Source organism: Schistocerca nitens, chromosome 9 (assembly GCF_023898315.1).
Source record: "Schistocerca nitens isolate TAMUIC-IGC-003100 chromosome 9, iqSchNite1.1, whole genome shotgun sequence".
Classification (NCBI taxonomy): Eukaryota; Metazoa; Arthropoda; class Insecta; order Orthoptera; family Acrididae; genus Schistocerca; species Schistocerca nitens.
Window position 1 is genome coordinate 124,331,241 of NC_064622.1, and position 144,179 is coordinate 124,475,419.

Consider the following 144,179-nt stretch of genomic DNA (forward strand, 5'->3'; position numbering starts at 1 on the left):
TAATTCGTGTCAGTGCTTCGCAATCACAACTTATTAAAATAAAAGTTCGGTGACATTCACTTGTGTCGGCACATACCTTCTTTGGAACTGGCATTTTTGGATTCTGAGGGTAGCTGATGGCGATTTTACTAAAGAGTTCCGAGCCCCTATGCAGACTTACCAGTGATCGTTCTCCCGCCTCACCACTGGCGACACAGGTACAAAAAGTTCCGTCTGTTACACAAAGTAAGTTAGCTGGTAGAGTGTGGCTGTAGAAGTAAAAGGTTTTGTGCTTTCCCTTAGAAAGCAGGAACATGTTCTTTAGACAAGGTATTCTTTGTTAGTTCGGGATACTTATGAAATACGATGAACAGCAGAAATAGAAAGGATCCAGAGGCATGTTTCATCAAGGGATCGTTTTGTAAATGCGAGAGCGTTACGAAGATGCCCAATAAACAACATTGGCAGTAGTTGCAAAACAGGCGTTTTGTATTACGGAAAAGGATACTATTGACGTTCCAAGAACCTATGTTTCAGGAATATATGCCTTCGTAGACGACTGATCAGAGCGGCTGACAGTCATGCGAAGGATCCGGATTCGATTCTTCGTACTGCCGGGGATTTTTCATTGGTGGGAGAAGTGCTACAGGGTGCACTCAGCCTCATGCAGGAGCTCAGGAGCAATTCGACCGACAAGTGGCGGTTTCAAGGTGAAGAAAGTCAACAATGAGCGGGGAAGCGGGATGCTGACAGAATGCCCCTCCATACCGCATCTAATGACGCCACTGGCCGAGGATGACTCAGCGGTCGGTCGGGTACGACTAGACCGTCTACGTCGTTAATGCAGAACTTTTCCTTTACCTACCACTATTTTCGAAAATGAGTTGGAATGTATTGCTTACCCTCATCCATTGAACGTAGTTCTAACCTCGCACCGTTCGCGATTGGCTCAGAGAAGGCGCAAAATTATAGTGGTACGACAGCTACCCTTCGCAGCAGACCGTAAGGCGACAAATGGTTCAAATGGCTCTGAGCACTATGGGACTTAACTTCTAAGGTCATCAGTCCCCTAGAACTTAGAACTACTTAAACCTAACTAACCTAAGGACATCAAACACATCCATGCCCGAGGCAGGATTCGAACCTGCGACCGTAGCGGTCGCGCGGTTCCAGACTGTAGCGCCTATAATCGCTCGGCCACCCAGGCCGGCCAGTAAGGTGACAAACGGAGTACTGAACAGAAATAAGAAAAACAAATTTATCGCACAGCTTGACTTTAATAATGGATCAGTTGACAGGACACATCTTGAAGCACTACGGTAATGCAGGGAAGTGACGTGGGGGAAGGAGGGTCAAGGCTTGACTACAGTCAAAAGTCACAGTAGTCCAACACTCAGGAAATGATGGTAGGAGAGCACGTGTAGGAATTTTTCACTGCCATTGTATACGGCATCCTAGTGGAGATGGTTTGCGATTGGCTTCCTCCAACCTAGCATGGTGTCGAGAGTGTATCTGTCTTAGGCATGATAATGGAGAGTGGTCGTACAGTGTGGTGCTGAGTTTGTGTTGTGTACTAAGGAAAAGGAGAGGGTGAAACCCAGTGCTGGCACTTAGCGTTCTCCTCTCGAACAGAAGGAAGGAGGCCGTGAGCTTAAGGTCCCTATTGAATGAACGGATCACCATCAACAGAGTGTCACATGCCTTCCCTTAATAAGACACTGTGGAAAGTTTTGGTATTTAATCCAGTACGTGGGTACAAAGACTGCTGATCAGAAACGTCACGGCATCACGTCTCCACCCCCGCCCCCTCCCCCTTACCGGTTACTACTAGCTTACCTCCGAGTCGAGAATTACCACAAATGCGAGTGTTAGCGACCTCAGTTACAGAGGCGGCTTCGCAACAGTAGAACTATCTTCAGGCGGGACAAGTTAGTTAACGTTAACGTGGCGCTGTACGAGTATTGTGACGTCACTTGCAGCTATTTCATGTTCAGGAACCATTTGACCATATGAAACCAAATACGTTCTGCTATATTTCAGCGAAGTTCAATGTAGAGTAGAATCAACAACAAGCAAGAACGACCTCTACGTCACAAGCAGAAGTTGCAAGACGCTATCTTGTATGTTTTGTGTTCAGTTGAAGGCCATATTTGTTGGGATTCATATTACAATTTACGCCCTATGAATATAAGCTCTTAATATAAGCTCTTTCTAAACACCAGTACAGTGAATATCTCGAAAACACATCGTTCTTGGTACAAAATGACGAAAATGTCATATTGGTGTTTAAAGAATTTTCATCGTTTTCGCGTTGTAACTCGCGTGTTATAAAAGTACACTGTTTAAAGGCAATGATATATTGAATTCCGTATTCATCAAAAACTCGTCCTTCTTGGCAATATTTGTTATAACTGAATGTCAGTAAATAACATGTCGGCTATTAAAGTGTTCAGAACAGTGGAACATGAAATAAAACGTCATTCATTGCAGAACTTCAGCGAAGCGTTGCTGGAAGAACAATTTGTAGCGAGTTCGCGTCCCACAGTAACCATTTTTTTTCCTTCACGTTTTCTAAATGATGATGTGACTTTCTTATTAAATTAATCGAAATAATTGCTGTAATATTCGATGTCTCTCAAGAGCGTGATTGCCGATTTCGTGAAATTTTAAAACCAGGTGTCCTTGGATGGACATGGATCTTTTCCTTTTTTCTTATGCAAAGTGCATCCAGAAAGTAAGTTCCGAACGTGTCCAGACATGGCATGATCAGTCGGAAAATTTTCGAAAATTTGTGGTACGGTTCTATGCGACAAAACTGCTGAGTTCATCGGTCCCTAGGCTCAATCACTAATTAATCTAACTATAACTAACTTACGCTAAGGACAACTCACACACCTATGCCCGAGGCAGGACTCGAACCTCCGATGGCGGGAGCCGCGCGAACCATGACAAGGTGACCAAGACGGCGCGGCTACCCCGCGCAGCAGTAGTCGGATAGGAATGCGCATGCGCAGATACAGAGAGGAGTTACGTGGCAAAAATGCAGTGCAGTTTCAGTCTTGTGACAGTAATGGTTACCACACATTGCTAGGATTAAATGGCTGCTCTGCTATTGTCTCCTCACCAACTGCTAAGTTTTTGCAGTCATCCGATTTTTGCACGATCAGAAGCAGTCTTCGGCAGAGACACTTCGCCATTTGTGCCATGTCTACGGGCACGACATTATGAGCGACACTACGGTCAGTCGATGTTGCAGGCAATTCACTGGGGGATGAACCAATACTCACGATGAGGAAAGTAGTGGCCGATCGTCTCTGGTGACAATCGAACTGAAGGAAAGTGTGCGGAAAGCAATTTTGTAAAATCGGCGCTTCATAATATCAGAAAACTCTCGTCATTACCTCCAGATGTCTCGCTGGTTGTTGCACGAAATTGTCTCCTAGTGGCTTGGTTTTCATAAAGAGTGTGCAAGATAGGTGCCTAGACAACTGGCAGATGAATACAAAACCAATAGTCCGGCCGCAGCATTGACATTCTACAGCACTACACAGAGAATGGTGACGAGTTTCTCGACCATGTACCCACTGGGGACGAAACACGAGTGTCACACGTCGCACCAAAAACAAAACTACAATCCATGCTTCGGTGGCCTAATGGTTCACATGTGAAGACCAAATTCAAGCGCACAGTCTCTGTCAAAAAAATCATGTGCACTATCTTATAGGACTGACGCATTGTCTTCCTATGAGAGTTTTTACAGAGACCATAAATGCTTATCAGTATTGTTAGACATTGAAAAATCAGAGAACAAGAGATTGTAAGGTGGCTATAATTTCGCACCTTACAAGCACTAATCCACATACTTTGCCGTGAACTAAAACCACAATTAGATATCATTGGATAGGTTGTACATCGTATATAGGAATATTTAAAGGAGACTGACATTGTCACGTACGCCTTGTAAATAATTGTTAATGCTTATTGTTGAAAGGTGACGGAGTGTCTGTATTATAAAAACGGCGTAATGAATGGTAGCCTATACTAGTAGAGGTTGGAACGCCAGTGGAGATGAAACGGCAGGCAACTCAAGCTCTGAGTGGAAGGCCCGCACAGGTGTTGGTCCTGCTTAAACACAGGAAATGGCTAGACAGACGTCGTGGCAATTGAGCTCTGGTGCACAATAGGGTGACGGGCGGCCGCTGTTGTAGTAGGGCCGGAAGGATAACCGGATAATACTTCCGAACTCTGCAAATCTTGGACGCAGGTGAGACGAACGAAGAAGCGGAACCTCGGAAACCACGCAGGCAGGGTTATTTCAAAGGAGTTTTACTCAGAAGCGTACCATTATCCGAGTATAGGTTTCTCCTCGCAAACTTTCCGCACTGGACGACAACAGACTAAAATATGGTTGGTCGGCGTTCGGAAGAATCTGTAGAGAGGGAGAATATTCCGTGGTTTCGGGAATATGATTCTTTTTCGGGATTACGATGGTGGGGAGCTGAGCCTTGCTGGGAAGCCAGCGGTGGAGAGACGAAGTCTTCCGTTGTGAGCGCCCGTGTGTGACGGTCGCTCGATATCAGCTTTGTTGGTGCAGACTGACTTGCTGCCTTTGCTCGCAGGAGAGTTTATAGCCAGAACAGTTAGGCACTGTACTGTTGCGAACCTATACGATTCTGGACTTCACCACCGTATTAGAAGTCGTTGTGGAGTACGAAACGTTCAGTAATTGACAGCACTTCCTCTGCCTATACTTACGTTGAGACGTTATCTGAACTCCGTCCATGTGGTTGGGAGTTCGTGTTTCTCGTCTGTAGAACACAGAGTGGAGAAGACAGTATTAGAGTACATTAGTCAGAGGACAGCCTTTTGCCGTCCTAGTGTCTGAAAGAGTTTATCTGTGGCTGGAGTTCTTCCATCGTCGCAGAAGAGTCGACAACCATCATTTCGACGCACCGCACGCAGTACATACCGTGATATTGCAAATTGCTCCGGCTTATTAGGGCTATAAAAGCTAAACAGCTGTGATCACGTTATTTATTTCCACTGAGGTTCCACTTCACCGTAGATCATCTTTGAAAGTAGTGTCTTCTAGTGTTTGGTACTTGGATGATGTCAGTCATTTCGCGTTATTGATATTAGATCGCGCAGTCATAACAAGGGGCAGAGTTGGGCAATTGATTAGTAATTTTAATTAGGAAATGTAAACTTTGTAATAGTGAGGTTTTTTTTTAATATACAATAAATATATAAGGCGATGTGGGAAGAAGACTGGTCCCAACATAAGGTCGCCAATTATCCCAGCCCCCACATTCCGGCTGCACCGACGTTGATGATTCGCTGTCACCATACAATGGGGATTCTGCATACTATCCCACAGATGACTGTTATAAACGTTTATTATTTAGCAGTATTAGTTGCCTTAATCATTCATTTATGTTTAGGTTGTAATTTATTTGTTAAAGCCCATTAAGAGGTCTAAGATCTGCTTCAGGGGGTAGTCAGACAGGGCCAAATCTTCATTTTAGCTTTTATTATTTTCCGTTGCGCACATTTATCTTTACACCCGCCTGGATTAGCATCTTGGAAGATGTGCGATGTTGACGAGCGGCATTACACTTGGAATGGCAATGCAAGATACAAGACACCCAATGTTACACAAAATGTGTTGCATAAGTTGGGATGAGGTCTTCGACCATACACCGTTTAGTCCAGTCCTCGACCCAAGTGACTTCCATCTCTTCCGTCTCATGAAGCGTTTTAAGGCAGAAAACCTTTTCCCAACGATGTGGAGGTGCAGATTGAAGTGAGTGCGTGGCTCCGGATGTTGGCGGCAAACTCTTATGACATGGCATGTAACTGGTGGTGCACCGTTACGACAAATGCCCCAACAAGGGTGTTGCCTAAGTTAAGAAGTATCCATGGAATCTATGTAAATATTCCAATACATATTTATTGCTTAGTGATGTATTTATTTTCTTTATCGATCATCGGATGTCACTTTCCGGATAAACCCGTTAACTTATTCATGGGTATTAAACTTTTTATGTATACCACAGGCAGAACAACATGCTTAGCAGATGGACACGGTAGGAAACTGCATTTTAACAGAGGTAACGCAGGAATTTTACGCGCCCCCGTTTTCGTAAACACAGTCGGTGGTTTGCGAACGAAATACACTCCTGGAAATTGAAATAAGAACACCGTGAATTCATTGTCCCAGGAAGGGGAAACTTTATTGACACATTCCTGGGGTCAGATACATCACATGATCACACTGACAGAACCACAGGCACATAGACACAGGCAACAGAGCATGCACAATGTCGGCACTAGTACAGTGTATATCCACCTTTCGCAGCAATGCAGGCTGCTATTCTCCCATGGAGACGATCGTAGAGATGCTGGATGTAGTCCTGTGGAACGGCTTGCCATGCCATTTCCACCTGGAACCTCAGTTGGACCAGCGTTCGTGCTGGACGTGCAGACCGCGTGAGACGACGCTTCATCCAGTCCCAAACATGCTCAATGGGGGACAGATCCGGAGATCTTGCTGGCCAGGGTAGTTGACTTACACCTTCTAGAGCACGTTGGGTGGCACGGGATACATGCGGACGTGCATTGTCCTGTTGGAACAGCAAGTTCCCTTGCCGGTCTAGGAATGGTAGAACGATGGGTTCGATGACGGTTTGGATGTACCGTGCACTATTCAGTGTCCCCTCGACGATCACCAGTGGTGTACGGCCAGTGTAGGAGATCGCTCCCCACACCATGATGCCGGGTGTTGGCCCTGTGTGCCTCGGTCGTATGCAGTCCTGATTGTGGCGCTCACCTGCACGGCGCCAAACACGCATACGACCATCATTGGCACCAAGGCAGAAGCGACTCTCATCGCTGAAGACGACACGTCTCCATTCGTCCCTCCATTCACGCCTGTCGCGACACCACTGGAGGCGGGCTGCACGATGTTGGGGCGTGAGCGGAAGACGGCCTAACGGTGTGCGGGACCGTAGCCCAGCTTCATGGAGACGGTTGCGAATGGTCCTCGCCGATACCCCAGGAGCAACAGTGTTCCTAATTTGCTGGGAAGTGGCGGTGCGGTCCCCTACGGCACTGCGTAGGATCCTACGGTCTTGGCGTGCATCCGTGCGTCGCTGCGGTCCGGTCCCAGGTCGACGGGCACGTGCACCTTCCGCCGACCACTGGCGACAACATCGATGTACTGTGGAGACCTCACGCCCCACGTGTTGAGCAATTCGGCGGTACGTCTACCCGGCCTCCCGCATGCCCACTATACGCCCTCGCTCAAAGTCCGTCAACTGCACATACGGTTCACGTCCACGCTGTCGCGGCATGCTACCAGTGTTAAAGACTGCGATGGAGCTCCGTATGCCACGGCAAACTGGCTGACACTGACGGCGGCGATGCACAAATGCTGCGCAGCTAGCGCCATTCGACGGCCAACACCGCGGTTCCTGGTGTGTCCGCTGTGCCATGCGTGTGATCATTGCTTGTACAGCCCTCTCGCAGTGTCCGGAGCAAGTATGGTGGGTCTGACACACCGGTGTCAATGTGTTCTTTTTTCCATTTCCAGGAGTGTATATACTACTACCGATGGAAAGCCCCGAGAGCGCAAATCACGTTGACCAATTTGTCTCACGTGCCAACGACACAGAGTGTTATGATGTTGTATTTCCCGTCCGTGTCCACGTTGGATGCCTCGTCCCCCGTGAGGACGGCTTAAGAGGGTTCAAATGGAGGTGTGTTGCATTAGTTGTAGAGAGTTAAGAGGTCTGCGCAGAGTGGAGAGCAGTATCGAACCAGTCCTTTGACTGAAGACCACAAGAATAACAGGAGGAACAGACAGCCGCCCAATAGGTTCTAAGTAGAGTTGCGCTCTATGAAAACAACAGTTCAGTAGTTTTAGTACGCTACTTAAATTGTATAGTAAACGGTAGGATTTCCTCTGATATTGGTAGCATTGTAGGGAAAGAAACATAAATGAATGTGTAAGAGATAAACTTCATTTTTTGTTTGTTTGGTTGTTTGTTTTGTACATACTTAGAAATGCACATCATTCAGTGTTAGTCGACTGTGTATTTTATAGCCTCATAGAATACAAATTACATTTTATAAATAATAAAAATTAGGTGATTGTGTAACTTCTGCGCTTTTTTGTAACCAAGACAATTACTTTTGATACAAGTAGAGTTTACAAGCTCAAACATAATATAAACGGGGTGATTTTTTTCCAACGTGTACAAACTCTAGGGACTGATCGATGAGAGGATACGGAACAAGAAAGACCTAATGAACTTATATCCAGAAATGCATGATTTCCGTGCTACGGACCGTTTATTCAATCATACATTATCACAGAGACTGCGGTCTAATACGCCCTGTACTGTACAGCCACAGTTACGGAATGTGCTGAACATGGTTTCCATGTGCCTCAACGCATGTTTTGTCTCATATGTTCACATCGGCCTGGATTCATTCGAACAGTGTCAAAGGGAGCACGAATACGCTACTCCAGTGTCTCCACATCTGGGATGGACTCTGCATACACGATACTTTTGAGATGGCACCACAGCCAGAAATCGCACGGGTTGAGATCTGGTGTACGCGCAGGCCTCGCAAGACTGGTCCCAACATAAGGTCGCCAATTATCCCAGCCCCCACATTCCGGCTGCACCGACGCTGATGATTCGCTGTCACCATACCATGGGGGTTCTGCATACTATCCCACAGATGACTGTTATAAATGTTGAAGATACCACTCTGCGGAAAGGTGGTCTCATCCGTGAATAGAATGGATGACACAAATCCCAGAATCGTGGTTGTCTGCTGAAGAAGCCCTTGAGGAAACTGCTCCCGATGTAGGAAGTCTGTCGCTAATAAGCCCTACACACGCCGTAAGTGATAAGCATAGTAACAATTGTCATGGGGAATGTTCCATACAGTCGTCTGGCTTACGCTGTAATAGTGGGTCAACTGCCTGGTACTGACACGGCAGTCGCCTTCTACAGTGTCAATAAATTTCCCTCCATTCTGTGTTTGTTGTCGACGGGGAAAGATCTCTTGATAAAACGTCGCTGCCCGCCGCCCTTTGCCGTTTGCCTTTCTGTAAGTAAACACCATTTCGGTAACCTCTCGATTCTAATACGGAATCATTGCGTATAACGCTGTATCACATCCACTACGCGGTGAGCCATCAAGAGAAGTGAATCGGACACAACATTACTAATTACTATGGCAGTAGAGGGCGCTAGGGCATGACGTATGATGAACAGTACCACCCTCTAGGAGGGAACCATGCATACTGTAACTTATGTTGCATGGTACAGCGCGTATTACACCGCAGCCTCTGTAACAAAGTATGGTTGAATAAATGGTCTCTAGCATGGAAACCATGCATTTACGGACATAAGTACATTAGATCTTTCTTGTTCTGTATCCTCCCAGCCGTCCGGTGTGGCCGTGCGGTTCTAGTCGCTTCAGTCTGGAACCGCGTGACCGCTACGGTCGCAGGTTCGAATCCTGCCTCGGGCATGGATGTGTGTGATGTCCTTAGGTTAGTTAGGTTTAAGTAGTTCTAAGTTCTAGGAGACTTATGACCTCAGCAGTTGAGTCCCATAGTGCTCAGAGCCATTTGAACCATTTTTTTGTATCCTCCCATCGATCAATCAAAAATGGTTCAATTGGCTCTGAGCACTATGGGACTTAACATCTGAGGTCATCAGTCCCTTAGAGCTTAGAACTACTTAAACCTAACTAACCTAAGGACATCACACACATCCATGCCCGAGGCAGGATTCGAACCTGCGACCGTAGCAGTCTAGCGGTCGCGGACTGAAGCGCCTAGAACCGCTGGGCCACAACGGTCGGCATCTATCAATCCTTAGAGTAGAGAAATGTTGTTAGTTTGTACTCAATAGTTCGTTGTTCATCAAGATCGAAAGCAAGAGTTTGCTATTATTGTCAATGAATGCTGAAATTACTTATGAACAACTGAAAAATGTTTTCTATAAATCTGCCGAAGTCCTGAAGGGATGTTTGATATATTTCTAGTTTGAGCTTTTCTTATTTTACCGTTTAGTTGATGAAATTGAATTTTCTAACGTTATGTGATAAATCTGTATAGTTTTCTTTACTTTTAGTACAACATACCTCTGTTTCACATTGCAAATAAACTATTTTCTAATAAAACCTGAATTAAACATCAACCATTTAAATTTTGTTAGACATACTGATTACTTTTAAGTAAGAGACAGAAGGATAACTACGTAGAACAAAAATGTTCCGTAAGCTGCCTATCCTTTATACACTGAATCGCCAAAGTAACTGGTATAGGCATGCGTATTCAAATACAGAGATATGTAAACATTTAGAATACCGCAGTGCCGTCGGCAACGCCTATATGAGACAACAAGTGTCTGGCGCAGTTATTAGATCCGTTATTGCTGCTAAAATTACCGGTTATCAAGATTTAAGTGAGTTTCAACGTGGTATTATAGTCGGCGCACAAGCGATGAAACACAGGTGTACAGTGTACAGTGTATATCACGAATCCGGTAAAACATCAAATCTCCGGCATCGCTGCGGCGGGAAAAAGATCCTGCAAGAACGGGACCAACGATGACTGAAGAGAATCGTTCAATGTCACAAAAGTGCAAGGCCTCCGCAAACTACTGCAGATTTCAATGCTGGGCTATCAACAAGTGTCAGCGTGTGAACCATTCAACGAAACATCATCGATATGGGGTTTTGTAGCCGAAGGCCCACTCGCATACCCTTGACGACTGCACGACACAAAGCTTTACGCCTCGCCTGGGCCTGTCAACAACGACATTGGACTGTTGATGACTGGAAACACGTTACCTGGTCGAACGAGTCTCGTTTCAAATTTTATGGGGTGGATGGGCGTGTACGGGTACAGAGACAACCTCCTGAATCCATGGACCCTGCATGTCAGCAGGGGAGTGTTCAGTCTGGTGGAGGCTCTGTAATGGTGTGGGGCATGTGCAGTTGGAGTAAAATGGGACCCCTAGGTACCTCTTGATACGACTCTGACGGGTGACACGTACGTAAGCATCCTGTCTGATTGCCTGATGCGGTGTATTTATTTTTTTTTAAATATATTTCTATTTTGATGAAATTATTATTCTCTTTTGAAGATTCAGAAATCTGTCGTGAGTTTTGCACCACCACTTGGCGGGAAGAGCAAAGAATTTTCAAAAAACTTAAGTACTGTATGTGCTAGTTTCCTGAAATCGCTTGCAGAAGGCGTAGCGTTCGCAAGATCAACAACAGACTTCGCATTTCCACTTAATTTATTTGTGTCGTGATCATGTTCGATCAACAACAGCAACTACGAACAGAGAAACCTAAGGGACCAGACATAGCTGGAAATTTTCTTCGCTATACTACACCACACATTAAAAGAAGTTGGATTTAAATCCCAAATAAAGTAAAATAGCAATGCGCCTTCTGCCGTAACTACGACGTTTGCCGACATGCAGTCGGTCCCTGGTAGTTGTATGAAAACTATAAAAACACCGTTATTTCTGTTGATATTAATAGGAGATGGTTAGCATAGAAATACTTTAAGTAATAAGCAGGCACTACAGCATTTGAGAGCACAAAAACCAATTTAATTTACCTTAGTCAGTATTTCTAACAATAGGCTCCGTAAATTTCAATTTTATATCTTTCTGGCTGTTTCTTTAAATGAAATCCTTTAACATTTTCGACATTTCATCTTAGCTGCACACATAAATTCTTACATAGCACTGCAGAATAGTAACATTTTATAATAATTAATTAGTGATTGCGGACCACGCCATATACGAGTCCGCCGTCTTTAAAAAATATCACGACTGTGGTAACAGAAGAGGATTGCAATTCTTCAGCTGTCAAAAAATAAGAAACACAAAATATCTCTACCGACACAATTTATGAACAATTCGTATTCTGCGCCGTGGCGCGTACGATATTCTTTGAAACATCAGGTGGTCTCTGCTCAGCGGAGATCTAAGAAATTTTTACACAAATTATATAGTTATTATGAGCCTGCATGGTTAGATTATCGAATGTAAGTTTACTTAAGCTATCGAAACAGATACTAATATTACACTGATCACCTGCATCCATTCGCGTCCATTGTGCCTCCGACGAACTTGGGCAATTCCGGCAGGACAATGCGATACCTGGCCAGCCGGTGTGACCGAGCGGTTTTAGGCGCTTCCGTCTGTTCCTGCGCGACCGCTACTGTCGCAGGTTCGAATCCTGCCCCGGGCATGGATGTGTGTGATGTCCTTAGGATAGTTAGGTTTAAGTAGTTCTACGTTCTAGGGGACTGATGACCTCAGATGTTAAGTCCCATAGTGCTCAGAGCCATTTGAACCATTTTTTTGAATGCGATACCCCACACGTCCAGAACTGCTACGGCGTGGCTCCAGGAACACTCTTCTGACAAGGGAACCTCTGCATCGCACCCCACTCAGGTTTTTGTTTTCATCGCACTCCCCTCAGACTTTGTTTTAAGTTGGCACAGTGGATAGGCCTTGAAATATTGAACACAGATCAATCGAGAAAACAGGAAGAAGTTGTGTGGAACTATGAAAAAAATAAGCAAAATATACAAACTGAGTAGTCCATGTGCAACATAGGCAATATTAAGGACACTCTGTGCTTAGGAGCACCGTGGTCCCGTGGTTAGCATGAGCAGCTGCGGAACGAGAGGTCCTTGGCCCAAGTCTTCCCTCAAGTGAAAAGTTTACTTTCTTTATTTTCGCTAAGTTATGATCTGTTCGTTCGTTCATTGACGTCTCTGTTCACTGTAATAAGTTTTGTGTGTGTGTTTTGAGACCGCACCGCAAAACCGTGCGATTGTTATTGAAGTCACGAGCTATATTTGCTGGATTCATATTGCCCACGGAATACATTTCACGTATTTAATGCACTCTCATCCAAAGTAGCGAACAGTCAACTGCCAGCCAGGGAGCCTCGTTAGAAGGAATACTCTCTCTTCCGTGCGCTGTAGTCGACTGACGTCGTGTGTTTTGATATTTGTTTAGGTGTAGCGTCCCCATACTACGGCGCAGTTACCTCGCATCGGACGGACGGACGGACAGATAATAATTGTCTGAAAATAAAAAATTAATTTTTTCACACCAGGGAAGCCTCGAACCCAGGACATCTAGTTCCGCAGCTGCTCATGCTAACCACAGGACCACGGCGCTCCTGAGCCCGCAATGTCCTTGATGTTGCCTATCTTGCGCATGGACTACTCAGTTTGTATATTTTGCTTATTTTTTTCATAGTTCCACACAATTTCTTCCTGTTTTCTCGATTGATCTGTGTTCAGTTTTTCAAGGCCTATCCACTGTGCCAACTTATAACTAAATCTGAGGGGGGTGCGATGGGGAGGTGAGTTTAAGCACTTCCGCTCCCCACTAATTTCCCTTGACATGAACACTATTGAGCGTATCTGGGATGCCTTGCAAAGTGCTGTTCAGAAGCTCTTCCGGTTTTTAGGAGACACTAGTAAGACACTAATCGCATACCCAAAGAAAGCATTGGTTATGAGGAACACTGGGTAGGTTTGCAACACACCTAACGTACTGGTAACGCCGGTACGACCGTAACTGACCAAATCTTCCTGGAAAGCTACCGTAGTCTACGCCCACTTACGACAGTACCGTAGTCTACGCTTACTTACGATAGTCTACGGTAGCTTACGTCTAGTTTTAAGATGCAAAGGCAACACTCCGCAGCAGACAGAGCGCAGGCCAAGTGAATTGTGTGTCGCGCAGCTGAGCCGGCGCGAGCGACCGTGAGAAAACAACGGTAGGCCGGCCGGCCGGGCGCGGTTGCCCAACCGCCGGTCTGCACCAAAAACGCCGGGCAGCCGCTGACCCGCCCCACGCCGAGACGCGGCCTTCACGGTTGACGGCGCCCCTCCTGCACCACAGCCGACTCACCCACTCGCCCAAGTGGCCCGTTCGCGGGGGCCATTATGTCAGGCCGCCTTTCGAGAGGCGATCCTCCGCGATAGCAGCCGAATTTATGCGCACCAATCGCAACTGACGGACATTTTCAAAGCGAATAAAGATGTAGTCTTGACTGAGGTCGCGTTAAAGGCGGTAAATGAACTACAGTGATCGGCACTAAAACTGGAAATATAGCGACCATTTCAGCCGGAGTCTTCAAATTTCCGCGAGTGAGAAGAGAGTGCGAAAACTTGTGGTGAAACAGGTCCCTGTTGCTTATAAAATCACGATAAACAATATAGTTTATGCTTTTACGACATTTTCCACTTAGTCTAATAACTGACACCCCTATGGAGAAGTCGGCCGGTGTGGCCGAGCGCTTCTAGGCGTTTCAGTCTGGAGCCGCGCGACCGCTAAGGTCGCAGTTCGAATCCTGCCTCGGGCTTGGATGTTTGTGATGTCCTTAGCTTATTTAGGCTTAAGTAGTTCTAAGTTCTAGGGGACTGAGGACCTCATATATTAAGTCTCATAGTGCTCAGTGCCATTTGAACCATTTTTGAACCCTATGGAGAAAATTACGAAACAATAAAGACAAAACGTTCTATATGTTATATTTGTGATAGTTTACCGTCACAATAAACATTTTTTGATAAAGAATACACTAAGTTATGTTCATATATTTTGTAGTGCTTCAATTTGTTATCTTAGGCATTTAAAAGTACAGATGTATTAAATTTTAGTTGTGAGTCATTGTATTTCATATATCTTTTTCTGACACATGAAAATAAATAAGAATATGAAGCTTTTAACCTTCATAGTTTTTGCTCTTTATGAAGGTCCAGAAAACAGTTCCTTTTCTTCTCGGTGCACGAATTAACATCACACGTGTGGCAGACAATTGTTGGACTTACTTTGACCTTTGGCAGATTGGATCTGTCCCCCTTCTCAGACTCAACTGGCCCATGTTCAACATTGACCTGATGGACAACCTTTTTGGTGAATTTACTTTGCTGCATGCCCTATTTTCTTCTTTTTTGCGTATTGAGTATCTACACTCGAAGAAAGTCTTCCCCTGTTTCTCCCACTACGCCCCTTCATTTTGCGCAGGGCATCAGCTGTTTCACCTTTGAACTGACAATGGGGCATTGCGTAATTTTTGGTCATACCAAGAGAGTCATAGTCCCTCCTGTGCAATAGCCAAGCCTATACTAGCGTCATAGTAAGCAACTGAAGAAATAGCCGATGGTATTACTTGTTTGATCTCATGTTGATTCTGTATTACACAATTAATGAATGTAAAAGATCCACTCCTCCCATGAACTCTTTGTTGAGAAGAATTATTGACGGAGAGTCCACTTGAAGCCTTTCTTCGACCTTCTTATCCAATTTGCCACCTTACACAGTAGTATTACTACAGGAAGCACTAATGAAAGTCATAACCAGTCTTCTTTTCATAATACACTGCAGATTTCTTTATCTAAAAAAAGAACAGTTTGCTTGCGAATGCTTAAGTTGAAAAATGTTTAATGTTCAATTAATAGGTTCACAAATTCTAGGAATAATGTCTATAACAATCATTTTTATGCAGATACATCTTAAAATTGCCTCAATCACGTAATACTTATTTTAAGTTGATAACTTACATTTTTCAAGATCAGTAATAATAAACATCAACAGCTGAAATACACGAGTCAACTCTATACAGAACTCGAAAAAGTCAACTATTCAAGTAGTTGAAGAAATTCTCACAATGAAATTTCCTGTCTTTTCGTCTGAAGCGTTACGAATCTGCTACTCACGACAACTGGAAGAAAATGCTTCTCGCTTTGCAGGTACATCAAAGTACTTTAAGAGTTACTAATTCGTCGAGCTCGTCCATAGTGTATTAAATTCGTGACAATCTGCAGGTTCGGATCATTTGAGGAAGATCATCGTAAGAAAGGAAAATTATCTTCTATAATCTTTCTAGAAACTGTGGTAAATTCTGACATTGATTTTCCCTGTCGTCCATACATGAGCGATGGTGTTTAACCAGGCATTCAACAAAACCAGTGTATCGTTAGTTTCTGTGCTACCAGTTACTCACTGTTTCATTAAAAGTAACCAAACACCTGTTAGTAGACATTCACCTTTATATGACTGCTTGAACTCTGCCAGAGACACTTTCAATAAGGAGTCTGAATATCTGAGGAGGAATGAAAGCCCCTTCTTCGTGAAGAACAGAAACCCGAGATGGTAATGATATTGAATTCTGGGGTCTGGAACAAAGTCGACTTACTAGCTCATGCCAAAGGTGTTCCATTGGATTCAGGTTGCGACACTGGGCAGGCTAGTCCATTTCAGAAATGTTCTTGTCAACAAACCATTGTCTCATAAATGCTGTATTGTCACTTAAATACATTCATCGACTGCGAACTGTTTCTTTTCTGAGCGCAGTGAAATATGTTCGTACCTTTCCGCATTTAGTGTTTCCTTAAGCGCAATAAGGAAACCACACCCTAACGCAGAAAAACACCCACTATCGTCGCACCACCTCCGTACTTCATTGTTGTCACTACACACGTTGGCTGGTAACGTTCTCCGGCCATTCGCCAACCCAAACCCTTCGATCGTATTACCACAGGGTACAGCGTGATTCATCACTCCAAATCACTCATTCCACTCATCCACTGCCCAGTGGCGTCGCTCTTGAGGCCACCTCTAGCATAACTTAGAATCAACTACAGAAATGTCTTATTTATGAGGAGTTGCCAGACCATTATACCACGTTCTTTTTAACTCCCTACGCACAGTCTGGTAGACTGTTGGTAGCTCTTTAGATACCACGAGTGATTCCTTCAACTGACATCATTTATAACCACCCTCCACAGTGACCTATGGTTCGCTTCTGTCAGTACATGAGGTCATCTAGGCTTTGATTTGCTTGTCCTTGATCCTTCATGTTCCCACTTCACAACCACGTCACCAGCACTCGACATGTACAGCTTTAGAAGGTTTGAAAAGTCCCTGTTGGATTTGTTGCTCAGCTGACATCTAGCGACTAGTCATGTTCGAAATCACTGATCTCTGTTGACCGACCCATTTTGTTGTTACAACTTCTCTACTTGCAACACAATACTCACTGTCTCCTTTTATGTTGGCAGAAACGTTTCTCGTGTCTCCTGTTCGTCAATTACGCACAACGTCACGGTGTTTCCCAACAGTAGCACACGTCAGGACTATTTCCCAGTTAATCGAATAGTATGTGTTCCACTGAAATACAATTAAAAGTGCCTTCCAGTCTTTCAATCACCATAATATACGTTGGTAAATATTCGTCGTCGATATATGATTTTTAGCACTCCACAAAACTTAAAGGCTTTTTTATATTCATCTAACCAGTTATTTTAAATTTCATAACAGGCACAACTGAAATAATCTACTTTTTGGATACGTTAAGTAGTATACAACTTAGCTCAGTCTCTAGAAAAGACATCACACCAAAGTTCAGTATATGTTCCACTGACGCCAATGAGATACAGGATTGGACAAAAATCTGGAAACGCCAAAAACACAACATATTGTCATGCCTAAATGCCAAAATGATGGTCAGGTTCTGCAGAAAGGGTCATCACTTGGAACTTAACTACTTTGGAACACAACCTACGACTAGCTTAGAGACAGAAGTGATGATACTTTCTGCAGTACCTGACCATCATTTGGCAGGACAATGCTCAAGCACGTACAGTGCAAGCTGTTACTGATTTGTTCGACTGATGGGGATGCTAAGTGCTATACCACCTACTGCACTCCTCTGACTTAAGCCCAGGTGAGTTCAACTCGATTTCTAAACTGAAGCCGGCCGGAGTGGCCGTGTGGTTCTAGGCGCTACAGTCTGGAACCGAACGACCGCTATGGCCGCAGGTTCGAATCCTCCCTCGGGCATGGACGTGTGTGATGTCTTTAGGTTAGTTACGTTTAATTAGTTCTAAGTACTAGGTGACTGATGACCTCAGAAGTTAAGTCGCATAGTGCTCAGAGCCATATACGCTGAAGGAAACTTCACGGCATTCGCTTCAGAGCTGCTACAAATTCGTCGGGCAATACTGTCTACACAAGTGGCACTGCTAAAAGTATCCCACGACTTCCACATCGCTGGCAAGTGGTTATAGATAATGCTGGTGACAACTTTGAAGGTCAGTAAAACTTCGAAACACGTATCTATTTTGTACTAGCTGTAAATAAATAGTTGTCACTATTAAAGTTCCAACCCTCGTATTATGAGGAAACAGAGACAGGAGTATCATCATGGGCTAATTATGGAGACTCAGAGGAAGAATACAGATAATTGGTGTAGATTAGTGAAAAGGTCTTGACGACACCGATACCATGCATAACGCACGTCAGGCGAACGGCAGTAAGGTAGCCCCGTGGTCGGATGAGCAAGCACCCTCTGGAGAAAGAAAAAAGCATTAAGAGCATACCAAAAGTTAGTATGGAACAGAAATTCATACAGCTTGAAGCGTGTCAGGCACTAATGTAAAGCGAACTTAAAACAAAAGATTCAAGCTGGCAGAATATTGTAACACGTTAAATTCTCAAAACCAAATAACTACAGTGTGAAAACAATTCGAAGATTCTATAATGCTATGCGTGCGCCGCTCTCTGCACTGACAAACTGCCTAGAGATGGAGGAAGTACTGGTCAGTCTAACTGCGCCAGCAGTAGAGGCCGCGAATCGAAACTGACCATTTAAAGAACTATGACTATCAACTTACGCAATCTTTCACTATAAATGGGCCAGAAATGTCATATAACCATCCGAAAGCACAGCCCCAGACACGAATACATCTGTTATCTCATGATCAAATTCTAGACGTCAGAGGCAAACAACTGATGGTAAACATTTTAAACAAAGTGAGGAACGCTAGCGTTAAAATACTAAATATACAAGCAATAAGCGTCGTTCCCATTTTCAAGAAAGGGAAGGGCGCAACACAGGCCGATTCATAGCCTACAGATTAATATCGTTGTTACCCTGTGTATATAAAATTTTAGAACGTTGTGACGGTTCACTTAAAGCGAGCGCCACGGCCTATTTTTAATGTCTGAATACGTGATCTACACTGACGTAACGTAAGTTGGGAGATACCTTTTAATATCGTCTTGAGCCTCCTTTTGCCCGGTGCAGTGCAGCAAGCATGCATGCACTCAACACCGCCGCTGGAAATCCCCTGCAGAAACATTGAGCAATGCCGCCTTTGTAGCCGTCGACAGTTGCGAAAGTGTTGCCGGTGCAAAATTTTGTGCACAAACTGACCTCTAGATTACGCCCCATAAATATCGTCGTGGTCAAATCATTAGCTAGAATTATCCAGAATGTTATTCAAAGTAATCGCATATAGTTGCGGCCCGGTTACGTGTTAGGGAACATGAAGTCAACGAATGGCTGAAAATGTACTAACTAGTCTATCATTACCGATAACCCAGTCCATTCCATGTAAACACATCCCACACCAGTATGGAGCTACCACCAGCTTCAAGAGTGCCTTGTTGACACCTTGGGTTCATAACTTCTTAGGGTCTGAGCCACACTCGGAACCTACCATCAGCTCATACGAACTGAAATCGGGACTCATCTCACTAGGTCACCGTTTTCCAGTCGTCTAGGTGCTAACCGATATAGTCACGAGTACAGGAGAGGCGTTGGAGGCGATACCGTGGATTGAGCAAAGGCACTCGCGGTCGGTCGCTGATGTCATAGCGCATTAACGTCAAATTTCGCTGCAGTGTCCTAATGAATGTGTTCTTCGTATGTCCCACATTGATGTCTGCGGTTATTTCACGCAGAGTTGCTTGTCTGTTAGCAATGACAACTCTATGCTTACGTCACTGCTCTTGATTGTTACGTGAAGGCTGTCGGCCACTGCGTTTTCTGTGGTGAGCGGTAATCCCTTTAATTCTGTATTCTCGGCACACTCTTGACACTGTGGATCACGGAATACTGAAATCCCTAACGATTTCCGGAATGGAATGTCCCATGTGCCTACCCCAGCTACCAATCCGCTTTCAAAGTTTGTTAATTTCCGTCGTGTGGCCATAATCATGTCGGGATCCTTTTCACATGAACAGGAGTACAAATGATAGCTCCGCCAAGAAACGGGTCACCCGACTAACATCGTGTAGGGCTCCCGAGAGCATGCACAAGTGACAGAACAAGACATAGCATGAACTCGACTGATGTCTGAAGTAGTGCTGGAGGTAACTGACACCATGAATCCTGCAGGGATGTCCATCAATAAGAGCACGAGGGGGTAGAGATCTCTTCCGAACACCACGTTACAAGGCATCCCAGATATACTCAGTAATGTCCATGTTTGGGGAGCGGAAGTGTTCAAACTCAGAGGAGTGTTCCTGGAGCCACTCTGTAGCAATTCTGGCCTCGTAGGGTGTCGCATTGTCCTGCTGCACTTGCCCAAATCCGTCGGAATGCACAATGGACACGAATGAATGCAGGTGATCAGAGAGGATACTTATGTACGTGTCACCTGTCAGAGTCGTATTTAGACGTATCAGGGGTTATATATCACTCCTACTGCACATTCCCCGCACTGTTTAGGAGCTTCCATCAGCTTGAACAATTCCCTGCTGACATGCAGGGTGCATGGATTCAGGAGGTTCTCTCCATAATCGTAAACGTCCATCCGCTCAATACAATTTGAATCAAGATTCGTCCGACCAGGCAAAATGTTTCGTCATCAACAGTCCAATGTTGGTGTTGACGGTCCCAGGCGAGGCGTAAAGCTTTCTGTCGTGCAGTTATTATGGGTAAACGAATGGGCCCTCCTCTCCGAAAGCCTATATCGATGATGTTTCGTTGAATGGTTCGCACGCTGACACTTGTTATTGACACTTAATTGAAATCTGCAGCAATTCGCGGAAAGGCTGCAGTTCTGTCATGTTGAAAGATTCCCTTCAGTCGTCGTTGGTCCTGTTCTTGCAGGATATTTCTCCGGTCACAGCAATGTTGGCGATTTGATGTTTCAGTGGTTTCCTCATATTCACTCATGAAATGGTCGTACTGGATAATCCCCACTTCGTCGCTGCCTCGGAGATCCTGTGTCCCATGGCTCGTGCGCCGACTATAACACCACCATCAAACTCGCTTAAATCTTGATAACCTGCCATTGTAGGAGCAGTAACCGCTCTAACAACTGCACCAGACACTTGTTGTCTCATATAGCCGTTGCCGACAACAGCGCCGTATTGTGCGTGTTATATACCTCTGTATCTGAATACGCTTTCCTATACCAGTTACTTCGACGCTTCAGTGTACATCTGGTGTATGCGGTACTACCGCCACTTGTATATGTGAATTCGCTATCCCATGACTTTTTACCTCAGTGTAGTTCCTAGACTTTTAATAACAAAACTGCTTCGTGGCCGACGAATTGCGAACGTGGGAGGTTTTTCTTTTGTTTCTTTATTTTTTAGTGAGTAGTCTTTCTCTAGAGTTTTTGCCCTCTACAGCTCCCTCTAGTACCATGGAAGTCATTCAGTGATGTCTTAACACATGTACTATCATATCGTCCCTTCTCCTTGTCAATGTTTTCCACATACAGGGTGTTTCAAAAATGACCGGTATATTTGAAACGGCAATAAAAACTAAACGAGCAGCGATAGAAATACACCGTTTGTTGCAATATGCTTGGGACAACAGTACATTTTCAGGCGGGCAAACTTTCGAAATTACAGTAGTTACAATTTTCAACAACAGATGGCGCTGCAAGTGATGTGAAAGATATAGAAGACAACGCAGTCTGTGGGTGCGCCATTCTGTACGTCGTCTTTCTGCTGTAAGCGTGTGCTGTTCACAACGTGCAAGTGTGCTGTAGACAACATGGTTTATTCCTTAGAACAGAGGATTTTTCTGGTGTTGGAATTCCACCGCCTAGAACACAGTGTTGTTGCAACAAGACGAAGTTTTCAACGGAGGTTTAATGTAACCAAAGGACCGAAAAGCGATACAATAAAGGATCTGTTTGAAAAATTTCTACGGACTGGGAACGTGACGGATGAACGTGCTGGAAAGGTAGGGCGACCGCGTACGGCAACCACAGAGGGCAACGCGCAGCTAGTGCAGCAGGTGATCCAACAGCGGCCTCGGGTTTCCGTTCGCCGTGTTGCAGCTGCGGTCCAAATGACGCCAACGTCCACGTATCGTCTCATGCGCCAGAGTTTACACCTCTATCCATACAAAATTCAAACGCGGCAACCCCTCAGCGCCGCTACCATTGCTGCACGAGAGACATTCGCTAACGATATAGTGCACAGGACTGATGACGGCGATATGCATGTGGGCAGCATTTGGTTTACTGACGAAGCTTATTTTTACCTGGACGGCTTCGTCAATAAACAGAACTGGCGCATATGGGGAACCGAAAAGCCCCATGTTGCAATCCCATCGTCCCTGCATCCTCAAAAAGTACTGGTCTGGGCCGCCATTTCTTCCAAAGGAATCATTGGTCCATTTTTCAGATCCGAAACGATTACTGCATCACGCTATCTGGACATTCTTCGTGAATTTGTGGCGGTACAAACTGCCTTAGACGACACTGCGAACACCTCGTGGTTTATGCAAGATGGTGCCCGGCCACATCGCACGGCCGACGTCTTTAATTTCCTGAATGAATATTTCGATGATCGTGTGATTGCTTTGGGCTATCCGAAACATACAGGAGGTGGCGTGGATTGGCCTCCCTATTCGCCAGACATGAACCCCTGTGACTTCTTTCTGTGGGGACACTTGAAAGACCAGGTGTACCGCCAGAATCCAGAAACAATTGAACAGCTGAAGCAGTACATCTCATCTGCATGTGAAGCCATTCCGCCAGACACGTTGTCAAAGGTTTCGGGTAATTTCATTCAGAGACTACGCCATATTATTGCTACGCATGGTGGATATGTGGAAAATATCGTACTATAGAGTTTCCCAGACCGCAGCGCCATCTGTTGTTGAAAATTGTAACTACTGTAATTTCGAAAGTATGTCTGCCTGAAAATGTACTGTTGTCCCAAGCATATTGCAACAAACGGTGTATTTCTATCGCTGCTCGTTTAGTTTTTATTGCCGTTTCAAATATACCGGTCATTTTTGAAACACCCTGTAGTTCAGATTTTTTTTTTCAATCGAAACTGGCTGAGAAAAAAATGTGTTGCTTTACTTATTGAACTCGTCTCGTACTTCAAGTGTCAATCGTGCACCATCTTGTACCTTGAGACGGAAGGACTTTTTTTGTAAATGAACTGAGTGTCTTTAACGTCTTAACAATTTCCCCGTCTCGAAAATAGAATTGGTGTTGGTTATCAAACACTTGTGTTTCAAAATATATTTAGATTGTAGGTAGTTCAAATTCAAATGGTTCAAATGGCTCTAAGCACTATGGGACTTAACATCTGAGGTCATCAGTCCCCTAGACTTGGAACTAATTAAACCTAACTAACCTAAGCACATCACACACATCCATGCCCGAGGCAGGATTCGAACCTGCGACCGCAGCAGCAGTGCGTTTCCAGACTGAAGCGCCTAGAACCGCTCGGCGACAAAGTCCGGCTTTGTAACTAGTTTTTGATAACAATTTTATTTCTCTTACTGATTGCAACACGTAGACTATTAAATATCGTATTGACCATTTTTTTTTCGATTGCAACAATTTTAAATCTGAATAGAATATTCCTACGTAAGCATGTTGCTCGTACGTTGGAACAGTTTCTCACATTTGGAAAAACCTTACTTTCCTGGAGTAATTTTCGTAATTTCAGAAAAGGACTACAGTACGCACCATGTGACTGCCATCATTTCAAAATGGAATAAGTAAATATATTAAACCTTTATTAAAGGACAGGCTAGAGGAAAAAGTCTGAAAAGTGTTACAAGGTACAACACTCTCCCATAAACATTTAAATGTTGCTGGTAAGTTTTTTACTAATTTTTAAATGAAGATATGTTTTAAATTTTCAGTTATTCCACATGAGGACAATTTCACTCAGTAGTTGTCGGAACATTAGTATATCTCTTCTTTTTTGAATCTGATTTCCGTGTGTTTGTTTGCATGACGCTGAAACAAATAACAAGTGAACTTCTCACATGTTTTTGCTTCTCTGACATATTCAACATTATCGCGGACCTCCTCACTGCGAGTCGATGGATCTACCGACACTGCACCTTACGCAGCCCACTGTCATGAAATCCAAACTACAGGGTGGGCCACAGATATGGAAACACCCTTCTAAAACTAAAGCAGGTGGGTAAACCTGAATTTAAAGTCCATTAGTAGTCGCTGTTTCTTCGCGTGGTTTCCTATCTGCTTCTTGTGGCACATGAGCCCCTTCCCATATTAAAATTAAAAGTTCCATCCAGTATGCCGGCATCCTAAATGGCTGCCATGTCAGTAATATGACCCACCACACATCACTTGACTTTAAATTTCTATGTACTAAGCTTTTTTTTATTTCAGAAGAGTCAAAAATTGAAAATTTGTGATAAGGTCTTGTGGGACCAAACTACTGAGGTCACTGGTCCCTAAGCCTAAACACTACTTAATCTAACTTAAACTAACTTACACTAAGGACAACACACACACCCATGCCCGAGGGAGGACTCGAACCACCGACGAGAGGAGCCGCACGGACTGTGACAAGGCGCCCTAGACCGCGCGGCTACACAGCGCGGCTTTTCGGAAGACTCATTCCGCATCTACGGACCACAGTGCAATCTAGAGAAAGTCGGCTGTTGCCCTCCCACGATCTGTTACGTAGCCTCAAGTGGTTGTCTTTATAATTTTCGTAACAGGAATGGAGGCTTGTGCTACTCGTGCAGCGTAAAGTGCAGTATGCTAGCTTTTGAGACAAGATGAACCAGATCTGGATCGAATCCGTGCTGCGGATTAGCGACGGCGTCTGAAGCGCCGGCTAGCGAGGCTGTGGTTTATGGGCAGTTTCCCCCGCTCGTTTGGGCAAATACTGGGTTTATCCCCTCTTTCAGCCTAAAATACGCGATACACAAACAGTTAAAGTACGATGACACAGAGAATAAATTTCCTGACAGGTAGCGTACATGACATCCCTCCCTTAGGTAAATGAAGACGACAGGCGACAGGGAAGGTCATACGGCCACAAAGTTTAATAAAAATACGTTTGTGAAAATCTGAGCACAGCGGAGCCGGTGCTATACGGGGATAGCGCTAACGACAAGAAAAATAAGAGATAACTACTTGTGTAGCCCAACCTCCTGTTTATTTTGTTATGAAAGGAGAAGAGATCGTCCCATAGCCTACTCCTCTGCAATCCTGCCGAGATTTACTTCCATATCCAATGGGTATTTTGCCATGTACAGTATGTAATGCTGTCTCTCCATGAGACGCGGTAAGTTTACTTGGAATTTAAGCCAACGGTGGTGCACAATCTGGTGTTGAGACTCAACTCCCCATTTCTCTTTTCGCTCTTAGTGATGTAGTGATGGTGATGGAACTTTATTAGACCGTAAAGATTAGATCCGTCTACCTCCGGGTCAACGCATTAGCCCGCGAAGGCGATCTGTCCTTTTTGGGTCATTATGAATACAAAACGACTGTTGAGGCATCACGCAAGTAGTGAGATCAATTAGCTATTAGGAAGCACTGTGGATTACTCATGTCAAAGGTCGCCTGTAAACGAAATTACACTCGGATTGTAGGAGCACTTTGTACGGCGACTCTCTCGTACACGATTAAGGCCACAGTTACGAAGTATACTATAAAATGCAATAAAGAAGCAGAGATGCTGATAATCCGGAAGCAGATAAAGTGACGTGACGATACCGTGGAATGAGAAACAAACATGTGAGAATAATGAACCGAACCTTGATAAATCATTTTTGCTGACCCTATCACAACGACACCTCCTTCGATTTTCACATTGTTTATCACCCATTCCTCTTTAGTTAAGCAATTCCCTGTGCCAAATAATACGTCGGCACTTATGGAGTTGTGAAGTGACTGGGAACTCAAAAAATGTAAAAAACCTAAGGGAGACACGAAAAAATAGATTCCATCTCATTATTTCGATAGGTGTTTGATCTAAAACTATCCTCCTCTAGCTATTTGGCGTTTTAATATTGAATGATTGTATGGAAAATGAGACGTACTGCCTGTAGCTGTTTCCCTATTAGCAGATCAAAATACTCTCACCTGCCAATCTTCTGTTCCCTGGACCGTGGAGACATCAGTCCTCTTCTCCTATGAGAGGTGTTTCTGTTGCCTCGATTTATTACTTATATAATGAAGGGAGCAGGGGGACACCTACAGACTAACAACAGATGCTCAATTCATTGGGTTCTTTATTTCAGTTGTATCCTTTTCTGCTCTTTTAATAAGTTTTGGTTGAAAAGAGAAAAAGTTTATTTGGTTAAATAAAACTAAAGCACCTGAGAATATAATAAATAATATATTGACCATAAAAACACGATAAACGCAAGGTGGTCTTGTCGCATAGATTGGCACTTAGTCAACACTCAATTCCGGGCTATTTAGTGAGCTGCATTATTGCTGTAGTACAAGAAAAATACGTGGGAAGATTTAGAGAAAAAAAGGAAAAACAGTGATTACTCGTCAAGTCTATTCATAGAGTGATAATCGGAGAAGTTAAGATAAAGTCTGGAAAATGAAGATACAGGGCAGCACGACAAAGTCTACCGTATAGGCATCGTTTGAAACCCCAACGCCGGTTGCTCTCGGCGCAAACAGAGTAATTACATAATAACTGCAACAACAGTTTCCATCTTAACTATGACTAGGTCTACACATGGCTGCTTCCAAAGTAATGGAAGCCAACATGTGTACAATAAAACGGTGGTAACTCCCGCAGTACTCCTGCTAACTAAATTAAGCCGACGAAGAACTGCAATGGATTGTCTCTGCGCGCTTTTGTTAACTCGGGTATACCACAGCGGTGTTCGTCCTCCGATATAAAAAGGTTTCTGCAGACAGCTTGACTGGGGGTGACAGAAGAAACGGTTCCTCCAGCTTTTGGTCGTTGAGGCAGCTCGTACTTACAGTATTTATGTTTAGTATTAGTGGCGCCAATTCTCCGATTGCGCGTAGAACTGGTCCCACTATGCCTCGGCGTCGCAGTGGCTTCACTTTGAAAATAACGGCCCCAAACTTCTACAGATTTTCGCCATCTTGTAAAGTTTCTGAATTAATTGATTAGTGAACATGAAAATTATTCCGCTCCAACATTCAATGTTCCTTCAGTGAGACGAGCCGTAGTTGGTTTAGTTAGCCAGGTAAAACTGCTTTTAATTTGTAAATTAAGTGATTAACTTAAACTCCTGATTACTTCTTAATTTATTTTGTAAGGGGGCGGGACAAGACTGGACAGCTGCTGAGGCTCCGCCACATGGTTTTTTTTCTGGAAAGTTTCTAGGAAAGGGATGGGGATGGACTGAGAGGGAAAAAGAGGTTAGAGCTATGACATTGAGTGGAATAAATGAGGAAAATGCTTTCGAAATGTGGTGCTACAGAAGAATGCTGAAGATTAGATGGGTAGATCACATAACTAATGAGGAGGTATTGAATAGAATTGGGGAGAAGAGGAGTTTGTGGCGTAACTTGACTAGGAAAAGGGATCGGTTGGTAGGACATGTCCTAAGGCATCAAGGGATCACCAATTTAGTATTGGAGGGCAGCGTGGAGAGTAAAAATCGTAGAGGGAGACCAAGAGATGAATACACTAAACAGATTCAGAAGGATGTAGGTTGTAGTAGGTACTGGGAGATGCAGAAGTTTGCACAGGATAGAGTAGCATGGAGAGCTGCATCAAACCATCTCAGGACTGAAGACCACAACAACAACAAGTGAGGAAGGGTTAAAGTTGTAGGAGGGATAAGTATCAGGGAGGATCTCATTGTCTGCGAGAGAGAATTGCTTGATGTTGCGTTGTGATAGTATATGGACTGTGTGTAGATGTAGGGACGGTGGGATGTGTTTGGGAAAGGCGCAGTAGCTTACCAGAGTTGGTGATCAGAGGGGAAACAATGGGGTTGTTAGAATCTAATTCTTAGATAGTACAGGAGATCCAGAGGTGTTCGATGTGGGTGAGGGGTGGCAGATATTTGGTGAGATGCTAGAGGATCCATGCAGCTGAAGGTAAACACATTCAGAAAGTGAGATGTAGTACATGGCGTTACAGGATTTCGAGGGACATATAGAACCTTGGTAGAGTGGAGATCAATGCAACATTTGCATACCAGAGGATGCATCAGTTCTAGGTTTTGTAGGTGTGGAGAATAATGGAAGGGTATAATCCCCAAGTTCGGCCTTTTGGTTGTTTTAGTCTATTGTGGGCTTTCTGTAGGATGGTTAAAACTGAGTGAGTTAGATTTGGAGTCATCGTTGTGATTTCTGGAGTATAGGGTAGAGGGAGAGGAAAGCAGTATCATCAGCAGGCTGAAGGAGGTGAACTGGCGGGGGTGGTTTGGGCATATCAACAGTGTAGAGGAGATGAAGGAGAGGAGTAAGGATGGAGACTTGGGGCACTCCTGCAGAGGAATGGAAGGTATGGGAATTGGTATTGTTAATAGTGACAAAGGATGGGCGATTAAATAGGAAGGATGCATAAGGTTGACATAGTTAATTTAAAGTGCATATGACTAGAGTTTGAAAAGGTCACCTGAATCCCATGCACAGTCATAGGGCTTTTCCTGGTCAAGGGAGACTAAAATCGTGGATTTCTGGGAGTTGAGTTGGTGGGATGGGAGATGAATGAAGCGCAGGAGATGGCCATCTGAGGAGAAATTGGGATGGGAGCCACACTGGTTGGTGGGAATAAGGTAGTGTTGGTTCAAGTGTAGATGGATGCATTGGGAAAGTAACCTGTGGATAAGACAGTGGTGTAGAGGTTTGCAAGGATGATGAGAAAGGAGAGAGGCCTTCTTTAAGGTGTCGATAAGTAACGCAGTCGTGACTGGTGGAAATGTTGAGTTTTTGTGGCGTACTTGTTTTACGTTGCATGCAGTAACTGATGTACACTCCTGGAAATTGAAATAAGAACACCGTGAATTCATTGTCCCAGGAAGGGGAAACTTTATTGACACATTCCTGGGGTCAGATACATCACATGATCACACTGACAGAACCACAGGCACATAGACACAGGCAACAGAGCATGCACAATGTCGGCACTAGTACAGTGTATATCCACCTTTCGCAGCAATGCAGGCTGCTATTCTTCCATGGAGACGATCGTAGAGATGCTGGATGTAGTCCTGTGGAACGGCTTGCCATGCCATTTCCACCTGGCGCCTCAGTTGGACCAGCGTTCGTGCTGGACGTGCAGACCGCGTGAGACGACGCTTCATCCAGTCCCAAACATGCTCAATGGGGGACAGATCCGGAGATCTTGCTGGCCAGGGTAGTTGACTTACACCTTCTAGAGCACGTTGGGTGGCACGGGATACATGCGGACGTGCATTGTCCTGTTGGAACAGCAAGTTCCCTTGCCGGTCTAGGAGTGGTAGAACGATGGGTTCGATGACGGTTTGGATGTACCGTGCACTATTCAGTGTCCCCTCGACGATCACCAGTGGTGTACGGCCAGTGTAGGAGATCGCTCCCCACACCATGATGCCGGGTGTTGGCCCTGTGTGCCTCGGTCGTATGCAGTCCTGATTGTGGCGCTCACCTGCACGGCGCCAAACACGCATACGACCATCATTGGCACCAAGGCAGAAGCGACTCTCATCGCTGAAGACGACACGTCTCCATTCGTCCCTCCATTCACGCCTGTCGCGACACCACTGGAGGCGGGCTGCACGATGTTGGGGCGTGAGCGGAAGACGGCCTAACGGTGTGCGGGACCGTAGCCCAGCTTCATGGAGACGGTTGCGAATGGTCCTCGCCGATACCCCAGGAGCAACAGTGTCCCTAATTTGCTGGGAAGTGGCGGTGCGGTCCCCTACGGCACTGCGTAGGATCCTACGGTCTTGGCGTGCATCCGTGCGTCGCTGCGGTCTGGTCCCAGGTCGACGGGCACGTGCACCTTCCGCCGACCACTGGCGACAACATCGATGTACTGTGGAGACCTCACGCCCCACGTGTTGAGCAATTCGGCGGTACGTCCACCCGGCCTCCCGCATGCCCACTATACGCCCTCGCTCAAAGTCCGTCAACTGCACATACGGTTCACGTCCACGCTGTCGCGGCATGCTACCAGTGTTAAAGACTGCGATGGAGCTCCGTATGCCACGGCAAACTGGCTGACACTGACGGCGGCGGTGCACAAATGCTGCGCAGCTAGCGCCATTCGACGGCCAACACCGCGGTTCCTGGTGTGTCCGCTGTGCCGTGCGTGTGATCATTGCTTGTACAGCCCTCTCGCAGTGTCCGGAGCAAGTATGGTGGGTCTGACACACCGGTGTCAATGTGTTCTTTTTTCCATTTCCAGGAGTGTATTTAATTATGTTTGTGGTATGTTGTCCAAGTACTGGAAACTGTGAGGCAGATGAGGGACAGTGGCATTTGTACGATTGTGGATGACAGGGAAAACTGAATAATCAAAATGTAGGCCATCAGGTATGGAAATGATGTCATAAAGATAGGACGCAAAATAGTTAACTGCGCTCAGGTTGTCTGGTAAGGGATGCTTATCGTCTCTGTATTCACTGGTGATGTTTGAGTGTACTTCTGCCATGAATCTGCAAGAAGGAGCGGTACATGTTGTAGTATTCTAACAGGAGTAATAAGGCTTGTAATGGGAGTGAGGGTCAGTGAAGATATATGGTCTTGGTAGAAATTTGGATGAATACAAAGTCTGACACGGTCTGCTGAAAGAAGGATGCGGCATGAGTAATTCGTCAGGTTACTGGAAGGAGGAGGAGTTGTTGCCAGCATGGTTTCAGTAGATTCCCATTACACCTTCCATTTATTGTAGGACTAGTCTTGGATAACTGTTGAAGAGTGGATGGACTGAATAGGGATGAAGTTGTTCATCAGAAATGGTCAGGTGTACAGGTAGCTGGTTACTTCCACTCGTGTCAAGGATTTCTGCATTGAGGAGCCAAAGGACGTTTCTTCTGGGAGTGCTAGTCTTGCAAGATTCGTAGGAGAACTTTTGCGAAGTTTGGAAGGTAGGACAAGAGGTACTGGCAGAAGTAAAGCTGTGAGGATAGGTCAGTAGAGCGCTTGCCCATGAAAGGCGAAGGTTCCCAGTCTCAGCCAGCACACAATTTTAATCTGGCAAGAAGTTTCATATCAGTGCACACTTCGCTGCAGATTGAAAATTTCATTCTGGAGGTTAGTTGACGGTAGGACGACTATGGAGATGGTGTTACTTTCTGGACACGTATGTAGATGGTAGCACAGGTGATGGTTATGGGCTGGAGAAAGGGGGTAATGATAAAGTGTTTGGTGGGCGTTGTGGCTGAGCATGGATGTTCTTGTTGTGGCCAATTGCAGCTCCAACTCTGGCTAGGGCAAGGTGGTTATCTCTGTGGTGGAGCGTCCAGGGAGTGGTTCAGATGGTGTGATAGGGTTCAAAGAATGTTTCATTAAGGATAAAGCTATCGACATTTTGTAGGCATAGGGTACGCTTTAAAAGATGTTCATTAGTGGGGAGGGAGCTAATGCTGTGGAACAGGATTTTGTAATGCTATCATGCTACTACAATGAATAAGATTGGTTTTTCTGGGTGAGGTATGAGGAGGTTTAGATAAGGGCGTCAAGGCAGGTGAAGACGAAGGGGACCCGGTTGCGGTATTAGGTACATTGGATGTTGATATGGAAGATGGCACAGTGACTAATGGAGTCTTTTGGAGGGTGAGTAGAAGTTGGAACGGATAGATGTTTTGGATGGCGATTGTAATGAATTCAGCAGTGAGAGTTGGACAGAGGAATTGTTGGGGTGAGTGGAGTATCAGCAGGATGCACTGGAACAGTGAGCTCAGGTTTAGTAGGTTATGGCTTAACTTTGCATAACATGGAGTAGGTGGAGTGGAAGTCATTGCAGGTGTTGCAGGGTAGAGGGAATGCACTGTTTAAGAAATTAGCGGTCTCGGCAGTGGTCTATGTTGGCGGCAGATTCAAAGAAGACACAGACAAGGTGAGTGGGTCCAAATTCATTATTGATCCAAAGGGCTTTTCAGACTCATAAATCGAGGTGGTTTTTCAATTCAGATGCCACTTCCTCACCCATGATCTCAATGTCGACCTTTGTGATCACTGCAGTGAGGGTAGGAGAATGGCAGGGATGTTGGGGCTATGCAGGCTTGAATGTATGGTGAGAGGTGGTAAGGAAGCTTTGGGACCAAAGGTAATGTATGGAATTTTGGAGAGGAAGTCAGTATTGAAGTTGGGGCTCTGGAGCTTTAGTAATACAGTCTTTTCTTGGGATGATTTGCTGGGTGTGGGGGCTTGGTAGGTATTTTTTGATTTCGAGGGATTTGGGTTAAGAACTTTGAGTCAGTGTAGGAGAGGATGGAGATGTGGACAGTAGGAGAAGAAGCTGGAGGAGGTGGAGTTGTATCCATGTGCTGAGTGTTGTCAATTCGGTTTGTGGTTTTTCAGGTGTGGGATTGGGAGTGATGTCAGTGACCTGACGTTTTATAGATTTCTTCATGGTTATTGAAGGGAAGGATGGTCTTGGGATGGAGGTAGCAGGATATGACGCTGTTGAGAGTTACAGGTGAGTTGTGCCTTCAGCACGGCTTGTATTGGTCGCTGCAGTGAGGCTCGATGAGGTGATTCTTATGATGTCAACAGTTGCCACTGTGCTGTGACACATATGGCACTGGTTGAGATAGCTGGCGAGTTGTGGCTGAAAGAGAATAGGTAGGGGGAGCTGGGGACACTCAGTCCTTTCTTCCTTTATTGGTATTTCATCCCTCCATCCCTCTGCACCTCTTTCAGGCGGGGGGGGGGGGGGGGAGGGGGCTGTCAGCTAATTAATAATAAGTTAAATGAGACGAAAAACAAGAAACAGGTAGTGGAAGTATTTACATTGAACACCTTTTTAAAGGTGAAAAATAAAATGGAAGTTTTTAGACATACGATAGATGATTTCTTGCACTAGTGGTTAAAAACAGTCGTAATGAAAGATAAAATGAAACACAGTAAGTGCACACTTAAAACATCTCAAACCTGTTGCAGACACACTGATATTTAAAAGAAGCACTTTCGTGTCACCGGAAACTGGGACATCCTGCCATGGGATTGCGAGTCAGTAGTTGAAAGTGAAAAAATTGGCTGTGATGAGGGTAGGACTGATGCATAGCAGCGGTGATGTAGGATGGCTGTTGGGGCAAATGGTTCAAATGGTTCTGAGCACTATGCGAGTTAACTTCTGAGGTCATCAGTCGCCTAGAACTTAGAACTAATTAAACCTAACTAACCTAAGGACGTCACACCCATCCATGCCCGAGGCAGGATTCGAACCTGCGACCGTAGCGGTCACGCGGTTCCAGACTGAAGCGCCTAGAACCGCACGGCCACACCGGCCGGCGGCTGTTGGGGCAAAAGAGGGCATGGAGCAGAGAGGGTAATTCGTGATATGAATAGTTGTTGGGAAAAAGGAAGTGGGGGAAGAAAGGCAGATAGGAAAAATGGGGAGTAAGTAAAAATGGGAAAAGAGGGGATAAGAAGCCATGATAAGGCGGACTGGATGGGGTGAACTTATAGCTGGTAGGATGGGTAAATGTCAGGGCTTGGTTCGTGATCTGGGAGGGCAGATGGTTGCAGTTTCTTTGGGAGGGCATGTGGAGCATGTCTAGTGGAGGATTGGTGAAAAGTGTTGGTAACAGCACAACAGCATATGAGGATTGGAAAGTAGAGGGGAAAGATAAGGTTACTGGAGTAGAGTTTATTGATGGTGTAGATAGTTTGGAGGTGTTTAATGTGAGTGAGGAGAGGTAAGAATTTGATGAGCTGGTAAAGGATCCTTACAGGGTAAGATAAAAGGATGCAGAAACCAAGGCAGAGTGCATGGCGTTCCAGTATCTGGAAGGGCTGATAGAACTTGGGTGGGGCAGAGATCCATGCAAGATTCGCATAACAAGGGATGGAATGGATCAAAGATATATAGGTTTGGAGGACAGTGGAGGAGTGCAATCCCCAAGCTCAACCAATTAGTAGCATTATTAGTTTTAGTCTACTGTATGCGTTCTGTTGGATGGTTAGAAGGTGAATTTTCTAAGTTATTTGCTGATTGATTGTTAGTCCAAGATATTTTAATGTATTAGTTAGGTAGATGAGACAGTCTTAAGTGATAAGATAGAAGTCATGGAGAGGGAAGTCATGGTTGGTGCATCCTATAATTATTGCCAGGATTTTGGAAGGGTTGATCTTGAGGAGCCATTAGCCACACCAGGAAGTAAACTGACTGAGGTGGATTTGCAGGTATTGTTGGAATTTCTGGAGTGTGGAATACAGTGTGAGGAATATAGTGTCATCAGCAATATGAAGGAAGTGGACTGGTGGAGGTTATTTGGGTATATTGGCTGTTTAGAGGAGATAGAGTAGAGGAGAGATGATGGAGCCTTGGGGCATGCCTGCAGTGGGATGGAAGGTGTGGGAGTTGGTGTTGTTAAAGGTGATAAAGGATGGGCGATTAGAGAGGAAGGATACAATAAGTCAGACCTAATTAACTGGAAGTGCGTCAGTATGAAAAAGAAAACGAAATGCCATACATGGCCATAGGATTTCCCTAGACGCGAATCCAAATTCTGTAGCTTTCACTTTCTTACACACAAAGTAAAACGTTTCTCGAAAAACTACTCCAGCAAGGGAAACTAATTTCATTCAGTTGTATACACACACGTTTTTCAGCAGTTTTCTGCTTTCCTTCATTCCAACTAGGATGTGGACATGATCCTTTGGACGGCAAGACGAAAAAGCCTGCCACTAAGAAAAATTGCGGCAGCGTGTCTCAACAATGAGTCACTGCATATGCAAGGTGAATGCTGTCATGGTCTACATTTCTAGATGTGGCGTGGATCTTCTTTTCGGTCTTTGCACATGATCACTCAACCAGCCTCAGATACATGATATGCTATAAATTAAAAGGCATATACAATGAAACACGCACATACACTTATGATTCGCATAGATGAAATGATCGTATGGCATTTACTGGCCGGGATATCCCTTTCGGGGTTCGGCCGCCGTACTGCAAGTCTTTTTAGCTGACGCCACATCGTTGACTTGAGTGTCAATGATGATGAAAATGATGATGAAGGACACACGACATCCAGTCTGCTACTGGGTATCGAACCCGCGCCTGCTTGCGTAGTTGCCGGTAACGCTACCGCTACGCTACGGAAGCGGACATTCGCAGTGGAGGAGGAGGAGGTTAGTGTTTAACGTCCCGTCGACAACGAGGTCATTAGAGACGGAGCGCAAGCTCGGGTGAGGGAAGGAAATCGGCCGTGCCCTTTCAAATGAACCATCCCGGCATTTGCCTGAAGCGATTTAGGGAAATCACGGAAAACCTAAATCAGGATGGCCGGAGACGGGATTGAACCGTCGTCCTCCCGAATGCGAGGCCAGTGTGCTAACCACTGCGCCACCTCGCTCGGTCATTCGCAGTGATATCTTCGTTAGTTGTAAATATATTAATTGTATCCTATTACGTGCAAACTGGCTGGATTATAATGAATTAAAGTTGCTCGCAATGGTTTTCTGTCTGTGTATGAAAGCCAATCCCAAGAACTACTGCACTTATTTTTAAACGGTTTTGACTAATACGTAGGCTGATTCACGAGGCAGGTTAGTGTACATAATTTGTTACTGCTACACCAGATACGTCGTCCGGCCGCGCGAATCGGGGTGTGTCACTAGTTCAGTATAAAATGATGTTATAATAAAAATGTATCATTTTAAGTCATAAGAAAACAAAGAGAGTAGGGTGAATATAGACAATGTTTGCCTCGATCAGTATGCGAGTGGAATGAGACAGAAAATCGCAAGTACCCCGCGTCACGTGGTGTACAGCCGCTTGTAAAAAATGTATATGTAGATGATGTATAAATGACCCTTCGGGACATGGCTGAACAATGTACACAAGTGCCATCGCTCCGTTCACGACTGGAGACACAATACGCTCTTTTGTACTGCACTGATAATGTAGGCGTACTTTTACGGCCATTACACTGCTGGATGTATGTACCGATTTGCTATGGTCAAAAGACTTTTGACAAAGACGCATGCGATAAAAAAGAAAAACACCGATATCCTGAGATTGTTCCCTGACGATGTTGTCGTCCACAGGCAAGCACCGTCGTTGTGCGCTGGTGGCGTAAAACGTTTTTTGCACTTGGCGTGGCCAGAATTTCAGCGACTGACAGTGTGTCCATGTCTTTTAATTCATATGTGAACAACAATGCTGAATAAAAGACCAGTTGATGCTGAAAGTACATGGCGAGATCGGTAGTGGCAGTTTTAATAATAAATTTCAGCGTCACTGATCACACTTACTTATTATGCTAATTACGGAAACTTCTATGCTCTTGCGTACACTGACAGTTCGTATATGACTGCTGGTTTTCTTTTAGTTGCTCTTTACTTGACACCATCCTTTGTTGAGCAATATCATTATTGTACTTGTTGCATATTTTTTAATGCAGCTGTATATTCTGTTAATGAACACCTGAAAGCTTTACGATATCAAAATAAGATTACAGACCGCTCTCACTACATAGTTTTCTCGGTGACCACTCCAGTGATTTTTCTGTCATGGCCTTGACGCACTTGCTAGTCTACTTTTCATAACACTGCGACTTTCTAGTAACTTCTGGATGACGAATTGAAATTATTTTGTATTAATATAGGATCCATACAATATATTGTATTATGTGGGATCTATATAATACATTAAACAATCCTACGTCGAGTTATATTCGGTTGAATGAATACTGCAAGGAAGCAAGAAGAAGGTAGTTGGCAAGAACCAAGGTTAATTTTGAGCACTGAATTACTGAACTTTATATTTTCTTGTCTTGCGATCGTTGTAGCTTTCTTATATCCCCGGCCTCACGATGAAAATAATTTAAAGCAATACTTACTAGGACAAACTGCTCGTGGATACTACGCACAATTTGTTGACTATTTTAGTGTCAGGGCTTCAGAAATGAATTGGATCGATGATTAACGAAATTAAGACGAGATAGAACGAATAGGAGAGGAAACTAGTTATATGGAGAACTAGGAACAGCTTAAGAAACAACGAAAGAAGATCAGGGTTTAACGTACCGCCGACCTTGACGTCATTATAGACGGAGCACAAGCTCGAAAGTTTCAAGCGCGGGGAAAGAAATCGGCTGCGTCCTTTCAGCGTGGGTAAAGAAATTCGGGGTGTCCTTTCAAAGGAATCGTCCCGACAGTTTCCCGGAACGGTTTAGTGTAATCGAGGAAAACCTAATCTGAATGGTCAGATGCGGGTTTGAACCATCGTCCTCCAGAATGCGAGTCCACTGTACTAACCACTGTGCCACCTCTCTCGCCAGGACATCCTAATGTCTGGACTTCTAAAGCAATCATGAAAAATCAACTCGATAATGAAAAAGGAGGAGTAGAGAGGAAACACTGTAAGTACATTGTCGAAGACGTTGAGTTTAGTAGACGCTTAGAGAACCACCTTTGGTAGTGACCTGACACAGAAATTTGACAAGGAGTTCTCCAGTTTTTTACTACACGACTGCCCGTCACTTCACAGGTTGTTTGTAAATCATTGCCTTTCGATTTTAAGCACACATGTCTTAAGACTGGACATTGACGTCCACACGTGAACCCGACCTCTTCTTCGAATCAACGTGGTGGACGATTTGACCGACTTCAAAAACACTGCTTGACTGGATGTCAGACCATGGTTCGAGAGTATTACATCACTGAGTCATCCTGTTGGCATCCAGCTGGCTCTATAGTTGTTTGCGACTTGAAGTTCTACCTTTAACCACTCCAGATTTTCTGAGTGGACAATTTTCCCTATTTTTCGTCGAATAAATCCGGTATTCTTTTGTCTTTCTTTAAGTTTACGCTCGAACGAACACCATGTTATTATTCTGATTTTGATGTACTTCTAATTAAGTACTCGTAAAAACTGAAACCTTATGAATCAGATTAACTTTGCTGCGAATGTGTAACACTTCCCAGCAGATTTTTCGGGACATGTAACTATCAGCCCCACTTTAATCTGTAATCCATAGGCAATAGAAATCGTAGGCCCTATGCCAAAATATATTTTATCGTACGACCTTCGTTTCACCAAGAAGATACTTTATTAAACAAATTAAATGGAATAAAAGAAACATTATTGATTAATAACGGTCTTACAAAAAGTTACAGAAATTAATAAATTATATTCCAAAATATTTTAAATAACTTTTTTATTGGCCGTTGTATTAAACAAGAGCTTTTCTCACATCTTTTAAAATAAAGCCTTTCGTAATATCGTCAGCGTTTCTATTATCTAAGACGCCGTTTTCAGTGATCATATCATAAAATAGTAAATGACAATTTTTGAGAAGTTTTAATTTCAAAATGCTCGGCTGGCCAATAATGCCAATGACTATTAGAGATTCATAAACACCTAATGCTGCCAGAGTAGCTACAGGTTATTCCAAAATAATCTTCACAACTATAATCAGGTATATTTCAGAAATGGGGATAGAAAGGTGTGGTTTTCAGCATAATGTTCGCACACACCTAAGTTCTGTTTTCTTTTTTTTTTCATATTAGTCATTTACGAGAATGGCTACACTCCAGCAGGTGTTGCAGTGTGTGGAGTGGTTGATAAGAGGCCAAATCGGACATCCAAGTTCAGCAGAACTTTCTGACACGTTATAGCAGAAGCACCCCATCATCATGTCCGACCATCAGACAGTGGTAGACGAGGTTCAAGGAATCCGGAAGTGTCATGATGAGGTCGAGTTCTGGACGTTCAATCACAAGTGATGGAGAGGTGGAACGGTTGTAAGAGGGCATTTATCCGGAGCCCAACCAGATCAATCCGCCAACGGTCTCGACAGCTGCAGCTACCACCAACCGGTGCTACGCAAGAGACTGGAGCTTCATGCCTGAGATGCTGCTGCTGCATGCGCTTTAACCCGATGGCAGACCAAAGCGTGAAACATTTGCATCTGAGATTCTGAGTCGCGTCGACGATGACCCAGACTATTTGCAAAAAGTGATATTCACTGATGGAGCTTCTTTTTGTGTGTGCTGGAAGGTAAACCGACACAATGTGAGGATCTAGGGTTCTGAGAATTCGCACTTTAGGATGAAAAATGTGCTCGGTAGTCCAAAGGTAAACGTGTGGTGTGGTCCGCTTCATGATCGTGTGGTGGACCGTTGACTTTTTTTTTTCTTTTTTTTTTCAGACGTCCCAGTAAACACGATTGTTCATCTGGACATGTTGTAAAAGTTTTCATTCCCATAGGTCAAAGAGCTGCATTCTGAAATCATGCTTCAGCAAGATGGTGCCCGTCCTCACAAGGCCTCTATCGTTAGGAAAACTTTGGATGACAGGTTTCCACATCGCTGGACTGGCGGAGAAGAGCCTGTTTCCTGACTACTAAGGTCTGCAAACATACCCTATTAGACCGGGGGGGGGGGGGGGGGGGCCTTTGTGAAAGATACTGTCTCCCAGATCCCGATGCGGGCCCTGCAAAAATTTCGAACTCGCATCAGAGTTGCAATTGCACCCGTCAGTGAGGACGTACCAGGCAGGACGTGCGAGTATCTGCCACTTACATCTAGTACATCTACATACGACGGTCACTCCAAAAGAAAAGCACAGTACTTTTTTTTTAAATCCATCTTTTATTGTACATTTTTGAAGGTTTAATAGTGTGTAGATACATCCTTTAGGATCAATATTTTCATTTCTCCACATTATTTCCATCCCTCCCAACTGCCATACGCCATCCTGGAACCAGCGCCTGTATACCCGCATGGTAAAATTCTGGACCAACCTGTTGGAGTCACTGTTCTGCAGTGTGCACAAGGGAGTCATCATCTTCAAACCTTGTTCCACGAAGAGAGTCTTTCAGTTACCCAAAGTGATGATAGTCACATGGAGCCAGGTCAGGACTGTAAGGCGGGTGTTTTAGTGTTGTCCATCCGAGTTTTGTGATCGCTTGCATGGTTTTTTGACTGACATGTGGCCGTGCATTGTCGTGCAACAGCAAAACATCCTGATTTTGCCGATGTGGTCGAACACGACTCAGTCGAGCTTGAAGTTTCTTCAGTGTCGTCACATATGCATCAGAATTTATGGTCGTTCCACTTGGCGTGAAATCGAAAAACACCGTAGCCATAATTTTTCCAGGAGAATGTGTGGTTTTGAATATTTTTTTCTTGGATGAATTTGCATGATGCCACTTCATTGATTGCCTTTTCGTCTCTGGTGAAAAATGATGGAGCCATGTTTCATCACCTGTCACAATTCTTCCAAGAAATTCATCTCCACCATTCTCGTACTGTTCCAAAAGTTCACTGCATACCGTTTTTCTTGTTTCTTTGTGAGCCACTGTCAACATCCTGGGAACCCACCTGGCACAAAACTTTTTTAACGCCAACACTTTCAGTATTCTGCAAACACTTCCTTCCCCTATCCCAACGTAGAGTGACAATTCGTTCACTGTGATCCGTCCGTCAGCAGTCACCAAGTCGATAACTCTCTGCACATTGTCTGGAGTGTGTGCTGTACGAGGCCTGCCACTGCGAGGACAATCCTCAATATTGCCGAGACCGCTTTCATCACGTAACCTGCTTGCCCACGGACTAACTGTACTGCGATCGACAGCAGCATCTACATACACCATTTTCAACCTCTTGTGGATGTTTCCCACCGTCTCGTTTTCACAGCACAGGAATTCTGTGACAGCACGTTGAACTGACGAACGCCAAGTATAGTAGCCATCTTGAAGACATGCTGTGACGGCGCCACTCACGGGAAGAGGTTGAACTAAGTTTGAAGACAAGCGGGAAGGATGTATCTACACACTGTAAAACTTTCACACATGCAGAATGAAAACTGTATTTTTACAAAAATAGTGTGCATTTCTTTTGGAGCGACCCTCGTACATACACTGCAAACCACCGTATAAAACGTGGCGTAGCGTACTTTGTACCACTACTAGTCATTCCCTTTCCTGTTGCACTCGCACATTGAACGAGGGAAAAGCTACGGGCTGCATGCTTCCATACAAGCCGTAATTTCTCTCCTTATCTTCTTGGTTCTCCGTGAAATGCACGTTAGCGGCAGCAGAATGGACAACCACCAGATGTATGATGGAATGACGACATTGGAAATTCGTGCTCGACGGGGAATACAACCCGTAGGTCCTGGTTCCTTATCTTTAGGCTACCCGGCACGACTTACGCCCAGACCCAAACTTTACATGTTATCAACCATGTATCAACAACCTGGACTCGTACATTCTTTGTGTATATTCCCGTGCAGGGAGACATTTTAATTGAAAGTTGCTTGCCCGGTATCGGCGGATAAATACGATATTGCAGCGCCTATGTTGTTCATAAGTATGATGCAATGTTCTTTCGGACATACAAGATCAATTTACTAACGTGCACACAGCAGTTTTCATGGAATCGTGTAGCGAGTCTTTATCTTCTCTTCTTTTGATCATTGACAGTTCCATTTGTAATGTTAAGACGGCAGAAATCCAGAATGAATTTTCACCCCCCCCCCCCCCCCCCAAGCGGAGTGTGCGCTGATTTGACATTTCCTAGCATATCAGGACTGTGTACCAGACCGGTACTCTAACTTGGCACCTTTCCCTTTTGCGAGCAAGTGCTCTAATGAATGAGGTATCCAAGCGCGACTAATGACGTGCCTTCAGGGCTCTATCTCCGCCAGTATCTCAGCTTCTATTTTCCAAACTTCACAGAAATTCTCCTACTTACCTTGTTGAACTAATATTCCTGGAAGAAAGGACATCGCAAAGAAATAGTTTAGCCACAGGCTGGAGGAATGTTTCTAGAATGAGTTTTCTCTCTGCAGAGGAGTCGACAGAGCACTTTAATGCGAATGGCAAATATCGTAGGTTCGAGTCCCAATTCGGCACACTGTTTTACTCTCCCAGCAAGTTTCCTATCGAGAAATCGTCGAAGAAGTTCTACAGTTTCTTTGTTTCTTTCTACAAGGAGCTGTAACTTTTGTACAAAGCCCCTAAGAATGACAGGGCTCATAAGTCGATACTGAGCTAACGGATTATCCGGCAGTGATAAAAATATTGAGACTAATATTTCCAAGTTAAAACTTTATCTCAAAAAAAAAAGGAACTCAAAACCGGAGTGTTCGCTCATAGACAGACCCAAAGATCTACCTCCTCCTCATTTCCTCTCCATACCTTCCGTACTTCACAGAATAATTACAAGAGGTCAATTCGACTTATCTACAGCCTCAGAAACGTCGTCATTATTTTGAAATAAACATTTGTAGAAATACCTCTCTGGCACACAGTTTTATGTTGCTACATAGCGTACTCTCCGCTAAAGAGCGGAAATATGTGGCCTGAAGTATTTGAGAAAATGGCATTAAGGGCCGTTTCCAGTAAAAAATTCCAGATTTCCGGAATCTTTCCAGAAACGAATACACTACGTTCTTTGCCAAGCTCAACTACAAACAGTAAAACAGTTTGTGGATGACTGTGTAGTGCAATTGTGGTGTTTAAATGTATAGCTCGAGACTGCAACAAGTGTCTAGGTAGGTTGCAGACTAATTAGCGCAAAAAGAGAAAAAGATCACACACTTATTAGCAGAGTAGCCTAAGTGGTGTTTAGACTGATTCTAGGTCAACGGGAAGTATCCTATAGATTTTGATGAGTGGGTTTATGAGTATCAAAACGTGTGACATAAATGGCCGTTACTTTTGACTGTATTGACTTATCTTGCATTTTATTACTCCGCCAAGGGATTATAGACCTTAGTGTGTGACATAAATTTCAACTTGATGCGTTTACCCGTTCCGTTCCTTGAGAAGAAGGGTTTTTAGCAGTTGAACAGACAGACAGAGACAGAAGGACGGTCGCACAACAAAGTCACCCTATAAGAATACTGTTTACCGGTTGAGGTACAGAAACCTAAAAAGTAAGAGTAGTGTTTATTATTTAAAAGGTAATCGCTATAATTCTTGATGCATTTATCCCACTGTGAGACAACACGGCCAGTCTTCGTGTAAAAATATTTGCCGTTGCCTACGGAACAATGACTGCATCCAGGCGCACCTCTTCATCCGAAGTAAATAGATGGCCACGAATGTCTTTCTTCAGGGCTTCTGTAGCGTGGGTTATTTGGACTACGCTGCAGAAGTTTCGCTAGAAAGCCCTTACACATCCTCCATACAGTCCCCATCTCTCTCTATGCGATTTCCATATCTCTGTTTCCCTGTAAAAAGACGTTCGTGGTCACCGATTTACTTCAGGCGATGAGGTGGGAAGCCTGGTCACAATCATGGCTACCTGGGCAACCGAAAACATCTTCTCGAGGATACATTGACCTCTTTGTCTCGCGATATGTGTTAACAGTTGCTGCGAGGACCTTTGAAATAATAAACAGTTTACTTTTCTTTCTTTACATTTTTCTCGTTTTCATTTGATTGCTCCATACACGCTGGAAATGGAACGTATCATCCAGTAGTAAACTTGTAATGCGTTTTAATTTGTATTCCGAATATTAAAAGACCAGAAGTATTAAGGTATTGAATAGAAAAAATAATAGCAATGAGTGTATAGATAGAATATTGAAGGTGGTAGGGAAATAATTGTAACCAACAGATGAGTAACATAACGGTAATATCATACACTGAAATTGCATAAATATCCTCAAATAATCTTTAGTAACAAGCAAAGTTACTTCTCTTCAGTTTTTCACTGGGTCACAGATAGCAAATTCTCTTGGTCCCAGACGAGCATTAGGAGACACAAGAGGAAGAAAGGTTTTCTTTATAAAGTTCGCAGTTCGCTCTTCTTGTTGAGTTCTTATCAGGAAACAAGTGAAGACAAGGTAGCTAAAGTTGCCAACTATTTCTTTTCCGCACTCGCAGTGGCGCATCTCGCAATGTCTACGTTAAGCAGATCACTTGGAAGCTTATCATACGTTAGCGAATCCTTATGTAGTTTAACGTGCTTTTTCTTCTATAGTTTGTTTTGTGGAACCAAAGTGTTAGTGGGCTCTTGTCCTGAACTGCAGTAAAATGAATGAGTGATTTAATAAAATTACACAACTCAGCGGGAGATAATGTGCTCTTACGTCTACTTCGGAACTGTATCTGACTCTACGGCATAGATGACGGACGGTGGCAACACGGGTGGCGTTGGTTCACAGCGCACGCGTGTACGCAGCGCGAGAAAGCTGCGAGTTTTCGCGCGCGAATTTAGGCGTCGGGAGAAATTTTTTACAGCGCCGATTGCGGTGGCGACGGCGACGCTATACGGCGGTGGGGAACGGGAAAGGGAGAGGAAGGAGGGGGGGAGGGAGGGAGGAGACAGGGCACAACGCTGCGTGTAGGAGTAAGGAGAGTGGGGGCTCACATATAAAGCGAGGGGGCGGCGGGCCCACGCAAATAGCCTCACCGTCATTCAGTGCCGCGACACGCTCTCAGACGCCATGGGGATCTACCGCGCATTCACGGTAAGTGCCAGAATCGTATCGTCGCTGGAGGCTGTGGTACACGCGTTCGTAGTTGTAACAGACGAAATCGCGACCTCATCGTCACGTCATTCAACGCTGTCGTTACAATATTACCTTCTTCATTTGTTCGCACCAAACTATCACTCAGAATCTCCTCCGTTCTTCATTCTGTTAACTTCACAGCTAGTTATTTGTTTCACTGTTGCTGCATGCGACGTCACCAGTTACGTATATTTCCTTCATTTCTGTTTATTTCCTGCATCTACGCCAGTGGTTTCCAACCTACGGGCCGGCCGCTGTGGCCGAGCGGTTCTAGGCGCTGCAGTCTGGAACTGCGCTGCTGCTACGGTCGCAGGTTCGAAACGTGCCTCGGGCATGGATGTGTGTGATGTCCTTAGGTTAGTTAGGTTTAAGTAGTTCTAAGTCCAGGGGACTGATGACCTCAGATGTTAAGTCACATAGTGCTCAGAGCCATTTTGAAGTTACCCCTGAGGAGTAAAATAAAATTTTCTGGGGGGTCAAAATCAAACTATCCGATTCTGTGCCAGTCACGAAACTAAATTATTTTTAAAAGATCATTACTATTATCACAATTTTGTAAGACTCTAATATTGATAATATAAGTTATCAATAATTACTATTTCTCAATTAGTAGCGTTAATGCGGCGGAAGTTACAGGTTCATCACATAATCCACCTACTACATACGTATGTTGTGCTTTGTACCGACATCGCTGATGATAAAAGTGAGACACATATGCAACAAATGCTCAAGAATATATCTTCTCCAAGTTGTAGATAGTACATGCAGTAGTACTGAATTTGCTTTATAACGAGCTTCGAAACAGCTAAATGGATTAACTGATAACACGATACAGCAGTAACTTCATAAGGGCTTTACGCAGTTTTATTATTATTATTATTAGAGAGTTTAAAAACAAAGCCAAACAGCCCGAAGTCGTACAGTTCCTGCCAGTTTAGAAATAAGGAGTGCAGCAATGAAGTGATTTACGAATAGTGTGTAAAGTGCATACATCTGAACTTGTTTGATTTTAAATGGGATTTCAGTGTGCTGGTCAAGTAAGTGCCACAATTTGGAGGAGTAATGCAGAGGAAGTATGTTTTGTAACAAGCGTGTATCGTCACTGTGGATGGTTAGTTATCTTTCCCGAGAAGGAGTAATGGGCAGGACTTGCGATGACCCACTAATTCCTTCGTCATTCATTGTAACACACACACGAGCGCACACACACACGCATACACACACACGCGCGAGCACGCACAAACTAAGCATCATTCATATATCATCATTTTAAAAAATAAAAGTGTTCCAACAAAAGTCTTTCGTTCTACATTTTAGCGATGTGCTAAAGTTGGCGAAATTGTGATGGAGGGAGGGGGGGGGGGGGGCAACAGTTGGCAGGAGGAGCTAATGTCTGATTGCTCTCAGGGGTAATGGTCTAAGAAAGTTGGGAACCACTGATCTACCCTCTTCAACCCTCTGTAAAGTGCTTGTCAGGCGATACTTTTCATTGTTGTACTAGGTGTCCTCTTTATCTTGACCACCTCAAATCATTTTTTATACAGAAGCAAAATAACAAACGTATGGAACACATGATGCTTAGCTAACAGGAAGACATCGAGCAGGGTGACTGCCATTTTTGTATCTTTGTTCATTACGGAGATATGAAGAGCAATACGTCTATTTTTAAAAACCACCCTATATTTTTTATTCAACTGTCCACTACTTCTCGTCAAGAACTGTTCAGAAACGTCTCACACTGTACCATCTAAATCTGCATCAATGCTCCGCAAGTCACCTGACGGTGTTTGGTGGAGTGTACTTCTGGGAACATCGTCCCTAATAAACTCGCAAATGACGCTTGGAAGGACTGACTATCGATAAGCCCCTCTATTAGCTCTGATTTCTCGAATTTTCTCGTCGTGGTCGTTTCGCGAAATGTATGTGGGAGAAAATAAAATGCTTTCTTACTCTTTGCGGTAAGTAATCTTTCGAAATTTCAACAATAAACCTCTCCGAGTTGCATAACTCCTCTCTTGTCGCGTCTGGCACCGTGTCTATTGAATATGACATAATTAAAAACTTATCACAAAACTGACTGACTCTCCTATACCAGCAGACAGTGCAGATATCCGGGATAACGTAAGTCGTTCACTTGCTGCAGCTGACAGTAAATAAATGGAAGCACAAGGAAAATGCAAGCCGGTCATTCACTTAACCGTCTTCAGTTGAAAGTTCATGTGAGTACTTTGTACACCAATGAAGAGAAGGTAGAAATGTTACTCATATATGGTGAATGTAAGTTAACAGAGTAGTAATTGCTATATTATTTTCTTATTTACAATATAGGCACCTGTAGCAAAGTACTGCAGTACTTTTAAACGATATCGTACTCGGGTACTTGCACTGTGTGGTACTACAGGAGACAAAGTCAGTTGTGTGTTATGTATTTAATAACATCATCGTTACGCGAGTGGTACGCTGTGGTACGTTTCGAACAACTTTTAAGAATTGGATTACCGAAGAAAGTATAGGATACTTTTTTTAAACAAGACATATTGCAGTTAATGTCTTCGTAACGAAGTTAAAAGAAAAGTAATCATACTGGTTATATTACCCTGCTAGTTAAACAACATTTGCTTGGTAATACTTTTTTTTTTTTGCTTCTGGATAAAAAGTGGTCAAACTAAATGGGATGCTGTGTATTACTTTTTGTTCTCTTTGCACTCAGAAACAAACCACGTCAATAATGACTCTTGGCCTCCTGCTGTAAAAACACTGTGTATTCATCGAGATGCCAAATTCTTTACGAGACTGACATTCGCAGGCCACGGTAATTTTTCGCGGTGACCGCAAGTGCATTTTCAGGTAGCTAGTACAAGTCAGAGGACAGGAAGTGAATTATAAGTGCGAAAGTTTGACGAATGGGAGGCACAAAGGATCCCAAGTGAAACACGTTATATTGAATACTGCGACTGCTCAAAGTGAGATAAGTGTCGAAGGAACGTAAGAAGTGGAAGTGCAATAAAAGGAAACAAGTTAATTAAAGAATTCAGGGCAAGGTAATATAACGAGACTTTTTGAACGACCGAAAGTGTAGTGGTTCAGGTATAGTGGCGATGAACAATCGCGCATGCATGAGTAGTGGTATTTGTCAAGATTCAGCGAGTTTCACGGGAAGTATTGCCGAGTGAAGACAACCGGAATGGAACTAGTGCCGTAAAGATAGTGAAAAGAGTGAGTGAAACTGAAATACTGCTAGGTTGAAAATGTTGTCTGACAAACAGTGACTTTAACAGCAAGAACTTCTTACTAATTACTAACCATAACCAATACCATTACATTATCTATTAAATTTTGACATAAATATGTCGAGAGAACTCTATCAAAAGATCGAAACAGGGAAGTACGATTAGTAACTGGTACGTTGTCACAGCTCTTAATCTCTTCTTGTTCCCAAGTATGTAATTGCATTAATTAACTAGTTCGTCAGTTCTTGGTAAAATATTTTATACATTATGAATGAAACACGCCCAGCACTAGTGAAATATTCTACAATTTTACGAGGATAACCCCACAAGTAAGGTCTCCTATTTTTATAAGTACATAGACTTGTTTATTTCTACAATGCTTTACATCAGTTTACAGCTTGAACATTTACAATTTTTCGATATAATCACCATTTCTGTCGATGCATTTTTGTAAACGCTATGGCAGTTTTTGTATGCCCATGTCATATCAGCTCGCCCCCATGCTGTTCAGAAAGTCATGAACTTCTTCTTTCAGCTCGTCGTCGGAACTGAATCACTTTCCGGCCAAATGTTCTTTTAACATTGGGAACAGGTGATAGTCATTGGGCGCCAAGTCAGGACTATAGGGTGGGTGTGTGATTATGTTCCACTGAAACTGTTGCAGGAGAGCAACGGTTTGCCGAGCGATGTGTGGGCGAGCGTTGTTATGGAGAATGTGTACGCCCTTGCTCTATATTCCTCTTCTCCGGTTCTGAATTGCCCGTTTCAGTTTTTTCAGAGTCTCACAGTACCTGTCAGCGTTAATTGTGGTCCCAGTGGGTATAAAGTCGACAAACAATACCCCTTTCCGATCCCCGGTTGTCATGACTGTGTTTGTTTGAATTCACGCGGCTTCGGCGAAGAAGGACGCCGCCACTGATGTGATAGTTGCTTGGTCTCAGGTGTAAAGTGGTATGCCCAAGTTTCGTCACCCGTGACAATTGAGTCCAGAAAGTTGTACTTTTCGGCTGCAAGGCGGTGAAGAAATTCTCGGGAAACATCAACTCGTTGCCGCATGTGGTCCTCAGTCAGCATGCGTGGCACCCACCTTGCGCACACCTTGCGGTAGTTCAATGTTTCCGTTAAAATTCTGTGAGCGGTGCTCTGGGAAACCTCAGGAACCAACGTGCAGAGATCATTCAGGGTGATCCGCCGATCTCCATGCATGCTTTGCTCAACCTTCAACAATGTCTCCTCAGAAATTGACGGTCTCCCGCTCCTTTGTTCGTCTTGAATTTCGGTCCCATCAGTTGCAAACTCTCTACACCACTTACGAACATTTTTGACATCCATGCACGACTCACGGTACACTTCCGTCAATTGGCGATGGATTTCAATCCGCGCAGTTCCCTTTGCGTTCAAAGACCGAATAACTGCGAGCAATTCGCACTTGGCGCGAACATCCAACGAGAGCTCCATTCTCAACGGCTGCCAAGCCAAGACTGAGCGCCTCAGCGCGGCGTGCGCCATGTTTACACACAGCGCGTGAAGCACTCTTCATAACAGTGTGACCAACTGCCACACAAACAGAGTTCTGTACTTATAAAAAAATAGGAGACCTTACTTTTGGGATTATCCTCATAGAATATTTGTTTCATTTATAACATCTATGAAACTTATTCGTCCACAAGCAAGTAGCTACGGAGGGCTTATTTAAATTTGCAACCGTTAAATGAACATTTTAAATATAGCGGTAGGAGGGGGGCGGGGGTTATTGCTCTGTCACTAATATAATTATATGTTTACGGTGCCTATGGTCGTGAAATGGCAGGAGAGGGAGAGGGAGGACGGACTTAAGTAAATTCGTAGACATTATATTCAAAACCAGTTCTTGCAATTTTCTAAGTAGGTTTTCGTGATATATTGGAAACTATTCCTCAATTGTTCACCAAGTTTTCGAAACTTCGTGCTGGTCTTTTTTTGGGGTATGTTCGATAATATTCGTAAGTTCGCACTGGCAGGAGTTCCACACACTTGAGTAGTATTTCATTACAGACTGTATAAGTGTTTTGTTTTTGTGTGCAATCTTCTTTAGAGATTACCTTCAGCCCTGCAGTTTCCTGACGACAAATCACGCCTTTAGCCGCAACTGTACCTTCTTACACTGATCAGCCAGAACAGTATGACCAACTACCTGATAGCTGGTATGTCCACCTTTGGCACGGACAACTTTGGCGACGCGTCGTAGCATGGAAGAAATGAGACCTTTCTACGCCTCTGGAGGGCTCTGGCACCGTATCTACCCACACAAGTTACCTCATTACCGTACATTCCGGATAGGGGAGCGATTAGCTCTGACGCCACGTTCAGTCACATTCCAGATGTGTTCGATCGCTTCAGATGAGGCTAGTTGGCGGGCCCGCACATCAAATGGAATTCGCCACTGTGTTCCTCGAACAACTCCATCACACTCCTGGCCTTGTGAAATGGCGCATTATGTTGTTGAGAAATGCCACTGCTGTCGGGAAACATGATCGTCATGAAGGGGTGTACATGGCCCGCAACCAGTGTACGATACACCATGGCAGCCATGGTGCCTTGCTGAGCTCCACTCGATCCATGGGTGCCCACGTGAATGTTCCGCAGAGCATAATGGAGCCGCCGTCATCTTATCTCCGTCCAGCAGTGTCAAGGAGCTGCTCCCCTGGAAGACGACGGATTCTCCCATCGGCACGATGAAGAAGGTATTGGGTTCATCAGACCATTTAACGTTCTCCCACGGCGCCAACTTCCAATACCGATGGTCACGCTGCCATTTCAGTCGTAGCTGCCGATGTCATGGTGTTAACATTCGGCATGCATGATCGTCAGCTGCGGAGCATTGAAGTCTGATGCTAGTTTCGCCACATTTCGCCGTCTATCCTGTTGTACCACTCTGTCCAGCCAACGACATCTGACGTCTGTAATGAGGGGTTGAGAGGTGACTGCCCAAACCCACGACGTCTAGACGTGGTTTCACCTTCGTTTCACCACGTGTTGAACATACTCACCACAGCACTCTTCGAACATCCGACAAGTCGTGCAGTTTCCGAAATGATCGTGCCGAGCCTTCGGGCTATCACAATCTGCCCTCGGTCAAACTCAGCTAAATCGCGCGTCTTTGCCATTTCACACTCGGACAGCACGCTAACTGATACTACATGCACCGTGTGTGTGTCTGACTAGCAGTCACCCTCACCAGGTGACTCTCCTATCGCGTGGACAGGTTTATATCGATAGTAGGATGGTAGTCATCATGTTCTGGCTGAGCAACGTATGTCTCTGTACTTTATTAATCACAGGTATTAAGAATGAGATGACTCATTAACCGTGCAGTTATAAGTTATTGCACTTAAAATTTGGTGAAATAAAAATTTTACAATATTTAAGTTGGGACTCAATCGCCAATTATCGTAACCAATTTATGGTTCAAATGGCTCTGAGCACTATGGGACTCAACATCTTAGGTCATAAGTCCCCTAGAACTTAGAACTACTTAAACCTAACTAACCTAAGGACATCACACACACCCATGCCCGAGGCAGGATTCGAACCTGCGACCGTAGCAGTCCCGCGGTTCCGGACTGCAGCGCCAGAACCGCTAGACCACCGCGGCCGGCCACCAATTTATGCTTTGTTCAGATACATCTGAATATTAATACAAAATTTTACCAGGTAACATTTACTCATAAATGAGAATATTATTTTCTGAGTGTCTGAGGTCACAACTTATATTATCTGTTAAGCCAGCGACATACACTGAAGCGCCAAAGAAACTGATATAGCCATTCGTATTCAAATACAGAGGTATGTAAACAGGCAGAATACGGCACTGCCGTCGGCAACGCCAATATAAGACAACAAGTGTCTGGCGCAGTTGTTAGATCGGTTACTGCTGCTACAATGGCAACTTATCAAGATTTAACTGAGTCTGAACGTGGTGTTACAGTCAGCTCACGATCGATGGGACACAGCCTCTCCGAGGTAGCGATGAAGTGGCGATTTTCGCGTACGACCATTTCACGAGTGTACAGTGAATATCAGGAATCCGGTAAAACATCAAATGTCCGACATCGCTGCGGCCGGAAGAAGATCCTGAAAAATCGGGACCAAGAATGACTGAAGAGAATCGTTCAACGTGACAGACGTGCAATCCTTTCTCAAATTGCTCCATATTTCAATACTGAGCCATCAAGTGTCAGCGTGCGAACCATTCAACTAAACATCATCAATATAGGCTTTCGGAGCCGAAGGCCCACTCGTGTACCCTTGATGACTGCACGACACAAGGCCCTACGCCTCGCCTGCACCCTTCAACAACGACATTGAATTGTTGTTGACTGGAAACATGTTGCCTGGTCGGATGAGTCTTCGTTTCAAATTGTATCCAACGTGTACGGGTATGGAGAGAACCGCATTCCGACGGACTTGGGCAGTTCCAGCAGGACAATGCGACACCTCACATATCCAGAATTGCTACAGAGTGGTTCCACGAACACTGTTCTGAGTTTAGACACTTCCGCTGGCCACCAAACACCCCAGACATGAGCATTATTGAGGAAATCAGGGATGCCTTGAAACGTGCTGTTCAGAAGAGATCTCCACCGCCTCGTTATCTTACGCATTTATGAACAGCCCTGCAGGATTCATGGTGTCATTCCCTCCAGTACTACTTCAGACACTAGTCGAATCCACGATGTTAGGCACGTGTACCACTGTCTTTGACTTTTGTGTTTAATATACACTCCTGGAAATGGAAAAAAGAACACATTGACACCGGTGTGTCAGACCCACCATACATGCTCCGGACACTGCGAGAGGGCTGTACAAGCAATGATCACACGCACGGCACAGCGGACACACCAGGAACCGCGGTGTTGGCCGTCGAATGGCGCTAGCTGCGCAGCATTTGTGCACCGCCGTCGTCAGTGTCAGCCAGTTTGCCGTGGCATACGGAGCTCCATCGCAGTCTTTAACACTGGTAGCATGCCGCGACAGCGTGGACGTGAACCGTACGTGCAGTTGACGGACTTTGAGCGAGGGCGTATAGTGGGCATGCGGGAGGCCGGGTGGACGTATCGCCGAATTGCTCAACACGTGGGGCGTGAGGTCTCCACAGTACATCGATGTTGTCGCCAGTGGTCGGCGGAAGGTGCACGTGCCCGTCGACCTGGGACCGGACCGCAGCGACGCACGGATGCACGCCAAGACCGTAGGATCCTACGCAGTGCCGTAGGGGACCGCACCGCCACTTCCCAGCAAATTAGGGACACTGTTGCTCCTGGGGTATCGGCGAGGACCATTCGCAACCGTCTCCATGAAGCTGGGCTACGGTCCCGCACGCCGTTAGGCCGTCTTCCGCTCACGCCCCAACATCGTGCAGCCCGCCTCCAGTGGTGTCGCGACAGGCGTGAATGGAGGGGCGAATGGAGACGTGTCGTCTTCAGCGATGAGAGTCGCTTCTGCCTTGGTGCCAATGATGGTCGTATGCGTGTTTGGCGCCGTGCAGGTGAGCGCCACAATCAGGGCCAACACCCGGCATCGTGGTGTGGGGAGCGATCTCCTACACTGGCCGTACACCACTGGTGATCGTCGAGGGGACACTGAATAGTGCACGGTACATCCAAACCGTCATCGAACCCATCGTTCTACCATTCCTAGACCGGCAAGGGAACTTGCTGTTCCAACAGGACAATGCACGTCCGCATGTATCCCGTGCCACCCAACGTGCTCTAGAAGGTGTAAGTCAACTATCCTGGCCAGCAAGATCTCCGGATCTGTCCCCCATTGAGCATGTTTGGGACTGGATGAAGCGTCGTCTCACGCGGTCTGCACGTCCAGCACGAACGCTGGTCCAACTGAGGCGCCAGGTGGAAATGGCATGGCTAGCCGTTCCACAGGACTACATCCAGCATCTCTACGATCGTCTCCATGGGAGAATAGCAGCCTGCATTGCTGCGAAAGGTGGATATACACTGTACTAGTGCCGACATTGTGCATGCTCTGTTGCCTGTGTCTATGTGCCTGTGGTTCTGTCAGTGTGATCATGTGATGTATCTGACCCCAGGAATGTGTCAATAAAGTTTCCCCTTCCTGGGACAATGAATTCACGGTGTTCTTATTTCAATTTCCAGGAGTGTATATATATATATATGGCTCGAATTCCGATTGTTGGAGGATGTTACATCACCAGTATTCGACTTACAGTGTGCTCTCCATTCCTAGTCACCAGCTTGCATGTAAATGTCTCCTGGTGAATTACGAATTTCTCCACAGTGTCTCTGCGTGATTTTCTTTATATATATATATATATATATATATATATATATATATATATATATATATATATATATATATATATATATATCCAGTAGTCCCAGTTGTACTGAGGCTTACCGGTTGTTGGTTTTCCACCATTCTATTCAATTAGGGAAGTACAGAAATACCCTCCGTCACGAACCGAGCGGTAGCTTGTGGAGCATGAATCCAGATTCAGATGCAGGTGCAGACTCGATGTCTACCTCAGTGTATCAGGGACTGAAATGGAGCCAGAGTAGGGCGCTATTAGAAATCACTTCTAACACGTTTACGTCAGCCTAGAGAAAGGATACGGCCACGGCCTCCCATTAAGATATAGAAACGCCTGGTCTAACGATGGGTATCTTGTTAATTCGAAAGTAGGAAAACGGAAATCTTCTCTACCGAGGAGTTACACTAAACAAACACCTTTCGCCTCTTTCTCTGCTGAATCTTGGCACAGGTAAATACTGGAAGTGAAGGACAACCTGTAAAATAGAATGAATGTCTATTATTTCTTGACTACTAGAACCAACGCCCAAATTTATTTGTTGTCGGTCGCCAGGGATCTTCCCAATTTATCAAAGTATTAACTGGAAATTATCTTAACAGTCTATTAATTTTGTACATCCATTCCCGAGGAGATAGCAGAATTAATTATTTTCAGTCGCGTACATCCATTCCCGAGGATACACCAGATCAACTACACTCCTGGAAATTGAAATAAGAACACCGTGAATTCATTGTCCCAGGAAGGGGAAACTTTATTGACACATTCCTGGGGTCAGATACATCACATGATCACACTGACAGAACCACAGGCACATAGACACAGGCAACAGAGCATGCACAATGTCGGCACTAGTACAGTGTATATCCACCTTTCGCAGCAATGCAGGCTGCTATTCTCCCATGGAGACGATCGTAGAGATGCTGGATGTAGTCCTGTGGAACGGCTTGCCATGCCATTTCCACCTGGCGCCTCAGTTGGACCAGCGTTCGTGCTGGACGTGCAGACCGCGTTAGACGACGCTTCATCCAGTCCCAAACATGCTCAATGGGGGACAGATCCGGAGATCTTGCTGGCCAGGGTAGTTGACTTACACCTTCTAGAGCACGTTGGGTGGCACGGGATACATGCGGACGTGCATTGTCCTGTTGGAACAGCAAGTTCCCTTGCCGGTCTAGGAATGGTAGAACGATGGGTTCGATGACGGTTTGGATGTACCGTGCACTATTCAGTGTCCCCTCGACGATCACCAGTGGTGTACGGCCAGTGTAGGAGATCGCTCCCCACACCATGATGCCGGGTGTTGGCCCTGTGTGCCTCGGTCGTATGCAGTCCTGATTGTGGCGCTCACCTGCACGGCGCCAAACACGCATACGACCATCATTGGCACCAAGGCAGAAGTGACTCCCATCGCTGAAGACGACACGTCTCCATTCGTCCCTCCATTCACGCCTGTCGCGACACCACTGGAGGCGGGCTGCACGATGTTGGGGCGTGAGCGGAAGACGGCCTAACGGTGTGCGGGACCGTAGCCCAGCTTCATGGAGACGGTTGCGAATGGTCCTCGCCGATACCCCAGGAGCAACAGTGTCCCTAATTTGCTGGGAAGTGGCGGTGCGGTCCCCTACGGCACTGCGTAGGATCCTACGGTCTTGGCGTGCATCCGTGCGTCGCTGCGGTCCGGTCCCAGGTCGACGGGCACGTGCACCTTCCGCCGACCACTGGCGACAACATCGATGTACTGTGGAGACCTCACGCCCCACGTGTTGAGCAATTCGGCGGTACGTCCACCCGGCCTCCCGCATGCCCACTATACGCCCTCGCTCAAAGTCCGTCAACTGCACATACGGTTCACGTCCACGCTGTCGCGGCATGCTACCAGTGTTAAAGACTGCGATGGAGCTCCGTATGCCACGGCAAACTGGCTGACACTGACGGCGGCGGTGCACAAATGCTGCGCAGCTAGCGCCATTCGACGGCCAACACCGCGGTTCCTGGTGTGTCCGCTGTGCCGTGCGTGTGATCATTGCTTGTACAGCCCTCTCGCAGTGTCCGGAGCAAGTATGGTGGGTCTGACACACCGGTGTCAATGTGTTCTTTTTTCCATTTCCAGGAGTGTATTTTCAGTCGCATTAGATGAAATATTTCAGTGTGTATCCTACTTATACACGGATTTACTAGTTACATTATTGTAGATCGCTTTTAAAATGATGAAACAGTTGTAAATAATTATTGTGACTAAATAAAAGAACGGAACCATATTTACAGCAATACCGTAAGTCGTATAATCAACTGGTATACGAAGCAATCAGTATCAAAACCAAATATGACTGGGCCACGTTCAGCACGGTAATCACTGGTAATGAAACGATGAATTTCAAAGCAAAGTGTTATTCTTCTTGAGACAGGCAACTATTACGAAAAAGCTTTCTAAGGCTGCGACGGAGCTTTTATGCGACTTCATCCCAGCGCATTGATGAACCACCTACCAATAATTTATTAAAGATGGAACAATGGCGCAGGAAATCGAGCAAGTCCTTTTCAAAGCAACCATCCAAGCATTCACGTTAAACCTAAAACTATATTGCCAAATGAAGATGTTGCTCCGGTTCCTCCCCAATGAGACTCTGCACCACCTCCCTCGATCAGAACTGTGGAACCACAGTTTTTCTGCAACAGCCTGCACTACGTCAAACAGGGACTGTCTCTCGCATCGGCCATCCGCAGTATCACGCGCCTTATCCGTCTTCAAAGCGACTGTCAGTCCGTTAGCCAATATAAAGTCCGACAGCCTAGACACATGACACGCCAACCTTTCCTATGTGGCGTGGCGACAGGTGTACTTCTCCTCTCTACGAGATGGAAACTGTTTCTAATTCATTTGATCATTACATTATTAATTGATATCTGGAAAGAGCATGTCGGGAGCTCAGAAAACAAACGACGTTGAATGGAGAGCCACAAGGATTATCCTCGTTTTGTAGATTGGATGGAAAGCGAAGTATCTGGAATAGTGGGTGACATAAAAAGATACGACAATCTCTCTCTCTCTCTCTCTATGTGTGTGTGTGGGTGTGTCTGTGTGTGTGTGTGTGTGTGTGTGTGTGTGTGTGTGTCTGTTTCTGTGGGTGGGTGTGTTTTATTCAGCATAGTTCTCGATCGTCTGGACCAGTTTTAACAAAACTCGGTGCTTATACGAGTTACTATCTGTTAAAACCTACTATTGAGATAAGATACCCTAGCACCCTTACGGATGTGTTGGAGATACGATGGAATGGCACGTAAAAGTAATTGAAATGGACCAATAAGTTGTTTAAAAATATTCATCCGGTTTTATTAGACTATGTCTCCACAAGAGTATATCTTCTACACGAACTGAACTCTAACTTTTGCGTAAGATTGAAAGGCTTTCGTTTTCAAAAGAAGTATTCGATTTTACAAAGCTATTTCTTTTACATGAATGCTCATACAACCTTGAGGTGCTTTTTACAATTATATTTACGATTAAAGTTTTCATTTACCTTAAAAAAACGTTCATTGTGCCTTTCACCGGACGTAAGACTAATATTCAAACGATAGTCATACCTTTTCCAGCATGTCCGGGGCAAATGCATTCTTTCCTGTTTCTATTCGATGTCGCAATTTACCAAAAGTCGTTGGAAGGTTCCTGCATCTACATCCACATACATACTCCGCAAGCTATGCGGAGCGTACCTTGTACCATTATTAGTCAGTTCCTTTCCTGTTCCAGTCGCAAATGGAGCTAAGGTAAATGACTATCTATATGACTCCGTATGAGCCCTAATGTCTCGTATCTTATGTTCGTGGTCCTTACGCACAACGTTCGTACATTGGCGGCAGTAGAATCGTCCTGAAGTCAGCGTCAGATTCCGTTCTCTAGATTTTCTCAATAGTGAATCGCGAAAAGAACGTCGTATTCCATCCGTCTGCTTTATAAATGAGCTACACTTTCTGAAAAGGGGAGAAGAAGGTGCCATGTGAGCACAATTCTGAACGCCTGCAGACATTTAACTAAACTTATTACGCATACATCTTTTATCTAGAGCAGGGCTTCACAACATACGTGCTCGCGGAGCAAGCTGTGAGCAGCAAGGAGCGAGCACGGAGCAGCGCGAGCACGCTACCCCCACTACCGGACCAGAGCGGAGAGTGGGGAGAGTTACGTGGGGCTCACAACAGCTGCCGCCAGTCAATGTAAATCCGCGGCCGCCTGCAGGGATATCACTCACGAATTATACTGCGACAAATGAAACAAATAAAGGAGAATGTACACGTGCCACATAATTTTATTAGCTTAGTGTATGCCTCTACATTCGCATTAATTTGTGAACTGTTACACAATAAAAGGTGTCACTGAAGTGTGGGATTCTCGGTTATCTTGTACTTTTTGCCCTTTACAATTGCGTTTATGTTCGGAGTAATTGATCTTGTGCATTGTAGGCGCAGCGTGCAGTTTAAATTTCGATCAGAAAATGCGTTTCTCAGGCGCGTCTTGTTACATTTCATTGCAGGGAACAGTTGTTCACAAACATACGTGGAACCGAACATTGATATTATTGTGCAAACGAGGAAATCTATGCTGAGGGAAGTGTCTGTAGAATTCCAAAATGTTTTTCTTGTTCTGAAATTTGTCTCTGTATTCTCTGTCACACTGCAGGTCAATAATTTCTAGTTGCAGCTCAGGACGAATCTCTTCAATATTCGCTGAATATGGAGAGGAGAACAGATCAAAATCACTGTCCAGTGCTGTCAGATCTTGAAAGCGCTGATCAAATTCTTCCTTAAGGGCAACTAAACTATGTGAATAACGTTCACAGTCTTTCTGAACATCTTGGATGGATGATAATTTAGGAAAATGAGCTAGATTTCCTGTTTCCAGCTGACTCACCCAAAGTGTAAATTTCATTTTAAGCTCGTATTCGATCTATGAAATGAGTAATTAGCAGATCTTTACCTTGTAGTGAAATGTTCAAAGCATTCAGGTGGCTAGTTAAATCTGCTAAGAACGGGAGATCACATTTCCATGAAGGCTCTTTCAGTTCAGGAACACACATGTTATTTATTTCCATGAACATCTAATAGGCAAAAAAATCGATTTAATAATTCGCCACGACTAAGCCAGCGGACCTCGCTGTAATAAGGCAGGCTACCATACTGGCTTTCTACATCCTCAAGAAAGCTTTTAAATTGCCTGTGTTGTAGCCCATGCTTCCATATATAATTGGTTGTACGAACAACAACACTCATCACATTTTTTAGAGTGATACTCTTTGCACATAAGTTTTCCTGGTGGATCACACAGTGAACGCCCCTTATTTCATTCGGCACGGTCAATTTTTGCATTTTCTCCTTCAAAAGCGCAACGAAACCTGATTTTTTCCCTGTCATCGCTGGTGCACCGTCTGTAGACACTGAAACTAAAGAATTCCACGACAATCCTATATTTTCAACACTTTCTTCAACACTACTTAAAATATCACCTCCAGTTGCAGTGTTCTTCATGGCTACTATATCGAGGAGCTCCTCCCTCACCTGAAGATCTCTATTAACACCTCTAATAAATATGGCAAGATGCGCTGTTCCAGTGATATCAACACTTTCGTCCAGAGCTATAGAATACGCCATAAAATCTTTATAGATATTTGCAAGCTGGCTCTGGACGTCGTCTGCCATGTCCTGTATGCGACGCATAATAGTCATGTCAGATAACGACACAATCCGAAACTGTTCAACTTGAGATGGACACAAATGTTCCGCTGAAACTACCGAACATCTTTTATTAAATCGCCATCAGTGAAGGGGCGCAGGGATTTTGCTAAAAACAAAGCTATTTTGTAGCTCACTCTGAGAGCTGCCTCAGTTGATTTTTCGTCGTCCAGATCTTCTTCGGATAGCTTCCTTTTAAGTTTAATAACTTCCTGTGCACGATCTGGTCCATCACATTTTCCACTTCCGTAGTCTTTCACGTGGTACGACATATAATGTCGCTGCAAATTAAATTTCCTAAAAGAATTCAGCGTTTCGTGACATACTAAACATATTGCAACTCCGTCTTTTTCTGTAAACAGATACAATTCCTGCCAATGGCGGTTGAACTGCGAAAGCATGGTTGGGGTTACACAACGGCGACTTGACATGATTCTTAACCAGCGAAGTGAGTGTTAGAGCTGATCGTAATACTTTAAACGTTACACAGTAGGTGCGAATTCAATAGGCATGCTACGGCCCTATTCAAACGTGCGCGCGCATTTCCCCTCCCTCCCCTCCTTCGCTACTCCGCGACCATGCATCTGCTCGCGAGCACATGCCTGAGCAGACGCGAGTACTCGCGCTCAAAACCGGCCAGTTGTTAAGCCTTGATCTAGAGAGATGTACTGTGAGGCTAAAACACCATTATTGCCGCTAGATCTGGGATTAAGAAGGGGGTGACATAGTACAATAATTAAAAAAACCGACATTATTTTCGAATTCATGGTTTTCTCGAATTCACGGTTTTCTGTTTTGATAGGGTGAATGGCGACAGTCCCTGTTATGTTAAACATCGCGTAGTGCGAATAGAGCTGGATAGGGAGTGAAATGTAATATAAACAGAAACAAACTGATAATCGTAATTTGTACACTGAATTTAAAACTATGTAAATGAACAGATTTCATTCTTTTCCAAATCCAGTAAAAGCAGCTAAGAACAATCAAGAAATAAATAGGTAAGCATAAGATATGAGATAATGAAGAAGACAATTCACAAATTATGTAGTTCGACATGCCATTATGCAGAACACAAAGTAGTGATGGTGTGAATAGAAATAGTAAGTGACGTTATTAGAGGGCAAATACTAGAAGGAATTATTTCATTTCATTTCTTCTTACCTTACGCAATGTATCCGTAATGTTAATTTGTTGTAAGCAAAAAATGTTATCCCGCTTGATTTCACCATTTTATTATTACCTCTTAGCAGGAAGCATACGTTCAGTGGAAAATGCCCACAAAGTCTATATGTGGATGTTATGACGTCGTTCTGAAGTTCACTACATCTCAGTGTTATAGTTTTCAATTGACCTTGACAGCGTGTCACAGTTCTGATCAGGTACTCACTGGTAATTTGTTGTGTTCTTACAGGTGACTGTCCTGGGCCTCGTAATTTGTTCCAGCCTAGCATCAGCTGGACATCTCGTCGCCTACGCACCCACCTATGTGAAGCCCGCCAACTATGTGAGTATTCCTTACAAGACATTGTGGTCTAAATGTAACCAGGGGCACTTTGTACGACCTAAAGAGTATTGTGAAGCTGCCAGGCGGTGTAATTGTGATAAATTGGCAATGGAAGAACACACGTTGGAAAGACTCGTCACCAAAGATATTAAAACCTCTTCATTCTCACGGAGAACCCCGTTGTAGAGAGACCGGAGCACGTAGATAATTAGGGCCGCGTGGCACTTCAGCCCGTAATGCCCTTCACTACAAGGACGTACGAATGCTCCCTGTCGGGAGAGGAAGAGACAAAATCTGTCCACTGACCATTCTTTGCACAGAGTTGGAATCGACTCTGAAAATATACTGAGTAACAGGCTCTCATCCCCAGAGGTATACTATGAAACCAGCAGGATTAGCTAAAAGATGAGCGGAGCAATGAAGTTCATTTCGAAAATGTACTGTCCCCTCATAGACTTGTTGCCAAATTTTATAAATCAAAAGTATACAAATACCGTATTTTACAGACTATAAGATACACTTTTTTTAAATTGCCTCAAAAATGCAGGTGCGTCGTACATTTGAAATTAAAATAAAAATGTCCAGTGTTTGATTTAAGATTCAGGTCAGTCTTAAAACTCCCCATATATTCGATGCCGCGGGAAACCTAGCTCTATCTGGCAACATCGGATTCAATGGGCAGCAGCAGTGCACCCACGCGACGAACATTGTGTGGATTCATAAGCTTACTAACACTTTCTCCCTCCCACCCTGCCATTACAAACACAGAAAACTGACTAGCTTATGATGCGTCATTGCTGTCTACGGTGCCAGTGACCTTGAACTGAAGTGATTTCTGTTGACGGTTACAGTACAATATGTTCAAAAAATTGTTCAAAAGGCTCCAAGCACTATGGGACTTAACATCTGATGTCATCAGTCCCCTAGACTGAGAACTACTTAAACGTAACTAACCTAAGGACATCACACACATCTATCCCCTAGGCAGGATTCGAACCTACGATCGCAGCAGCAGCGCGGTTCCAGACTGAAGCGCCTAGAACCGATCGGCCACAGCGGTCGGCCTACAATATTTTTGTTAGTACCCAGTTTCGTAATGGAAAAAAATGAGAGGTATTCATATAATGCGGAATATAAAGTGAAAGGAATAGCGTATACAGAAGAACATGGATAAAGAGCAGCTGAGCGGCACTTCGGCCCTTCACCAACAGAAAAACCCGTTCGCGACTGGTGGGCTAGTAAAAAAGAACTGAAACAAAAAATGAGGAAGACTAAATGAGCAAATAGAGGACTGAATGCAAAAACGGTCAAAACTAGAAGATGACTATCGAAATGGATTCAAGGACACCGTCAAAATGGCACTGGAATTAATACAAAAATGATACAAATACACGCTCGTAAGCTACAGTGGAATTTAACAGACTTTAAGGGAGGAGCTGGTTGGTGTCACAGGTTTATGAAGCGTCATGGACTCAGCGTGCAAACAATAATTAAAAATTTCAGAAGAAGCCATGAAGAGAAAATATTATCTTTCCATCGCTTTATTATTCAACATCAAAAGAAAACCAGTGTGGAACTGAGCCAAACAGCGGATGTTGATGAAACGCTTCTGACACTTGATGTGCCGAGTAACGGAACTGTTGCCATAAAAGGTTCTAAAAACTGTAACTATAAAAAGCAGTGAACATGAAAAAACACAGTATCCACTTGTTCTATCATGTTATGCTCATGATGCTAATCTTAATCCAATGACCATTTTCAAGCGCAAAACAATGCCAAAACCATCTGAAATACCGCCAACTGTTATTTACGTGCATGAAAATGGTTGGCTGGACGAGGCTGTTATGAACTTAATGGATTAACAGAGTGTGGGAGAGAAGAAAAAGTGCTTTACTGAAGAAGAGTTATCTTTTTGTACTGGGTCAGTTCGTAGCCATTTATAAAATTCTGTGAAAGGGAAATACAGAGCTTGCTGTATTTCCGGGAGGACTTACTTCACAACTGCAATCTCCTGATATCTCAATGGATAAACCATTTAAGATGTATATGAGAGAGCAATGGAACAAATGGACGATGGACGAAACCCAACATGAATTATAGCCGAAGGGAGATTTAAAACGACCTAGAATCAAACATGTGTGCCAGAGGATAAAACAGTCGTGGTCTAGGGCGAGAGAAGGCATTATTGTTAAAACATTCGAGAAGTGCGGCATAAGTAACGTTCACGATGGCAGTGAACACCATCTTACATATGAAGAGGTCAACGGTGGCGACGAAGAGGAAGAAGAAGGATAAGAAGAAGGTTCAGATAACGATTTTTTGGGACTTTAAAAGTCAGTTCGGTTTTATAAACTAAATTTTTTTAGCCTAGCTTTGGAATCTACTAATAAAAATGGTAAAATTGTTATTTTTAAAAAATGCTTAAAAATTGAGGTGCGTCTTATAGCCCGTAGCGTCTAATAGTCCATAAAATACGGTATATCTCTGTTGTTGTTGTGGTCTTCAGTCCAGAGACTAGTTTGATGCAGCTCTCCATGCTACTCTATCCTGTACAAGCTTCTTCATCTCCCAGTACCTACTGCAACCTACATCCTTCTGAATTTGTTTAGTGGCCGCGCGGGCTTAGCCGAGCGGTCTGGGGCGCTGAAGTCATGGGCGGTGCGGCTGGTCCCGACGGAGGTTCGAGTCCTCCCCCGGGCATGGGTGTGTGTGTTTGTCCTTAGGATAATTTAGGTTAAGTACTGTGTAAGCTTAGGGACTGATGACCTTCGCAGTTAAGTCCCATAACATTTCACACACATTTTTTTTTTCCTGTTTAGTGTATTCATCTCTTGGTCTCCCTCTACGATTTTTACCCTCCACGCTGCCCTCCAATACTAAATTGGTGATCCCTTGATGCCTCAGAACATGTCCTACCAACCGATCCCTTCTTCTAGTGAAGTTGTGCCACAAACATCTCTTCTCCCCCAAACCTATTCCATACTTCCTCATTAGTTATGTGATCTATCCATCTAATCTTCAGCATTCTTCTGTAGCACCACATTTCGAAAGCTTCTATTCTCTTCTTGTCTAAACCATTTATCGTCCACGTTTCACTTCCATACATGGCTATACTCCATACAAATACTTTCAGAAACGAGTTCCTGACACTTAAATCTATCCTTGATGTTAACAAATTGCTCTTTTTCAGAAACGCTTTCCTTGCCATTGCCAGTCTACATTTTATATCCTCTCTGCTTCGACCATCATCAGTTATTTTGCTCCCCAAATAGCAAAACTCATTTACTACTTTAAGCGTCTCATTTCCTAATCTAATTCCCTCAGCATCGCCCAATTTAATTCGATTACATTCCATTATCCTCGTTTTGCTTTTGTTCCAAGACACTGTCCATTCCGTTCAGCTGCTCTTCCAGGTCCTTTGCTGTCTCTGACAGAATCACAATGCCATCGGCGAACGTCAAAGTTTTTATTTCTTCTCCATGGATTTTAATTCCTACTCCGAATTTTTCTTTTGTTTCCTTTACTGCTTGCTCAATATACAGATTGAATAACATCGGGGATCGGCTACAACCCTGTCTCACTCCCTTCCCAACCACTGCTTCCCTTTTATGCCCCTCGAGTCTTATAACTGCTATCGGGTTTCTGTATATTATACTAACTATAAAACCATGAACTCTCTATCAATTACTTCATCTTATTACTGCATCACCGTTTCTGGTCATTGTCCACCTTGATATGGTGACATGTGTTGTTTTTATACAAACTGTGTTTCTGTACAACTTGAAATATAAATGCTAGGTATTGGTTATCAAGAATTTTAAATAAACGAAAATCATGTTGCTTGTAAGTGGAATCCACATTAATTTTACTACTATACCAAAGCCTATTCCTTCATGATTAATATTAGTGCATTTCGCTTCAAAAACATTATTTACGCATTAGTAGCTATCGAAGGCTGCAAATAGGGCCACTAGCATAAAATAGACGCCTTTTATAGTTACATAATCTGTTAATTAGCAAGATTGTTCCACTGATATCTGTTTAAAACTAAGGATGCATGCATATATCGACACGAAATGAACGAGAAATCACTAATTACTAATGAATTACTTTTCCTGGTATATTAGTGTGCAACTTAGTTTCGACCTTCCTCTGTGTCCTTAAATTGCCAAAAAGTTCATCTGCATCATTGAACTCAGTGGTAATGGAGTCTTTCTTGGGCTCCACAGAACGCAAAAATGGTACAGTTCTTGAACATCCTCGAATAAAATGTCATGCAGAAAGGTTTTGATTACTGATACGAACGAATGCAAACGTCAAACTTGAATGCGCCCTACTTTGAACACGTTGGCAGTAGACTGCTCACCAACTGCCTCTTGTTTTACAGATATTGCGTCACAACGTTGGGACTCAATGTAAGGTCGAAAAAAACGGCTCTGAGCACTATGGGACTTAACAGCTATGGTCATCAGTCCCCTAGAACTTAGAACTACTTAAACCTAACTAACCTAAGGACATCACACAACATCCAGCCATCACGAGGCAGAGAAAATCCCTGACCCCGCCGGGAATCGAACCCGGGAACCCGGGCGTGGGAAGCGAGAACGCTACCGCACGACCACGAGATGCGGGCAAGGTCGAAGAAACATTAATAAGCCACAACGAACAGTCCCTTAATAACGTGAAGTTTCTTTCTGAGAATATAAAATGAAGTGCACATTCCACATGGTTCACACTGTATTATAACAACCTCAATTAATATTATCTTGAAAATTAATTTCGAATGTAACATACAGTGGTCATGCAATTTTATCTGTCATATTACCTTTAATATTCTCAGTTTTCTGTAAAATACAGAAGAGCAACAATGAAAAACCGAGAAGAGCGGATGGCGTTTCCTCCTTCAGTTTTTAAAAGTCAACGCCGGCACCAGGCGATCTACGGTACTCCTCGATACTCGTTTTTCCGTTTGTGAATCTATCTCCACCACTTTTAATGTCCTGTTTTTTCTGTTGAACGTAAACATGCTCGAAAACCTCTAAAGACTATAAATTAAGCGTTAAGTATTTTCAAAATGCTGTCGATAAAGATCTGATCTTCAACAACGTGCATGCCATGGATGTAACTTCAAATAGGAAGACTTACATCATGCAGCCTAACCACCCCAAACGGTGTTTCCCGGCAAATAATGCCATACGATCACTTCATCGATAAAAGAAAACAGAACTAGTAATAAGAAACATTGTAGAACATCCAGGAACATTTGCCGTGTTAGGCCATTGCTACAAAAAACACTTTAGTCCCTTAGTCTAAATACTAGAGACAATACGGATATAATTTACTGTCGAACAGCGCGGACATAGATTACAACTAAAATGAGGATGACCGGTTTTAGCAGCAATATTCCACAATGAGAATTCTTACCCACGAGCCATTTAGTTAAGGCAGCCGTGGTTTTACGCAACGTCAAGGGTCGTTACTCGACGAAATTTCGCCTAACCAGACACACGCTGGCGCAGAGAGAATTCGCACGCTGTCTCTGTAACGGTTGCGTCACAGGTAGCGTTATATTGCCCTTCTCTCTCTCCCTCTACGTTTTTACACGAACAATTCCAACACTCGTCCTTTGCTTGTTCCGGACCTCAACACGAAGGATTTCCGCACTTACGTTTGCACTGGTTTTCGCTGTAATCGTGTTTTCGCTTTCTTCCTGTTTCAGAAGAGCGTGAAGCAACTTGTAATAGTTTCCCATTTACTGTACTCTCATCCTGAACTTTTTCGATGCGTTCTCCGAGATGGTGAAGTGGATAAATTTCTCAAGAAAACTCCATATGCGATTTATTTGTCTTATCCAGTCATAATGTTTCAAACATCCATTGTAAAATACTCATAAATTATACAGGATCAGACAGGAACAAGGGACATGCTTTGAGAGATAATGGTATTAATGATTCTAAATAAAAACCGTCATGTGAGCATATGTCCAGTTCTTAACAGTTTCAGAGGAATCTATCGAAAACAAAGGGAAGCAGTTCAAACCCAGGTGATAGTAAATGGAACATTGTGATCTAATGTTTTGTTTAATTGTGAACGTTTCCTCACAAAAAATGTGGGAAAAGTCAATCGTCTACTGCAATGCATTTTGCAGCTCATGTAGACAACTGCTGGCCGCTGATCTGAACTCATTTGTGTGGTCCTTTAACTGAGCACACACATATACAATACGAGCGAGACATTCTACTTTTATGTCCACTCTGCACTTCCCGACTTCTCTCTTAAGCCAATCCGACTAATTTTAATCTAACGGAGTAAGGTTGGAAGACCTCGGAGTCAAGAAATGACTCCACGACGACAGATCCGACGCCTATGACAAGTTTCAGTGAAATATTGTGTCACTGGCCGTAGGAATGTGCAGGAGCTACGTCGTGGTGAAAGTATGTACGACGTCGTACTGGCAGAGAAAATCCTCCAAGTATTCTGGCAACACAGTTTGAAGGAAATCAAGAAACTATACTCCATTAAGACAGTTATCTAAAATAACTGGGCTGATGAGTTGGTGCCGGCCGCTGTGGCCAAGCGGTTCCAAGCGCTTCAGTCCGGAACCGCGTTGCTGTTACGGTCGCAGGTTCGAATCCTGCCTCGGGCATGGTTTAAGTAGTTCTAAGTTCCAGGGGACTGATGACTTCAGAAGTTAAGTCCCATAGCGCTCAGAGCCATTTGAGCCATTTAGTTCGTCTAGAGCTGGTAGCTGTGTTACGGTCTACCATTTCAAGAACGTTCTCAGTTTCACTAAGATGGTGTTGGACGGGACATTCAGATGCAACTTGTACCCCGGGAAGCATACCACGCTCACGCAGTCTGTCAAACATCACGTGAGTTAAACAACATGTACACTTGCAGGACTCGTCGCCCCAACCATATGCAAATGAAGTGGGCATTGAAATGGCCAGTAAAGAAGTAGCCTAATGTCTGGCGAAAAAAGATGTACGAGTGACGCCTGTGATTTTCAAACAGTTTTATATCCCTTTCACATCCACTGGCTACAATAGTGTACATTAATTTTTACTGTCTCTTAGCTGCCACAGAAATATTTTTCCTCAATACAAACGTCCTGTACACGTTTGTGACTGTTCCAGTCTCTTCATCACGCACAAGTGCCGCCATCTCTCCAGCATCACTACAAAGAACTCACATGAATGTAGCAGTGTGCTGGTGCTTGTGGCCGCCAGAATACACGGAGGTTGTTTGTTAATTATATTCTGCCGTGTAACGGAAGGATATCATTGTTCTTTTGCATGTTAATTATTGAAAGATCAGTTGATTTATTATAACAGTGAATATTGCAAAATTAATTCTTTTGTCCATAAAATGAAGCTCACTGTACAAAGTATATTTTGAAAACGAATACGCTCCGGTCGCAGGTTCGAATCCTGCCTCAGGCATGGATGTGTGTGATGTCCTTAGGTTAGGTTTAACTAGTTCTAAGTTCTAGGGGACTAATGACCTCAGAAGTTTAATCCCATAGTGCTCAGAGCCATTTGAAAATGAATACATATTTTTCTATATATCTTGCTCCTAAAATCATTAAAAATTACCTAAGAGCATTAGAGTATAAATATATTTCCTTTCTAAAGAAAAAATTCAGGTCTGAAAGAGATATCGGACACCGTTAAGAAAAGGAAATATTTTCATGTGAAGCATATACCTTTCCTCGTGACTCATCCTGTATATAAAGAATAATCACGCAATGGGAGATGTATTTATAGTTGTCATTTCTGTACGACATACATATCTGTGTCGCATTTTTTAATACACACGTTTTACCAAGCGAGGTGGCACAGTGGTTAGTACAGTGGACTCGCATTCGTGAGGATGATGGTTCAAACCCACGTCCTGCCATCCTGATTTAGGTTTTCCGTGATGTACGTAAATCGCTTCAGACAAATACCGGGGTGGTTCCTTTGAAAGGGCACGGCCGACTTCCTTCCGCCTCTTTCCCTAATCCGAAGGCACCGATGACCTAGCTGTTTGGTCGTCTCCCCCAAATCAGCCAACCAACCAACGCACATTTCAGTTCCTCCTTAATTGAGAGAGGAACCAATACAACCACTTAGTCCCCGAATTTAAATTCGCGTCTGTTTTATTAATAACATATCTTTATCATAGATCTACAGACAGAAACAGTAGATGGTAAGCTACTGTGTGTCAGAGGCCACATACTAGGAATTACACACAGATCACTGCCTACTGACTCATTCTTTAACAGCGATGCTTGACAATACGAAGTTTTAGATTAAAAGGTACCTTAGTACTGTAGTTGAAAATAAGTGTACTTCAATATTATATTATTTAAATAAATAACCAGTTCTGAACCATTCGAAAGTAAATAATGAGAGCAACGGCTTTTTCCGCAAAGAAGGTTAGCAATCTTAGAAGAATCAGTGTCATAGTGCACGTTCAATTTTAGTGAGTGTTATCTCGTATTTTCCAAATAAAAACCAGATGTTGGTCTCCTCCTGTAATCTTACATTTTGTGTTAATATATTAAGTTACAGATATAAAACTGTTTTATTTGATAAAGTTAAGCTATTTCGTTTGTAACATAACTAAAGTAGAATAAACTGGCCAAGTGTAAGTAGGACTCGCGCTCTTAGGGATCCGTAAAAGTTTAATTATTTATATAGCTAGTTCATCCATCGCGGGAATCGAGAATCTCGACGAATTTTGCTAGTTAATAGTATCGGTACTGGCAAGATATCGGCCCAGTCGGACAGACAGAACGACAGGCAGACAGATGGACAACAAAGTGATCCTATAAATTTTCCGTTTTTAGCGACTGAGGTACGAAACTGTAAAAGTGACAAAGTACGTTATTGTGTCCAGGAAGAAGTACGTGCAGAGATTATAGTTGTTAAGGCACGCGCAGTCTCGCTAAATTGAGCACCTGTACTCGATCAAATAGTGTACTTGTGACGACTTGCGCTCGATTTGTTAATCACGTTTCTGCAACACGTAATTTTTCTGTCATATAAAGGATACCATCTAAAAATCGGAAATCTAACAATACAGAAGACAGACACATTCACGTACCTCGGTGTGAACATCAAGCAACAAAACCTTATAGAACAAGAGATAGTAACAAGAATTCAAGCTGGGAGGGGGGGGGGGGGGGGGAGATGTCTAGGAGCTATGCACAACATCATAAGATCGAAGTTACTATCTGGGCAGGCAAAAATAAGAATATATTAGACCATCGTCAAGCCAATAGTGTGCTACGCAAGTGAGACATGGACCCTGACAAATAAAATAGACAAAAAACTGATCACTTTTGAAAATAAAGTACTGAGAAAAATATATGGACCAGTGAAAGAAAAAGAACAGTGGAGAGTAAGGAAAAACAGAGAACTCAGACAATTATACACACTGCCTGACATCGAAGCGAGTGTGAAAATTAAAGAGACTGAGATGGTGCGGACACGTGAGGAGAGAGGAGCACACGGCAATAAAGGCTGTAATGGATGGAGAAGCTGATGGAAAGAAACCACTGGAGCGGCCGAGAATGAGATGGAGGGATAATATCACGGGACGCATGCAGATACTGAGTCTGGGAGATGAAGATGCAGATGACAGGGAAGTGTGGAAGGTTGGACGGTGTGAGACCAAGAACCGGCTGCGGTTTGTGTAGGCAGTATAAGTAAGTAAGTAAGTATAAATGAATGTTTTTTCTTTCTTTTGTAGAGAAGCTGTAACAAAAAAAGAAAAACTGGTAGAGCCCCTGTTAGGCCGACGTTATGCACATCCCATACGCTTATACACCTACATCGCCCTCCATACTCGGCAAACTGCTGTCAAGTCGTGGCACTGTACAACATTTTGAATTTTCTTCCCCTTCCATTCGCGTCTGAAGCAACGGAAGAATAACTTCTTAAATGCATGTGTTCGTGGTGTTATTAGTCCATTCTTGTCATTTATCTTCGTGGGCCTTACGCGAAATGTATGTTGGCGGCAGTAGAACCGTTTTCCAGTCAGCTTCAAATGTCGGTTCTCTAAATTTTCTCGACAGTGCTTAACAGATGAACCACATTTTCCTAAAATTCTCCCAATAAACCAAAGTAGACCATTCGCCTTCCTTACCACAGTTCCCATATGTCCGTTCCATTTCATGTTCCTTTGCAACGGCAAGCCCAAATATTTAAAGGACGTGGCTGTGACAAGCAGGACAGAACTAATGCTGAAGCCAGACATTACCTGTTTATTTTTCCTACTCATCTGTATTAACATACGTTTTCCTACTTTTAGACCTAGCTGCCATTCATTTCACCAACTAATAATTTTGTGTAAATCATCTTGTATCCTCCTACAGTCACTGAACTTCGAGACCTACCCATACACTGCAGCATCATCAGCAAACAATCGTACATTGCTGTCCACCCTGTCTGCTGGATCATTTATGTACTTAGAAAGTAATAGCGGTCCTATTACATTTTCCTGGGGCACTCCTGCCGATATCCGTATCTCTGATGAACACTCGCCGTCGAGGACAACATACCGGATTCTATTACTTGACGTCTATCTTCAAGCCCCAATCATTTCAGCTTATTTATAATTTCCGTAACACTGTTTTCAATGTTGACTTTCTATGCGTATCATGACGTTCACAATTTGAGTTTTCTGGGCGGTATTCAAGCATGCGCCGTGCAAGTGCTTCGTATGCAACTTGTTCACAGACAGACTGTAGTTTCTCAATCACTTACCTATGAAACGTAGCCTATCATTTGCTTTCCAGAATGAATTTTCACTTTGAGACGAAGTGTACGCTGATTTGAAACTTCCTGGCAGATTAAAAGTGTGTCCCTTACCTATGAAACGTAGCCTATCATTTGCTTTCCAGAATGAATTTTCACTTTGAGACGAAGTGTGCGCTGATTTGAAACTTCCTCGCAGATTAAAAGTGTGTCCCAGACCGGAACTGCCGCGCGGGGTAGCCGCGTGGTCTGGGGCGTTTTGTCACGTTCCGCGCGGCTCCACCCGTCGGAGGTTCGAGTCCTCCCTCGGGCATGGGTGTGTGTCGTCTTTACCGTAAGTTAGTTTATGTTAGATTAAATAGAGTGTAAGCTTAGGGACCGATGACCTCAGCAGTTTGGTCCCATAAGACCTTACCACAAATTTCCAATTTGCAGACCGGCAACTCGAACGTACGACCTTTGCCTTTCGCGGGCAAGTGCAGTACCGACTGTGCTACCCAAGCACAGTTAACGACCCGGCCTCACAGCTACATTTCCTACAGTATCCCATTTCCTACCTTCCAAACGACACAAAAGTTCTCTTGCATATCTTGCGGGACTAGCACTCCTGGTAGAAAAGAGCATATGTCCGTGGAAGGTAAACGTCCCAAGTTTGAGTCCAGATCCGGCACACAGTTTTAATCTGCGAGAAAGTTTCATGCTGTTGCTCTTACTACAAATGAGCCTGTGTGTTTGTTACACTTCATATTGTCACAAACTGTTGTTTCCAAATATTTGTATGGCGCGACTCACTCAAATTGCGACTCATTAAATATGCAGTCAAAGTACACAATCTATTACATTTTGTGAAGTGCACAACTTTACATTTCTCTACAGGAATACCTAATAGACGGTATTTGCAACAGATTTTTCTCAAGATCTAAGAGGCTACTTTTGCGATATTTAAAGATAAATTTTTTTCAAAGATAACTGCATTATCTACGAAAAGCCTAATACTGCTGTTAATATGGCCCGCAAGTTATTAACGTATTGTGTCAACAGAAACGGTCCCGTTACTCTCCTATGGGACACACCGTATACTATTGCAAGTGACTATTCATTCACCGCACAGGGTAATGTGCTGGGTCGTGCCTTTTCGATTTGGTTGAAAAACTGTTTAGATATCTTATAAGGCCTTACCAATACTACTAAACGACTAATGCGGTGCACGATGTACGCACCCAGTTGAAGGTTACCTATCTAGCGGTTTCTAGGGGCAACAAAAATTTGATGTTCAATATTTCATATAATTATTGACCGAATTTGAAAAATTAAAATGCTGTCATAATCTACTCATTAAGAGGCATACATAATCTTATGTTAAAGGTTTAACACAGTAAGACAGGTATTACAGCTAGAAACTATGAATATATGTTGAGACAGCGTTGCTCATGAAGGAAAAATTAACCAGATTATTATTTTCACAAGTCCGTATTGATCACATAGTTTTCTTTACACTTTATGACCGGTTTCGGCTTATCGCCATCTTCAGATCTGTTGTAAATACAAATATTGTGTAAGCTACACAATATAAAGTCATAAAGTGTCATAAAGCGTAAAGAAATCTATGTGATGAAGACGGACTTGTGAAAATAAAAGTTCTAAAAATAAAATGATCGCGGACTCATATACAGACTTTATGTCTTCAATTGATAACTCGACTATATCAGCCCAATATTTCAGAATGAGGACACTTACCACAGACATTAGACATAATTTCAAACCTTTACGAAACTTTTCTCGCTGACAAATCCCCTCAAAATTATGAAAAAAAAAGTTTATCGCGCACAACATTTTCACTATGCACGCAATAAAACGTCAGCATCAGCGATGTTTTAAGTCATTACTTGTTTACTACTAACTCTATAAGCAACACGTTTCGCAGGCAGTACTCACATTTGCCACTGGATGTACCTGCAAAATTACGTCACGCAATGTAGGAGATAATATGTCATAAACATTGATATGCATCAAAAACTAGCTTTTCCTTAAAACAGAGCCCAAATTACACAGACTATATTCATGCAAGGTTTGATAATGAGAGCACTTAACGACTTCCAACGAACTTTAACTACAATTTAAGTCCGTTCCTGAACTTCTTCTCGCTTACATGCTGGATGTCAAATATTTTTAAATGTAATCAAACCCTTGAAACGGCTTTATACATGGCTGCTCGAGTCTTTAAAGAATCGTGGTGGGGTTACTGGTATACTTTAAAAGTCGCATATTCATCAGCTGTTGGAAGTTAGGAGACTTTGTGTCTTTATCGCGGAAGCAAGAGGAAACGTTGTATTTCTTGTCGATGTCTGTTGAATTGTTTTGGAAAGCTGTTGTTGTTGTGGTCTTCAGTCCTGAAACTGGTTTGATGCAGCTCTCCATGCTACTCTATCCTGTGCAAGCTTCTTCATCTCCCAGTACCTACTGCAGCCTACATCCTTCTGAATCTGCTTAGTGTATACATCTCTTGGTCTCCCTCTACGATTTTTACCCTCCACGCTGCCCTCCAGTACTAAATTGGTGATCCCTCGATGCCTCAGAACATGTCCTACCAACCGATCCCTTCTTCCAGTGAAGTTGTGCCACAAACGTCTCTTCTCCCCAATCCTATTCCATACCTCCTCATTAGTTATGTGATCTATCCATCGAATCTTCAGCATTCTTCTGTAGCACCACATTTCGAAAGCTTCTATTCTCTTCTTGTCTAAACTATTTATCGTCCATGTTCACTTCCATAGATGGCTACACCTCATACAAATACTTTCAGAAACGACTTCCTGACACTTAAATCAATACTCGATGTTAACAAATTTCTATTCTTCAGAAACGCTTTCCTTGCCATTGCCAGTCTACATTTTATATCCTCTCTACTTCGACCATCATCAGTTACTTTGCTCCCCAAACAGCAAAACTCGTTTACTACTTTAAGTTTCTCATTTCCTAATCTAATTCCCTCAGCATCACTCGACTTAATTCGACTACATTCCATTATCCTCGTTTTGCTTTTGTTGATGTTCATCTTATACCCTCCTTTCAAGACACTGTCCATTCCGTTCAACTGCTCTTGCAAGTCCTTTGCTGTCTCTGACAGAATTACAATGTCATTGGCGAACCTCAAAGTCTTTATTTCTTCTCCATGGATTTTAATGCCTTCTCCGAAATTTTCTTTTGTTTCCTTTACTGCATGCTCAATATACAGATTGAATAGCACCGGGGAGAGGCTACAACCCTGTCTCACTCCCTTCCCAACCACTGCTTCCCTTTCATATCCCTCGACTCTTATAAAACGGTTTATTGACCGGCGCAGTCACATTAAATTTTTCCAAAAATTACCAGTTTAGGTCGTCACCGGCAATTTTCAGATCATAAGAAGAAGCACTATTGCACTTAGAGCAACTTGAAGAAATCAATGGAGAAATGTCGGCAACAGACAAAACCGGTAATATCTTGCTGATATTTTATTTGCTTGTGTCGTTCAATACATCAGCTTTTTTTTTTTTTTTTTTTTTTTTTAAGACATTCCCATCGCCATCTAAACGTCGGTGTTTGCAATGTAACTATTTCCCATCGTTGGGATACGCATCAATTTGGTTTACTTGCAACATACAGATAATCGCTACTGAAGAAACACAGAGTATTTCTTAAAGACAAGTTTCAGTGTGAAAAGACACTGCAACACACCAGTCAGAGCTCCGGCATGCAACGTCACTCGCAGCGAATAGCCCGGGGCGCCGCGCGCCGCCCACCTGTCCCGGCTGTGTGTGTGTGTGTGTGTGTGTGTGTGTGTGTGTGTGTATGTGCGTGTGTGTGTGCCTGTGGGCCGGCCTTGCAGGGGAAAGCAGTGCGTGCCGCGTCTAGGCCAAGGCCACCACGACAGAGCGTTGACCACCAGAACGTCGGCCAAGCAAAAGGCGTCAATACGAGAGACGATGCAGCGGAAATCACCATATATCAGGGCACGACACAACGACTGCCGACCATCTGTACCTCGCTCGACTGCCGTGCTGTAACGTGGCATTGTCTTCACGGTTTAATACTAGAACCGCTTGCACTGAGTTGACAAAAGTCAGGAGGTACTTCCCAATGTCGTGACGGACTTCCTTTTGCCCGGCGTAGTGCAGAAACTCGACGTGACATGGACTCAACACGTCGTTGGAAGTCCACTGAAGAAATATTGAGCCATGGTGCTTTTTTTTGGGTGGGGGGGGGGGGTCATCAGTCTTCTGACTGGTTTGATCCGGCCCGCCACGAATTCTTCTCCCGTGCTGACCTCTTCATCTCAGAGTAGCACTCCCAACCTACGTCCTCAATTATTTGCTAGCTGTATTCCAATCTCTGTCTTCCTCTACAGTTTTTACCCTCTACAGCTTCCTCTAGTACCATGGAAGTCAGTCCCTCATGTCTTAACAGATGTCCTATCATCCTGTCCCTTCTCCTTATCAGTGTTTTCCACATAGTCCTTTCCTCTCCGATTCTGTGTAGAACCTCCTCATTCTTTACCTTGTCAGTCTACCTAATTTTCAACATTCATCTGTAGCACCACATCTCAAATGCTTCGATTCTGTTCCGTTCCGGTTTTCCCACAGTCCATGTTTCACTACCATACAATGCCGTACTCCAGACGTACATTCTCAGAAATTTCTTCCTCAAACTACGGACGATATTTTATATTAGTAGAATTCTCTTTGCCAGGAGTGCCTTTTTTGCCATAGCTATTCTGCTTTTGATGTCCTCCTTGCTCCGTCCGTCATTGGCTTTTTTACAGCCTAGGTAGCAGAATTCCTTATCTTCATCGACTTCGTGACCATCAATCCTGATGTTAAGTTTCTCACTGTTCTCATTTCTACTACTTCTCATTACCTTCGTCTTTCTCCGATTTACTCTCAAACCATACTGTGTACTCATTAGACTGTTCATTCCGTTCAGCAGATCATTTAATTCTTCTTCACTTTCACTCAGGATAGCAATGTCATCAGCGAATCGTATCATATTTAGATATACCGAAAGCGTGGTCAAGAATTTTAATAAATCTTTATCCTGCAACTGTTTTGGCTGTCATCATTTACCGTCAAGAATTTCAACAGTTGCTGTTTCAGTCATGTTTAAAATCTTGAAACCTTGTTTCTCATAAAACTGAAGAACTTAAATATTCGTAAAGAAACCACACATTTTCGATTTAGGCAACAAGGTCAGGCTTGGTACGAAGCGTGCTGTTTTTCGTAAACATCGGTTACCGTTGTCCAATGACAGCAGTGAAACTTTTTCAATTGCCTGTCAGAAAAATATAAGGGAAGGGGGATTGCAAGGTCTGCTCTCCATTCTTTTCAACATCTCTTCTGAGTCTAGAAGGGCCACGTCGTCACGAACTGGCGAAATACCACAGCTATCGCAGCTGCTCCTGTCTTAGAAAAGTTACAAAAATGGTTCAAATGGCTCTGAGCACTATGGGACTTAACTGCTGAGGTCATCAGTCCCCTAGAACTTAGAACTACTTAAACCAACCTAAAGACATCACACACATCCATGCCCGAGGCAGGATTCGAACCTGCGACAGTAGCGGTCTCGCGGTTCCAGACCGAAGCGCCTAGAACCGCTCAAAAAAGGTACAGTTTGTCGTTAGTGAAGAAGGTAGAAAAATGGTGATAGAGCCGGAGAAGCATGATACAAATTTCGCCTCACATTTTCCACTGCTTCTGCGAACGATTTCACGAGGCCGTAGAGACGATTACTTCAACACGCACAAATCCTTTCTCCAGCTGAGCTGGCGATGCGTCTCTGACGACCTCGTTGTCGACAAGACGTTTAACAAGCACCTTCCCTCGAGAGTGAAGAGCTCGCCATCAGCAAGTGGCACAGAAAGTCACCGCATACGCGCCCTAGTTCCACGTCTCGGAGCGGCCACCATAGGACAGCCGCTTATCCTCAACTGGAATGTCGCGGCAGTTAATTCCGCAGGACCAGCTTGCCGGCCATCTGCAGACTCTCTCTCTCTGTCTCCTGGAGGCGCGCGCGTCTCGGCCGGAGACGGGCGACCGCAGAGGACGGTAAACAAGACTAGCAGCGCCAGCAACAGTTCCCGAACGACGCCTCCGAGAAAGTCGCTTGAGGATGCACTGCCCGCGTCGCGGATCTGCCGCCCGCAGTCAGTAATGGACGGCTGGACGCTTTCGTGACGCAATGTCGGCAAGTGGATCACTGGACCGATGAACGCGGTCGCCGGCAGCAATCCGGAGCGATGGGAGTGTCTGTTCCCAACAGATTAGCTTTCACGGTGGTGAGTAATGTGTAATTAGCGCCACGGCTGTAAAATTGCGTGACGAACTGGTCCAGCTAAACTGGATTTGCGACTATGAGGAGCGTTATAAACGTCGGTGTTCGTGCCACACCTAACGGATCTCACAAGGTGGAGATGTTCCTAGATTTCACAGGCTGCTGCACGTTCGACATGTGGATGACTACCTAGCAAACGAACTTAAAAACTAACAAGACATTAAGATAATTTTGCGTTACAAGTCAAAACAGTATTCCGTGCTAGGACAGACCCGCACCTCTTTTGTCGGCATTCCGCTAAATAGACTCTGACAAAAAAAGTGAGCCGGCCGGTGTGGCCGAGCGGTTCTAGGCGCTTCAGTCTGGAACCGCGCGACCGCTACGGTCGCAGGTTCGAATCCTGCCTCGCGCATGGATGTGTGTGATGACCTTAGGTTAGTTAGGTTTAAGTAGTTCTATGTCCAGGGGACTGATGACCTCAGATGTTAAGTCCCATAGTGCTCAGAGCCATTTGAACCATTTTTTTTAAAAAAAGTGAAGAACCCAGAAGACATGTTCGGATGTACACGTACACATTTCCAGCAACAGAGTTGGATATCTCTGCGGCAGAACGATCACCAGAGTGCATTAGTGTATTTCGTGAAGAACGTTCTTACCAGGATATACAGGGTTATTCAACTGCTCCTACCGATGACATTTTATGCAGCCCGCAATGCTATATCTGGTCTTCATAAACCACGTACCAGGTTTTCATGTTCTATCGCTCGCTACGCGCATAAAATTAATCCAACGGATAAAGTGAGCAGGAGCGTAGGAAATTCAATGTAAAACGTCCTGGCAGATTAGAACTGTGTGCCGAACCGAGACTCGAAATCGGGACCTTTGCTTTGCACTTATATACGTTTTCGCTAGACCCTGTAGTTTTTAAATTTTCAAGCAAAACATACAATAGTGACCTTGAAACGTATTCCAACTCTCACATTCAGTCAGGATATCTAGTATGTTGTTCACGGCAGTCCCTGCTGTTACCGTACAAAAACTTTGCGACTGCACGAATTATTTTTCACATTCAGACTTTTTCGGTCTTCATTGACTGGCCTTCTTATGCCACTGGCTTAGTCGAGTACTTACAAAATGTAACATGGACGTTTGTTTAAATTTTACCTAACAGTTAAGTGAATTTTAACATCATGAAATAAACAATGAAATCGTTGCATTAGTCATATCTTCTGACTACGAAACTAGTATGCTTGTAAGGAATAAGTCAGGGTCGAACTGTCAACATAATTAGTTTTAGGGTAAAGTTTAAAAAAGCAGTCTTTTCTTTACCCTCATGGGCACATTTACATTAGTAATGTTAACGAAATATGCTGGTAGCGTAATAGTCCAATCAGTAGAGAACGAAAAAGTTCGAATATTGGGAATAGTCAGTATATTTTGGTATATTGGTAGGAGGGAGTGCCACGAACTGGAAATCCTGACTGGTGAGGGATGAGTTTATAGGTAAAGGTGCATTTGAAGGTGACATTTGTTCGTTGTTCTTCAACAACTCGAAAACCGTGGCATCCATCGAAAACGTATCCCAGAACAGAATTTAACTACATTAAATTTCCTACGAAAATGTCCGGTTCATTTTCTCTGTAGGAGTAATAGTTTGCGCGTAGCCAGCGAAAGAGTGTGAAAATATCGCTCGTGATTTATGAAGGCAAGATATAACATTGCAGTGGCATAAAACAAGATCGGCAGGGACAGCTGAATCAGCTTATACAGGGTGTTACAAAAAGGTACGGCCAAACTTTCAGGAAACATTCCTCACAAACAAAGAAAGAAAATATGTTATGTGGACATGTGTCCGGAAACGCTTACTTTCCATGTTAGAGCTCATTTTATTACTTCTCTTCAAATCACATTTATCATGGAATGGAAACACACAGCAACAGAACGTACCAACGTGACTTCAAACACTTTTGTTACAGGAAATGTTCAAAATGTCCTCCGTTAGCGAGGATACATGCATCCACCCTCCGTCGCATGGAATTCCTGATGCGCTGATGCAGCCCTGGAGAATGGCGTATTGTATACAGCCGTCCACAATACGAGCACGAAGAGCCTCTACATTTGGTACCGGGTTGCGTAGACAAGAGCTTTCAAATGCCCCCATAAATGAAAGTCAAGAGGGTTGAGGTCAGGAGAGCGTGGAGGCCATGGAATTGGTCCGCCTCTACCAATCCATCGGTCACCGAATCTGTTGTTGAGAAGCGTACGAACACTTCGACTGAAATGTGCAGGAGCTCCATCGTGCATGAACCACATGTTGTGTCGTACTTGTAAAGGCACATGTTCTAGCAGCACAGGTAGAGTAACCCGTATGAAATCATGATAACGTGCTCCATTGAGCGTAGGTGGAAGAACATGGGGCCCAATCAAGACATCACCAACAATGCCTGCCCAAACGTTCACAGAAAATCTGTGTTGATGACGTGATTGCACAATTGCGTGCGGATTCTCGTCAGCCCACACATGTTGATTGTGAAAATTTACAATTTGATCACGTAAAGAGAACATTTGCACTGAAATGAGGATTGACACATTGTGGGATGAACCATTCACAGAAGTGTACCCGTGGAGGCCAATCAGCTGCTGATAGTGCCTTCACACGCTGTACATGGTACGGAAACAACTGGTTCTCCCGTAGCACTCTCCATACAGTGACGTGTCAACGTTACCTTGTACAGCAGCAGCTTCTCTGACGCTGACATTAGGGTTATCGTCAACTACACGAAGAATTGCCTCGTCCATTGCAGGTGGCCTCGTCGTTCTAGGTCTCCCCAGTCGCGAGTCATAGGCTGGAATGTTCCGTGCTCCCTAAGACGCCGATCAATTGCTTCGAACGTCGGGACACCTTCGTTCTGGAAATCTGTCTCGATACAAACGTACCGCGCCATGGCTATGGCCCCGTGATAATCCATACATCAAATGGGCATCTGCCAACTCCGCATTTCTAAACATTGCACTGACTGCAAAACTACGTTCATGATGAACACTAACCTGTTGATGCTACGTACTGATGTGCTTGATGCTAGTACTGTAGAGCAATGAGTCGCATGTCAACACAAGCACTGAAGTCAACATTACCTTCCTTCAATTGGGCCAACTGGCGGTGAATCGAGGAAGTACAGTACTGACGAAACTAAAATGAGCTCTAACATGGAAATTAAGCGTTTCCAGACACATGTCCACATAACATCTTTTCTTTATCTGTGTGTGGGGAATGTTTCCTGAAAGTTTGGCCGTACCTTTTTGTAACACCCTGTATAAGGGGCGTGAACAGCCCCAGACGAGGAATCATTGTGAAGGACACGGAGATGCCACGTACTTCCCTGAGACAGCGTCATCAGCTCCAGACAGAGTTTTGAAAGGACCACTTTGTGTGTATCCATTTGGCCAACTGGGCGAATTGTGCAATATGCAGATTTGTGGGGCATTCGGATATGACAGTGGCCCGATGCTGGACCACATGGGAACATGAAGGCAGGCATACTCGTCGACCACGTCTGATCACCACCTGCGTTTCGAGTTATTCAAGAAAAACCCCTTCACATCTGTGCTTGCAATCGGAGAACAAGTAATGGCCTCGTGCAACTTCCTGTATCATCCCGCACCACTGGTCAGAGAGAAGCAACAGCCAAACCAGGGAATTGTCGTTCCATGTGCAGGCTGCCGTTTATACTAGAACACAAACGTTTGTGTTTCAAGTGGAGCTGTGACCGTGAATCATGGGCTGCTGATAAATGTTCAGTTCAACTACGAATCGCGATTCTACGCTATCCTGGACGGCGGAAACCTGGGGAGAGCTCCCAGGCTTCCAAGAATGTTGTTCCACATATCCCTCCAGCCATTCAGATTTAGGTTTTTCTTAAATTCACTATCTTACTTCACGCAGATGCCAGGATGTTTCTTTTGAAAATGCTGCGAATGATTGATTGATTGTCCGAACTCGTGCTCAGTCTCTAATCCCCTCATTATCTACAGGATGTCATAGACAGTCTTCTTATAATTTGTTTCTGACTTCTATGCGTCTTGAATTCATTTCATGTCTGAAATTTTGAACTTTATTATTTGTATTCGGTTCTACAAACATGTCCGTAAATAGCGAATAGGATCTGTGTAGCCGAAGACAAATACTAAGTTTTCAAATTTCAGCTCAACTTGAAGCCACGGTAATTTCGAAATAAGTCTGTGTACACGTGCAGGGTGGTTAAATTGTGCTCCTACCGGCGTATTTTACGTAACTCGCAACGCTTTCAAAAACGAAGCACGAGATTTTCAAATTATCTCACTCGCTACGTGCAAATTAATAATTCCACAGCAAAAATGAACTCGAAATTTTTTTAGGATTTCAATGTAGTTAAATTTTGAACGGGTATACGTTTTGGCTGGAAGCCACAGTTTTTGAATTATTCAAGAAAAACGCATTTGAAGGATATTTTTGTATGTTTTCCACGAATAATTCGAAAACTACGGTGTCTAGCGAAGACGTATCCCACTACAAAATTTATTACATTTAAATTCCTAGAAAAGGGTCCTGTTTATCTTTTCTGTAGGACTAATAGTTTTCCGGTCGTTGTGACCGAACGGTTCTAGGCGCTTCAGTCTGGAACCGCGCGACCGCTACGGTCGCAGGTTCGAATCCTGCCTCGGGCATGGAGGTGTGTGATGTCCTTAGGTTAGTTAGGTTTAAGTGGTTCTAAGTTCTAGGGAACTGATGACCTCAGAAGTTAAGTCCTATAGTGCTCAGAACCATTTCTTTGGGGAAGTTTGGCCGCCGAATGCGAGTCTTGTTTCAGGCGATGTCATATTGAGGTACTTGTGCGCCGTGTATGAGGGTTAAATGATGATGAAAACAACACAACGCCCAGTACCCGAGAGGAGAAATGTCCAATACAGACGGGAATCGAACACGGGCCCACTTGCATGAAAGGCGAGCACGTTACCACCCAGCTAAGCAGGCGGACGATTGGATAGAAATTCCGGTGTATGGAAGACTTCGTTTGATTTGTTTTGTTTTGCCCACAAATGTTTCAGCACTTTCTTTGCAATCTTCAGCGAGTTTTTTATTTATTTTCTTTCTCACTTGACGCTGTCAGTTATGTATTTTGGTAGTTTTATATGTACCACGCATTCTACAGTTTGTCGTGGTTTTTTCGATGTAGTAGTCTTGCTTCCCTTGTGTCTTCTTTTCTTTCTTTAGCCTTTGCTCCTCCTGGTGGCACGGTCCGATGAGTGGATTCGATGTCCCCATTTTATTCGATCGTGGGGCCTGTCTGGGAGAAGATTTACAGCCTTCAGGTAGTCGTGCTGTTTGTCGGCCCGTCGCTGTCTTGGTCTTCCCATGACTGCTGTTGCGGCGTAACAAGACAGCCACGCCACTCGGAAGTAGCCGAAAGGCACGCGTTACTGACGCAGGCTAGAGATAGGTCTGAAACAGGATACGTAATGAATGCTATAAAGAAAAGTACGTAGCTCCTGGAATACTTAACTTTAATCCGTCCTTGTGGTACATCGCTCTTGACGATACAAGTGAGACTCTTTAGATACAAGCTATGTAAGGCTAATGGCGCCTTGCTAGGTCGTAGCCATGGACTTAGCTGAAGGCTATTCTAACTATCTGCTCGGCAAAGGAGCGCGGCTTCGTCAGTGTAGTCGCTAGCAAAGTCGTCCGTACAACTGGGGGCGAGTGCTCGTAACTCTCTCGAGACCTGCCGTGTGGTGGCGCTCGGTCTGCGATCACTGAGTGGCGACACGCGGGTCCGACATGTACTAATGGACCGCGGCCGATTTAAAACTACTACCTAGCAAGTGTGGTGTCTTGCGGTGACACCACATTCCTCCCCCGCAAATCGGCGAACGGCCGTGTTATAAGGCTTCCGCCCGCCGTGGGGAGGACCCCATGTTGACGTATGCGATGAGGTGGGGAGCCTAACAACAGGCGAGGCTGTGCCACCCGCACCCTGCCATTCGGTCCGAGGGGAGCTAGGAAACGCCTGAAAACCTAGTCCAGGGTGCACGTCAACATGCGGTGTAGGCGCCCTTAGAGATACAGGAGGGGCCGAAGGGTCGACCTCCATGTGGTCGGGGCACCCGACGGGCGAAGACGACATCTGGTCAGGAGCGGGCAAGAGTTCCATGGCGGAGGACATCTGGTCACGGGAAGCAATCGGCGGCGCGTGACCCAGGGAGGCGCCAGGCGGATGCAACGACGCGTCCACTGCGGGCGGCGCCAGCGGGAGAAGAGGCGGCGGCGGCGGCGCGTCGCCATGAGGCAAAATGGAAGGCAGCGTCGGTAACACCTGGGGATGAGGCGAGCCAGTAGATGGGTCCCCAGGGCGCTGACCGGACGGCACCGTCGCTGAAAGCAGACGGGGAGCGGCAGAACCCGGGCGACGACAGAGGCGCAGCTGATTGAGATGCCAACGCACCTCACCAGAGGCCCCCAAAACCAAATACATCGCGCGGCCGAGGCAGCGAAGAATGCGCCCTGCGAGCCAACGCCGTGAACCGCGATAGTTGCGATAGAATACAGCGTCGCCAGGAGCAAAAGCAGGCGTCTGCCGCTGCACAGGAACCTGATGCGGCGGATGCAGCAAAGACATCAACGTCCGATGAGGACGACCGTGGAGCAACTCAGCCGGCGGGAAGTGGCTTGTGGCCATGCAAAGAATTTCCGCGGCGGTGCGGATTGTTGTTCGGCACACGCCATGCAAGAAGAGCACATATTCGTAATCGCAGCATCGATTCCGAACCAAGTACAGTGCTGACGAGCAAGTTGTTTCGTTCGAACTATACCCCAATGTCCTTGGTGAAGAAGCCGTAAGACAGAGGACTGTAACGAACGTGGGACCACGACTCTGGACTGATCATTATCAGAACGCAACAACAAAACACCACGTCGGACAAAAAGTCTCTCCTTGTGGTACATCGCTCTTGACGATACAAGTGAGACTCTTTAGATACAAGCTATGTAAGGCTAATGGCGCCTTGCTAGGTCGTAGCCATGGACTTAGCTGAAGGCTATTCTAACTATCTGCTCGGCAAAGGAGCGCGGCTTCGTCAGTGTAGTCGCTAGCAAAGTCGTCCGTACAACTGGGGGCGAGTGCTCGTAACTCTCTCGAGACCTGCCGTGTGGTGGCGCTCGGTCTGCGATCACTGAGTGGCGACACGCGGGTCCGACATGTACTAATGGACCGCGGCCGATTTAAAACTACTACCTAGCAAGTGTGGTGTCTTGCGGTTACACCACAACTACCACTGCGTATGCTGCCTTTACAATGGTATAATTCTATGAGCGTAGTACATGTCCGCGCTGCTGTTCTTATTTTCTTCCTTTTTTTGGCCTTTATGTAATGAAATCCAGCTTACGTCGTTTTCTTTCTGTAATACGCCCTTTTATTTCCTTGGTCTTTCCTTCTGCGTGGCAAGCTTTTCTTTTCCCGTGCTTTCTTCTTCCATTTGTTCCTTATTGGATGTCGATGTTAGAAGCGCAGATTTCAATGCTTTGCCTGAACTTCCCCTAAGTGGAGCTATATTTTCAGATGAGAGAATGTGACGCAGTGTAGGGTGATTGTCATCTTTTGCAGTCTTTATCGTTGATGAATCGTCGTCACACTGTTGCACCTGCTGAGATTTACCCCAAGGCAACTCCATATTTGCTCCATTTCGCCATTTTCTGACAAATGCGCCATTTTTTATTTTGGGGACCAATTGTAACAATTATTTCTTCGCGAAAGCGAAGCTTAAATGTACTACTGTCTACGACTAATTCATTGCTTCTTCTTTCCAAACTCTGCGCCATACAACGTTCAAGTAAAACATCAGAAAAATTACATGCATGTAGTAAAAAACAGACTTACCTCGTTTTCTCTCCTCTGGAGCGACCTGGCGGGACGAACTTTCAAGGAACAGCAAGTTACAATAACCGGCAGCTGTAGCCGAGCGGTTCTAGGCGCTTCAGTCCGGAACCGCGCTGTGATACCGGTCGCAGGTTCGAATCCTGTCTCGGGAATGGATGTGTGTGATGTCCTTAGGTTAGTTAGGCTTAAGTAATTCTAATTCTAGGGGACTGATGACCTCAGATGTTAAGTCCCATAGTGCTTGGAGCCATTTGAACCATTTTAAGTTACAATAGGACTAACCTGTCACCTCGTGGCCCGGTCCTAAGTCGATGGCAGTCGTTACAAAACCTGGGTGCGGGCTTTTACCCCCCTCAGGGGTATACATCCACCTACCCTACTCACTTGACTCTTCATAACAGGTCGGAGGAAGGCAGCGGAAAACCCCTTCCACTATAACCTTGCTTAGAACAGCGATAAGGATTCTGGAGTCTCCGCCCATACGCCCATTCGCTGAGTATAGCCTGTGCAGCGCTATCTTTAAAATCCAGAGAACAACATCAACGGCCGTGGAGCGTAGACGTATAGTGCGGCATCGTAGGAAATTACAATTATTTCATCTCAGGCGTTCTATATGGACATTCTTACGCACACTTTCTGACGAACATTCTGCCGTTTCTTCCCGAAGAGACCACTGTTGTGGCTGCAACAGGACGGTTGTCCAGCTCAATCGTCCCGTACACAAACGCAAATACTGAATGAGACGTTGGACAGGACGAAATTCTGTTGTCAAATGGCCTGCGAGGTTCACCTATTTGACTCTTCTTGATTTCTTTCTTTGGGGAGCACTCAATGATGCAGTCGAATCACCAGTGCATGCTCTACCGTATCATCCACTGTAATTACATCTGTTCATCGCTCTTTCGAACGGCGATTACAAATGTGCTTATCAGTACATGGTCAACAGTTCAAGCACATGCTTAAATAAAGGATAAAGTTATCTTTTTTTTGCTAGACAAAATTTATGTTATGTGATTTGGGTGTTAGTACATTGATCATTGTTAGTACATTATTTATTTCATTCATGTGTGTACGAAAATGCACTGCAATGTCAAATAAGTCGATAGCGTGTATTGCATGTAGCTAGTGACACTGACATTACGGGCTTAGGTTGAGTTTGAAACGACGTTTCGTTAAGGAGAATATTTATTTTGCGGTGTACAAGTGCTCACCAAAGTATTTTTAATAAAATGTTTAGTTCAAAGAATGTACCAACATAATATAATTTAGAGCAGTGTAGGTAGAGACAGTTGTCTGGCAGCATATATTTTAGCTGTAAGAAACACACAGCCACATACATTAAAAGATAGGTCAATCTTCCTTCTAACATTTAGATATTTAATATAGTAGTTGCTTTTTGCAGCGTATAAGACCTCTTTATTTTTGAAGAATGAACAGTTCATCTGTTTTCAGCTTACGTAAATCAGGGAGAGACATAAATGTGAAATAGTTTTCCTAAGCCCTTTGTGATACGCTAGATTCTCGGCCAAGTCGTATTTCCATATACAGTATTGGTAAGTGAAGGTCCTTCTAGGCCAGAAGTTGGTTGAACGGGAAATAATGCTTTATTCTCGTAGCGCAAGCCTACCTTACCTTGATAGTATTGACAGCGGCATTAGACTGTTTTCCGATGATGCTGTAGTGTACAGGAAAGCAGTATCACACGAAAGATGTCAACAAATCAGTGAGGATTTGCAGAAAATAAATAAGTGGTGTAATGACTGGCAGTTATCTCTCAATATTAGTAAGTGTAACCTACTACGTATAACTAGGCGAAAATCTCCATTAATGTATGAGTACAAAATAAGTGCCCAGTCTTTGGAAGCTGTAACATCCGTCAAGTATCTGGGTGTGACTATTCAAAATGATCTCAAATTGAATGATCAGATTATATAAGTAACGGGCAAGGCAAACCCTAGATTGCGGTTTATTGATAGAAGCCTGAAGCGATGCAGTCCTTCAACAAAGGAAATTGCTGACAATACGTTAGTTCGCCCAGTCTTAAGGTATTGTTCGTCTGTATGGGACCCTTGCCAGTTGGGTCTGATTCAAGAGGTTGAGAAGGTCCATAGAAGAGCAGCAAGATTCGTGACTGGTACATTTAGCCATCGCGATAGCGTTACAAATCTCATAGAAAGTTTGAATTGGGACACACTTGCAGATAGACGATGCGCTAACCGGAAGGGGCTGCTCACTAAATTCCGAAATCCGATCTTCGCCGATATATTATTACCACCAACTTTCAAATCGCGCAATTATCACCATTCAAAGATAAGGGAAACTATAGCTCGTATAGCTCGTACTGAGGCGTACAGACAGTCGTTATTTCCTCGTGCAATCCGCGAGTGGAATAGAGGGAGGGGGGGGGGGGAATATGACTTTGGCGCGAATTGTGCCCTCCGCCACACACCGCTTGGTGGCTAGCGGAGTATATATGTTGATATAGATACAACTACGCAGCCTGGCCCGGGACGCCTGCTTGGCAGTGTTTGAACCGCAAATACTATTTCGGGCCACCGTGCTCTGACATTTTAGGAAATTTCTCGATTTTTTTTCGATGGGTTTCAAAGTCAACATTAACACTGTAATTGTCTTCTCGAGAGCTATCGAATGCAGTTATAAAAAGTATACGGTTCCATCAAAAAAAAAAAGTACTTGCTTCAATATCTCCGTTGGTACCAGCGCTAAAAACATTAACCAAACAAAAAAAGGACGTGCCCCTCGATGGTCTAACATTTACCGAAAGCCGCGTTTCGATATACGTATATTACTGCTCACGTTACGTCTTACGTGACTCACCCTGTAAATACAAATCTTCCTTCTGAATGAGTCGGTCCATTAGCGAAAACCGTAACGAAATCCCTACAGTAGTTCCTGAGATTCGCCTTCATGTAGAGACAGGAAGAAGGGGTATGGAACCTTAATTCATAATATACTGGTGTAGAAAACTTAAGGGCGAAAGTAACTTTCGCATGATGTGTCATTTACAAGTGATACAAGTAATATAGCTCGATGAAACTTGGACGATCCAAAGAAATAAAAAGAGAAAAACAATCTACATCTACATTTATACTCCGCAAGCCACCCAACGGTGTGTGGCGGAGGGCACTTTACGTGCCACTGTCATTACCTCCCTTTCCTGTTTCAGAAGCGTATGGTTCGCGGGAAGAACGACTGCCGGAAAGCCTCCGTGCGCGCTCGAATCTCTCTAATTTTACATTCGTGATCCGGGAGGTATAAGTAGGGGGAAGCAATATATTCGATACTTCATCCAGAAACGCACCCTCTCGGAACCTGGACAGCAAGCTACACCGCGATGCAGAGCGCCTCTCTTGCAGAGTCTGCCACTTGAGTTTGCTAAACATCTCCGTAACGCTATGCCGATCATCACAGATGGCAATTCATGCTCTGTAACGTGGCCTCATAACGTTGTAAAGTAGGTCTTTTGGTAGGGCATTCCATTCCCACACCAGCGGGATTGACAACTGCTGGGCGGTCGTTGATGCATGTTTGACGAGCCGCAGTAAGTCCCCCCGATGCATCTCATACTATGTACTCTACTGCAGCAGCTCTGTGAATGGTCCAAGTTCCATCAATCTATGTTCCTTGTCACTGACACTTCATACAATGGTTTCTTTCGTCCTTAAATTTTGCACACCACTGTGTAAAGGACAACAGCTATTTGCGAAAGTTCAAAGTTAGAGAAGTGCCAGTGACGTCATGGGAACCGCTCTGACAGTTAAGCATGTCCTGAAACTATCATCTGTGAGTTGCAGTATCCCCCCCGGCGACCCAATCACCAGTACATGCACTACAGTTTGCCGACAGACGGTGCATCCCACTATCGGAAGCAGGTCGAAAGCGTTCTTCCCAACAAAGACCAGTGGTGGTATCGGCGCGTTCTCCACGTCGCATTTGTGTTGATCTGTTTGGATCGTCAATCTTCTGATTGGTTTAATGGGGCTCGCCACAAGTTCCTCTCCTGTGTCAACCACTTTATCTCAAAGTGACACTTGCGTCCCATGTAATTCATTATTATATTCCAGTCTCTGTCTCCCTCTACAATTTTTAGCCTCTACAACTCCTTCGGATACCATAGCAATAATTCCATGATGTCTTCTATTCGTCAGTGTTATCCATATGTTCCTTTCCTCTCCGTTTCTGTGCAGAACCTCATTATTTCTTATCTAATCAGTTCACCTAGTTTTCAACATACTTCTTCTGTTCCAATTTTCCCTCAGTCCGTCACTCACCTCCTTACAATGCTGTGTTCCATTCTCAGAAATTTCTTGCTTGAATTAAGATTGAGTCTTGATAGTAGTAGATTATTTTTTTTGGCCAGGAATGCTCTTTGCCTGCACTGTTCTACTTTTTATGTTCTGTTTCTTTCATTCACGCTATCTTTTTCTTTTCTTTTTCCCAAGTCAGGTTTTACTCACAATCAGTGGTCCATACACATTAGACTGTTCATTTCATTGCACTTTAAGTACCTAATACATCTTCTCGGTTAAAACCCAGACTGAGGGGCCGGCCGCTGTGGCCGAGCGGTTCTAGGCGCTTCAGTCCGGAACCGCGGTGCTGCTACGGTCGCAGGTTCGAATCCTGCCTCGGGCATGGATGTGTGATGTCCTCAGGTCAGTTAGGTTTAAGTACTTCTAAGTGGGTGGTGGGTGGCGTGATTTGGGGGAGGAGACCAAACTGCGAGTTCATCGGTCTCATCGGATTAGAGAAGGATGGGGAAAGAAATCGGCCGTGCCCTTTCAACGGAACCATCCCAGCATTTGCCTGAAGCGATTTAGGGAAATCTCGGAAAACCTAAATCAGGATGGCCGGACGCTGGATTGAACTGTCGCCCTCCCGAATGCGAGTCCACTACGCCACTACGCCACCTCGTTCGGTGTAGTTCTAAGTCTAGGGGACTGATGACCTCAGATGTTAAGTCCCATAGTGCTTAGAGCCATTTGAACCAGATTAAGTGTTGCACTACTACGTGAGCAAGTTTACATGGTGTTACTTAAACGATATCCCACAAAGAGTTCTTTGGAAGGTTGTAAGTTAAAGCAGGTACCGCTCCGCAGGTGACAAGTGGCTCGTAGTTTCCGGCTAGGAGGCGAATTGCTCTAGACGCCGGCGTTGCCTTGGCGGGCAGCGGAGCGCTTCGCGCTCTCCGGGGCTGTGGACTGTGCTGTTGTGCTTTCACCGGCACGTGCGCGCTCGCCGCCGAGCCGTCACGCACGGCTGCCGATACACTGTAACAGCCTGGCGGCGCCGGCCACAGTTACGATTGACACGCACTGCGAGGAAAGTCCGCTGGACGGGATGGTCGGCGCATCTGCGACATGAGACGAGGAAATAACAGGAGCGACACAAACTGCACTGGCTCAAAAGCACTAAAATTCTTTCACTGATAGATGAGCGTCGATAGCGTGAAGCACAGGCAATTCCCATAGTTACAGTAGTATTCAGAAACTTGTAAGGTCAAAGATGTTGTTGTTGTTGTTGTTGTTGTGGTCTTCAGTCCTGAGACTGGTTTGATGCAGCTCTCCATGCTACTCTATCCTCTGCAAGCTTCTTCATCTCCCAGTAGCTACTGCAGCCTACATCCTTCTGAATCTGTTTAGTGTATTCATCTCTTGGTCTCCCTCTACGATTTTTACCCTCCACGCTGCCCTCCAGTACTAAATTGGTGATCGCTTGATGCCTCAGAACATTTCGTACCAACCGATCCCTTCTTCTGGTCAAGTTGTACCACAAACTCCTCTTCTCCCCAATTCTATTCAATACCTCCTCATTAGTTATGTGATCTACCCATCTGATCTTCGGCATCCTTCTGTAGCACCACATTTCGAAAGCTTCTATTCTCTTCTTGTCCAAACTATTTATCGTCCATGTTTCACTTCCATACATGGCCACACTCCATACAAATACTTTCAGAAACGACTTCCTGACACTTAAATCTATACTCGATGTTAACAAATTTCTCTTCTTCACAAACGCTTTCCTTGCCATTACCAGTCTACATTTTATATCCTCTCTACTTCGACCATCATCAGTTATTTTGCTCCCCAAATAGCAAAACTCCTTTACTACTTTAAGCGTCTCATTTCCTAATCTAATTCCGTCAGCATCACCCGACTTAATTCGACCACATTCCATTATCCTTGTTTTGCTTTTGTTGATGTCCATTCCGTTCAATTGCTCTTCCAAGTCCTTTGCTGTCTCTGACAGAATTACAATGTCATCGGCGAACCTCAAAGTTTTTAATTCTTCTCCATGGATTTTAATACTTACTCCGAACTTTTCTTTTGTTTCCTTTACTGCTTTTTCAATATACAGATTGAATAACATCGGGGAGAGGCTACAACCCTGTCTCACTCCCTTCCCAACCACTGCTTCCCTTTCATGTCCCTCGACTCTTATAACTGCATTCTGGTTTCTGTACAAATTGTAAATAGCCTTTCGCTCTCTGTATTTTACCCCTGCCACCTTCAGAATTTGAAAGAGAGTATTCCAGTCAACATTGTCAAAAGCTTTCTCGAAGTCTACAAATGCTAGAAACGTAGGTTTGCCTTTCCTTAATCTTTCTTCTAAGATAAGTCGTAAGGTCAGTATTGCCTCACGTGTTCCAGTGTTTCTACGGAATCCAAACTGATCTTCCCCGAGGTTGGCTTCTACTAGTTTTTCCATTCGTCTGTAAAGAATTCGTGTTAGTATTTTGCAGCTGTGACTTATTAAACTGATAGTTCGGTAATTTTCACATCTGTCAACACCTGCTTTCTTTGGGATTGGAATTATTATATTCTTCTTGAAGTATGAGGGTATTTCGCCTGTTTCATACGTCTTGCTCACCAGATGGTAGAGTTTTGTCAGGACTGGCTCTCCCAAGACCGTCAGTAGTTGTATAAGCCGTTAGAAAGCTGTATTTATACAATACTTGTCGCATTAAAGCTGGGAAGTTACTATCACAGAAACTTAAGATTAGCAAAGGACTGAGACAAGGATGCTGCTTAGCGTCTACCCTCTTTAAAATATTTTTGAACGATGCACTGAAAAAAAACTGGAAAAGGAAGTGCAAAAATAAGGGAATTAGAGTAGGTGATGATATCGTGTTCTCTAAATTTCGCCGGCCATCAGGTCATCTTCACCGAGGAAGAAGAGGATTTTCTTATGCGTTAAGAAAGCTTCAAGAAGAATATGAGCAGTGTGGCATGAAAATTAACTTTACGAAGACTGAATACTTGGTTGTCGCAGGCATAGATTGGGACCTTGTTATGGATGTGGATATATAGTAAAATTCAGTCGATCAAGTAAATATTTAAGGCATTCATTTCGGATAAGGGTGGAAGCAATATGGAAATAAAGCACAGAGTAAGGAAGGAAAAGGTGGCAATTAAGCAGTTACATCCCATTATTTGGAACAAAACTACGTCAAAAAATTTGAAAAGGAGGCTATACGAAACTACATATGACAGCACTGATTCGTGTGGTAGTGAACTGTGAAAAATCTCCAGGATCAATGAAAAGAAATTAAAGGCAACGGAAACTGAGTTTTGGAGACGACGTTATGAAATAACAAGAAGAAACAAAATAAAAAATAAAGTGCTACGGAAACAGATGGGAGTTACAAAGGACGTGTTAGACACAATTGAAGATAAACAGCTAGCATGGTGTGGACATCTTAGAAAAATACCAGACGAAAGACAGCATTCTAAAATGTGGCACTACAGACCTCCAAACAACAGAAAAAGGGGAAGGTCCAGGCTACACTGGAGCGATTGCGTAAGGCGTGTGATGGAGGACAGGGCCTTGCAAAAGAGGACTGGCGAGATAGAAGTAGATGGAAACTTGGCAGCGAGAGACGCCGTATGGTGTAGAAAACTCGCAGAAAGAAGAAGAAGAAGAAGAAGATTGAGATTATAAACAATAAGACAGTGAGCACAGCAGTGCAGCTGAGAGACTTGACGCAGTAAACTGACACAAGCTTTGTACATCTGAGACAACCACATCTAAGAATGTAATTACTGCAACCAGTCAAAATAGAACATTTATGCACCTACCAAATTCACTTCCTACGTGATTGTACGTGGGTTTACTTTGCAACATCAGACGAGCAACAAGTTCAGTTTAGTGCGCCAGTGAGATTATATCGCCTCCAGCGACATGGTCTGCCCTCAGGCAATCCCCGTCACAATCTGCCTCAGCGAGGGAACATATTCCTAAACTTTTCTCCGCCTTTGATTTCAGATACGTCATTTTTCATAACATCTGTAATTAATACTGCTATTAGCTCCAACGGTGACTAGCGCTTGTATTCACTTGGAGCAACTTCTGCAAGAATTTTAGGATGTATGTATCTTTCATATCCAAACAGTAGTTTTACTGGCGGAACATTTTGTATCCCCTCTCCCCATTCAGGGACAGCCATGGGTTATTTCACTGTTGCCACAAGCTGTCTCCCCAATAAAACTCTTAATTTTTAGTTTCGCTGGGATTATTCCTACACCAGACTTCGAGACCTTTTAGATGTCTCTTTTGCCCATTTTCTGTTTACCACCCACTTTTATCGGCTCGCTTCTGCCACTTCCGTTCATCGTCATTTTGCGTACCTATTGCCAAATATGACTCACACCCCCTTCCCCTGAATTCTGCCGCTCTGCTGGATTAAAAATTCGTAACACACAAACCAAAAGTTGGATTTAGATGCGGACTTCATTAGTAAATTGCAGCTGGAGCTGCGTATCTGACAACATATTGTATAATAATTTATTCTTTACCTCAACTTAATAGATTACTTAATATGTTTGGAAATGAGCGTGGATATGGTAATAACATGCCACTGCCACATCTCAGTGTTTCATCAAAATGTGCAACGAAGTCGCTTTACCCGCCGACAACAAATGTCGTAATTAGAAGGTGTGAGGAGTAAAGAAAGTAATTAAGTGTATAAGAGTCTTAGAAGCATTAACTGCTCTGCATGCCACGTACTCGTGAACAGAGTCGCTTGCATAAATCAGGGTCTAATTAGCGCATTATGCAGTAATTGCTGGCTGCCCAGATAATGACTCGAGAGCGAAAGCGGCTACTCCGTTGATTAAAGTGCGCTAATAGAGTGTGTGGCGCCAGAGGCGCGGGAGTATTTCACACGATGACAACCCGCCATTAAAAGTGGAAGACAGACAAGCCAATCATTGTTAGTAGGTCAAAAGGTTCGTAGGAGTTATAACAGAGAGTAAATTGAAAGATTTAGACCATCGGTTACTGACTTGGCATATTCTGTAGACACAACTTATTTTTACACATAATCATGTTTAGGTGAGTTATATGGTGACTATCCGTTGAAACTAAAACAAAACATTATGAGAATCTGTTTAATGCCATGACTGCATAATTATGCTCGGCGTAATAATTGTTGGTAGTCTCCTCGGGTTTGTTGCCGGATTCTAAAATCAACATAACTGAATATTTCGGCGATCCGTCTGTTCTCCATCTTCAGGAAAGACGCTGTTGCTACTGAGTGCCGCTGGAAATTAATGAGTTTTCAGCGAAACTCAGCAGGAACAGCATCCCTACGGAATATGGAGAACAGACGGATCGCCGAAATATCGAGTAATGTTGATTCTAGGATCCGGTTGCGAACGCAATGAGATTACCAACGATGCTTAATAGCGTGTTCGTCCACATCTGGAACGCAATAGAGCTGCGATTCTGCGTGATATGGTATCGACAAGTCCTAGTAGGTTTCTGGAGTTGTGTGGTATCGAATGGTATCGAATATCTAGGTATAGGTTACGTAGTTTTCGTAAATTACGGGTCGGTGGTATGCGGGCGCGAAGGTTGTGTGGGACAGCGTCCCAGGTGTGTTCCGTAGGGTTAAGATCAGGCGAATTTGGTGCCCAAGATGTCAACATAAGTTCCCCGCCAATCTCCTCAAACGAATAACACACGATCACTTTTCTGATCTTGCAACACGGAGAGTTGTTGTGCTGGAGGATGTAACAGCCGTCCGGGAAAACACCAAGAATAAAGGAATGCAGGTAGTCGCCAATAATGTTTACGTAGTCCATAGCCGTCATAGCACAAACGAGTACCACCGCAGTTCCCTTGGAAGCCCAAGTGAATGAATGTTTTGCAATGTGAAGAGTTTCCCATACACTAGAAGGCGTAAGAAATGGTTCAAATGGCTCTGAGCACTATGGGACTTAACATCTGAGGTCATCAGTTCCCTAGAACTTAGAACTACTTAAACCTAACTAACCTAAGGACATCACACACATCTATGCCCGAGGCAGGATTCGAATCTGCAACCGTAGCAGTCGCGCGTTTCCGGACTGAAGCGCCTAGAACAGCTCGGCCACACCGGCCGGCAAAGAGTAAGAGAACGGCTGTAAACCATTCAAAGAAAAGATAAAAAAATTTTGAAAGCTGTTGTGGTTTAATGATTCGAGTATCTCCCTCTTCTGTTTTCCGTCACCAGCGATGTAATAGCCAGAAGACACTCGTCAGAGGCGTCTGCTCTCATCAGATGAGCTTCATTGCATCGATCATATGATGCAGAGCAGATGTTTCAGCGGAGCGATACATGGAAAAATTTCAGTTCTATGTATCAGCAACCTCAAAGAGCTTCCAATCGATATCACATGACCCTTTCTCCCATTATCCAGAAATATTTTTCGCTTCTGCATACAATACTCTTAATCTTCGAATTCGTGTCTTCCAGATCACCGGAACTGCTACGGAATGGTTATGTCAAGACTGTTGTAATTTCTTCTGTTACAGGCGCACCAGGCCTACCGGTTCAACTACGGCGTGCGTGACCTCAGCACGGGAGACCTCAAGTCCCAGTGGGAGGCTCGCGAGGGAGGCATCGTCAAGGTAAGCTCACCAGAGGCATCCACGCCTTCGCCCTCATAACCACGCCGCAAGTTCGTATTCGAACACCATTTAAGATCTTTGTAGTAAGAGACATTTTCCATAATAGTTCCTAAACTCTGTTACCTTTTAAACGATAGAATCTATACAAAAAAAGTAAAAGTAAAATTTCAATGTACGAGGCTGTTCGGAAAGTAAGGAACGATCGGTCGCGAAATGGAAACCACAGTGAAAATAAAAACTGTTTTATTTGCAACAGTTAACTGTATCTTTCCGCTACCTCTCTACATAGTCGCCGCTCCGACAGACCTCTGTCATAGCGCTGTACCAATTTTCCAATATCCTATTCATAGAAGGCAGCCTCCTATGCTTTCCAACAATCTTCTGCGCTGAACTACAGCTCGTTATGTGTGCCAAAATGTTGTCTTCATAGCCAGTGGTTCATATGAGCAGATAGGAAAATCAGAGTAAGCCAAGTACGGGTTGTATGGTGGGTGATCAAACACTTACCATCAATAACGTTGCAGGGGCGCCGTCATTGCCGTTGCAGTGTGCGACCGAGAACTGTGGTGACGGAGGAACTGTGTGACAGATACTTTATGTGGGGTTGCATGGAAACAGGCGACATCTCGCGGCGGGTACCCATACTCGACGGGACACACTGTTTCCTAGGCATCTTTACGCGCTCACCGTGCACTTACAAGGGAACCTCCCCATCGCACCTCCCTCAGATTTAGTTATAAGTTGGCACAGTGGATAGGCATTGAAAAACTGAACACAGATCAATCGAGAAAACAGGAAGAAGTTGTGTGGAACTATGAAAAAAATTAGTAAAATATACAAACTGAGTAGTCCATGCATAAGATAGGCAACATCAAGAATACTGGGAGCCCAGAAGCGCTGTGGTCCCGTGGTTAACGTGAGTAGCTGCGGAACGAGAGGTCCTTGGATCAAATCTTCCCTCCAGCGAAATGTTTAATTTTTTTATTTTCAGTTTATGTGACAAGCTCTTATGTTTTCATCACTTTTTTGGGAGTGATTATCACATCCACAAGAAAACCTAAATCGGGCAAGGTAGAAGAATCTTTTTACCCATTCGCTAAGTGTACAAATTAGGTGGGTCGACAACATATTCCTGTCATGTGACGCACATGCCGTCTCAAGTGTCGTATAGAATATATCAGATGTGTTTTCCTGTGGAGGAATCGGTTGACCTATGACCTTGCGATCGAATGTTTTCGGTTCCCATTGGAGAGGCACGTCCTTTCGTCTACCAATCGCACGGTTTTGCGGTGCGGTCGCAAAACACAGACACTAAACTTATTACAGTGAACAGAGACGTCAATGAACGAACGGACAGATCATAACTTTGCGAAAATAAAGAACGTAAAATTTTCAGTCGAGGGAACACTCGAACCAAGAACTTCTCGTTTCGCAGCTACTCACGCTAACCACGGGACCACGGCGCACCTGAGCTTACACGTTCCTTGATGTTGCCTGTTTTGCGCATGGACTACTACGTTTGTATATTTTACTAATTTTTTTTGATAGTTCCACACAACGTCTTCCTCTTTTCTCGATTGATCTGTGTTCAGTTCTTCAGGGCCTATCCACTGTGCCAACTTATAACTAAATCTGAGGGGGGTGCGATGGGGAGGTTCCCTTGTTAGAACTGAGAAGAGCGACGTGACTTTATCTATGGACACACCAGAGACACTGCTCAACACATATGTGCAAAGCTTCTTCGTATTTTACTGTGGTTTACATTTCGTGACAGATCGCTCCTTACTTTTCGAATAACCCTTGTATTTTAAGGAGGTGGTGCCTTACAGTCCGTAGACATTTGAATTTATATAAGCGTGTGCCATCTCATTTTGCGAATTTTTCGTTTACATGTACACCAGTTAGCGATATACAGTCGTTTCATTTCCTAATGTTTTCCATGTGATCTTCCCAGAGACATACAGGATACCTGTGAACCGAAATTGGCTGTATAGCTTAATAAAGAAAATTTTATCAGCAGCTGTTGGCAGGGAATCGTGAGAGTAAAATTTCTTCGGTATGTAGATTTTTCTGATCACTACCGGTTACAAATCCAAAGTCATTTCCGATTAGAAGAAAAAATCTATTATTTTCTTAGTTCATTTCATCCTGTCCGCAGCTCGTGGTCTTGCGGTAGCGTTCTCGCTTCCCGCGCTCGGGGTCCCGGGTCCGATTCCCGGTGGGTCAGGGATTTTCTATACTTCGTGACGACTGGGTGTTGTGTGTCTTTCATCATCATTTCATCCCCATCGACGCGAAAGTCGCCGAAGTGGCGTCAAATCGAAAGACTTGCACCAGGCGAGCGGTCTACCCGACGGGAGGCCCTCGTCACACTCCATTATTATTATTTCATCCTTATATAGACTGAAGCGTCTAAGAAACTGGTATAGCAATGCGTATTCAAATACAGAGATATGTAAACAGGTTGAATACGGCGCTGCGATCGGCAACGACTATATAAGACAAGTGTCTGGCGCAGTTGTTAGATTGGTTACTGCTGCTACAATGGCAGGTTTTCAAGATTTAAGTGAGTTTGAACGAGGTGTTGTAGTCGGCACACGAGCGATGGGGCACAGCATCTCCGAGGTAGCGATGAAATGGGGTTTTTCCCTTACGACCATTTCACGATTGTATCGTGAATATCAGGTAGTCGGTAAAACTTCATATCTCCGACATCACTGCGTAGGAAAAAGATCCTGTAAGAACGGGATCAATGACGACTGAAGAGAATCGTTTAACGTGGCAGAAGCGCAACCCCTCCGTAAATGACTACAAATTTCAATGATGAGCCATCAACAAGTGTCAGCGTTCGAACCATTCTACGAAACATCATCCATGTGGGCTTTCGGAGCCGAAGGACGACTCGTGTACTCTTGATGACCGCACGACACAAAGCTTTACCCCTCGCTTCCGTCCGTCAACAACGACATTGGACTGTTCATGAATGGAAACATGTTGCCTGGTCGGTCAAGTCTTGTTCCAAATTGTATCGAGTGGATGGACGGTACAGGTATTGAATCCCCAAAGCCTGCATGTTAGCAGGGGACTGTTCAAGCGATGGAGGCTCTATAATGGTGTGGGGCGTGTGCAGTTGCAGTGATATGGAACCCCTGGTGCGTCTAGATATGACTGACAGGTGACACGTACGTAATCGTCCTGCCTGATCACCTGCATCCATTCATGTCCATTGTGCATTCCGGCCGCCCGCTGTGGCCGAGCGGTTCTAGGAGCTTCAGTTTGGAACCGCGCTGCTGCTCCGGTCGCAGGTTCGAATCCTGCCCCGGGCATGGATGTGTATGTCCTTAGGTTAGTTTAAGTAGTTCTAAGTCAAGGGGACCATTTTTGGGGCAGCTCCAGTAGGACAATACGACACCCCACACGTCCATAATTGTTATAGAGGGGCTCCACGAGCACTCTTCTGAGTTTAAACACTTCCGCTGGCCACCAAACTCCCCAGACATGAACATTATTGAGCATAGTTGTTATGCCTTGCAACGTCCTGTTCAGAAGAGATCTTCAACCCTCGAACTGTTACGGATTTATGGACAGGCCTGCAGGATTCATAGTGTCAATTCCCTCCAGCTCTACTGCAGACATTAGTCGAGTCCCTGCCATGTCGCCGGCCGGAGTGGTCGAGCGGTTCTAGGCGCTACAGTCTGGAACCACGCGACCGCTGCGGTCGCAGGTTCGAATCCTGCCTCGGGCATGGATATGTGTGACGTCCTTAGGTTTGTTAGGTTTAAGTAGTTCTAAGTTATAGGGGACTGATGACCTCAGAAGTTAAGTCCCATAGTGCTCAGAGCCATGCCATGTCGTGTTGTGGTACTTCTGCGTGTTCGCGTGGGCCCTACACGATATTAGGCAGGTGTACCAGTTTCCTTGGTTCATCAGTGCAAATATTATTAAACGTAAAAAAATTGACACTTTGCTTAAATCTCTTTGCAATAGAAATGTGTGCTGCATTAACCATCTGATTTATATGGTCCGCAGGATGGTAATCCAGAGAGCGGATTTTGTAGGCCGTGTCGTTCCTTATTTATTCATCTGCCGTGACTAATTTCATCTATCACATTTGGAGCAACGTCACATAGCAGCGTGAGACTCAAGAGGCAGTTTTCTGTAGAAAGACGGGAAGAGTGCCCTGATTAATACCCTCGTAGACCGCATTTGTAAGACATATTCAATGAGTTCGAAAAGTTTCTGGACTAGAAAAGTTAATATGACGATTTTAATAATTCGGGTATTCTACGGTCTCGCCGCACAGAACGTTCACAGCACCACCTGAAACTGTCATGAAAGTCCTTCTTCTGGATATTGTTCAACTTGCTCGTCACGTTCGCTACCATCAGATACCAATTTTGCATCTTGCCGTGTTGTCGTCGGCTCGTGTTAAGGACACCAGGTCTTGTCATTCGTCACCATTTTTTCGGAAAACAACTGCCCGCGGTTTTCATTTCAATCAAGTCGCGGCAGGCGTCCACAGGTCGTAGCATTTCTTTGGGAGCAACGTTCTGTGGAACAAACTTACCACACAATTTTCTCTTCTTCAAAGCAGCCTGGAAAATGTAGTGAACATTTGATTTAAACGTGTTCAGTTCGTTGCTCCACTGGGATTTGTGACACAGCAATGTCGACACACTATGGCCGCACGACCACTGCTTGGCACTGACTACTCACAAATCAGTGGGCTAACGCACATCTGTTGTTCACAGTTGTTAGTTCAAGCTGCCGCCGTAGTTATTGCGCTGACATCGTCTGTACGTCAGGAATTACATCAGTTCGGTACTTTTTGGACGGACGGTTCACATGAAGAATATACGGACGACCCATACTCTCTTCTGCAATTCCCATCCGTAGACATTAATCCCAAACTGCTGCTGGTGTTTAGACCAAGTCTATAATGTCGATTTGCATACACCCACAAATGCTAACTGTGAAAGAAAATACGCTACTGAAAACTATTGGTTGTAATTTCCAGCTTCACTTCGAAACTCGTAGAATTTGATGTTTCAGTAATAAGACAGAAACCAAGGATTTTTTGATGTATGTGTAACGGAATATTTTGCTCTTTTTTAAGTACGGAATCCATACCCAGAGTTCGTTCAAGTACTTCCGATACACTCCCCGCACACCCATTTTTTGATTGGCTTCCTCCAAATACAGAGTTAGTTATTTATGTTCTGTGGGCCATAACAATCTATGATGGACATGTTATTTTGTTTAAAAGTATGATACATTTCCTCTGTGAAAATATGTCTACATTATAATCATTTACATAATTGAATTTTTACTTTAATCTTAATCTAAAATAAGAATTAACAAATGCAGTTCAATCACACGCTGATATAATCTATTCACCTAGACAGCAGAAGCAGCTGTCAAGCACAAATGATTTCAACTTTTTTTTTAAAAATAGTTTCATTGTGTCAGTACCTTTAATTCACAACATAGGTCGTCAAATATTTTTATAGCTCCATACTTCGCGCTTTTCTTCGAAAGAGTGAAGCTACTTTCTAGAAAGATTAACTCTTTTTTTCTTGGTACTACATTTTTTAACACTACAACTACTCTGAAATTTGAACTGATTCTTCCCCATAAAATTCATAAGAGAGTAAATGTGATGTGAATCTGCCCCTAGTATAGCTAACTTTTTAAGCAGTTATCTACATGAATTATGAGGATGGACACCAGGTATTTCATCACAAAAAATCTGCACTTAAACGTTGAGCAAATGTTGCTGGGCACTTGCGTTAGATAAATTTTTTAATGCGTGTCTTCCAGGTCAGTATGTGATCAATACGCATACACGGGAATTTCTAAAATTGTATTTCACGTACATACTTTGCTCATGCTCTGTTATTAATGATAATTGCCTCGTACGAAATTAAATCAACCGTGCTTTTGTCTTTCAATTGACAGGCAATGTGGCCGGCCGCGGTGGTCTCGCGGTTCTAGGTGCGCAGTCCGGAACCGTGCGACTGCTACGGTCGCAGGTTCGAATCCTGCCTCGGGCATGGATGTGTGTGATGTCCTTAGGTTAGTTAGGTTTAAGTAGTTCTAAGTTCTAGGGGACTTATGACCACAGCAGTTGAGTCCCATAGGGCTCAGAGCCATTTGAACCATTTTTTGACAGGCAATGTAATGAGACAGGTACAATAATCTTACTAAATATTTAATGCAATGGTCACTACGTTGCTGCACTCCAATTAGACGACTGCGATGCCCACATTATGAGCAAGGAGTACAATTATGTTTTATCCACATTTGATGTAAGATCGTGTATAAGTAACAAGAACGGGACTGGCCTCAATAGTGAACTTTGCGGGGCACCAGAAGTAGTTTCTCCTTACTCTGGGAATGGTCCAGTATGGAAACTGCATGAGGCATTTACTTTTAGCCTCTGTTGCCTTTTAGCTAAATAAACCGATGGGAAAAAATCGCAACACCAAGAAGGAGTTGCACGACATGCGCGGAAGCTGGTTGGCTTGTTTCTGCATCTGAAAGATGATGTCTGTTCAGATTTGACGCCAGCCGCATGAAGGTGGCATTAGTAGGACCACAATGAGGATGTAAATTACGTTTGCTTTAAATACACGCTGTAACGGCCGTGAGCGTTAGTTACTCTTGAGGCTGGGCGTGATGACTTGATGTTAGTGAGGAATGATTTTAAGGTGACAAAGACGCCATTATCAACAACTCACTGAGTTGGAAAGAGGTCGTGTAATAGGACTTCAAGAAGCTGCCTGTTCCTCATGTGGTATTGCAGAAAGACTTGGCAGGATGTAGCTACTGTGCATGACTGATAGCAGCGGTGGTTGCGGCAATGTACGGTCGCAAGAAGACGGGGCTCCTGACGGCCACGTGTCACAACCGAGAGGGAGGACCATTGTGTTCGGCGTATGACTCTGGTACATGGTACTGCATCTTCAGCAGCAATTGGAGCAGCAGTTGGCACCGTAGTGACACAACGAACTGTCGCTGATCGTTTAATTCAAAGACAGCTATGAATCAGACGTCCTGTAGCGTGCATTCCACTGATCCCAAACCAGAGCTATTTCCGACGTCAGTGGTGTCAAGCGAGAGCTCATTGAATGGCAGAGTGGACCACTATCGAGTTTTCTGATGAAAGCTGGTTCTGCTTCGGTGCCAGTGATGGCTGAGTACTGGTTTGAAGAAGGGCATTGAGGGCCTGCAACCAAACTGTGAGCATGCTAGACACACTGGACCTACACCTGGGCCGGCCAGGATGGCCGAGAGGTTCTAGGCGCTACAGTCTGGAACCGCGCTACCGCTACGCTCGAGGGTTCGAATCCTGCCTTGGGCATGGATGAGTGTAATATCCTTAAGTTAGTTAGGTTTAAGTAGTTCTAGGGGACTCATGATCTCAGACGTTAAGTCCCATAGTGCTCAGAGCCATTTGAACCTACACCTGGAACTGTGGTCTGGGGTGCGATTTCATATAACAGCAGAAGCACTCTTGCGGTTATCCCACGCACTCTGAGTGCAAATCTGTACGCCAGTCCGGTGAATCGACCTGTTCTGCTGCCAGTCATGAACAGCATTGCAGCGGGTGTTCTCCAACAGGATAACGCTCGACCACGCACCGCTGTTGCAGCCCAACATTCTACAGTGTGTTGAAAGATCCCCTCGGCCTGCTCGATCACGAGATCTATCCCAAGTCGAGCACATATGGGACCTCATCGGACGACAACCAGCACTAACCGTCCCTGTATTGACCGTCCAAGTGCAACAGGTTTGGAACTCCATCCCCACAAATTGGCATCCGACACCTGTACGACACAATGCATACACGTTTGTATGCTTGCATTCAACATTCTGGCGGTTACACTAGTTATTAATGAACCAGCATTCCAGATTTGCAAAGACTAATGTCGCCCTTACATTAACCAGTGATCTTGCAACGTTAATCACTTACATATGTTACCAACACGAATGTATTCCCGAAATGTCATTACTTCTACAGGGTGACACACGGGAGACGGACTGTTTTTAATAAAAAAAAATACTCAGCCAAATTTAAAATTAATGCATGTTTATTTACACAAAATCAAATCTCATTATTTGCCATTTTAGTTAACAAAGTTATTTGTGAAAAATAATGTCGTCAAGGTGATGTCCATCATTTCGAATGCAGGACTCTATCACACTGACTAAAATCTCTGCAGGGAGGGTAGCAATTTCTTGAATGATTGCATTCTTCATCTCGTCCAGATTTCGTGGTTTGTGGTTATAGACATAGTTCTTAAGGTACCCCCACAGAAAAAGTCACATACTGAAAAGTTGGGAGACGTGGTAGGCCAAGGAACATTGCCAAAACGTGAGATAATCCGACCAGGAAACGTGCGTCTAAGAACTTTCATTGAAGTGTTTGCGGTGTGCGATGTTGCCCCAGCCTGCTGAAAACAAACGCGTTTTAAAGGGATTCGCTGTCTTCTTAGTTCTGGTGTCAAGAATATTTCAAGCATACGAATGTTCAAATGGTTCAAATGGCTCTGAGGACTATGGGACTTAACTTCTGAGGTCATCAGTCCCCTAGAACTTAGAACTACTTAAACCTAACTAACCTAAGGACATGACACACATCCATGCCCGAGGCAGGATTCGAACCTGCGACCGTAGCGGTCGCGCGGTTCCAGACTGTAGCGCCTAGAACCGCTCGGCCGCCCCGGCAGGCCATACGAATGTAACGAACCGAATTAAGAGTAACTGTGGCCCCGTCCTCTTCAAAAAAATAAGGTCCAATAAAGCCAACAGAGCCAAGAGCACACCAGACTGTTACTTCTTCTGAGTGTAGAGGACGCTGGTGGATAAGGTGTGGATGTTCTGGAACCCAGTAACGTAGGTGTTGCTTATTCACGGTCCCGTTTAAATGAAAATGAGCTTCATCGCTCTCAATAAAATTTCATTTTCATTCGATCCCAAAATCACTTGCATTCTGTAAGCGAAGTCTTCTCGTAAGAAAAATGTGTATGAAATCTTATGGGACCTAACTGCTAAGGTCATCAGTCCCTAAGCTTACACACTACTTAACCTAAATTATCCTTAGGACAAACACACGCACCCATGCCCGAGGGAGGACTCGAACCCCCGTTGGGATCGGTGGCACAGTCCATGACTACACCGCCTTAGACCGCTCCTCGTAAGGCAAAATCAATTTCCTTAAGTTGTTGGACAATGAGCATCTTGTAGGGATGGAATTTTAATTCTTTATGAAAAATTCGTCTAACCGATTCACGATTGATTCGTAACTCTCTAGCATGACGTCTAGCTGACCGTCCTGGGCTTCTGACTGCCGCTTGCCTTGTCCTTTCATCATTTTCTGGTGTCGTTACTCTGCGTCTCGGGCCAGGATGCTTCTTATCCAGTATGTTTCCAGTTGATCTGAAGTTTTCCACCCATCTGAGGCTTGTGTTATGGCTCGGAACAGCTCCATGTCGACCGACAGTAAACCGCCCACGAAACAATCACTGCGTAGCAATAACAGACTCACCATTTTTCACGAAACTGTCATAGACAAACACTCCACGTTGAAAGTCCCACTGCTCCATAGTGACTGAGTAAACGAAATGGCGTCTTGTGTGGATCAGAACTATCCCCACCACGACCACCTCCCACCACCGCGCCCGCAGTACTACGCAGATCAAAACCGTCCGTCTCCCATGTGTCACCCTGTATATCAATTAATTTTTGGTGTTGCGATTTTTTTTTCAGTGTATAACGTTAACTGCTTGCTCGCTGTGTCATGGAATGCTGTAGTGTGTATAGTCAAACACTGTAGAGAGATGCAACAAGTTTTTTAGAGTGCTTTGGACGAGAGTGGTGCTTACGTGTTTGCAGGTAATTTGGCAGATAATCGTGCAGCGAGGAGTTGTAGCCGTGTTGTTCACTTGAACCTGGGGGCGTGTTGTGTGTCCTCAGGGCAGCTACAGCGTGCTGGACGCCGACGGGTCGGTGCGCACCGTCAGCTACACAGCGGACGACGTGAACGGCTTCAACGCGGTGGTCACCAAGTCGAACCCCGGCGCGCACCCGCCCGCGGTGCCTCCTGTGCTCGTGCAGAAGCCTGTCGTCGTGGCCAAACCCCTGCCGCCCCCCGTGGTGGTCGTCACGCGGCCGCCCCCGCCGCCACCCACTACGGTGCTCGTCACCCCCAGGCCGCAGCCACCCGTCATAGTAAGTACCGAGACCCGTATTGCAGGGACAATCCGTCTCTATGGAAATAACCGGCGCCTACTAAAGAATACCTTAACAATTTTGTTAAGGTATATATTCTTCAGACCAAAACATTCTCCCTTATCATCTTCACGGTTAAGCTGAGTTTTAAAAAACAAATGAAAGGAGCTGCAGTTTCAAGTTAAACAACCTCAATGTTAAACGAATATTTCTTCTTATTATTTTCCTGGCCTTTATCCCGTATCTTCACGGAGTCGGCATGTTAATTTATGGATTTTGCAATGCAAGCGGTAGATGGTGGCCGGATACCTTTCCTGTCACCAAAATTTACCCCCCCCCCTTTCTCCAAACTATCTGCGTCTAGTGTTATACCATGCGAAAGTGTGCAAATATCTTCTAAATTATTGCGAATCGTGTAAGAGAGCGGGAGGTTGGTTCTATCCAGGTATTCATTTAGTCGGATGTGGGAAATAGCCGAAAAGCTATGTCCAGATTGGCTGACACACCTGTTCTCCTCATTAATCGTTCAGACGGATTCGATCCGAGGGCCGTCGGACCTCGTCGAAATCAGAGTACGGCCTGCTAACAAGGGAACCTCCCTATCGCATCCCCCTCAGATTTAGTTATAAGTTGGCACAGTCGATAGGCCTTGATAAACTGAACACAGATCAATTGAGAAAACAGGAAGAAGTTGTGTGGAACTGTGAAAAAATAAGCAAAATATACTAACTGAATAGTCCATGGGCCACATAGGCAACATCATGGACGATCTGAGACCAGGCGCGCCGTGGTCCCGTGGTAGCGTAAGCAGCTACAAAACGGGAGGTTCTTGGTTCAAGTCTTCCCTCGAGTGCAAAGTTTACTTTCTTTTTTTTGCACAGTTACTATCTGTCCATTCGTTCATTGACGTCTCTGTTCACTGTAATAAGTTTAGTGTCTGTGTTTTGCGACCGCATCGCAAAACCGTGCGATTAGTAGACGAAAGGATGTGCCTCTCCAATGGGAACCGAAAACATTTGATCGCAAGGTCATAGGTCAACCGATTCCTCCACAGGAAAACACATATGATATATTCTATACGACACTGGTGACGGCATGTGCGACAGGAATATGTTGTCGACCCACCTAACTTGTACACTTGGCGAATGGGTAAAAACATTCTTCTACCTTGCCCGATTTAGGTTTTCTTGTGGATGTGATAATCACTCCCAAAAAAGTGATGAAAACATAAGAGTTGGTCACATAAACTGAAAATAAAAAATTAAACTTTTCACTCGATGGAAGATTAGAACCAACGACCTTTCGTTCCGCAGCTGCTCACGTTACCACGAGACCACGGCGCTCCTACGTTCCCAGTGTCCTTGATGTTGCATATCTTCCCAAGAACTAATCAGTTTGTATATTTTGCTTATTTTTTCACAGTTCCACACAACTTCTTCCTGTTTTCTCAATTGATCTGTGTTCAGTTTTTCAAGGCCTATCCACTGTGCCAACTTATAACTAAATCTGAGGGGGGTGCGATGGGGAGGTTCCCTTGTAAGTAACGCGCGCAGCTTTCTTGCCGGGTCACAAAGCTAAACGAATAACTCTGCGACAGAAATCGAGTGGAATTAGGGAAATCGAATGGAATTAGGGCAATCTGACCAACTTTTGTAGTCGATTTTGCTACGCTTGCAAAAACCCTAACGTAAGTAGTTACTCAGTGAAATCTGAAGAAAAAGCCAATAGAACTCCTTTCAGAATTTAAATTTTGAAAAAGAATCGTGGCAAATATATAAAATATACCAAAATACACTAAACACAAATAAGTAAAATAAAATGAGTTCTTGTTTTGTTGTTGTCTTCAGTCCTGAGATTGGTTTGATGCAGCTCTCCATGCTACTCTATCCTGTGCAAGCTTCTTCATCTCCCAATACCTACTGCAACCTACATCCTTTTGAATCTGCTTAGTGTATTCATCTCTTGGTCTCCCTCTACGATTTTTATCCTCCACGCTGCCCTCCAATACTAAATTGGTGATCCCTTGATGCCTCAGAACATGTCCTACCAACCGATCCCTTCTTTTAGTCAAGTTGTGCCACAAACTCCTCCCCAATTCTGTTCAATACCTCGTCATTAGTTATGTGATCTACCCATTTAATCTTCATCATTCTTCTGTAGCACCACATTTCGAAAGCTTCTATTCCCTTCGTCTAAACTATTTATCGTCCACGTTTCACTTCCATACATGCTACAATCCATATAAATACTTTCAGAAACGACTTCCTGACACTTAAATCTATACTCGATCTTAACAAATTTCTCCTCTTCAGAAACGCTTTCCTTGCCATTGCCAGTCTACATTTTATATCCTCTCTACTTCGACCATCAGCAGTTATTTTGCTCCCCAAATAGCAAAACTCCTTTACTATTTTAAGTGTCTCATTTCCTAATCTAATTCCCTCAGCATCACCCGACTTAATTCGACTACATTCCATTATCCTCGTTTTCCTTTTGTTGATATTCATCTTATATCCTCCTTTCAAGACACTGTCCATTCCGTTCAACAGCTCTTCCAAGTCCTTTGCTGTCTCTGACAGAATTACAATGTCATCGGCGAACCTCAAAGTTTTCATTTCTTTTCTTTACTGTTTGCTCAATATACAGATTGAATAACATTGGGGAGAGTCTACAACCCTGTCTCACTCCCTTCCCAACCACTGCTTCCCTTTCATGTTCCCCGACTCTTATAACTGCCATCTGGTTTCCAAAAAATTGTAAATAGCCTTTCGCTCCCTGTATTTTACCCCTGCCACCTTCAGAATGATTCGTAAACTGAAATATCTTTGAGAAACAATATAGTGCTACGAGATAAGAGGATTTGCAATAAATGAAAGAATAATTCATGAAGAAGGGGCATATGTTCTAACTACTATGTCTACAATTAAAAAGGTATCTCTAGAATTACGTAACTAAAACATTATTCGACTCCGATAACACCAGAATGTACGAGGGCCGTTCAGAAAGTAACCTCCGGTTGATTTAAAAAAATACACCAAGTTAAATAAAAATATTTTAATATATACATCTTACAACTACATCTTTGCACTATTTTTCTACATAGTCTCCATAGCGATTGAGGCACTTATCGTATCTCTTCACAAGCTTTGAAATTCCTTCTGCATAAAAATCACCCACTTGTGCCTGGAGCCAGCCTGTGACCGCGTCTTGCTGTCACTATCTCGTACAAGAGAGTCTTAGAAATCTGTGGAAAACCAGTAGACAACTCCGACATTGAGAAACGTCGATTTTCACGAACTTTTGCATCAACTGTCTGAACGAGTTCGTCAGTCACCAATGATGGTCTACCACTCCTCTCTTCATCATGAACGTTTACTCGTCCACTTTTAAATAAACGTACCCATTCACGGACAACTCCTTCACTCATAACTCTTGGTCCGTACACGGCACAAAGCTCACGATGAATAGCTGCTGCAGAATATCCTTTGGCTGTAAAAAACCTTATGACAGCACGCACTTCACATTTGGCGGGGTTTTCTATTGCAGCACACATTTCAAACTGCCACAAAAACTAAACTAGCGCAGGTACGACGTTCACTCGACCACGGCTTGATGCCGACTGACCTGTTGAGTGCGTGAACGCACAGATGGCGTCGCTACTCCCCCCGCAACCCGCACTGTGACCAATCGGAGGTTACTTTCTGAACCGCCCTCGTATATATGCGTGTTAATGCTTAACAATGAATTGTGAGTTGAACAGAATACAGAAAGAGGAGGAGGAGAAGGAGATTAGTGTTTAACGTCCTGTCGACAACCTATTCATTACAGACGGAGCACAAGCTCGGATTGGGGAAGTTCGGACGCGCCCTTTCGAAGGAACCATTCCTGCATTTGCCTTAAGCGATTTAGGGAAATCGCGTTTGACCCGCCGTCCTCCTCAACGCTAATCAAATGTCGTAAACCTTTACTACCTCGCTCGGTAACAGAATAGGAGTTACTCGTGCGATGGATTATTAGAAAAGTAATGGATGCAATACAAACTAAATATGGTTGAAACAAGAAAAATAATGAATATTAAAATATACAGAAAATATCAGAAGTGATGCAGAGGCGAAGGTTAATATTTCTTGAATACCTCTACCCAATGAATGACAACAGGCAAACAAAACAAATATTCCTGCGTTACTGGGAAAGAAGTCAAGAACTGCGTGGCTTACAGACATGAGATAAGAACTGGAAAGTAACAGTATCAAAGAATAGTAAATAACAGAAAGAAACTTTGTAAGGACCAAACATTAAATTCAGAAGGCTTTCAAGGCAGAAAACATACTAAATCAGGAACGACATTCAAAGAAGGAAGAAATAGAGAACACGCGAATAATTTGGAAAATGGAATGGTGGAAAAATAATGGAAAAATGAGAAAGGAAAAGAAAGAAGAGGAGCTGAAGTTAAAGTGATCCCACTTGGTGTACGAAGACAAAAAATAATAAGACCAGTAGAGACAGAAATGAAGGAATGCTTTGAGACAAAATTTTGATATATCCAGAGCCGTTTTGATTAACAGAGCTAAGAACTAATAATAACAATAAAAGCTAATGACAACAGAACCACTAGAAATGTACTAAATGGAGATATTATGGCATAGCGAGTTCTAATGGAGAGAAATACAGACTGCCCCTACTAGGGTCATTGGGAGATGAGAAAGGGCAGTTGGGAGACGAAGGTACTTGTCTACAATTGGGTGAAGGATGCGTACAGAAACAAAGGTACACTTTCTTGTTGGTTTAGTATATAATTCATTAGGTGTCTTTTGAACATAGAGATGTGATTCTGTTCTCTGATACAGTAAATAAATAATTCGAAACTCAAGTTCCTGCTACCAGAAACGATTCAGAAAAATCGGCTTGTAATGGAGTGGGACTGAGGATATTTTGCTCTTATGGGATCGAATGTTTCTGATGTGTGGTTCTGACAAATGTGTTATAGTCAACGACAGGAACTGTAAAGCAAAGAGGGTGTATGAATATCTTTTTGTCGTTAAGGACGTAGACAGTACAACCGTGCACAACGTGGTGAAGTACACTCATGTGCCAGCACATTACTACCGCCTGTTTAATGGCGTGTTGCTCTACCACTGGAATGCAATACTGGAGTGATGCTGTGTGGCAGGATTCGGAGATTCCTCGGTAATTTCACGAAGGTATGTGGTCCAGGAAGTCTAAGCAACGCACAGGTCACGCAGTTCCCGAAAATTGCGGGCCGTTGGTTTGAGGGCGTGGGTCTGGGGCCCGGTAACGTCTCACATGTGTTCCATCGGGCTCAGATCACGCGAATTTAGTGGCCAAGACATCAACTTGAGTTCACTATCACACTTATTTAACCACTACAGCAGTATCACGACTCTGATCTTGTTGCACAGAGGCTTATCCTGCTGGAGTATGCCGTCGCCGTCGGGGAACACATCAAACATGAAAGAATGCAGGTAATCCGTAAAAATGCTCACTTACTTGTATACCACAGTTCTCATTCTGCCTCTGGTTACTATTACAAGTAGTACGGAAGCACAGGTGACTGTCCCACATACCACAGTACTGTTCCTGTCGGCCTGTGTTTGTGACGCACTGCATATTCCGAGCAACCGTTCGCCTGCACAGCGGCGTATCCGAACACAACCACCAAACTGTTGAAACAAGAAATGTGGTTCATCCGATCACGCGACACGTTTCCATTTATCCGATCCAATCTCTACGCTTCCCTGCCCATTGAAACCATATCTGAAGATGTCGTTTGGTCGACATGGTAACACATGCGGGTCGACTGCTGCGGAGCTTCATGTTCAACAACGTGCGGTTAAGGTGTGTTCAAAACATTTGTGCCTGCATGGGTATCATACTCTGTCATCAGATCTACCATAGATCGCTGCCTAGTCTGCTTTACAGAGCTGGCAAGCCTCCGTCCTTCACGTTCTGTGATGAGTTGTGGGTGTCCAACACCCTTTCGTCCACTCGCGAGTTGACCATGCATCAACAACTTTCCGTAAGTGCTTAGGACAGTAGCACGCAAATCGCCTACCAGCTTCGTCATTTCCGATGTGCTCGCTCGACCGGACCATGACAATTTGTCCTTTTTAAAAGTCGTTAGGTTTTCATCCAATATTACGTCTGCCAGGCACTTAAATGTGATTTGCAGAGTATCCATGTAGATGTAGACTCTACCCAGAGGGAGAAATGTTTATGTTCATCCCATTCTGTATTAAACATGGGATTCTCGTAGTTTAGGGCTAATGCGTCTTGATGACCAGCCAGAACAGCTTGGGTTTTCAACGAAGTGAGCTTTAACACTACACACCTTGCCAGCTTTGATAAACCGTACAGGGCAACATTAACGTTTTCGATAACTGTCTTCTGATTAACTGGTTTAGCAGTTAAGTCTAAATCGAGAGCAGCAGTATTCAGATGGCATTTACAGAGTGCAGGACTCACGACAGGACTCTGACGTTCAATGAAAATAGTATCAGACCTATTATCGAGCACTGAGGAAAGCCTGATATTAGCTGTCTTCTTTGCGAATTGATAGTCTAAACATGAGGCACTGCTGTCGAGATGTCAAACACGAGGGAAATCATTGTAACGTACGTGGAGCATAATTAAGCTGCATAGTTTCGCAAGTAAAATGTTGAAGTTAACAATATGAAAGTTTTTGTTGAAATCTAAAAAGCGTATAGAAGTCACCTCTTGCTTAGCTCCGAAGTGGCTCACTCCGGGTTCATTGCAGAAAAACAGCGCCCACATAGACAATGAACACCATGCTTACTACTAACATAAATTCACTCTTCTCCGTCTTGAAGCATAAATTCACAAGAACGCGATTATACAGGGTGTTTGTAAATGAATATCGGTGTATTAACGCTTTATAATATTTATTATATTAAACTTACAGTTATAAACGATATGTCAAATGAACGAGCAATTCAGTTTTACCAAGAACCTAATCAATGTTCAATGTGAGCACCATTTGTCACACGGCACACATCAAGTATAGAGACGAGTTCTTCCCAAACGTTGATAAGTGTCTCTTCAGTGATTGTAGCAACAGCTGCTTCAATCCGGTTTCTTAATTCCGGGAGGTCTGCTGGTAGCAGAGGCACGTACACACGATCCTTGACGAAGCCTCAAAGGAAAAAATCGCATGGCGTTAGGTCGGGTGAACGTGGAGGCCATGCAAAGCAATCCCCGTCATTGGGCCTCTTGCGACCTATCCAGCGCTTGGGTACAGTGAAGTTCAACCAATCGCGTACTTCGCTATGCCAGTGCTCACACTGAACATTTATAAAGGTTCTTGGTAAAACTGTTTGACTGTAACTGTTTACCTAGAATAACGTGTCAAAGTCTTAACACCCACAATGTGAGAAGACTGTTCTAGGCCTTTCAGTCTGGAACCACGCGACCGCTACGGTCGCAGGTTCGAATCCTGCCTCGGGCATGGATGTGTATGATATCGTTAGGTTAGTTAGGTTTAAGTAGTCCTAAGTTCTAGTGGACTGATGACCTCAGATGTCAAGTCCCATAGTGCTCAGAGCCATTTCAACCATTTGAGACGACTGTCTCTATACATAATCACAGTAATGAGCCAAGATACCGCGAAGTCCAGTAGACCCGAGCGTTGGAAGCCAAGGCACTGCGTAGCCCACACGAAGAGTGCTGGGATACCGTTTAAACGCATTAGTCCACAATGATCCACATCACTGTAGTGGAGAACTAGCAAATATGATGAACTGCGTTCATTCCAACCATCGTGCGACATTTGTATGCAGTGGGGAAGGTTAAAAAATCCGGTTGTGTGGGTACCGCATGCTGTAAGGCGAAAATCACAAAAATTAGTGAATGGCGATATGAGCATCCGGCAATCCTGATTTAGGTTTTCCGTGATTTGCCGAAATCGCTTCAGGAAAAATCCGGAATGGTTCCTTAGAAAGGGCAGAGGCGATTTCTTTCACCATCCCTTTCTAATCGGAGCTTGTGCTCTGTCTCTAATGACCCCATTGTCGACTGGACGTTAAATATTAACCTCCTCCTTCTTCTCCTCTCGCCATATATGCATCTCTGCTTGCTTTTCATCAATGCCTCGTGAACAACACCGACCATTCATATCCTGTATCGTTACTCATGACGAGAAATGGTGTTTTTTTGGTAGCATAATTTAAGTAAAGGGATAGCTGAGTCCACACAAAGATCTGCGAGCATGCACAAAAAGAACAGCAACGGTGTGGTGTGAATTGTTTCTCCAAGTTGTAACCGCCACTGATGTCATTTACTTTCAGCAACTTAGACATCATGCAAATGCAGTCCAAGAACAACGACCAGGAAGACTGCGTGAAGTGATGCTACTCCTTGACAACGCCCGCCCCATTCTGCTAGACCGACAAAAACAGTATACAGGAGTTGTAATGGGTAGTCATCCCGCAGCTACCTTATTTATCTAATTTTGCACCGTCAGATTTTCACGTGTTCTGCTCTCTGTCGAACAGCCTTCAGGGAACTTATTTTCCGGATGAAAATGAGCTCCGAACGTGACTCAACGAGTTCTTCTCCTCAAAACCACGTTATGTCTACAATCGCGAAATCGAAAAGCCATCCCAGTATTGGAAGACTGTTGCAAATAGTGAAGGAGAGTGTATCAATGACGACTAAATTCTCTGTTATTTGTATCTGTGGTGAAACTTGCTAGCAGATTAAAACTGTGTGCCGGACCGAGACTCGAACTCGGGACCTTTGCCTCTCGCGGGCAAGGGCTCTACCATCTGAGCTACCCAAACACGACTCACGCCCCGTCCTCGCAGCTTCAATTCTGCCAGTACCTCGTCTCCTACCTTCCAAACTTCATAGAAGCTCTTCAGCAAACTGTGCAGAACTACCACTCCTGGAAGAAAGGATATTGCGGAGACATGGCTTAGCCACAGCCTGGGGGATGTTTCCATAATGAGATTTTCGCTCTGCAGCGGAGTGTGCGCTAATATGAAACTTCCTGGCAGATTAAAACTGTGTGCCAGACCGAGACTCGAACTCGGGACCTTTGCGTTTCGCAGGCAAGTGCTCTACCTGCAAGGATCAAAGGAGAGGTTCTGTGAAGTTTGGAAGGTAAGAAACGAGGTATTGGCAGAATTGAAGCCGTGTGGACGGGGCATGAGTCGTGCTTGGGTAGCTCAGATGGTAGAGCACTTGCCTGCGAAAGGCAAAGGTCCCGAGTACGAGTCTCGGTCCGGCACACAGTTTTAATCTGCCAGGAAGTTTCAAACAAAAACAAACACAATTACGAAAAAAGTGTGCTGCTCGCCCTCTGTAATAAAAAAAACTGAGTAAAGGAATCAACGATCAACTTGAACGGATGTCTTGTGACGTCCGCTCAGACCAAACGCAACAAAATGGGGAAAAAAAGATGGTAAAGCACTTGCCCGCGAAAGACAAAGGTCCCGAGTTCGAGTCTCAGCCCGGCACGCAGTTTTAATCTGCCAAGAAGTTTCATATCAGTGCACACTCCGCTGCAGAGTGAAAATCTCATTCTGTGTGGTGTTTATTGAACTTACGGTAAAAAGCTACGAACTTATGCACCAATCTAATATATGTAGCTACATCTGTGGCAGAGGCAAACAGCCTCACACTAGCTGCGTCTCCTACGAGCAATGCCGGTGGCGTCCGGAGTTCTCCTCCGTGGCATTGTTATTGACGCACTGACACACACTGATTTGCTTGCGTTGTCGTGGCCCCTGTGCTCTAGGGGGTAGGCAGCTCGCCGTACAGTACTGTCATGCTGGTGGCCTGTGTGCCCCGACATAGTAAACATCATCCCGTCTGATTCCACTAGCACGATTCAGAGCACCCCATTGTCAGCTTGTGTTAATTGTAGAACGAAGCTACACTGTGATGTGTATTTCACCTATTGACGTAAGTGATAACACTTTGTTCAAGATTCCTTGCGCCTTGCTGAGAGATGGCGCGTGATGTGATTGTGGTTGCTCTGCAGGTGAGTGTGGCGAAGCCGGTGCTGCCAGCATATGCGCCGCGGCCGACCGTCGTGGTGCCCACTGCGCAGCGGCCGTCGCTGACCAATCAGGGGCCGGTGCTCTTCCCACCCAACGCTGAGGACGCACAGCAGCAGCCGGCGCGCCCTGCCGGCGTCAGCTCGGCGCAGCAACAGCAGCTGCTCTTGCAGCAGCTATACGAACAGCAACAGCAACAACAGCAGCAGTACCCACAACAGGGCTACGGGTATGGCTACAGTGCCTACTGAGGACTCTCTGACCTGTTCACTGCTGCCGACGTACACCATGACTGGCTTTGACTACCTACTCTACTCCAGTGACACCTGCTGCTACTGCTATAACTGTGTGACTTTCAGCAACAAGTCCCCTACTGGCCTCCACTGGACTTGGGAGTGGGACGTATGACCATAATGACGACTGAGCATTCTGTAGAGAAGCAGAAATGTTAGACACACCAGTACAACGAAACCATCCGTCAGCTGTCCACGCGTTTTCCAACCTCCCTTTCTCTCAGTATACCAACTTCACCCATTCCACAATCCCTGCGCCAGGTGAAGTCCACAGCAAATCTTTTGGCACCTGTGCTACAGCCTCACCTAAACTACTAACACTGCCCCATTTACCAGAATGACGGTGTGATGGTTGATATCTGTCTGAAGCACTTAGATACTCGTGTTGCACATGTACACGGGATACTTTTCTTTTACCGTTCCTGTCTCCCCTCTGACATCAGACATCTTGTGGCTCACTCATAGTAAACTCCTAAAGGCAGTGAATCAGGCCTCCGATTAATTCTGTCTGTTCTCCAGTGCTTCTTCTCAGCCATGTTAATTTTTCTTCTAATGATCTGAAATCGTTGAAAAATTGTTGAAAAAGCCCACAAAAGTTGTTCACTAGCATGTCCTAAGCCCATAATCAGTTATGTGAAATTGTTGATGAATTTATGAAGCAGCTCACAAAATTTATTTACTAGCGTACTCCATTCTTAGAGCTAGACCAAACGTACTGTGTGGCGAAATAAATCAAGGTATTGCAATTCTACAGATATCTGTACAAATAGACGAACTGTCGTCTTCGTTTCAGTTCACCAGCATCATTCATCTTCCACACTACCTGCTTCGCTCTCAAAGAATTGTTTTGAGTGAGTACGCTTATTAAATTTCCTGCAGCCAAACTCGCCGGTTTTTTGCCGTTTGAAAGTATCGAGGAACTGCTGATGAAGCTGACCAAACTGTTTATTTTGTTATTTCCAGACAGTCGTACTCCTACTACCCGATCAAGCAAAGTACTCAATGTTCTTCTTAGTCACAAATTGAAACCTATGCATAATCTTATGTAGTCTGTATAATTCTCATCTTCGTTACAGTGACACTAGATAGTAAGAAGAGAAGAAGTTCTATCTTTGACAAACTGTGTACCTCAAATCATTTCAAAACACACCCTCGTAGCTTCTGGCCCAATTTTCTGCTTAAGCAGGCTGTAATAGCGACACTTGGACAGTGTATCAGAGATAATAATAATATATCACTAGTGGAAGGAGAAAGCCGGTTTGGAGCAAGAAAATACACACTCTAGATTTCTCCAGCAGAACTAATATTTCTTCCAGATTATATATCACAAATTGGTTGCCACAGGCTTGAAAACCGATGTCAGTAGATCATCTCTTACGAATTTGGATCTGTCATTATTCAAGGTTCACATGTAACAACACAGATTTTTTGAAATTATTGATGGGTTTAGAAAATTCTCAATCAACGGAAGAGCTGCGTGACTAAATTACCTTAATGACACAGACAATATGTTTTAGGTCGAAACTTAAGAACGTACAATACAATGAAACAATGAGGTCGTGTACACGTGTTTATCCTCACAAGATCCAACGATAACCCACTTGCTTCTCCGTAGTGGTTAGCTGCACCAGCTTCCTGAAACAATCTGGACTTATTGTTCGTTTACAGGCGGCAGTGGGCTGTGTCACAATCTGCTATGTATGTGTGTCTGAAATCCATATAATGATAGAAACGGAAGTAGAAGTCAATGGTGAGCCAACTTATAACGACACACAGTAAGAGAGTTTCCTTGCCTGACAATATAAGCTTGTAACTACCCCTTACCCAGAATGAAAAGTTTCCTATCCGACAATGGACTTTTCACCAGAGGACATATTCAGAGCTTCACATTCGGCCTTTTTATCAGTACATATTATACGTCCAAGAAGAACAGGTTGCTGTAATGAAAGCAGTTCGAGACAGCATGGGCATTAATCAGCTGCTGTTCCATTCAAACTAATAACTTAACACTCTCCATATTGACAGCTGACGTACATCACTCAAAAGACATTTGTAATCGTCGCCAAAGACGACAGTGAAGAAAGCATCTTCTTCACAGTCATCTCCATCATGTGCAATATTAACAAATGTGCTACTCATGGAAATTTTATTTTGTAATTGTTTTATTTTTATTATTTATAATTTAATTATTCAACGTTTTATACACAAAATATTGTAATAAATTATTTTTTAAATCGTAGCTTCCCTTCGTTGCATTTTATTGCGGTATACCCTGATGCTCCTTCCTATCCAAAGCTGCGTAACTGAACTTTGACCGTGAAGATGTACTTGAAAAATCTCAGAGCTTGCAACGAAACTTCAGACTGGAAAAGAAATGTATGGGCAGCTCGAGTAGAATTTTATCGGACGCGTCCATTATTTCTCAGAGTTTTTGTTTCCTACCCTGAGTATACACTAAACACATTCTGAATTGGTGGTTCGGAGTTCCTTCTTTGCTTTTACGGACCAATGTATCTATAAAGCAAAATTATTCAATTTATTAACTACCTCGAGGTGAACCGGTGTAGACGTTAGTACTCTTGGAGTTTGAGATGCTTCACACACCGTAGTCACGACGCAGTTACTGTACATTTACATATAGAATTTATAAACTAATTACATTGGTGTGCAAAACTTATGGACAAAAGTAACTTTTACGAGACGTGTCACTGCCAAGTAGTATAGAACGACGAAATTTGGACCATACGTAGAAAGAACTTCTCCAATGTAGTACAGATGGTAATTGAAAGGAACACACAATGAAACGAACAGAAATGATACTTTTATTCAAAGATGGTAATTAAGAAGAAGTCATAACGATTTATCACGGTCATAACGATTTATTACAAAAGGCGGTATTTCGTTCGTAATAGGGTGTGTGATCACCGTGGAAGGCAACGCATGCTCTGCAACGTGCTCCCATACTGGCCATAAGGTAAGTATGGAGCTCTTATGGTATGGTTTTCCATTCCTCCACCTTATAAAACATATTATAACACTATCTGCAGCTACGCCTTAAAGGATACCCAGTTCCACGATAAGCTCCATGACAAGCTGTTTTGCTTTCATTTGCGTGTCATCACATTCCTTCAGTTCGCATCACCTTCTTACACCTATATGATTCTGCACGCATTCTCTAAGGGTGGATACACAGCTAAACGTCCTGCACAGTTTGCAACTCCCAGGGAGTGCGCCTTCCTCTTGATGATGTAAACCTTTATGATCACTGTGGTGCGCCATATTGCATTCGGTGTTCATGGTGCAAGTTGATGGTTTGTTTTGAACATATTCTTGAATACTGTCGATGTCCATTTTCTGATGTGTAAAATATACATCCCATAGGCGGTTGATTTCTGCACCTGTTCGACATTCATTTTCTTTAGCCCTCCTGATGCACATGGTGAATCATTAGCAGCTAATATTTTTCATGTCATAATTGTTACCAAAACACTTTCAAATGAAGGATACTAAAGACTGAACTTGCAACCTCACACCCAAAAGTCTCCTGCTAGAAAATGCAGCAGAAAATCAATACTAAATACACCTTTCGAAAAAAAAAAAGAAAAAGAAAAGAAAAACACCCTGAACAGCTAGAGACAGGACTTCATATTCACAGAACATGTACGTTAGAATGTTCTGCAGAAATGATTAGCAACTCATTCACCTCAGTTCAGCATGTGTACTGTTGCCTCGTGGGCGCAGGATCCGCCATGGGCCATGATAACTTATTCCATGCGTGATGGCGACGCGTATAGGGCGTGAATGGCGTCCTGCGGTACAGCAATCCATGCTGCATTCACCTGATTCCAAAATTCATCTGTGGTAGTTGTCGTTCGGTCACAGCGCTGCACCTGTCGTTTCAACATACCCCACACATTTTCGATTGGTGACAGGTCTGGCATCTGGTGACACTAAGAAGGCACATGTTCCTGCAGCAACTTCTGGTAGTGCATTGTGTTGCTGAAAAATTGTTGTTGTGTTGTGCAGAAAGTTATGGCTAAAGATTGCAGGATGTCATTCATGTAGGTCACATTGCTCTGGACACACACCACCAGTGATTTTTGGTTGTACCCAACAGCACCCCATATCACAAGGCCTTGAATTGGCGCTTATGTCTTGTGCAAATGCGGTAACTCTTATGCTATTCCCCCCATCTGTGGTGAACCAAAATGCAGCCATCATTTTCAGACAACCTGGATTCTTCCGTAAACGCTATCTGATGAAGTCGTTCCATATATCATTGCCGTCTAGAATGTTTCTACACATTCGTCAAAGGTAGGCAGATAAGTGGACTATACGCACGTAACCCATGCCATAATGAACTGTGACAGACTGTCATTTTTCACTGCTGAAGCGCTTCGTCCCAAATGAGGAGCAATTTCCCGATGGATGCATCACATTTTCTCATGCCAATAATGCGCCATCTTTCAAACTCACTGATTTGATGGTACAGTTCGTGCATATGTCTGAGAGGCATCTCCTACATACGCTCAAGTCACACTGATCGATTACCTTCGGTTTATAGTGACAACAAGAACTGCAGGCACATTTTACTGGTAGTTGGTGTTGGCGCTGCAATATCGATGTTGACCTTAAACGCGCTGGCCGACATGGTTCAAATGCTAATCATTTCTGCAGAACTTACTAATGTACATGTCCTGTGAATATGAATGTCTTATCTCTAGTCATTCAAGGTGGTCTGGTTTTTTCTGAACATGAGAGTGTATATCATATACTATCTATGATAGACAAAAATTGTACATATGCTCCACATAGTCCCCCCCCCTCCCCGCCCAGACAATGATAATGTGGACTGTACTGAAAAAAAAATCAGATGCATAACACCTGCATAGTATCTTATGATATACGGTGTAGAGTACAGTATATACATCATTTAACATCTGTCCCAGCTCCATGCTGAGGAAAATAATTTGTAAACATTGCTTCCACACCTGCAGTTGTCTGCTCCATCACTTTCGGGTACAGTACTATACTACACTATTTGGCTAATATGCTGTAGTATACTGTATGTAAGGGTGAACTTGCGAGGAACAGTCTTTTCCCTCCCTCACTTCCACGCACACATCTTGTGTGGTTCCTCGAACATTATTCCCACCTGTTACATAAATATTGGACCTTTAGACTATATACAATGCTTTGATGGCTGCAGTAGGTCATTATACTGTATTATCAACATACTAGTATATGAAATCGGGTGTCATTGTTGTTAGGTTGTAATGGGGTTCGATTTTGTAAGAATCAGTAAGCCTAGAATTGTATTTAAGATAGTCACCCCATAAGCCTGCGACTGAAAGGCATTTCGCCTCCATCACAAATCCTGTGTTTTAGGGTATGTAACTGCTGGCTTTGTGACCTATCATTGTGTTGATGGAAGTTATTCTTGGTAGACATTTGGAAGAAAAAGATGAAGAAGAAGAAACAAATCAGATCCTCGAACATCATTTCCATCTGTTACATACATCCTCACAGTATATAAGAAGCTGTATGCCTCACTTGTTTAAACACGGGTTTTTCGTTGCTGTGAGAAAGGAATTTTATGAAGATCAGTTATGACTGATAGTTCTATCAGATTGTTCAATTTACTAACTACCTCAAGGTAAACCGGTGTAGACGTTAGTACTCTTGGAGTTTGAGATGCTTCACACACCGTAGTCACGACGCAGTTACTGTACATTTACGTATAGAATTTATAAACTAATTACATTGGTGTGCAAAACTTATGGACAAAAGTAACTTTTACGAGACGTGTCACTGCCAAGTAGTATAGCACGACGAAATTTTGACCATACGTAGAAAGAACTTCTCCAATGTAGTACAGATGGTAATTGAAAGGAACACACAATGAAACGAACAGAAATGATACTTTTATTCAAAGATGGTAATTAAGAAGAAGTCATAACGATTTATCACGGTCATAACGATTTATTACAAAAGGCGTTATTTCGTTCGTAATAGGGTGTGTGATCACCGTGGAAGGCAACGCATGCTCTGCAACGTGCTCCCATACTGGCCATAAGGTAAGTAAGGAGTTCTTATGGTATGGTTTTCCATTCCTCCACCTGTGCAGTTGGCAGTTCCTGCATGGTTGATGATGTATGTGGTCATGTTACAATATGTCTCCTCAACGCATCCCACATGTGCTCGATGGGATTTAAGTCAGGGTAATGGGCACGTATAGTATAGTAAGTTAGTCAGTTACGTGTTCCATTGATCAATAGCACGGAAAAACCGTTATGATGTGGAACGTGTCAAATGCAATAACGTTGACCAATGAGTGTGCCGTGTTCAAAGATTTCAAGACCAGTATGCCCGAGACGCTCTGCTAAACCCGCAGGACAGGAAAAGTAGTTTAAGTTGTGGAAAGGGGCCAAAATAAGAGGCTGTCAGTTGCACTCTAAGGTACAACTTTTTATTTGATCAAAGATTACAAGAGCCAAGAAAAATTAAAAAAAAAACAGCTTTAGTTTTGGAACTTAATTAGTGGCTGAATGCGCCATACAATCTCATGCCTTAAGGGCAAGACCACTTTAATTTAAAAACAGCTTAAAACTCAACCAAAATCAGAATTTAAAAGGCAAAGCCTTATCTTAAAACAGTTCCTTAATTAGGCTGAAGGCCCAAAGAATCTGACACTCTAAGAGCAAACAAATTCAAAATCGGCTGAAGGCTCAATCATTGAGACTCAATAACATTAATTTCAAAAAATGCCAAAAGCTTTACATAAAACAGTTCTTAAATTAGGCTGAAGGCCCAAACCATCTGACGCCTTAAGGGCAAAACAACCTTAATGAAAAAATCGGCTAGAAGCCGTACAAGTACAAACAACATGAACAAACAAGAAAAGGCAGTACACCCAAGGGTGCTAAGAAGTTCTGAGGGTCGGCCTGGAATTGAAACGCTAACGCTCGCTTAGGTGAGACAGGCAGTCGGCCCAACCATTGTCGATCTGACGACAACCCAACCGACACACAGTAAGCGGACCCACCGACAAGCTAACCTCCACTTCACCCAACCAGCACTCAACAGGGAGTTCAATGGAACAACGTAGAAGGTGTTAGCGCCCACAACCAGTTATACATTGAGCTGTCAAATTATACAACGTGCTGGACAGTGACAACACGATGAGAAAAATACACTACCTGAATTTACGTCAATGGTCAGGGCAGGTAACCAGAGCGTTAACGGCTACAATACAGAAGATTCCACTGGTGCACTTCAGTTCAAATAACCAAGTATTGTTAAATTCCACCAGAGGGTGGCTAAAATTTGCCAACTTGAAAACACACTTTGTTGCTCGCGGGAATATCCCAACAGCCGACAACGAAATCCAAACGACACAATGTGAACAGTAGTGATTTGCTGGTAGATTAAGTCAAAACTCAACTTTCATGTCCAGGATCGGTGAGCCAGGAACCTCGTAGCAATGGCAACAGCACCACACATTCCGACACCGCATAGAGATCACCAGTGGGTCCGCCCAAACTGTGCGCCGCAGAGATTTCCTCGCTGCTCCACGCCAACCGACCAACTGCCCAGCCCGGAAACAGTGAAAGGACCCAAATATATGTCAGCCGATGAGACGACCAACCAATGATCGTCCTGCTCCCATCTCCCTCTGTCGAACAATTCATGTGTGTCGCCAGCAGTCGGCGAGCACTGGCTGTCGGTGCCTTATTGGCGCTCCGTCCCCGACTTCACTGCTGTTGCGTCCCGACTGCGCTGCTGGTCTGTTTCCAACTGACTGCCAGACACACGACGACCCGGAAGTACTATCGGTCGCTCCAGAGATGGTACGACAGTGCACTTATCGATACGCGCTGCTGCTGCTGCTCACGGGAAAGTAAGGCAGGAAATTAGTGACGCCAGTAAATGGAATAATAAAACGAGGCGTCAGTACCATAATAGAAGATGACAAATAATAAATGGGATAAACGCGAGCCGCGCACGGCTCAGTGCTCATGGAGTTTGTGCCTCCCCACACAGTAACACCTGGACCACCACCAGAACGGTCATGTTCCACACTATTTCCGGGTGCGTTACGTGTTCCCACATCTCGTCCCAGAACGGTACATCCAGAACCACCACTTAGAGTGATCCGCTATCTTCCTAGAAGATCACGTGACCCCATTCCTCGTTGGACCAGTTCCAATTCTTGGCACTGCAGTCTACTGGTTGAGTAGCAAAGAGATCGACTCCATGCAGTCACCGTGCCACTGTGGAGTGTGCAAATCCGTGCCTTGCATTCCTGTTAAGGGTGGTTACAACTGCATCCGCTGTTTGACGTGGGTCCATTTGTTGTACGACGTAACAGTCACCTGCTGCTGTAGCTGACTGTAGTCGACCGTCTCCTCTCTGTCAGTCAGCGGAGTCTGTGGTTGAGAATGCTCCTCATGCACTTGAAATTACGCTGTGAGCAATACCAGATTCCAGGGCTACGCGAGTCACACTCAGTCGTTCTTCCAGTTCACCGGTATTTCTTTATCATGTAAATTTGTCTACAGGCCATGTTGTAATGAGGGATATAACCATAGGGCACTAATCGCTAATTAACACACACTGTCTTTCCCTGTTTCTTCAAGTGCCTCGTGTTCTGGGGACAGTCTCATCTGGCGGTATAGTCACGCTGTCCTCATTCCGTGCAACGTCCAACTTTCTATGCACGACTGCGAGACTTCTGGCAACATGCTACTGCACTTTCTTTCATTTCCACCAAGTAGTTAATACGTTGGGTTACTTTATCCAGCTCATCCTTAAGTTTTGTAGATCTGTTTTTCTCTTTGCTAAAAGTTACCAAGCTTGCAATAGCAGACAGTCGTTCCCAGCTAATGAAAGAAAACTAGTCACATACATCTACAATAAAGACGACTAATCTTCAGACCTTCCACTCTGTACCATTTATCCCACAGCATAATTCCAAAACATAGTCTCAGTTTAAATACAGTTACATATCTGGAACAACAAAATAACGAAAGGTAGCAGTAGGGGGCCAGTGCAGGTTTGTGGCCACTCATTTGTGTCTCTTATGTAAGCAAACACTACTTGTCATTTTCAAAGTAATCGCCGTCCCCTCCAACTATGACACATGTAAAGGTCACTCCTTGGAACATGGAGTCCATTTTCTCTAAAGTAAAAAAACCACTCACTTACGCTCTTATCGGTTATTTAAGACCCGCCTGTTTGTTTAGGTTCCTTTCAAGTTACCACGTTCCTCTACAATACTGTACTCATGACTGCACAACTGTACTGTGCTGGTGGCCGACCTGTCTCTGTACTGTGCAGCAGGGCAGGCTTCTCTGTCCCTGCAGACAACACACCTCACTATCTCCCACTGCCGCTGCTGAATGCAAGTGATGGCTTGTACTCCAGCAGCCACCCAGGAATTGCCGGCATCCCCTCCAATACGTTTACACTAGAGGAGGCTTATCACTCTGTCATCAGCAGGATCAGTGGAGGTGGTCTCCAAACCACCCACCCACCAGCCAGGTAAGATGTATCGCTCCAAGCTGACTAAAACCCAAGAACCGGTCTATAACGGAATTATTGCATGTAATTAATGACAACACGTCTTACGTGATATTTCCAGCAATGACACGTTATTTTACGACGTGAGTGTAATTGATACCACACAGTAATTCCTATACAAATACTTTACAATAATTAGGGACTATACGAATGCATAAATTACAACATTGTAATGTCCATACACTTTTCGCCATACAATATCTGTAACGAGAATCTATTGTGTAACACATTTTCATGTGGTTTTCAGTCCTGAGACTGGTTTGATGCAGCTCTCCATGCTACTCTATAATGTGCAAGCTTCTTCATCTCCCAGTACCTACTGCAACCTACATCCTTCTGAATCTGCTTGGCGTATTCATGTCTTGGTCTCCCTCTACGATTTTTACCCTCCACGATGCCCTCAAATGCTAAATTGGTGATCCATTGATGCCTCAGAAAATGTCCAACCAAACGATTTCTTCTTCTAGTCAAGTTGTGCCACAAACTTCTCTTCCCCCCAATCCTATTCAATATCTCCTCATTAGTTATGTGATCTACCCATCTAACCTTCAGCATTCTTCTGTAGCACCAAATTTCGAAAGCTTCTATTCTCTTCTTATCTAAACTATTTATCGTCCATGTTTCACTTCCATACATGGCTACACTCCATACAAATACTTTCGGAAACGACTTCCTGACACTTAAATCTATACTCGATGTTAACAAATTTCTCTTTTTCAGAAACGCTTTCCTTGCCATTGCCAGTCTACATTTTATGTCCTCTCTACTTCGACCATCATCAGTTATTTTGCTCCCCAAATAGCAAAACTCCTTTACTACTCTAAGTATCTCATTTCCTAATCTAATACCCTCAGCATCTCCCGACTTAATTCGACTACATTCCATTATCTTCGTTTTGCTTTTGTGGATGTTCATCTTAAATCCTCCTTTCAAGATGTTATCCATTTCGGTTCAACTGCTCTTCCAAGTCCTTTGATGTCTCTGACAGAATTACAATGTCATCGGCGAACCTCAACGTTTTTATTTCTTCTTTATGGATATTAATACCTACACCGAATTTTTCTTTCGTTTCCTTCACTGCTTTCTCAATATACAGATTGAATAACATCGGGGAGAGGCTACAACCCTGTCTCACTCCCTTCCCAACCACTGCTTCCCTTTTATGCCCCTCAACTCTTATAACTGCCATTTGGTTTCTGTACAAATTGTAAATAGCCTTTCGCTCCCTGTATTTTACTCCTGCCACCTTCAGAATCTGAAAGAGTGTATTCCAGTCAACATTGTCAAAAGCTTTCTCTAAGTCTACAAATGCTAGAAACGTAGGTTTGCCTTTCCTTAATCTAGCTTCCAAACAAAGTCGTAGGGTCAGTATTGCCTCACGTGTTCCAATATTTCTACGGAATCCAAACTGATCTTCCCCGAGGTCGGCTTCTACCAGTTTTTCCATTCGTCTGTAAAGAATTCGCGTTAGTATTTTGCAGCCGTGACTTATTAAACTGATAGTTCGGTAATTTTCACATCTGTCAACACCTGCTTTCTTTGGGATTGGAATTATTATATTCTTCTTGAAGTATGAGGGTATTTCGCCTTTCTCATACATCTTGCTCACCAGATGGTAGAATTTTGTCAGAACTGGCTCTCCCAAGGCTGTCAGTAGTTCTAATGGAATGTTATCTACTCCTGGGTCCTTGTTTCGACTCAGGTCTTTCAGTGCTCTGTCAAACTCTTCACGCAGTATCATATCTCCCATTTCATCTTCATCTACATCCTCTTCCATTTCCATAATATTGTCCTCAAGTACATCTCCCTTGTATAGACCCTCTATATACTCCTTCCACCTTTCTGCTTTCCCATCTTTGCTTAGAACTGGGTTTCCATCTGAGCTCTTGATACTCATACAAGTGGTTCTCTTTTCTCCAAAGGTCTCTTTAATTTTCCTGTAGGCAGTATCTATCTTACCCCTAGTGATATAAGCCTCTACATCTTTACATTTGTCCTCCAGCCATGCCGTCTAAGCCATTTTGCACTACCTGTCGATCTCATTTTTGAGACGTTTGTATTCCTTTTTGCCTGATTCTTTTACTGCATTTTTATATTTTCTCCTTTCATCAATTAAATTCAATATTTCTTCTGTTACCCAAGGATTTCTACTAGCCCTCATCTTTTTACCTACTTGATCCTCTGCTGCCTTCACTGCTTCATCCCTCAAAGCTACCCATTCTTCTTCTACTGTATTTCTTTCCCCCATTCCTGTCAATTGTTCCCTTATGCTCTCCCTGAAACTCTGTACAACCTCTGGTTTAGTCAGTTTATCCAGGTCCCATCTCCTTAAATTCCCACCTTTTTGCAGTTTCTTCAGTTTTAATCTACAGTTCATAACCAATAGATTGTGGTCAGAGTTCACGTCTGCCCCTGGAAATATCTTACAATTTAAAACCTGGTTCCTAAATCTCTGTCTTACCATTATATAATCTATCTGAAACCTGTCAGTATCTCCAGGCGTCTTCCATGTATAGAACCTTCTTTTATGATTCTTGAACCAAGTGTTAGCTATGATTAAGTTGTGCTCTGTGCAAAATTCTACCAGGCAGCTTCCTCTTTCATCTCTTACCCCCAATCTATATTCACCTACTACGTTTCCTTCTCTACCTTTTCCTACTACCGAATTCCAGTCACCCATGACTATTACATTTTCGTCTCCCTTCACTATCTGAATAATTTCTTTTATTTCATCATACATTTCTTCAATTTCTTCGTCATCTGCAGAGCTAGTTGGCATATAAACTTGTACTACTGTAGTAGGTGTGGGCTTCGTGTCTATCTTGGCCACAATAATGCGTTCACTATGCTGTTTGTAGTAGCTTACCCGCATTCCTATTTTTTTACTCATTATTAAACCTACTCCTGCATTACCCCTATTTGTATTTATAACCCTGTATTCGCCTGACCAATTGTCTTGTTCCTCCTGCCACCGAACTAATGTCTGTATGTATACACATAGAAACGTGGTGAAATAATATAACTACACCGCACAACAGTCATGTGTCTGGGGGAGTAAATTTAGTGCAACACTTGCAAGAAATCCCTTAAGTTCGAGGCCACAAAAAGCCAACGATGTTTACTGCATTCGACTCCCCATGTATTGCCTACCATGCAACCACAATATTGGCTGCTAATGGCAACAGGGGGAGGGACTGGAGGTATCCAATGGTGAACACAGGATGATGCTACGGATTGTAGTTCAGCTGCCTAGTCGATGAGTAACTGACTATAGTGCTAGTAGTGTTGATACAGAGCAAAACAATGGCAATGATAAACAGAGCAAACGCTGCATTATCTCAATAACAACAGGTACCGAAACTGAAATTTCGTAAGAAAGGAACCCAAGGAAATTCGCAGAGTGAGAAAGAAGTGTCAGATGGAATATTCGTGCTTCTGCAAGATGTCATCGGAATGTGTGGTGTTGTATATGAACGACTGTGCAGACAATGTACATGAGGAGTACTGCCATGCAAGTCATCATCCTTGTCGGACGGGGAACCACAAATCCCATCTCAAGTGAAACGCAATAACGAACAACCGTTGTCCAAGGAATGGGTACTAAACATAATTATGTACATATAAGATCGTCTGCAGCATGGTAAAATGACAATTAAGAACTCAAAATAAGTTATCAGCAATATGACTATGTAGTGCATAAGTAAAACTACAGATATTCGAGGGAGGATAAGGTGCACTTGTTACGAATTACGGTGTCTGAGCGTTTCAAGGATGCCCGATACAATTTACATGATGTGCATCACAGTGACGTACCACGTTATGCACATCAAATTGCACACAACATATATTGTAGTGATTTTAAGGAAAGCAGTGGATGCTTGCATAACTTCAAACAGTGCTACAGAATTGTAAGGCGTAAGACAATGAAATGTCACACAAAGCATCAACTTGATGATGCACAGCAAATTGCGGAATCGGCCTGAAAATTTGTGGAGATAAACTTGTGAGATAAACTTATCCAATCGTTCAGTAAGGAATTTGTCTTCAACTCCAACCAATTGGGATTGAAGAGTAAATGCATATGAAAGGAGCCCTGGAAATTAGAGGTGCCAAGAGAGTAGTACCAAGATAAATTAACATCAATGCCTTAACGTAATTATGCCCACTGCTAATATTTATTGTGCTGGGAGAAGTTGGAGGCATCTGCCCCCTATATTTTCTCTAACGTGTGTGATCTTGCTAAGACAGTAGGGAGTATTTATGTCGCAGCAAGCAAGATTGGGAAAATGGACATAAGAGAACTACAACTATGATATGAGCACTGCTTTTGGCCAATAGCTGGTCAAAATAACTTCCTATGCTTGATTCCTGATCTGCGTATAAAAATCATATTCCTTTACAGCAAACTATCCCTCCTGGAAAGTGTGACAGTGCAGTTCTTACTACCTGGAACCAACGGGCAAATTCAGCCGTTGAATGTTTGTTTTTTTCCGTGCTTATAAAACATATTATCACCTTTAGACTACATACAATGCTTTGATGGCTGCGGTAGGTCATTATACTGTATTATCAACATACCAGTATATGAAATCGGGTGTCATTGTTGTTAGGTGGTAATGGGGAATCGATTTTGTAAGAATCAGTAAGCCTAGAATTGTATTTAAGATAGTCACCCCATAAGCCTGCGACTGAAAGGCATTTCGCCTCCATCACAAATCCTGTGTTTTAGTGTATGTAACTGCTGGCTTTGTGAGTTATCATTGTGTTGATGGAAGTTATTCTGGGTAGACATTTGGAAGAAAAAGATGAAGAAGAAGAAACAAATCAGATCCTCGAACATCATTTCCATCTGTTACATACATCCTCACAGTATATCAGAAGCTGTATGCCTCACTTGTTTAAACACGGGTTTTTCCTTTCTGTGAGAATGGAGTTAGCGAAGATCAGTTATGACTGATAGTTCTAGGGTCTCGATCAAAGTCATAACTAGGAGCTGGAACTACTAGTCCCACCACCACTAGGCAACAAAAATTATGATCTCTAAAATGAACTCGCATCTGTCAATTCGAACAGACATTCCATTTCGGTATCCATTTGAAGAAAGTCGGGACAGAGTATGGATACTGACTGGTAGCAAGTGCAGTCGAAGCTATGAATATTGAAATCTCGTAAATGTATCGCGTTCATTTCTATTCTCTTTGAAAATTGAAAATACCCAATGGTTCTATGTTCCAGAAACCTCTACTAACGTTGTACTTTCAGTTCCCAATGTCTGTTCTGGTGTTAGCGGTCAAAGTCGAAAACTTCTAAAATGTGAATACAGAGAATATGTATTTGCAAGTAACAGAAAGTTAGCTGTCAGACATTAAAGTAATATATGGGGTATTTTTAGATGAAGTTGGTTTTTTTAATAAGAAAAAAATACCATAAACTTAAAGCATATTTTTGTCCGTGTTCTGAACACCGTCTGATCAAAAGTATGCCGACACCGCTATGCAGTGCGGAACTGACAACTAGGTGTCACGAGAGGCGAAGCTGTCTGTATAAAAGGAGGCGGGGAGTATTGCATTGTCAGTAAAGAATCGATAACAACGGAATAGGTCTTTCACTGTTCAGTGACTACGAACATAGGCTAACCATAGGATGTGACCTAAGTAACTAATCGATTACGGACATTTCAACCCTTCTAAAGTCGTCCAAGTCGATTGTGGGTGACATGCTTGTGAAGTTGAAACTAGGAGGAACAAGCAACCGCAGCTAAACCAATACAGGTAGACCTCGTGTAGTGACGGACAGAAAAAACAAACGTCGAGCATTGCGGAGTGTGGCTGTAAAAATACGCATGAAATCGTAGGGAGCAATCACTCGTGAGTAGTGTGACATATGTAACTAAATGGTTGAAAGGTACTGTTGGCTGGAATACTTCAGGTCATTTTCTGTGTTTAATCGGAAATTTAGTGTTGTCTGAAGCATGCAGCACTATATTTTTTTCGCGCAAACAGCAGTTTCACAGCATCACTTTATTGTTTTTAGCTTGTTGCTTTTGTGGCGTCACTGCACAGGTGGTGCTTTCACCAATCTTGAGTGGCTGCTACCTGCGTCGCGAAGTCAGGACGTTGGCGAGATCAGGGTGGTTTTCTAAAATAGGATTCACCCATCATAACCTTTATAACGGAGATGAGAGGTAAAAAGAATCTCCTTCGTTGATTGGGAGTTTGGTAATGTGAGCATTGTCGACTACAAAGCAGTAGTGTCGTAGATAGATTCTGCATAAGTGATTAACACTTTTATTGAACTGTTAGATACAAGTGAGATTGTAGAGAATTAGGTGAGGTATCAGATCTGCTACTCTTTACTATACAGTCAGTTAACCAACGAAATGAAATAGAGACGAGTGCTCTTAGTCACAAACGTTCTGCTAATTGCTGGCCTCTTGAGACTGATTCGGTGTTACTTGGGTTTCCAGTTCAGAGGACAAGTCGTCAGTTATAACTTGGTCCTTTAATTGACTCTTTGGGACAGAGACAGAAATTCTCTGTTCAGTACTATTCCAAGAAATGAACAACAACTACTTATCTCGCAGTTGCTATGCGTCTCCAGTGTCTTTCCACCGGCTTCTCGTCGCTGAAGAAACTAAAGTCTTCATCAGCTGTAACGGCTGCGTCGCCACTCCGTACTGCATCTGATTTGCGAACCTCCTCTCTGCTGGTAACGGCCCCTTTTATATCAGTCATAATTGATCTGGCTGCACACGGCGTTCTCGTGGGACCTCAGTACCGTCGTGCATTGCGTGCATTGCTGGTGTATTGCCTGGTTGGACTCTCTCTTTGGGAGAATCCCGTCTGCATGTTCGATTAATTCTAATGTCATACATTATGTGCATCACTGGAATATTTCCTCCATCTTATTTGACCTTGTTCCCTCAGTGTGTTGGCGCCTGCTCTAGTGTCTGTGTATTGGCTTGTTGGCTAAATGACGCGTGGCCTCCAGTTAAAGTGGCGTTATCTTCTCCAGATATCCTTTTAGCTGACCTATTCGTCAAGTACTCCTTGGAGGAAAGGCACTTACTCCACCCTCCAATAGTTTTCTTTTTGATCTGACTCTTAACTAAATTTTTAAATTGTCTGAGACCACGACGATATACATTTCTTTCTTTTCGACAAGTTTCGGGATCACAGCTCTGTGCTCAAGCGCTCTTTCTTGTTATCAGTGAAGCTGTAAATATGGCACCTGGCATCATCACTGGCAACAGCTGGTTTGGCAGCTTGGCTGGTAACAAGAATAAGCGCTTGAACGTGGGGCTGCTATCCCAGAAGTAATCAAAGAGAAAGAAATGGAAATCAAGAAAATAAAATCAACGAACTGTCCGGAAAAATGTTTCATCAGCTATGAATCAACACATATAATTTTCCTTCTAAAATAATGGGGGAGATCATGAACCACAGTACCTCTTGCGCTACCAGAAGCTAATTCCCGTTCTGAGTTCCAGAGAGCTTGTCGTCTGGCATACGGCAATATCGTGTCTGCCTGGAAGAAACAGCAGCAACCGCGATGGCCACATGAATAATATCCGTCCAGTAAGGGCTGGTTTAAAATCGCGCGGGGCTCATGGCACTAATGGAGAGCAGGGCGCCTTTTCAGTGACGTCTATTTCGCAATTTCTGAAAGTATTATTTGAGTTCCATATTGTATGAGAAGGTAAGCTCCGCCGTTCTTGCTTAAACATACCAATATTATGCTCAGCCGAAGGTGTCATTCGGACGCGGTATCTAGCGTCGCCGGGCAGGACAGTGCTCTCTCGGCAGATGTCGGCTTCATAGACCTTGGAGCCGCTACTTCTGTTTCAAATAGCTCCTCCATTGACAACGCGCTGTTGAGTGTACCCTGCTCCAGTCCTCCGGGAATTGAACCCTGGTCTTCTATGTCGCAATCAGTCACGCTGACTACTCAGATACGAATGTGGACACATGCAGGTAACCTCTAAAAGAAATTTATTTAACTGATTTAAGCCCTGACAGTTGCTGTGCACTTTGATTCTCGAATCATCGTCTGACCAACATGACAAACGAGTATTCGAGACCAAGCGTGTGCCCAGGATCTGAGCTGGGGTAAGGAGGTGGGGCAACTCATATTAACTTTGGGAAGGGATGGAGAGACAACGGACAGCAGTTGTTTGCAAAATAAAACCCAAAACTATTTAAAGCTGCGTTTATTACTCATAAAAAATTTTATGAGTACCTCGTTAACAGGTACCTACTGCCTATAATTCTCTTTAGCGAGAGAGTGTGGTTTGTATTTTTTAAGTAAGGTCCGCTTGTGAATAACAGCTAAATGATTCGCATCTGTTCCCAGTATGCTTCGTGTGCGTTTGGACGCTGTTTGCAGCTGTATAGTCTGTTTGTGTGTTGGGCAGTAGAAGTTGAGCCAGCCGCCGACAGTGAGGTACGATTTGAAATTCGATTCTTGAGTACAAGGAAACTCCGGATGCCATACAAAACAAGTTGTATGGCCGACTTTCTTCCAGTATGATTTTTCTCCACGACAATGCAAAGCCGTATGTTCAGTACAAACATAAGGTTTAATCATCCCTTTTGGATTGGAACAAGTCGATCATCCACCTTACAGTCAAGATCTTACATTCAGCGATTTTCACTTTTTTCAGTTATTAATGGCGTTCTGTGTTGGTGAACGGTTCAACGATGACGAAGATGTGATAAGTGCAGTCATGGATTGGGTTTCTTCACAGACGGCACATCTCTTCGATTTCAGAATCAAAAACCTTACTGAGCGGTATGACAAATAGCAGTTTCACAGCGACGCTTCATTCTTTTTAGTTTGTTCGTTTTAATTCCCTTCCTTTAGACAAGATTCTGGACCGCAATTCTATGCTCAAGCACTCTTTCTTATTATCAGAGGAGTTGTGAAGATGGCATCTGGCGTCATCATTGACCACAGCTGGCTTGCCAACTTGGATGGGAAAGAGAATAAGCAAACCAAAGAACGCGTTTTATTGGCAGAACACTTAAAAACTGTAACAGATCTACTAAAGAGACTGGGATGGGAAAGAGAATAAGCAAACCAAAGAACGCGTTTTATTGGCAGAACACTTAAAAACTGTAACAGATCTACTAAAGAGACTGCCTACACTACGCTTGTCCGTCCTCTTTCGGAGTACTGCAGCGCGGTCTGGAATCCTTACCAGATAGGAGTAACAGTGTACGTTGAGAAACTTCGAAGAAGAGCAGTACGTTTTGTATTATCGTGAAATAGGGGAGACAGTGTAACTGACATGGATACAGGGCATGGGCTGGACATCACTAAGGAAAGGGAGTTTTTCGTTGAGGAAGAATCTTCTCACGAAATTTCAGTCGCCAACTTTCTCCTCCGAATGCGAAAATATTTTGTAGATGCCGGCCTACAGAGAGAGGAACGATCATCGTAATGAAACAAGGGAAATCAGGGCTCGCACGGAAAGGTATAGGTATTCGTTTTTTCAAGATTGGAATAACAGAAAATTATTGTGAAAGTCGTTCAGTGAACCCTTTGCCACGCACTTAAGTGTGATTTGCAGAGTATTCATGCAGATGTACATGTAGATGTAGATGAAGCGCTTGAACATAAGGCTGCTATCCCGAAAGTAATCGAAAACAAAGAGATGTAAACCAAGAATATAAAAGAAATATAGTGCCGCTGCATGACTTCTATTTCCGGGAAAATGTTTCATCAGCTACGGAAACACACATAAAACTCTCCTTCTAAAGTAATGGGAAATTACGTAGTGAAGTAGATAAAATTACACCATCTGATTAAATTTATTCGGACATCTATTAGTGGACATTAGTAAGGGGTGCGCCCGTCATTTGTCTTTGTGACAACTTGAACTCTGCTGAGAATTTCAGTGAGATGTCTGAAACTCTGTAGAGTAACGGCTCCCTTTTCTTCCCCAAGACTCAAAACCAGAGAAGGTAGTGATGTGGACGCTGTGATCTGGAGCGATCTCGTCGTTCTAACTCATCCCAAATGTGTTCAGTTGGGTTCAAGTCGGGATTCTGGGCAGGCTATTCCATTCCAGCAATGTTTTTGTCCACAAACCAGTGCTCACAGATGCTGCTTTATGACAGGGTGCATTTCTACACTGACACAAACATTCATCGTCTCCGAACTGTTACTCTACTGTAGGCAGTACAAAATGTTTTAAGATTCTTCGACATTTAGCGTTTGTTTAAGCGCAGTAAGGAAACTCCTCACTAACCACATACAACAGCCCAATATCGTAACACCACCTTCTCTGTAATTCAGTGTTGGTAGTACAGATGATGGCAGGTAATCTTCTCTAGAAATTAGCAAATCCAAACTCTTCCATCGGACTGCCACACAGTCTAGTGTGACACATCAATGCAAATCATTCGTTTCCAGTTATCCATTGTCCAATGGGGGCGCTATTTACACCACATGAAGCGTCGCTTTACATTGACCACAGAAATGTAAGTTTTAAAAGAATCTGTCCGACCAATCTGCAGGGTGTTACAAAAAGGTACGGCCAAACTTTCAGGAAACATTCCTCACACACAAATAAAGAAAAGATGTTATGTGGACATGTGTCCGGAAATAATTAATTTCCATTTTAGAGCTCATTTTAGTTTCGTCAGTATGTACTGTACTTCCTCGATTGAAGGAAGGTAATGTTGACTTCGGTGCTTGTGTTGACATGCGATTCATTGCTCTACAGTACGGCATCAAGCACATCAGTACGTAGCATCAACAGGTTAGTGTTCATCACGAACGTGGTTTTGCAATCAGTGCAATGTTTACAAATGCGGAGTTGGCAGATGCCCATTTGATGTATGGATTAGCACGGGGCAATAGCCGTGGCGCGGTACGTTTGTGTCGAGACAGATTTCCAGAACGAAGGTGTCCCGACAGGAAGACGTTCGCAGCAATTTATCGGCGTCTTAGGTAGCACGGAACATTCCAGCCTATGACTCGCGACTGGGGAAGACCTAGAACGTCGAGGACACCTGCAATGGACGAGGCAATTCTTCGTGCAGTTGACGATAACCCTAATGTCAGCGTCAGAGAAGTTGCTGCTGTACAAGGTAACGTTGACCACGTCACTGTATGGAGAGTGCTACGGGAGAACCAGTTGTTTCCGTACCATGTACAGCGTGTGAAGGCACTATCAGCAGCTGATTCGCCTCCACGGGTAGAGGCTTCATTCCAACGTGATTAAATTGTAAATTTTCACAATCAACGTGTATGGGCTGACGAGAATCCGCACGCAGTTGTGCAATTCCGTCATCAACACAGATTTTCTGTGAACGTTTGGGCAGGCATCGTTGGTGATGTCTTGATTGGTCCCCATGTTCTTCCACCTACGCTCAATGGAGCGCGTTACCATGATTTCATACGGGATACTCTACCTGTGCTGCTAGAACATGTGCCTTTACAAGTACGACACAACATGTGGTTCACGCACGATGGAGCTCCTGCACATTTCAGTCGAAGTGTTCGTACGCTTCTCAACAACAGATTCGGGGCATTTGAAAGCTCTTGTCTACACAACCCCGGTACCAAATGTAGAGATTCTCCGTGCTCGTATTGTGGACGGCTGTGATACAATACGCCATTCTCCAGGGCTGCATCAGCGCATCAGGGATTCCATGCGACGGAGGGTGGATGCATGTATCCTCGCTAACGGAGGACATTTTGAACATTTCCTGTAACAAAGTGTTTGAAGTCAGGCTGGTACGTTCTGTTGCTGTGTGTTTCCATTCCATGATTAATGTGATTTGAAGAGAAGTAATAAAATGAGCTCTAACATGGAAATTAAGCGTTTCCGGACACATGTCCACATAACATATTTTCTTTCTTTGTGTGTGAGGAATGTTTCCTGAAAGTTTGGCCGTACCTTTTTGTAACACTCTGTATATCACTCTTTCAACTCCCTAAACACAGTCAAAAACTGCTGGTAGCACTGAGGAACTCGCGAGTGACTCCTCCTGACGGTTTCATGCGATTTTTTACAACCACACTCCGTAATGCTCGACCGTTTTTTTCTGTCCGTCAGACAAGATGGCCAAAAACTGTTATAACTGATCGTTGACATCCTGGATACTGGCACTAGGACGCAGTTGACGTCAGAGTTCGTCCCACACATGTTCTGTCGCAGACATATCTGGGATCTTGCAGGCAAAGGGACTACCTCAACATCACGCAGAGAGTTCATAGATACACGTGCCACTTGTGGACAACCACTGTCTTGTTGCAAAACGTTACCATGGTACTATCTCATGGGAGGTAATACATAAGGATGCAAGATATCCGTGACGTATAGTCATGCCGTCAGAGTTCCCTCTGAAATCGCACCCGATTGCTCCCCGCATCATGACGTCGGGGGTGACACCGCTGTGAACTTCCAAAACGCTGAAAGATTTGGATCTCTTCCCAGATCGCCGCGCTACGGTCTCAGGTTCGAATCCTGCCTCGGGCATGGATGTGTGTGATGTCCTTAGTTAGGTTTAAGTAGTTCTAAGTTCTAGGGGACTGATGACCTCAGAAGTTAAGTCCCATAGTGCTCAGAGCCATTTTTGAACCAGATCGCCGCCGTATTCGTCGACAGTGGTCAGCCAGGATAGTGTTGAAAGGCGATTCATCGCTGTACACAGTGTGGCATCGTTCATCAGCGGTCCCTTCTTTTTGGTCACGGCCCCACACCCGACGCAGTCGTTCGTGTTGCGACGTTAACAGCAGCCTTCGCATGGGACGGTCTGGCTGCAGTAGTCTCGGACCAGTGTATTGGGATGACAGAGACAGTGGCAAAGAGCCAATTAACTGCTCTCGGCTGGCAGGGGCAGATGTGAAGGGGTTTTCAAGTGCTAGGTGCACGACACAGCGATCCTCCGTGGTGGTGACCACGTATGGTTGGCCAGAACCTGTTTGGCTGTTTGTCAGCCCAGTGTGCGGCTGGCGCGCTGCCACGATTACGTAAGCCTGCCTCGCGCGATGGGGTCAAAGGTCAAACTGATAAGAACTTTAACATGGAACATGCTGTTGCATCCTTGAGCCCCCCGGTTCGTGATGTACGTTTACAGGTTCTAAGCTACGCTACAGAATACAGGGCTACGATAGCAATCACTTTATTTATAAAAATATACAGTACAGTCTCCCACAAACTTTATATATTCACAACATCCTTTACCTTTTGTTGTGTCGATTCCCTAAGGTCTCGACACAATGAGTGGCTAGGTGCACGCGAAACTAACGCAGACGGGCGTAAATTCTGAAACAGGAGACTGGATGAAAAACTATAAAGAAAAGAACGTATTAGGTAGATTACTTAACTTTTAATGATGTTCTTCTTGTTGAAATACATCTCGTGAGTAGTAGTAAGCAATTAGCAATGATACACATGGCGCCTTGCTAGGTAGTAGCGATGGACTAGCTGAAGGCTATTTAATCTGTCTCTCGGCAAATGAGAGGAATACTTGGTAGGTCTAGTCGCAAGCTATGTCGTCCGTACAACTGGGCGAGGTCAAGTCCGTGTCTTGTGACCTGCCCTCTGGTGGCGCTACGTTTGCGAATACACAGTGGCGACACGCGGGTCCGACATGTACTACAGGACCGCGGCCGATTTAAGTTACCACCTAGCAAGTGTGGTGTCTAGCGGTGACACCACACCTTTAATCCAAATATATACAGATTCATTTACAGACACTTTACGTCTACTTCTAGTATACAGGGATAGTGAGGAAGGTGAGGTATATACAGATTTTCCAAAGTCTTTATTAGCAATTTCTCCAATGTGGTAGGTGCGGAAGGCGATGACATCACGATCGACGAAACTCTCCAGGCCACCGACTGCAGGAACACCGGATCCACCTCTTACAATAGCTACTGTAAGCCATCCATTGCCCTCACTTTTTTTAAAAAAATCTTTATTAATACAATTCAATAATAATTATACAAAATAACCCACCACCTTCAATAATTAGTGGGTCTTTAGTTTATACAACAAAACAAAAAAGCAGCTTCTACAATAGTTATCGTCTGGCACAATTCTATGGACAAGATAAATCTACTGTATTAAACTACACTAATGCTAATCTACTCTGCAGCGTTACAGGTGTGCCAGTTGAGATACAAACAAACCTACTGTTTATGGCCTGGCCCACCGAGCTCCATCCCAGTGGGCGTGCCCTAGCACTGGGCTGGCCGAGTTACTTAGAATCGCTGCAGTCCCTAGCCTTGTTAGTGCTGTTAGTTGTCTATGTTCTATCTTATACTACTATCACTATCTACTATCGGGTTGGAAGTGCTGTAACTGTTAATGAATTCTGATGCACCTGTCTGCCTGGTCCTGAAGTGCGGCCGATCTCGGTCGTGACGGCGACCGGCCATTCCGCGCCCGGCGGTATTGGGTAGATGCACCTTGGTCTTTGTCGACTATTTATTCATTCACCAGTTTGGTTCCGAAAATTCCCTCGTAATCTTATGCGATACCTCGTTTGCCAAACTGTCTAATACTTGCAAGGTGTCAGCACGTCGTATTGACGAGTAGGTGTCGCTGTTAGGTAGCTGTACTCTTAATTCATTCGCCACGTCATCGTACAGTGGACAATCGTAGATGATGTGTTCGGGTGTGCCGTCTTGAGCACCACAGTCGCACGCGGGCGTGGCCCGTTTACCAAATCAACATAGGTATGTCGGATATGGTCCATGGCCTGTGAGAAAGTGCAGCAGGCCCCTGCTTGGTTCAAAGTACCCCATCTCTAATTTTTCCCTGACACTGGGCAGCAGTCGTAATAACCTTCTGCCCATTTCTTCATTTTCCCATGATCCTTGCCATAGCATCTCCAAATTTATCCCTTACCTGTTCCTCTACAATTTCCCTAGTCTTATCAACTTTCCCTTTAGTTACCCAGCACCAAGCATCCCCATTAAGACCAATAACCCCCCCCCCCCCACCAGGAGTGGTTCGATATGCCCCAACAGAGCGTAATAACATCTTCCGTTGCACCCATCTCACAGTAATGGCAGGCAAACCATCGTGAGCCTGTGCGCCCAGACCCCACACTCGTATCCTACTACTGATGTTAAGATGCTGTTATGATAGAGTCTGATGAGGCTGGGTGGCAGATGGAATGTTTTATGACCTATGTTAATGTAACTGTTTAGGACTTCTAGGGCTCGTTGCGATGCGGTATCTATGTGTGACGTGTAGCTCCACTTTTCATCAATTACACCTCCTAGGTATCTAGCCTCGCATCGCCAAAGAACTGGTGTTCCCTCGATTCTTACTGTTGGTTTTCTGACCAGGCTGCGTTTAAACAATAGGTATGTGGATTTGTGCGGTGCAATCTTCATTTCTGCTTGATGGCACCAATCGCCGAGCGCTGTTATCGCTTGCTCCACTTTCGGTTGTAGCTCCTCGCGGCTACGGCCGCCTACCAACAGGAGGGGGTTGTCTGCGTAGGCTATCACGTCTAGCACGTCCTCGCTGAGTTGTAATTTCTCTAGTAATGGACCTATATTTACGTTCCAAAAGAGTGGCCCCAGGACAGATCCCTGGGGGCACCCCTTCTTGATGGTCTTATTTATTTTCCCGCTAGGCGATGATAGCCAACCCTCCCGGTCCTTAGAACAGCTCCTCAGACAGCCAAAGAGCGGCCCTGGACACTCCTTCTCACGCAAGCTGGAGAAGAGCGAGGGCCACCACAGGTTGTCGAAGGCGCACTGATATCCACCTCGATACCTACGGCCCTCACTTTCCCGTCTAGTCTGATATCGGCCACTGTCACATCCGAATGCTCCAACAATCCGGATATTGCACGATTCCTCTAGCTGCCCAAATAGCGACCCAAAATTAGACCTCTTCTATCTCACACGTGTACGCGGCATCTCCGTATTATTCACAGTAATCACTTAACACTAACGCTGTCCTTCCTCTTATATACCCTACTAAGCGTTGTAACAACACCGAACACGAGCAACAGTATCACACTGTGGTGGCCATTCTACTTGTCATGGAGAATTGCAACTCTAATCACTCAAACACCCACCGATGTACATTACGTTGACATCAGACCTCGTCTTCTGGGTGCTTCACTTTTTTTCACAGGCAGTGCATTTTTGAAGCCTCTCTAACGATAGTCTGAGACACATTTAATAAATTACTCCTCTTCCTCTTGTTTTCATTTTCGTGAACCTCCTACTCTCTACACAGTTCTCATACTAGTCAGTCCATCTTCCAGCCGTCCGTATAATCGTTAATATTAGGGCTATTTCAATCTTCCGATGCCTGTGAGGCTGTGGTCACTACAAACGATGACACGCGCTTTCATTCAGAGAAAGCTGACAGGCCTGCAGTGCGCCATTAGCTGGAACCTTAACGCAGACTCCATCGTGACATTAACTGCACTACCGGGAAATGAGCCAACTTACCGAGTCGTGACACACGACCAGTTCTGACAAGAGCACCGGTAGCGATGGAAAGCAGCTATGCAGTGCTGAGTCTTTCATTTTAACACGTTTGTGCCCCGTGCACTGTAGTATTTCATGGACTACCGTTCCCAGAATCAGAGCTTCGAATTTCACCAGCAGGTGTACGCATTTAGAGATTCAGTAAAGAATCATTGTGACGGGGCTAATTTACGAGGTACAATGCTGTAAGTAGTCGACAGCAGGGTAGCTGTTATTTACATAAGGTTA

The 144,179-nt window shown here is 44.1% G+C and overlaps 1 protein-coding gene across 1 annotated transcript; it reads left to right on the plus strand.

Annotated features, from left to right (window-relative positions):
• Positions 1 to 44,574: 44,574 nt before the first annotated feature.
• On the plus strand, positions 44,575 to 120,063 carry LOC126203233 (cuticle protein 19.8-like). The gene is made up of 5 exons (XM_049937479.1): positions 44,575 to 44,627; positions 61,363 to 61,455; positions 97,232 to 97,327; positions 107,306 to 107,560; positions 117,582 to 120,063. The coding sequence occupies exons 1-5, from the start codon at positions 44,604 to 44,606 to the stop codon at positions 117,846 to 117,848; spliced, it is 735 nt and encodes a 244-aa protein (XP_049793436.1). The 5' UTR covers positions 44,575 to 44,603; the 3' UTR covers positions 117,849 to 120,063.
• Positions 120,064 to 144,179: the final 24,116 nt, after the last annotated feature.

What these genes read in the sequence shown, in the direction of transcription:
- LOC126203233 (XM_049937479.1), top strand. Translation starts at nt 44,604, where the DNA reads ATGGGGATCTACCGCGCATTCACG. An exon ending in ATGTGAAGCCCGCCAACTAT is followed by an intron (nt 61,456 to 97,231) that starts GTGAGTATTCCT and finishes CTTCTGTTACAG; the next exon opens with GCGCACCAGGCCTACCGGTT. An exon ending in GGCCGCAGCCACCCGTCATA is followed by an intron (nt 107,561 to 117,581) that starts GTAAGTACCGAG and finishes GTTGCTCTGCAG; the next exon opens with GTGAGTGTGGCGAAGCCGGT.